General features: G+C 55.4%; 2 protein-coding genes across 2 annotated transcripts; both read right to left on the reverse strand.

The window, feature by feature from the left end:
• Nucleotides 1-2,388: 2,388 nt before the first annotated feature.
• Nucleotides 2,389-5,486, reverse strand: Fadd (Fas associated via death domain). The gene is made up of 2 exons (XM_090347191.1): nt 5,200-5,486; nt 2,389-4,017 (listed from the first exon to the last, which is right to left on the reverse strand). Exons 1-2 carry the CDS (start codon nt 5,477-5,479, stop codon nt 3,680-3,682), a joined length of 618 nt encoding a protein of 205 aa, XP_090203317.1. The 5' UTR covers nt 5,480-5,486; the 3' UTR covers nt 2,389-3,679.
• Nucleotides 5,487-17,839: 12,353 nt separating this feature from the next.
• On the reverse strand, nt 17,840-81,071 carry Ano1 (anoctamin 1). Its single transcript, XM_090347192.1, has 25 exons — nt 80,833-81,071; nt 72,530-72,862; nt 62,814-62,912; nt 62,019-62,170; nt 60,556-60,610; nt 58,159-58,210; nt 55,955-56,020; nt 55,453-55,508; nt 51,930-51,971; nt 48,962-49,026; nt 47,377-47,511; nt 43,647-43,807; nt 38,511-38,593; nt 35,658-35,729; nt 34,197-34,271; nt 31,981-32,182; nt 31,769-31,880; nt 31,146-31,203; nt 29,052-29,152; nt 27,985-28,133; nt 25,504-25,656; nt 22,971-23,023; nt 21,918-22,102; nt 19,522-19,627; nt 17,840-18,404 (listed from the first exon to the last, which is right to left on the reverse strand). Exons 1-25 carry the CDS (start codon nt 80,938-80,940, stop codon nt 18,156-18,158), a joined length of 2,922 nt encoding a protein of 973 aa, XP_090203318.1. The 5' UTR covers nt 80,941-81,071; the 3' UTR covers nt 17,840-18,155.
• Between the last annotated feature and the right edge of the window lie 60,121 nt (nt 81,072-141,192).

The following is a 141,192-nucleotide window of genomic DNA, read 5'->3' on the forward strand; positions in this document are numbered from 1 at the left end:
GAAGCTGGCTCCTCCAGTAGGAAATGTCACTTGTGTGCACTTATCACAGCGGAGTGGGGATGTCTCTGTCCAAGCCATAGCTGGCAACGTGGCCCAGCATCCAAAGATATCTACTACCCAACACTGAGGGAAAAATAAGTGAGGGAGCCGGGGCTGGTGTCATCCAGCTACTCCGGTTAGAGCTGGGAATCACTGCTCAAAGCTACCCTGGGCAGATGAATCAATCCTCAAGACTTGTCTCTAGGCACAAGAGTCCCACAGTCTCCGAGGGATCCTGAGAGGATCCTCGGGTGGTGGAGGAGGCAGGAGGTGTCACGGGTGCTGGTGGGTGCTTGGAACTGCCATGAGCAGCGCCCCCCGGGGGGCTGCGTGTGAGTGGAGGCCAGGGATAGCGCAGGGGAGGGCAGGCCTCTCCACACCTCACCCCTGGCCCCCCTGGTAGGACCCGGGGTTAGAAAGGGCTGTGGAGCGGGTCCTGGGCAGAGCCACTGCAAATCTTCATTAAGAGACAAAGCTCACAGCTCACAATGCCGGAGCACTGAGGTGAGTGCACGAGGGGCCTGAGCAGCCGGTGCAGCCCAAAATACTGCTTCTGGGCTGCATTGGCCCTTGAGCTGGGGCCCTGCGGAATCACCTGGTCTAAGACCAAGGTGCACACCAGGCCCCTGCACGGAAGTCCAGTCCTTCCCCTGCCTCTGGGTCTGCCCAGCTGAAAGCAGGCATGGCAAACTATGGTGGGGCACCCCACCCCCTGGGCCTTTGATCATGGCCGGGTATTTTCCTCACTCAGCAAACAGACCGAGCCTTTCTCAGATGTGGCAGGTGCACACAGGCCAATGGCAGGGGTGAGGCCTGCTGCCTGCGGGCCGTGTGCATCGCCCTGACCACGGACAGGGAAGACCTCTGTCCAGGTTAAAGCAACGAAAGGCCAATCCATACAAACATCTGGATATGAGCTCATGCCTGCAGCTAGGGTAAACATTAATCATCAACATTTCCAACTGGAAAAAGTAGCATACAAAGCCAGGCGGTGGGGGCTCACGCCTGTAATCCTAGCTACTCAGGGGGCACGGTTCAGAGCCAGCCTGGGCCTTAAACTCAGGGCCTGGGCACTGTCCTTGGGCCTTCTCAAGGCTACAGCTCTACCACTTGAGCCACAGCACCATTTCTGGCTTTTTCCTACATAGGTGGTACCAAGAAATCAAACCCGGGTCTTCATGGATGCTAGGCAAGCACTCTACCACTAGGCCAAACTTCTGGCCCAGTCTGAGATTCTTATCTCCAATTGACCACCAGAAAACCTCAAGTGGTGTTGTGGCTCAAAGTGGTAGAGCACTAGCCTGAGCCAAAGAGATCAGGGACAGTGCCCAGGCCCAGAGGTCAAGTTCCACGACCAATCAAATAACACCTCCCCCGACCCGGCACACACTGATGGAGATAACTCATTGTGACGTGGTGCTTCCACTGTGGGAAGAGCCCCAAGGGGTGCTTGCCGAGCCGGCCTCGTCCGCAGTCCACCCTCAGATGTCCTGTTGTCAGTGGTGTGGGGCCTAGGCCCACACATCCTGCCCCATGCTTGGCTGATGCAGTGACCCACGCCCATCTTACTCTCGTTTGTCACTTGGGTTTGGCTCAGTGAGGATCTAGCAATTCATGATCTGTGTGGCTCTGTCCCTCTACGTAGCGCATGACTCGAGAACGGTGGGCATGTGACAGAGCGGCCTTCCATCACAGCCTGGGGCCGGAGCACTGGCCACCCCAGCCAGGTTTCCCCACCAGCTTCTGGGCCTTTGGTCCATGGGGTCAGAGTAGTCAACGACAGGACTCAGAACAGCTATCATGGAAGTCAGAATGGAGGCAGGACACAGAGCTCAGCGTCGAAGGCAGGGAGTCAAGGGATGGAAATGGGCTGAGCTTCAAGATGGAGGCAGTGCTCGCCACAGAATGCCGTGGCCCAAGCAGCAAGGTGGCCTCAGCTTTCAATCCTGAGACATTTAAGAACAATGAGTTGGTAGTTTGGTAGTTAGCAAGAAGGCAACCTGGCGTAGCTGTGAAGACAAGAGGGGTGGAGGCAAGCTTGCAGAAGGGAGAGGTGGCAGAGACTTGCCATGGCACAAGACAGGCAAGCTGTGTGGGGTGGTGGGCCTGATGTCCGAGGCAGGCAAGGGAGCACCTGGAGTGGGCAGCAGGGTGCACAAGCACTTGTGAGACAGAGGGAAGTGGCTTCCATGTGCCACGCTGGATGTCCCTGTGTGCTGACACCTGGATACAAGAGCAGGGTGTGGTTCTAATTCCAGTTGCCAAGGGACCCCCTCCCTCCCCGCCCTAGAAACACAACTTCCAGAAACACAACTACAGGGTTGTAGAAAGAAACACTTTTTTTTTTTTTTTTTGGTGCCAGTTCAGGGGCTTAAACTTAGGGCCTAGGCACTGTCTGAACTTTTGTGCTCAAGGCTAGTGCTCTACCACTTGAGTCAACAGCTCCACTTTGGCTCTTTTGGGTAGTTAGTTTGAAATTAAGTCTCTTAGACTTTCCCGCCAGGGCTGGCTTCAAGCTGTGACATTCCAATCTCAGCCTCTTTGTTAAGTATCATCTCAGGCATAACCCAGTATTGCCTGGTCACCTGGGCTTTTGTTGAACTATGCTCTTGCTGTAAAGGCAAGGTTGGCGTCTGCCTTCTTCTGTGTCTAGAATGCTGGCATTATAGGCATTCACCAACACATGTGGCTACTCCGTGCTTCTTCTACTCACTTTCCTTCAGTTTAGTGCTAGGATGGCGGCTAGCACCGTCTTGAAGGAAATCTGTGTGCAAGTTTGCTCATCACTCTGTTCTGCAGCTTGGCTGCCAGAGGCTGGCCCATTTCCTCCTTGTCCTGGGGAGGACTGCAGTGAGGTCACAGGGAAGGTCTGCAGGCCTGGAGGGCCTTAAAGTGGAACAGTGCTCCCTAGTTCTCAGCAACCTTAGGTCCTAGCAGGCACTGAGGACGTTTGTTTGGCTTGTCCCAAGTGGCAAGGTGCCCTGCATGACAGGGCACTGATGGTGGGTGTGAGCCTCTACGAAGCTCCTGTCCCTATCCACACCAGGGGTGGGCACCCAGTAGGCTTCAAGGGACAGGGCATCGGCTGCACCAGCACTTCTGAGGATGCTGGGAACAAGTCCCTTGTCGAAGAGGGACTCCCATGGCACAGAGGATACCAGGGAGTTGGCACTTGTGGGAAGGACATACCTTTAGAAGCAGAAGGGCTGCCTACAGCCACAGGCTCTGCCCTCGCCAGCTCTGCTGCCAGAGGGATTCTGACACAACCCCAGGGATCAGAGAAGCCTCGACAGAGCCAATGATGGAACTGGTCAGGAAGACGAGGCACTCGGTCCCCACACAGCCACCATTCTCCCTGCTTGGCAAGCTTCAGGGGTGCCACTTGCTCAGGGGTCATGAGCTGCACTCATGTCCTGACTTCCAGACCAGGAAGCCACCCCACCCTGGAGTCAGGTCCACCCCGATGGCCTGAGGAAATGGAATACCCAAGCCTATCTGTGAGGACAGCAGTACGCGGATGTGGGCTTGAGAGCCTGATGTGCTGTAGTCCGGCTCAGGTTGTGAGGTGCTAGGGTGTCAGGGAAAGTGGCCGTCCTTGGTGGAACCAAGTCCACACAGCTCTCGAGGAGTGGCAAGATTATCATGGAACGTTGGAGGTGGGCATGTCTCCGTCCCATGACATTGGCGATGCAGCCCCACTCTCATTTCTGGATTCCCGGGCCTGCTGCTCCTCCACCAGGTCAGCTACTAGATTCATCTGGCAGGCCCTAAGCGCCTTTACCAGGTGGGCCACGGTGGCGTTCTCCCTCTCTGTGTCCTTCCAGATCCTCAGCGACTCCCTCACACGTTCGGTCAGGTTGCGGGGGTACCTTTCCTCAATGCCATCGATCCTGGTGTCTGAAACCTTCAACTGCCGTGCCAGTCTTCTCCAGTCTCTCCCCACGTGGTCACAGATAATGTCAAAGGCTGCGTGTAGGTCTAAGAGGGAAGGAGAAGGGGACTTACAGGGGATCTGGAGACCTCTCCACAGACAGGGCACCCGCCACCTCCATGGGCTGCAGAGTGCAGACCTGGGGCTGGGTGGGCAGGCAGCTGCACTAAAGTCCTACTATAGACCAGAGGTCTCTAATCCTGCCACCAGCGCATCCTCTCTGGGCCACTGCAAGCTGACTGCCCAGGCCAGGGGGAGGGGGTGTGAGTGGGACCAAGAAGAACCAGGCCGGGGAGTTTGGCCTAGTGGTTAAAGTGCTTGCCTAGCATGCATGAAGACCCGGGTTCGAGTCCTCGGTACCACATACATAGAAAAAAGCCGGAAGTGGTGCTGAGGCTCAAGTGGTAGAGCTCTCGCCTTGAGAAAGTCCAAGGACAGTGCTCAGGCCCTGAGCTCAAGCCCAGGACTGGCAAAAAAAAAAAAAGAAAAAGAAGAACCAGGGCTGCTCTTGCATCTCACCCTGGAGGGCGGGATGGGGTCCTGGGGAGCCATGAGCACTAAGCTGGCTCTTTGCAAAGGTGTCTCTGTGAGGGCCACAGCGGAGGCGTGTGACAATGGTGGCCGAGACTGACTGGGCCAGGAAGAAACGCGGCACGAGAGGTCCTTGTCCTGCTGACGCCGCCGGCCTCTTCCGATCGCCGGCCGCTACAGCTGTGCCACAGTCAATGCTGCCGCGAGGACTTCCCGGTTCTCCCACCGACGGAGGAGGGCGCGGGCACGTCGGGCGCCGCCCCGGTCCCCGGCCGTCACCCCCCCCCCCCCCCCCGCCCCGCCGTCCCCATCCCCGCCCCCGTCCCCCTGCGGCCCCCGGCCCCGCCCCGCCCGTCCCCGCCCCCGTCCCCCTGCGGCCCCCGGCCCCGCCCCGCCCGTCCCCGGCCCCCCCCCGTTCCCCCCCCGTCCCCGGCCCACCTGCGGCCCCGGCGCCGCCCCGCCCCCGCCCCCCCGGTCTCCCTGCGGCCCCCGGCACCGCCCCGGCCGCCCCCCGACCCCGCCGTCCCCCTGTCCCCGGTCCCCCTGCGGCCCCCGGCGCCGCCCCGGCCCCGCCGTCCCCCCGCCCCGGTCCCCGGCCCACCTGCGGCCCCCGGCGCCGCCCCGCCCGTCCCCGGCCCCGCCGCCGCCCCGTCCGCCCCCCGACCTCGCCGTCCCCCCCGCCCGGGTCCCCGGCCCACCTGCGGCCCCCGGCGCCGCCCCGGCCGCCGCCTCGAAGGCGTCCAGGCGCCGCAGCAGGTCGTGGCGCCGCAGCGAGCCGAGCAGCTCCCGCAGCAGGCCCAGCCGCCCGGGCTCCAGCTCGCTCTGCTCCAGCAGCACCGTGAAGAGGTCCAGGCCGCTCTGCACGCGCTCCAGCTTGCGCTTGCCCACGCGCCCGAGGCACAGGAACTTGAGCTCCGTCAGCTCGGCGCTCGACAGGCCGGCCGACACCGAGTGCAGCAGCACCAGGAACGGGTCCATGGCGGCGCCGCCCCGCCGCCGGAAGCCGACGCGGGTCGCCCTGCTCCGCAGCGCGCCGAAGCTGGCGGTCTGCGCGTGCGCCCCGCGGCCCGGCGGCCCGGCTTCCGCCCGGTCTTGTGCGCATGCGCCCTGCCGGCACCTCGCGCACCTGGGACCCCCAAGCTCTGGGGGTTCCGCCGACGCGGACTCCCCGCCCCCCACCCCACCTCGGCTTCCGGGTTCCATCCGTAAAGCGGCGTGCAGCCCTACTGTGTGCGGGGCGGGTGCGGGGCGGGTGCAGGTCTGGGGTGGTGGCCACAGTCCCGTGTGTGCTGCATCACATAATAACGACAGACATCGACGCTGGCAAATTTGTGGAAAGTGCGCCTGCGCGTGCCTGTGTGCGCGTGCATGCGCGTGCCTGTGTTTGTGTGTGTGTGCGCGCGCTGCAGCCCGAGGCCTGGGCGCGGTCCCTCTTCCTGGCTCTGGCTGGCCCTCTACCCTCCCAGCCACAGCCCCGCCTCTGGAGTTCCGGTGGTGGAGCCTCACAGCCTCCCCTCGGGCTGCTCCAGGCTGGACTCCCCGCCCCCTGGGCAGGCTGGACTCTCCGCCCCCTGAGCAGGCTGGACTCAGCCCCCTGGGCAGGCTGGACTCCCCGCCCCCTGGGCAGGCTGGACTCTCCGCCCCCTGGGCAGGCTGGACTCTCCGCCCCCTGGGCAGGCTGGACTCTCCGCCCCCTGAGCAGGCTGGACTCAGCCCCCTGGGCAGGCTGGACTCTCCGCCCCCTGGGCAGGCTGGACTCTCCGCCCCCTGGGCAGGCTGGACTCAGCCCCCTGGGCAGGCTGGACTCTCCGCCCCCTGGGCAGGCTGGACTCTCCGCCCCCTGGGCAGGCTGGACTCAGCCCCCTGGGCAGGCTGGACTCTCCGCCCCCTGGGCAGGCTGGACTCTCCGCCCCCTGAGCAGGCTGGACTCTCCGCCCCCTGAGCAGGCTGGACTCAGCCCCCTGGGCAGGCTGGACTCTCCGCCCCCTGAGCAGGCTGGACTCAGCCCCCTGGGCAGGCTGGATTCTCAGCCCCCTGGGCAGGCTGGACTCTCCGCCCCCTGAGCAGGCTGGACTCAGCCCCCTGGGCAGGCTGGACTCCACCCCCTGGGCAGGCTGGACTCTCCGCCCCCTGAGCAGGCTGGACAGCCTGGCTGGCGGGTCAGAACTCTTCTATTGCCTCAACCTTCCCCGGGTTACTTTTTCATCTTGTTCACTGCCTCCATCTCTTCTCTCCCGTTAACATTTTCTTTTTTCGGGGACTCTTCCCCGCCCCTTTCTCCCTCCTTCCTCTTTCTCTTCCTCCTCCCTTCTTCCTTTTTTCTCCTTCCTTCTGCCTGCCTGCCTTCCCTCCCTCCCTCCCTGCCGGGGCCTACCGGCAGCAAATTAGGGTTCCTGAAATAGGGGGCAGGGACTGGAAAAAATAGAAGAGAGACAAACACATCGGGTCCAGGAGGTCTGCAGCCCAGGCAAAAAAACTGCAGCCCCGTTTATTATCAACTCAAAGCTTATATCCCTTCTTGAGACCAGGGTACTGCCAGGTGTTACATCCAGATGGTTAATCAGGGAACTGTTGGGGGTTACATTCATATGGTAAATCTCAGATCAATTGAACAGGAGAAGGCCAAAAAACACTAAGACAATCAAGCAATTATTTGATGCAAATCAAAGTACAGTTTGATTCCACTCTGGCTCCCAACATATCCCCCATCTTTATTTTAAAAGAAACACAAGTGCAATTTCTATTCTTTCCACTATCTCTAATTATCTCTAATTATCCTGTCTCACTTTCCAAAAATGACTGGTCCCTTCATCTAAAGGGGATTGATGGGCGGAGATTCAGCTTCTGTGACTTCTTCAAGCTGACTCAGGGGCGTTGTCTCTGTGCTTGACCAGGGACCTTAAGAAGCCTAGCCTGTTTTATCAAGGGGTTGCAAGGATTAGATATCAGGAACAATAATTTGCTCCAAACTGGAGATCATATTTAACATTTAACAACTGCACAAACCATCTTTGGCTACAATAGTGTAACTTACTTAGCACTCATTTGCAAGGCTTTTTCTTGATTGTCTGGGGAACTAAATCTCTGCAACCTTAACAATGCTTCAGTTGTCAGATCTAAACAGATTAATAGAGACACAAGCCCCAGATCCACAAACTTTCCTGAATTTGTGGCTGGTGTCAAATAAAAAATTCGCTCAATTAGGACTTTAAACTACCCACTATCACAGAAGATTGACAAGTTCCTGCCCAGTTATGAAAGGCACGGGCATTAGTAAGGCATGCTTACAAACTATTCTATGATCTCCCAGCTCTGATTAATTTGAGTGGCCAAGCACAAGTGACTCTAAGATCTGACACCATCTCTGCCATCCAAGCAGAGGCTTTCGTGTCCCAGTAGTGTCTCTCCACACAGGGATAAACATGCCATTGGCATTTCACTTTGTTGGTTGCTGTACTTGAACTCGGGGCCTGGGCACTGTCCCTCAGCTCTCCAGCTCAAGGCTAGCACCCTGCCACTGTGAGTCCCAAGCTTGGTGCCTGAGTGCTTCCCCCCAGCTTTTCAGCCCAGAGCTAGCACTCTGCCACTTCGAGCTCCAAAGCAACTCTGTCCCAGCATCCTGCTGGCAGATTAGACACCACAGTCTCACAGGGACTTTGCTTTGCCCGGGGTTGGCTCAAAACTGCAGTTTTCAGATCAGTGAGTCCTACAAAAGGACACGTTACTCCAATTAAAGCAACAAGGTGGTCAACACAGAAATAGTCTCTAAGCATGAGCTTACCTAGAACCTGGTAAAAGCCAAAGTTACATCTGAATAAGGATTGCTGTTCTTCTCCATGGGCTAGCTGGAAGTTGCTATAAGGTAACTTACAAGAGCAAGCTGAAATAGCAATTAAGCAATTACTTTGGTAGTCCTAATTTTCCTTGTTTCTTTTTTAGAAACAAAACTTTAGGACTTTACTTTTAAATTTTGTTCAGAAACCCATTTCCAATGTTCTTAAAAACTCTTGCTGATACTGGCTTAAACAATTAATACCTTAGCCTTTATTTGCAATTGAAAAACCTTTAAGGGCACAAAGAACTCCTTCTGCCTTCCGGCCCCCTAGGGCTCAAGGCACTCCTCTTGCCTTTTAGAAAAGGGCCCCCCCCCTTTTTTTTTTTTGCAGTTTAGATTACTGTCTAAAACTCCAACAACAGTTTAAACTCAAATAACAGTTTTTCCCTAATGCAAGAACTATAGACATCAGTGCACCAAAAGTCTAAGTCTGGACTTAGTTTCCTTCCTTTTTTTTAAAATACACCCAATTGCATGGAGATAAACCTTTAAACATTCCTTTAAAATACTAATCACATTATCCACATTTTACCATCAGATTTCTAGTGTCAGTTTGCAAGAAAAAACAGACAGGCAAAGTTTCTGACGTTAATGAACAATTTTACATTTAAATCTCTAATACATGTTTCCAAACTTTAACTTAAAGTAATAAATCCCAAATTCCCTAACACCTCTGTGCTAAACAGGATACAATGTTTACAATGTAAACAGCTGTATGCCTTGCAATAAAATGCAGATTTCAGGATCTAGAAAAATATATACCAGTTTTTCTTTAAGACAACATAATAGTCCTTTGAGACATTGTAAAACATTCAAACCTAATATTTTTCTTGAAGTTTTAAGCTTAGATTTACCCAATTGCCTTTGTGTTTAAGTATGAATTTATCCATTGTTTTATACAGCATGCTGGTAATTTAACCTTGAACATGTTCACTCACACCCATTCGCACACACATTCATACTCAAAGATCTTAAAGCGCGCAAAATTAATATCGGCCATTCATTTTCCAGAAGTTTGTGTCAAGAGAGCTTTGCCAATTTTACTCTTGCAGGTGAGAACCAGGTTCAAAACAAAACTTTTTGCAAGGCAACTTAGCTGGAATTTCTTTTTCCAGGGCTTGTTACAACTGCAGACATGGGGGAGCGGCCATGCTAGGCCCAGAAATGTTCAAATAAATAACAAGGATGTGTGCACAGAAAAACCATAAGGATCCATACTTAGAAATGGTACCAATTTTAAAGACAAAACTGGACAAGGAAAAATATGTAACACGAACAAGACAGAGAAGCGGAGACTTTTAAATAATCAGACATTGACATATAACAAGAAAATTGGACTCAATCAGATACACTTAACACAATGAGCTCAGATGAATGTTTTCACCAAACAGCTATTTTTAGATTTAGACATGTCTTGCTGGTGGGACTCTCAGGTATGCCTTGATATTGACAAGAAACTCAGAAGGGGAAGGGGGGTCAAGGCGTCCCTTGACCACCCAGGCCTCTATTTTAGGCCCACAGTGCACCCTTTTTTTTTAAAATAAAATAAAATAAAAAAATAAAACAAAACACAGACATACAGGGGGCCGGCCGACTTCTACTTACCTCTGGAGGCCTTTGCTTTTCACCTGGGCATCTTTTACAAAAAAGGGTTATTAAGAAGAGGGATGGTAAAGACAAAATAAAAAGAACAATCCTTTATCTCAATAGTATACAATTTGTAAAAGAACAATTGTCACATATTAAATTGTGTAGAGTCAATGAATATGTTAAAAGGTCCCTACATAATAGTAAAAGGAGGAGAAACACAGCTCATATGAATGTGTGGAACAAGTGAATCAGTAGTGGTCCCAATTGACATGCACAAATAACTCAGGTCCTTCCCACGTCGCAGGATGCACCACTGGAGGGTCGGGGATATAGGCCCAGTGAGTCGCTGCTTGGATGGCCACTGTCACTCTCCACAATCCGAATGCAACGTTCAGGCAGCCACCAGGCGTCATTTTCTCCTTGTGAAAAAACACATACATGCCCTCGACCCCAGGTTAGAACAGGATCGGGTCCATGCCAAGTACCAGTTAGGGGATCCTTCCACTTTACTAAGGCAAAAGCACGCTGCTCTCTTTTTTCCCAGAATCGCTGAGCAGCAGATAAATTATTTGAATCCAAATTCAAAAAATTTAAAACAAATAAAGCATGATTCAGTATATTCACAGGAGTAGTGGGATACGACTCTCCTTTCTGTATTTTAGCAATTTGATGTTTTAATAATCCATTAGCTCTCTCCACGATGCCTTGACCTTGAGGATTGTAAGGAACGCCTGTAATATGAGTGATATTATAGGAATGGCAGAAGGATTGAAATGCTCGGCCTGCATAGCCAGGGCCATTATCTGTTTTTATTTGCGAGGGAATCCCCATCACAGCAAAACATCGAATGCAGTGAGAAATACAATGTTTAGTAGCTTCCCCAGCAAGGGGGGTGGCTAGGATAAAATTAGAATAAGTATCTACAGTAACATGAACATATTTTAATCGGCCAAATGATGGAACATGCGTGACATCCATCTGCCAAACGTGATTAGAAAGCAGTCCTCATGGATTTATGCCTAAATGAGGAGCTGGTGAGAAGGGCACACAGTTGGATCAAGTTTTAACTATTCGACGTCCCTGTTTAACTTCTACTAGATTTTTTGTATGATTGGAATTGCGTAACCTTTTCCAAGCCTCTCTCGACGCAGCATTTATTTGTAAATAGGCCTCCTTTGCATAACCCAATTGATCTTCGGTGTTTTTATAGGTTCCCTCTCCTATCAACTGATCAACAGTGTAAGGCAGGTTCTTAGACCTATTTGTTTCAATTTTAGCCCGACACTGTGCAGTGAACTCTGTCTCCCATAATAAGTACTCTCCTGCACTAAGGCATGCTCTGGCAAGCCGCTTCCAGTCATTTGGGCACCCAATAGCAGCACACGCGGCCTCCAATATTACTTGAGTAAAAGGGGCAGTTGGCCCATATTGGGAGCAGGCATTTTTTAAATCCTGTAATAGTTTAACAGGAACAGGTTGATGGTATACTTGTTCATCATGATCAACTAAACTAGGGAAGCATCGAGGCCCTGAAATATCTTCCCTCTCTCTAGCAGCCTGAGTCAGGTTTAATTGCGATGCACTGTGCCTGGTTGTAGTGCCTGTTAAAAGGGACTTGTTGCTAGGGCCTTTAGGCTTGCCTAAAGGTTGAGAAAGGGATTGAGGCCGTAAGGCTGCAGCCGGAGGCGGTGGGTGTGAGGGGTAAGGTTTAGAATCAGACACCATAGTGGCCTGAGGGACATATTTCTTTCCTACTTCTGGGGGGGCTCTCTGCTCTGTCCCCATTTTCGATAGAAGATGTAGGATTTCTTCTAACTTCTTCTCTATCGTAGCCACCCGGCCCTCCAATGACTCATCATAACTTTCCTCCTTGATATTCAAATCTGAATTCTGATGCTCAATATCTACTGGTTGTTGTTCCCTTTTCAAGATCTCACTTAGACTCTCTTGGGCTGCGGCATATGGCTCAGCCTCAGGGTTTTCAGAAGGGTCCTTTAACTCATAAAGTTCCCTTAATTCAAGATTAAGTTCAGCATTCTCATGTTGAGGATCTATGCATTCACTTACTAAATTCCATACATTAATAGCCTCTACTGGGGTCTTTTCGAGGCCATATACATTATAATATTCTTGAATTCTTTTTCCTATCTGCTGCCAGGTTTTTTGGAATTCCTCCTCTAAAAACCTCGGGCATGCCTCCTCGACAAACTGTAGGAAGCTCTGAAGCACCCCTTTTTCCACCCACGTTCCGTGGGCTTCAAGTAGGCCTGTTAAGATCGGTACATATGACCTATGGCTATTAGCTTGACCCATAATTTTTACTCTGGACAATACAGCCTCCCGCTCTCTCACTCTCTTAAAATCCTCTCCTAATAGTCCTACGATGCGTCACTCACCACAGCGGGGTCCTCCACCGTCATCCCAGATTTTCAGGGTCCCTGTTTGGGCACCAGTTGCCGGGGTCTACCGGCAGCAAATTGGGGTTCCTGAAATAGGGGGCAGGGACTGGAAAAAATAGAAGAGAGACAAACACATCGGGTCCAGGAGGTCTGCAGCGCAGGCAAAAACTGCCGCCGTTTATTCTCAACTCAAAGCTTATATCCCTTCTTGAGACCAGGGCACTGCCAGGTGTTACATCCAGATGGTTAATCAGGGAACTGTTGGGGGTTACATTCATATGGTAAATCTCAGACCAATTGAACAGGAGAAGGCCAAAAAACAATAAGACAATCAAGCAATTATCTGATGCAAATCAAAGTACAGTTTGATTCCACTCTGGCTCCCAACACCTTCCTCCTTCCTTCCTTCCTTCCTTCCTTCCTTCTTTCCCTCCCTTCCTCCCTCCCTCCTTCGTTGTCTTTCTTTCAAAGAAGGAGTATCCTGGATCAGATGGGCTGCCAAATACCACCTGTTATGTCCACATTCTAACCCAAACCTGTGATATCACAGCTCAGTCCTCAAGCAGCCCACTGACTGCACGGCCACCCCGCTGTACAACGGAGGAGACTTAGAGGTGGGCTGCAGACGAAGGCCTGGGAGGAGAGAGACACCTTGTGGGCATATGTGAGTGGACCCCATCCACTTCTCAGTACGATGAAGGAGACCTAGGGAGATGGCCTCCTGGAAAACCAGGCAGGGCCTCCTGTCACAGTAGAAGGTAGGAATGGCCTCGCTCCTGACCTGCGGAAGGATGGGCTGGCCGTGCTGTGGGGTCCATCAGCCACTGACCTGCACAAAGGACTGTGTGCCCCTGGACACAAGTGCAGCTCTTCAGGACACCAGCAGAGGGCGGCAGCCACCAATAGGAGGCGGACAGGCAGCTGGGTTTCTGTGGCAAAATCAGCAGAGTGGGTTCAGGGTGTTGAGAAGGGCCACTGGCAGAGGCCCTAGGGGAGAGAGGCTTGGAGGAGCTGCGTCTTGGTGGAAGCTTAGGGTACGTAGGTATAGGGCCACGAAAAGTAATGACAGAAGCCAGGCGCGGTGGCTCATGCTTCTAATCCTAGATACTCAGGAGGCTGAGATCTGAAGATCTGAAGATCTGGTTCAAAGCCAGCCTGGGCACTAAACATCAGGAGACTCTTATCTCCAATTAATCACTAGAATATGGGAAGTCAGGCTGTGGCTCAAGGGGTACGGGGCTAGCCTTGAGCAGAAAGAGCTCAGGGACAGACCCATAACCCCCACACACAAAATAATAATAATAATGGCAGAAAGCCCAGTGCTGGTAGCTCAGGCCTGTAATCCTAGCTACTCAGCTGAGATCTGAGGATTGCAGTTCAGAGCCAGCCCGGGCAGAAAAGTCTGTGAGACTGATTAATCACCAGAAAACTGGAAGCGGTGCTGTGGCTCAAAGTGGTAGAGTACTAGCCGTGAGCAAAAGAGCTCAGGGACAGTGCTCAGGCCCAGAGCTGAAGCCCTACAACTGACAGAAAAGAAAAAGAAAGTGAGGGCAAAGAGAGAAAGAGGAGAGTGGGAGGGAAGGGGAGGGCAGAGAGAGGGAGAGGGAGATAGAGAGGAATAGAGACAAGAGAGGAGAGAAGAGAAGGGGGAGAAGGGAGGGCAGGGAGAGGAAGAGGGGAGGGAACAGCCGGAGATGATGGCTCGACCCAGGCCACTTTTCTCTTCTCTGTGGCATGTCCTGTCCTGCAGGCTCCCAGAGAACTCACCATCTGGCTGCCAGGTCTGGAGGTGGCCCTTCTTACACAAGCTCCAACAGGTGTGTGTGTGTGTGTGTGTGTGTGTGTGTGTGTGTGAGAGAGAGAGAGAGAGAGAGAGAGAGAGAGAGAGAGAGAGAGAGAGAGAGAGAGCGCGAGAGAGTGCAAGAGAGCGAGCACAGCGGGTGGACAGCTTGCTGCTGCCAGGGTCCTCAGAGCTTATCTTCCATCAACCCCTTTCCTCCTCCACCAATGCATGTGCCAGCTCAGTCTTGAGGTCCAGTAAGCTCAAAGGCAGAAAGGCCTAGTTGCCATCCATCTATCGCTCGTCCATCGGTCCATCCATCAATCCACTGATCCATTACCCATCCCCCATGCACCCCTCATCCACCCTCCCTTTCCACCCATGTCTCCATCCTCCATCCTCCACCACCCATGTTCATTCAGTTCATTTGGATTCCTCCTCCAAGCCTGGCCCGGCGCCCGGTGCTCCTTCCTGAAGGGATTTCTGGCGGGGTGAGTCACTCTGGCGGCATGTGGTCTTCTGGGGGCTGGCATGTGGGTGATGGATGGGTGGATGGATGATGGACACCTGCCAGGGTGGGGCTGTGAGTCCGCATGGCGAGGACAGGCCTGGGCCGCAGGGATTCCCGTGGCCGCTCCCAGCCCAGGCCAGGGATTTCCACAGGAAGTTCATCTAAAAGCAGAAGAGCGGCCCCTCCCTGCCACCCGTGAGATGGTGATGTGGTGTGTAACACCAGCCGGCAGACATGTTCCTCTGTCCCCTGCATTTAATGAATTAATTTATTGTTTCCTGTACTGCGGCTTAAACTCAGCTCCTGGATACTGTCCCTGAGCCTCTGTGTTCAAGGATCTACCATTTGAGCTTACTCTTTCTCTCTCTCTCTCTCTCTCTCTCTCTCTCTCTCTCTCTCTCTCTCTCTCTCTCTCTCTTTGCTCATGGCTGGTGCTCTAACACTTTTTGGTGTTGGTCATGGGGCTTGAACTTGGCCTGGGTCCCCAGGTCCCTGAGCGCTTCAGCTCAAGGCTACCTCCCTACCCTCGAGCCAAGCTCCACTTCCTGTTTTCTAGAGGTTAATTGGAAATAGAGTCTCAGGTCCTTCTGTGCCCTGGCTGGCTTTGAACTTTGGTCCTCAGATCTCAGCCTGCTGAGTAGCTAGGATTACAGGTGTGAGCCACCATGCCCGGCTTCACTTTTTTTTTTTTTAAACTCATGGTGGAACCTGGTGAGCCACTGTTCCACCTCTGGCTATTTTTTTTTTTTTTTTTGCCAGTTCTGTCTGGGACTTTAACTGAGAGCCTGGGCACTGTCCCTGAGTTTCTTTTGCTCAATGCTAGCACTCTACCATTTGAACCATGGCATCACTCTCAGCTCTGTGTATATGGTACTGAGGAATTGAACCCAAGGCTTCATGCATGCTAGGCAAGCACTCTACCACTAAGCCACACCTCCAGTCCTCCACCTCCGGCTTTGAACTGGTCAGCTGGACTTTTCTGCCTGGGTTTGCTTCAGACCAGGATGTTCAGATCTGGGCCACTGAGTAGCTTAGGGTTCCAGGCATGAGTCGCAGGCTTGGTCCTGCTCTCCTGCTGGTCTCTCGTGGTAGCAGGAGCTGAGCACAGGCTCAGCAGTGCTGCAAGGAACATGTCCAGGGCCCTCATTTGCTAAGTGAAGCTAGGACCCCATGTCTGTGGGCCTCTGGGTCCTTGGGGTGGGGTCCGGCAATGGTGACCACAGAGGCATCCTCCCTGGGCCTCTACGCATCCAAGGAGGAGTTCAGCTTTGGAGCTGTGCTGTTGATCTGCCATTCTCTAGGGGGCAAGGCTGGGGCCACCAGATTTGAGGGAGCCAGAAGCTGCTGCTGGTTTGGTGGCATCTCCCTGGGCCAGGAGAGAGCCTTGATGCCACCCAGAAGCACGGAGGAGAATGTCCCCAGTGGAAGGGATGGACTGCCTTACTGGCCCCTTGCTCACATGAAAATACCGACATCTCAAGGTTGTGCCTCAGAAAGTTTTGGGGAATTTGAGTTCTGTGAACCCTAAATACTAGTCTTCTGAGCTGTGAGCTGAGTGGACTGGCTCTGAAGGCTGTTAGAGATTGTTGGGAAGGCAGGACCATAGTACTCTCTCTCTATCTCCCTCTCTCTCCCACAGGGACACATTCACATGTGTGCACATGCAACCTTATGTAAGCACAGATACACATGTGTACACACAGCAGAGGCAAATCCACAAGACCACTTGTGTGATTCACAAAGTCCTGCAAACACCAATGCACTCACAAGCACACATACCGACACACAAACACACAGGGCACCCATGCCTGTATGCACACACAAGCAAATGCACATGTGTTCTGCACACAATGCATAAACCCCACAGGCATTCACTCGAGGGGTCTCAGAAATAGCACATGCATGAGTCAATATGAGCATGAACATATGTGCACATGCATGAACACACTCAAGGGGAGATAAGGCCTGGGGAACCAACCCTTCCTGGGCTTGGTACATTCTGTCCCACCAGTCACCTGCAAGTGCCCAGCGCAGACTGCACACCACTGACCGGCCATGTTCGGGAATGGCTCTTGAGTTTCCTGGACAAAAGTCAAGGGCAGAGAGCATTGTGTATCCAAATTTATTGAAATGAATGTTCAGCCACAGTGTTATGTGGATTTTGTTGTACATTCTGGTTTTTTTCTTTAAAAAATGGTCTCCATAAAAGGATTTTTGGTAATCACCTAATTTTTTGATACATTTATATACAAAAATTCATTAGAAACAATTGACTGTACAAGAGACAGGAGGAATGGCAGACGGCAGGAGTTGGGTAGATACAGAGGCTGTGTGGTGCCTGTGGACTTGTCAAGTGCAGGAATCTCGCACCTGACACACAGGCAGCATCCCAGCGCGGACTCTGGGGAGTCAGGGCTGCCCAGTCCTCTCCGGGTGTTTGAGAGACTTCAGAGGATCGCTGAGCGCCCCATGCCAAGCTAGACCACAAAACGAAACTTGTTTTGTAAAGCTTTTAAAATGCCAAATGCCCTACAGTGTCCACCTGTGAGGAAGAAGATAGAAGAACATATATAGAATATAGAAGAGTATTAGCAAAATAGAAGCCTTTATTAATAAAAATCTTTGGTAGTAACAGTGTTTTAAATTCCTGTCCATGGCATCTAGTTGACTAATAAATTCCTTCCACCTTGAACTAAGAAAAAAAAATCCTCAAATCCACCACACCATTGATTTTTTTTTTTAAAAAACAACCAATAAATAGGTTAAAGCTTTGGACAGACCCACAGAAGCTCTGAAACTTTGTGAAACCCTTAAACCTCTAGAAATGGCCTCCTGGGGGGTCCCCATCATTCCCATCAGGGGGATGGTGGACTCTGAGGTCTGCTGACGTGACCTTCCAGGGCCACCAAGGACCCAGGCGCTGGTTCATCAAGGACAGGTCCCCTTGCTTCTCCAAGAAAAGAGGAACATTTCAAGCCCCCATGTGGACAGACTCCACTTCTTCAAGCCAGCAAGCCTTGGCTTCTGACCTTAAAAAGGAAGAGGTGATTAAAAGCCGTCTGGTTTGTTTTTCCTGCCGATAGGCAGGTGACATCTTTCAGAACTACTTTTTATCACCTTCTATTCCTTCTCTTCTCTTTTTTTAAAAATCACCTTTTATTCCTCCTCAGTTCCTTTCTTCCTCCGAATCATGGTCGTCTGAGCTTTGCACACCGTCCTTGGGTCTGTCTTAAGGCATCAGAGCAAGGAAGGTTCTGGGGTCTCGGCCTTTTCCTACTGCAAAGGAAGCTCAATGCCTCCCGCAAGCTCACCCGTGGCCAGCCATCATTTCCATTCACCTTGGATACTAAAGATACAAAACAGTTCCCTGCATAATGGTTTTGTGCAAAAACAAGAAAAAAAATGAACTGAAAGAAGTCCTCTCAGAAAACAGTCGCCATGTTTGTAGAGCGCCCAGGAGCCCAGCCCCGGGAGGAGAGGCGCATGGCCGGCTCGCAGGGAGGGCACGGTGGCAAGCCCGTGGTCTGCCGCCGGCGCAGCTACAGGGCCCCGCCCTGGAACTCGAGGGTGGGGGCCTCCGAGGGGGCCTTGGGCGTGTGGTTGTTGCACGGCCCCTCTCTCTGGCGGTCCTTCTCCATCCACGTGTCCAGCAGCTGCTGCTTGCCCTGCTCCTCCCGCATGAACAGCTCCACCATGAGCACCTTCTCCTTGTGGATCTGCTGGCTGATATCCTTGGGGATGTCGGGGATCACCCAGTCCACGAAGTCACTCATGAACATCACCAGGTTCTGTGGGACAGGGCGTGGGGGTCCATGGTGCCACAGGCCACACCGGTGTGCCTGCCTCGCCTGTGTGCCCACCCACCTGGCATAGCCCCACCCCCAGCACGTGGCACCTGTGGGGTCCTGTGGCTAGGAGGGGGAGGGGGAGGGGATGGAGGGGGGAAGGGGATGGAGGGAAAGAGGGGTGGAGGGGAGAGAGGGGATAGAAGGGGGAGAGGGGATGGAGGGAAAGAGGGGTGTAGGAGGGAGAGGGGATGGAGGGGGAGAGGGGTGTAGGGGGAGAGGGGGTGGAAGGAAAGAGGGGTGAAGGGGGAGAGGGGTGGAGGGGAGAGAGGGGATGGAAGGGGATAAGGGATCAAGGGGGAGAGGGGATGGAGGGAAAGGGGATGAGGGGGGAGAGGGGATGGAGGGGGAGAGGGGTGGAGGGGAGAGAGGGGATGGAAGGGGGAGAGGGGTGGAGGGGAGAGAGGGGATGGAAGGGGATAAGGGATCGAGGGGGAGAGGGGATGGAGGGAAAGGGGATGAGGGGGGAGAGAGGATGGAGGGGGAGAGGGGTGGAGGGGAGAGAGGGGATGGAAGGGGGAGAGAGGTGTAGGGGGAGAGGGGATGGAGGGGGAGAGAGGGGATGGAGGGGGAGAGAGGGGATGGAGGGGGAGAGAGGGGATGGAGGGGGAGAGGGGGTGGAGTCCAGAGTCCAGAGTCCAGCCTGGACTGCATGGTCAGGAGAGGCAGAGGAGTAGCCTCAAAGCCCCATAGCAGCCACGCTTGTAGGGGCTCCCTCTCTCAAGCCCCTGGTGATGGGTCCCAGCTCCCCCACAGAATTCGGTGGCATCCTGTCCCTAGAGCTGGGTCACTGGGTGTGGCTGGCTGGCTGTGCCTGCCCCATTGTCTGCAGGGAGCCGCAGAGGCAGGGGCTGAAGGAGCCAGGGCCCCTCTCTCGCCTTCTTCCCAGAGGTTCTCTTGGGGCAGGTCATGGGCAGGGCCGGGGTGGGGTGCCCTTGGGAGGTTGGGGTGTCCTTCTGGAGATCCCAGGGCACAGCCGAGGCTCAGGGGCCTTCTGAGCACAGGACTCTGGTGGCGCTTGCCTCCCTGCCAGAGTGGCATGAGTGGTGACCCCACGCACCTGGAAGACGATGACGAAGGCCAGGCGTGCAGCCAGCACAGCCCAGAAGTCCTTGGAGACGTCATACTTGTGCTGGGACCACGGCGGCTCCCGGTAGTCTTTGTACCTGCGGGTGGGGGTGCTGGGAGCTGAGGGCCCGACACGGGAGCTCAGGTGCCCGCTGGTGCTGGGCAGCTCCAGAGAGAAGCTTCGAGAGCCCTGTCCTGTCTGAGCCGGTGGCCTGCGGCAGGGGCCGTTCCCCAAGGGGATCTCTTTATGTTGGAGGAGGTTCACAGGGCCCGGGGACCTGGTGACAGTCACCCAGGTAGACTGGCCTGGCAGAGGGCTCTCACCTGAACCCGGCAGGTCCCAAGAGGATGCGGGCCCCAGGCTCAGATGGGGTCCCCATGCTGGAAGCCCTGACTCCACAGGCCCTCTTGTCCACCTGTCCCCCCCTGAGTGGACACTACTGGAGCCCAGAGGCGGCCTGTGTGGGGTGGGGTGGTCTGGGCACGGGGCCCAGACATCCCAGGTGCTGGCTCCCTCTCTCGGCCGGCCGTATGCACACATCCTGCCCTGGGGCGGGTCACTTTCAGACTGCGCCTCCATTTCCCCGTTCTCCCCACGGAACCCTTGGTCTGAGCCACACTCCCAGCCCTTTGCACATTACTCAGTCTTTCAGATACTCTGCCTATCCTGTGTCTGCCTCCTGTGCAGCTGAGCCTGCAGGCCTGTGTATGGAAATGTCTTTCTGGTCCTCTGGACCCCTGTCACAGCAGAGGGCTGGTCTCCTGGCTGAACTTAGCTCCCCTCCCGCCACCCTTTCTTTTCTGTATGTATGCCAGAGTCAGGGCTTGAATCCAGGGCCCTGGCCCTGTCCCTTAGCTCTTTTCACTGAAGGCTAGTGCTCTACTACTTGAGCTACACCTTTAGGTATGGCTTTTTGCTGCTTGATTGGTGATAGGCCCTTTCTGCCCACACTGGCTGGCTTCAGACAGTGGGCCTCAGATCTCATCCTCCTGAGTAGCTGGGATCGGACGTGAGCCACCGCCTTCTGCAAAGGTCTGTTGGTAGGGGGTGAGGCCGGGTCTCCCCCTGGGTCTTCCTTGCCCTGCATGATGCTCACGTCCAGGGTAGGCCACCTGCCCAGTGGGTCTCGGCCACGCTGCTGTGGAAGCCCAACTCTGCCTTGTACAAAAGGCCCACACCAGGGGCAGGTAGCTAAAGGCAGAGACAGGACGGAGCCGGCTCTGAAGGCGTAGTCCTGGTCTGGAGTCACAAGCCTGGTGCTTTGCCCATGAGAACTGCCAGCTTGCCGAGTGTCTCTGAGCACCAGCTTTCTGGGCTTCAGCCTGGACACTCCTCACATTATGCTATTCCCAGGGGGCAGGGGCAGCAGGGAGGACCAGCGCCTGGGCCTGCTGCCACGGTGGCTTTGCTCTGGAGGGAGCTGCATGCTTCTCTACGAGCCAGTTGTGAGATCGGATCTGTGGGAACCTTCTGCAGGGCTGCAGCCACGCCGACTCGCACAGCCTGCTCTCAGGGAACAAGCAGCCTCTGTCCTCTCCACCATAGGCACCTGCTTCTGTTTCTTTCCCTCTCCATCCCTGGCTACCTCCATGAGAATGCTGGGATAATGCTTTGGGGCTGGCTACTTGGCAAATTCCCTGAAAACCCATTTGTGGTCGATTGCAGACATGGCCTTTCACTGCCCATTTTCCTCTTTTGCTAGCTCTCATCCTTAACCCGTGTGCTCTCCCAGGAAACGGCAATGTGGCGTCTGGCTGTGGATGGGGATGGAGTGTGTTCAAACAGGACAGCCCTTGTTTTAGCTCAGGAATAAGCTACAGCTAGTGCGGCTGCTCTGGGCCTTAGTCTTCGGGGCGAGGCCTTTCCCACGTACCCCTTCTTTCCAGAGGCAGCCCAGGTGTGCGGCAGCCAGCTGGAGGGTGAGGAGGAAGCTGATGGGATACCAGACATGTGCATTTTATTGGTTGAGGCATGGTCTCTCAAGCTTTTTGTTGAGACTGGCCTCAAATCACAATCCTCCCAATCTCTGCCTCCCAAGTAGCAACAGGTATGAGCCACTGTGCCCAGGTTTCTGTTTTCCCAGTTCTGGATCTTGAACTCAGGGCCTGAGCACTGTCCTTGGGCTTTCTCCAGGCTAGCGCTCTATCACTTGAGCCACAGCACCACCTCCAGCTTTTTCTATGCATGTGGTACCAAGGAACCAAGGAATCGAACTCAGGCCTTTGTGCATGGTAGGCAAGCACTCTACCCCGAGGCCACACTTCTGCCTTCCCCCCTCTTTTTTTTTTTTTAAGAGTGCCAGTTGTCCTGTACGTGGTCCTGGCTGAAACCCCGGCTTTCCCGGAAGCCCGCTGGGTGGGCCTCTTTAAGAGTGAGGTGGAGTGTACCTGCAGATCTGCACCTCATAGCCCAGGTCTAGGGGGTCGCTGGGGGCTGTTCCGTTCTGGAAGTCGCTGACGTTGAAGGAGGAGAGCGTGTGGTTGACGAAGCCGTGCATGGTCCCGTTCTGGCTGTACATGTAGAGGTACACCAGGCGCGGGATGAAGTCTGACGTGAACGAGATCACGAAGGCCTGGCGGGGAACGGCGGGGTCAGGGTGGGCAGGAGGCCACACAGCCCCCGGGAGCCAGGATGGTGGTGGGGCGGGGCGGGGTGGCCGTGTGGTGGGGCAGGGTGCCTAGCGGCTCTGCGTGGACAGGCCAGGGCGGCTCATTAGAGCAGACAAGTAGCCAGCAGCCTGCCTGCCTCGGGGCGGGCTGGGGAAGAGGGACCTGAAGCCCCACAGCTGCCAAGGGGACTCTCAGGACTGCAGGGAATGGGCAGGTGAGTGGCTCTGTTCTTGACGCCACCAGTGAAGCCCCAAACAGCTGCCTGTTGGCTGCCTGCACTGTGTGGCTATCCGTGCAGTCCCTGCCCCAGGGCACTGCTGCTGGTACATGCAGGCCTCAGCGGAGATCTCAAAGCCCGCGTGGGGCTGGGGCTGGGGCTGGCAGGCGGGAAGGGGCCCCTGGGACCCCATTCCCCTGGGGGCGGGTGGCAGGGGAGCTCCAGGCCTGAGCTTTGGGGAGCTGCCCTGCCCGCTATGTGCCAGGTGCCCCGCTCTGGGGACCAGGCCCGGCTCAGCATGGGGCGGGGGATGGAGTGCTCCAGGCCTCAGTGTCTCTTAACGAGCAGGTGTGCGTTGTAAAAATGTAAAGAAGACAGACTGCCAAGGAGGGGCTTCTTTCTGCCTTTCTCCTCCCATCAGTCTCTTTCCTCGTGGTTTCTCTCCCTCCCTCTGTCTCCTTCCCTCCCCCTCCCCCACACCAGTCAAGGGATGTTCTAAAGGGTGACATCCCCCTACCAGGACTGTAAAGAGGGCTGGGAACAGGTCCCGTGCCCAGGGAAGGGCTGGACTGTCACCGTCCATTCTGGATAGGCTGAGGTCCCAGGTCACTTACGTTGATGATGACGGCCAGCTTTCCGATTCCACTGAGGATGTTGTACCAGATGCCTGCGGGCGAAGCACACACATGACTGCAGGCCAGGCGTGTCACTGCTCGTGCAGAGTGCAGAGGCCCTGCCCGGGCACACAGCCTGGCCAGCAAAGTCAACCAGCAAACAGGTGGACATGGAACTGTGGCTATAGCAATAGAGCGCCAGACTTGAGGGAAAAAGCTAAGGGACAGCGCCCAGGCCCTGAGTTCAAGTCCTAGTACTAGCGCACACACACACAAGTAAAAGATAAAAACACTACCCTATGGGACTGAAGACCCCATTTCCAATAAGTGTGGGGCGGGGGCGGGGTTGGTGGGGCGGCACCTGTCCCCTCACAGCCCTGGGCACAGGCAGAGGTTCTGAGAAAGCAGGAACTCACGCCTCCCCTACCATGGTGGCCTGGAAGCAGGTCTTCATATACAGAGGCTGGCCAGCAGGGACGGCCTTCCCCCCTCCTCTACCCTGCCCCCCATGGCTGTGGCAGAGAGCTCAGGGCACCTGCCCTTCAGAGCTCAGCTGCCCTTAGCCATAGCCATGGGTTGCAGGTCACAGAGGCCAGGTCACTGCGTGCTGTGTCTCCAGGACGCTGGGCCTGGGCCCTGCACGGATCAGAGGAGGAACACAAAAGCCCATTGAGCGAAAGGTTACAGCCCAGGAGCCCATAAACAAGTGTGTGAAAGATGGCAGAGCAGGCCTGCAACCAGACAGGCAGGAAGCAGGAAGCCAGCAGCCGATCCCTAGGACGTGGGAACAGGTGAGGGCCCTGAGTCAGCGGTCCCAGGACGCCTGTGGAGCCCCGCGGGGCAGGGCCACCCAGCCGAGGCTAGCCTGCTGAGTGCTCCAAGTGCGCACTGGCCACCAGGTGGCGACAGCTAGCTTCGGAACACCAGTCCAGGTGGCGCAAGCACAGCCGGCCTGGGCTGCGAGCGCCACGTGCGGCTGGGGGGAGGCGGGAGGCGGCACAGGACACAGGTGGGATGCCCAGCCCGTGCCTACCGCCTCAGGCTCACTGTTCCGGGGGGAAGCCCAGGGTTCCTGAACCTGGACCACAGGGGCCCAAGACCCGCCTGGGCTCCTCCTGAGCCCTGTGAGGACCCAAGGGTGAAAACTCTCAGGGAAAGTGCAAGTTGGCCCCAATCCAGCCCAGGGTTCACTCTCTGTCCTGTCCACCAGCTAAGCACTGATTCATATCACACACACACACACACACACACACACACACACACTCTATGCTTGAGTTTATTACTAAGCAGGTGCTCTTACAGCTGAGCCGCGCCACCTGTCTTGGTTTGCCTTGTTTTGAGGTGGGGTCTCCTGGCCCAGCAGGGGCCTGGGGCATGCTCCGTCTCTGTGAACTAGGACAAGAGGCGTGTGCCCAGCTCTCCACTGAGAACGAGGCTTGTGACTTTTTTTTTTCCTGCCCAGGCTGGCCTTGAACTGCTTCCTGAGTGACAAAGATGACAGGGGTGAGCTCCCGGTGTCCAGCATGCATGGCCTTTTCCACGCTGAAGAGCAAGATGAATCCTGTCTGGCAGACTCTGCTCCCCCCCCCCCGCCTTCTGTCCTTCCCCCAAACCATGTGCTTTAGTGTGCCTCCTGCATGGTGCAGGTCCGTCTGGCCCTCCAAGTCTTCCTGGCCATTTAGGGATGCGGCAGGCGGGTTCACATGACCATGAGTAGCCTGAGCTCCAGCCTGGGGAGGGCCCCGAGAGAGTTGGGGGTCTGTTCACTCAGAGGCTTTCGAGACTTCTGTTGGAGACAAGATCGTGGGTGTTCCTGCTGTACCCACAGTCTGCCGCTCAGGCCTCCTTCCTCACACAGCTCCCGCGCTTCAGCCTGGCGAGGCCTCATCTGCCTCCGGGAACGGTGCTCTCGGCCTCGGGCACCTCTATGAGTTATCACAGTTCTGGGCTTCGGTGTAGGGCCCGGGCACGGTGCTTTAGCTTTTCCACCTCTACCACTTGAGTCGTAGCTCCACTCTCAGCTTTGTTGGTGGTTAACTGGAGATAAGAGTCTCAGGGACTTTCCGACCCGCGCTGACTCTGAGCCATGGTCCTCAGATCTCAGCCTCCTGAGTAGCTGGGATGGCAGGCATGAGCCACGGAGCCACACCGACTACGGTTACGCTTTGCACTACGCTGCCGACCCACACACTCACTCCGTCTTCCCCATCAGGCGGGGGGAGTCTGAGTGGCTCCGCCCTAAAAAGCTGGCCCCAGGTTGTGCTGAGCGGCCAGGCAAGGCACCCATGCGGGCGGGGGCCCCTCCTTTCCATGACCCTTCCCAACCCAGGAGAATGTGTGTGTATGTGTGCGCATGTGTGAGTGTGCGAGCATGCGTGTGGTTAAGCCAGCCTCAGGGTCTGTGTCACCCAGGAAGCGAGGGCATGAAGCCCGTGGGTGGGGAGTGATGCCCTGACCCCCTCGGCCGGCTCTGGCACTGGCTTCTGCAGCACAGCCCTCGCCCCACGCCACCCTCCCGGGCCCGGTCACTCACCGATGTCCTTGGCTCGGATGGCCACTGGCCGCCTCAGCTCCGTGACAAACTTCTTGGCGTCCAAGCGAATCTCGATGATGTTGTTCAGCAGTGCGAACAGCGGGGCCAGCGGAAAGGACGCCACGAACAGCGTCACGAAGCCGAACTGGATGACTGCGGGGAGGAGAGGAGAACTGGGGAGGAGGTTCGGCCGCCACGGGGGACCCTGCCACCCGGGCACGCTCCCCTGCACCCAGTGCAGCTCGCTTCCCCCTGTCTAGTCTTTTGCGTATGTGTTGACACGAGGGCTTGAACTCAGGGCCTGGGCATCGTTTCTTAGCTTTGGCTTTCAAGGGCTGCCACTCTACCACTTGAGCCACAGCTCCACGTCCAGCTTGTGGTGATTAATTGGAGGTAAGAGCATCAGACTTTCCTGCCCAGGCTGGCTTCAAACCGCAGTCCTCAGATCTGGGCCTCCTAAGTAGCTGGGGTTACAGACACGAGTGCCTGGCGCCTGGCTCCTGGGTTAAACTTCTCGCCTGGAACAGTGTCCTGCTCCCAGCCTGCCTGCACCCTCCAGTGCTGGCCTAGGGAGGAGCTCAGTGGTGGCTCTGTTGCCCTGTGCAGAGGCCTGACTTCCTCTCCCTGTGTAGGGTCTGAGGCTGCTCCAGGATGGCCAGTTGCTCTGGGCCTCAGCCTGCCGGTCCTCCTGCCTGGGTGGACTCTGGGGCTCTGCGGCCCTGGGTGCTGCACGGGCCGGGGCTGGGCTCTGAGAAGGACAGGAAAAGGCCACTGGAGGAGCCTTCTGGGTGCTCCTTGCCAGCTGGTAAATAAGGAAGCCAGCAGAGTGTCCCCCTGTGCCCTGCTGGCTGAGTGGGGCCTTTGTAAGCCCCGGGGGGAGGGGCAGGGCACTGTGAGAGCTCTGTCCCCAGACTGTGTCAGTGGCTTTCTGACCCAAGGGCAGGGCAGGGGGTGGATCTAGGGCCCAGGGTTGGGGCTGGATGGGTGCTTCCACTTCCCAGGGACCCCGCACTAGCTGGTGCTGCACTACATGGGTGAGAAGGACAGCAGGGACTCAGGTCGGGGAGGGAGGGACCTTGGATCCTTCCCTGTCTGTCCACATCTGGCACCCTGGCACCCTGGTGCAGGCCTCCTCAGGAGGCAAAGGTGCCTGCCGGGGTGTCAGAGAAGCCAGGGTGCACGGTGGGCCCTCAGGGCGGGTTTGGGAAGTGCCGTCTCCGAGATGGTGGAGGGCAGGCCCCAGACCTCCACCACGGAAAAATACTAAGTGTGGAGGTCTGACTTCAGGCCCCAGCTCAGCCGTGACGGCCTCTAACCACTCCCTGATCCACCAAGGGTCCCATAGAGGGGCGCAGCCCAGGCCACCCAGCGCCTGAGGCCCTGGGGGCTGCAGCCGTGGGACTGGATCCCAGCGGCTCACCTGCCCTCTTGGCTTAGCATGGGTTTTCTTCCAGGGGGAAGAGCACGGTCACCGTATTCCAGCCCTCAGCAACCTCCTGGCCTTTTGGGAGGCGCTTGCTAATCACCAGCAGCCCTGCCGGGGCTTGCTTTGAACCATGATCCTCAGATCTCAGCCTCCTGAGTAGCTTTCAGGCATGAGCCACCAGCACCAGCAACTTTCTGCTTTTTAATTTCAGAGAGGGTCTTGTGCTATTTCCTGGGCTGGTCTTACTCTGAGCTCCTTTCGCCCAAGTAGCTGGCATTACATGTTTGAGCCACTGTATATGGTCTGGAACCAGTGGTTTTGAAGTCCACCCATAGTGTCCAGAGGCCATGGCACTCTTGAGGTCATTTTGTGTCTGTTCCTCTACTCACTGAACATGTACTGAGCACCTGCTGTTTACCTGGGCCTGTGGGGTGGGTGGGAGAGGGGTGTACTCAGGATAGGGAGGGGGAGGGCAGGCTGCTGCCAAGTAGGGGAGGGGCTGCTCAGGGAAGACCCCTGCCCGGGCCACTCTAGACAGAATTCTGGAGAGAAGGGAGTGTGTCAGCGGGGGCACAGCGAGTACAAAGGCCCAGTGGTTGGCCTGAGCTATGTGTCAGGAGTCCACTGTGGCCAGAGAAGAGGAGACAATGCCAACCTATTCCAGTAGCCACACAGGACGCCTTTCTCCTTGTCCACCTGCTGGGGCTATCCCCATCTCTCCACATTGTGTCCACATATAGGACTGCAGGTCACACAGCTCAATCTTAGGGTCTCTACTGGGTCTCTGCTCCACTCTGGGGCTGCAGCTACTTTGAGTACCTCAGAGCAGGCTAGGGGAGGAGAGGGAAGCAGAGGGCAGCCTCCCTAAGGGCTGTGGGGTGGAAGAAGTACCTGTCACTGGGGCCTGGGCTGGAGCGGGGCCTGGCGGGGGCCAGGCCCTGGCTTGGGGGCAGTGAGAGCAGAAGTGCTAGTATCAGGCCCCACGCCACACACCTTCTGCTGCAGGGCTGGGGCATCCTTTGGGGGTGGGGGTGGCAGATGGCCCTGTCACTCACTCATCTCCATGTACTCGGGCGTGAGGCCGGCGAAGGGCTCCAGGTTGTAGTCTACCTCGTAGCGCTGCTGGGGCTTTCTCACGTGCTCCTCGTGGTCATGCAGCCTCCGCCGCCTCAGCTTCAGGTAGCGGATGAACTTCTTCATCTTCCTGGAAGAAACGAGCATCAGCGGGGGCAACAGGGGCTGGGCCTGGCCTCCAAGCCCCATTGCCAAGTTCCCTCTTCTTCCTGCCCGCCCCCTCCCTCCCTCCCTCTCCATAGCACTGGAGTCTGAACTCAGGGCTCTACCTCGCAGGCCACGCCCTCAGCCCTCCTTGAACTCAGTTTTTTCAGATGCAGTCCTGTGTTTTTCCCAGGTCAGTCTCAGACACCCACCCTCCTACCCAAGCCTCCCACCCCGCGGGATTACAGATGCGACCCACCACACTTGGTTTGCTCTTAGAGATGGAGAACTGGATTTTGGTGCCAGTCCTGGGGCTTGAACTCAGGGCCTGGCTACTGTCCCTAAGGTTTTACTTTGTTCAAATCTAGTGCTCTACCACTTGAGCCACGTGGCTACCTCTGGATTTAGAAATTTGTTCAGGCAGGCCCTTAATTGTGTTCCTCAACATTTCTGCCTTCTCGGCGGCGGGGATTACAGGGCTGAGCCACCACAGCAACCACCCTTCCACCAGTTTTGTTTTGTTTTTCAGTGGTGACTTCTGCCTGGCTCAACAGGCATGGCTGTCTTTACTCATTCTCTGGGAGTCACGGTAGCTGTGTTGGTTTCATGGGAAACAGACAGTCCTGGCCAACAGCCATCTAAGCCCACAGGTGGTCTGGCCTATCTCAGGGACACAAGGACAGGGATTTGACCCTGTCTTGTCTCCAGGGAGCCAGCTGCTCAGGTCCTGCTCGGCCCCCTTCATCCCTCCAGGCCGCCCCCACCTCCCTGTTCCTTGCCATTCCTCACTGGCTGACGCTGGAAATCACTAAGGGCAGAGATCACCGTGGAAGCCCACCTGGGACCCCAGACCCAGACCCGCTGTGCACCCCTCTCCCCCCACGGGAGGCCAGGCCGCACTCACGGAATGCCGATCTCAAAGAGGTTGTTCTGGATCAGCTGCTTGCCCAGCATAATGATGCTCAACTGGATACAGAGCTCCATCAGACAGCCCCCAGGGGCACACTGCAGAAGGGCAGGCACAGGGAGCGTCAGCCCCGCCCCCCGGAGCTGGCCACGCCCCCAGAGAGCAAGCCCCGCGCCCAGAGAGCAAGCCGAGCGTCAGCCCCGCCCTTCGGATCCGGCCCCGCCTCCCAGAGAGCAAGCCCCGCCCCCCAGAGAGCAAGCCGAGCGTCAGCCCCGCCCCCCGGAGCCAGCCCCGCCCCCCAGAGAGCAAGCCGAGCGTCGGCCCCGCCCCCCCGGAGCCAGCCCCGCCCCCCGGAGAGCAAGCCGAGTCAGCCCCGCCCCCCGGAGCCGGCCCCGCCCCCTAGAGAACAAGCCGAGCGTCTGCCCCGCCCCCCAGAGAGCAAGCCATCAGCCCCGCCCCCCCGGAGCCAGTTCTGCCCCCCCAGAGAGCAAGCCTAGCGTCAGCCCCGCCCACAGGAGCCGGCCCCACCCCCAGAGAGCAAGCCGAGAGCCAGCCCCGCCCCCCGGAGCCGGCCCCGCCCCCCAGAGAGCAAGCCAAGGAAGGGTTGAGGCTCATTTGTGCCCTGACTCCCTGGAACCTGGGGATGGGATCTTTTTCTGGAAAAGGGGTCTCTGCAGATGTGGTTAAGTAAGAGGAGGTGCTGAAGTAGGGCAGGCCCTAGCCAATGGCCAGTGTCCTTATGAGGAAAGAACACAGAAGAAAGACTGCAGAGGGCAGAGCCTGGGGGGCAACAGGATGAGTGTACCAGGCCTGGCACACCTCCATCTTGCACTTCCGGTCTCCAGACAGTGAGCAGGCACACTTTTGTCATTCAAACCCTGGTTTGGGGAGCCCCCAGGTCTGTGGGCTGGGTGCCCAGAAGTAGAGCTGTGGGGGGGTGTCATATGGAGGGGTGGGCCTCCTGATCCCTTTCCTAGATCCACACCAGGTCCACACGTCCTAGCTGCAGGGAAGCAGGGCTTACAAGCTGGAAGCCTCACAGTGGACAGCTACCCGCCCCCCATTTAGGCCCAGGCCCTCAGCGGGGCCGTGTCTGGGTGAGATGCTCCACTCGCCTGAGGAGGAGGGCGTGTGGTGAGTTCCGGGGCACACTGGCCCTTCTCTGAGTTCTGGAGGAACTTTTTATATAGCTATCAAAATATTTGTCTTGGAGAGTCATGGTTTCATTAAAAAGATTATATCCTTTGCTTTACAAAGACGCCTCCCTTCGCCTCTGAGCATTGCCGAGTTTGGCAAGGTGTCCCAAGGGTGAAGATAATGCCATGGTGACAGCCCAGGGTACTGTGTGGCCTTTCACAAGCCCCCAGCACTGGGGAGGAGGCTGGGACACCTAGGCTTGCATTCAGCTGGCTGAATTTCCAGGCTATATTCCAGGCAGCCAGATTGCCCTGGACCTGATACCCACCCAGCCCTCTGAACTCCATTCCCAGCGTTCTGGCCAGGGAGGCCCACTCCTATTTCCTGATGAGTAGAGCTGTTCTGTGAGTTAGAAACAAGGCCTGGCTACCCCAGGACCAGGAATGATGATGCCCCAGCTATGTGGATGGAGCCATTGGTTGTGGGACAACTACAGTGAAGCCAGCCCCCAGTGGTGACTCAGCCACCGAAGGCGCTGGTGCCAGCCCCATGTGGCCAGAATGCTAGGCAAAAGCCACGTGTGCCTAGCTTGTCTGAGAGACAGATCAGAGAGACAGACCTTGCCACTGAGTTAAAAAAAAAGAAGAAAGTAGCTTAGTTCTGGTTTCCTTGACTCACTGTAACCACAGAAAGAAAGGAAAGGAAAGTGGCTGTAACTGGCTGCAGTCATGAGCAGTCTTCCGGAGAGTCTTGATGTGGATACCAAGATCAGAGCTCGGTGAGCCAGATGAGAGCAGAAGATGCCTCACAAGAGGAAAGGCCACGCTATGCACGTGGCCACCACACGTGGCTACCACATGTGCAAACACACGGGTATGCACACACCGTGCAGTCACGGTGTATGCACCGTGAGGCAAACCGAGGGCAAGAGGGCCGATGTGCAGTCTCCATTACCTCCTCCATCCGGAAAGAGTGGAAAATGTACACATAGTCCCCCGGGCGCCCGACAAATCTGGAACGATTACGGTGTTTTATTAAAGAGGAGACTTCACATGCACAGACCACCCGGGGGGACTGTGTTAGGGAGGTGCCCTGAGTCTGGGCCTTCTGGAGGCCTTGGTAGCCTTCCCTCTGGCCACATCCTGTTTGGGGACGAAGCTCCCTGGCTCCCCATGCCTCATACCTGCTTGCCTGCAGCCTGCAGCCCCAGCATGGCCCTGCCTCCCATTGTGGGGGTACTGCCTGGGGTCTTTCTTGCTAGGGGTCTCCTCTGCCTGGGGCCTGCATTGTTGGGGATCTCCTCTACCTGGTTGCCCACATCTGGGGTCCCTGTGGTCTGGGGTCTGTCTTCTCTGGAATCTATACTGTTGAGGGGCCTCTCCTGCTTGGGGTCCCCACTATCTAGGGTCTGTTTTGCTTGTGGGGGTTGTCTCTGCTGTCTGCTTCAGCTAGAACCAGGCTTTCCCTGAGCTCCACACTGTGGGAGCCCACTGTCTACCCCGTCACAGACTTTGGGGCCAGGGCAGTTGAGGTGGGGTGTGTGTGGAGGAGAAGCCACGGGCTGAGCGAGTCCCTACCGGCCTTTGAAGAATGCCACATAGAAGATGGGCGTGTAGGAGTTCACAAACTTCAGCAGGAAGGCCTTGAAGATCAGCCTGTCCTCGAAGCTCTTCTCCGTCTTGGGGACCTCTGGAGGAGGGAGAGACGGGGTTGAGCTGCAGCCACGGGCACGGTAGGCCCCTGGGTGGCCTCCCTGGTTGGGTGGGGGCCCAAGGCCCATGGCACGCACCGATGGTGGTAAGCCACCGGGCGATGCAGCCGTACACCTCGTCTAGCAGGATGATGACCACCAGGTTGATGATGACGGCTGTGGCCGTGACCGTGACCCGGATGTTGGACCGCACGGACGGAGAGGAGTTCATGGCCAGGGCGGCGGCCATGGAGATCCTATAGATGATCACGCCGAGCACGATGGCAAACGTCACGGCGATCTGAGGGAAAAAGGGACAGGCGTCTCGAGGGGCTCAAGGGAGCCCCACCTCCTTCCGATCAGCCCGCCCAGCCAGGGCTTCTGTCAGCACCAAGGCCTGCATTCCAGGGAGGGAAAGGACCTGAGGAGCAGGCAGCTGTTTATCCTGGGCAGGACACTCGGCTCAGGCCCTGGGGTCTGCGTGGTGGCACCGCCCCCCCCCATCCCATTCTGCCTCGGGGCGGGGTGAGCTCTCACCACCTTCCTCCTTGTCCCCTAGTGGAGCTTGGGTCCCAGTGTGCCACGCCCCGCACTGTCCCAGTGGCCCTACAGCAGGCTGACTGTGGGAGCGTTCTCCTCTATTTTGGGGTGACTGAGCACACAGAGCTAGGCCAAGCCCCCGCCCTGGGGGCAGCAGGCGTCACAATCCTGCAGGAGGCAGCTTGGGAGACATCATTAGGTCCCCCGCTCCTGCCTTCCCAGGAGCCACCAGGGACCTTCTGGCTTCTCCATGACAGAATTCTCTCTAGTCCCTGGCTGGTGTTCCCTGTCCCCTGAGAGGCAGCTGGGGGTGACGGGGCAGCTTGGCCCTACCTGCCTCATCTGGCTCTCTGTCCAGGCTGCTTTACTTATGAAGTAACTATACTAACAAGACCCAAAGGAATCTGTCACCAGTGGCTCGTGCCTGTCATCCTAGCTACTGGGAAGACTGAGATCTGAGGACCGAGGTTTGAAGCCAACCCATCAGTGAGCCCACAGAACCAGTGAGCCAATGGAACCATCAGCCAGCAGGTGGGACCAGCAAAGGTGTGGAATCACCAGTGAGCCAATGGAAACATCAGCCAGCCTGTGGGACCAGCAAGTGTGTGGAATCACCAGTGAGCCCACAGAACCATCAGCCAGCAGGTGGAACCAGCAAAGGTGTGGAATCACCAGTGAGCCCACGGAACCATCAGTCAGCAGGTGGGACCAGCAAAGGTGTGGAATCACCAGTGAGCCCACGGAACCATAAGTCAGCAGGTGGGACCAGCAAAGGTGTGGAATCACCAGTGAGCCACGGAACCATCAGCCAGCAGGTGGGACCAGCAAAGGTGTGGAATCATCAGTGAGCCACGGAACCATCAGCCAGCACGTGGGACCAGCAAAGGTGTGGAATCACCAGTGAGCCCACGGAACCATCAGCCAGCAGGTGGGACCAGCAAATGTGTGGAATCACCAGTGAGCCACGGAACCATCAGCCAGCAGGTGGGACCAGCAAAGGTGTGGAATCACCAGTGAGCCCACGGAACCATCAACCAGCAGGTGGGACCAGCAAAGGTGTGGAATCACCAGTGAGCCACGGAACCATCAGTCAGCATGTAGGACCAGCAAATGTGTGGAATCACCAGTGAGCCACGGAACCATCAGCCAGCACGTGGGACCAGCAAATGTGTGAAATCACCAGTGAGCCACGGAACCATCAGCCAGCACGTGGGACCAGCAAATGTGTGGAATCACCAGTGAGCCACGGAACCATCAGCCAGCAGGTGGGACCAGCAAAGGTGTGGAATCACCAGTGAGCCACGGAACCATCAGCCAGCACGTGGGACCAGCAAAGGTGTGGAATCACCAGTGAGCCCACGGAACCATCAGCCAGCAGGTGGGACCAGCAAAGGTGTGGAATCACCAGTGAGCCACGGAACCATCAGCCAGCAGGTGGGACCAGCAAAGGTGTGGAATCACCAGTGAGCCCACGGAACCATCAGTCAGCAGGTGGGACCAGCAAAGGTGTGGAATCACCAGTGAGCCCACGGAACCATCAGCCAGCAGGTGGGACCAGCAAAGGTGTGGAATCACCAGTGAGCCCACGGAACCATCAGCCAGCAGGTGGGACCAGCTTGCCTGCTCCAGGGCTCCTGCAGAGCTCCAGCTCTGTGGCCGTCTTAGGGGAGTTGTTGGACCAGAACACAGGTCAGCACCACAGCTTCACGGAGACTCCGCCAGTCCCTCTGGGAGGGCACCCCTGATCTCGCCCACCTTTGCCTTCTGGAACTTACCATGAAGATGATGGATACCAGGTTGGTGAAGTAGGCTGGGAAGCGGTCTTTCCAGGTCAGCTTCACCTTGTCTGTCTGTGACAGCAAATAAGCTGGGTCACTTTCGGGAGTCTCTGAGTGCCCATAGCCAGATGGTAAGCCCATGCAAAGGCCCTGTGTTCAGGAGCACATGGGCCCCTGCCACTGATACAGGTGCCACGGCACCTGAAGCACCAGGCCAGTGGCCACCCAGACCATAACGCTTTTATCCCTTTCCTGAGCAAGTTGATCCAAGCTGCCGGTGGCCCAAGGTGCAATGGTGAGGGCCATGCAGGCCACTGGCTGTGGGACGTGGGTCCTGGGAAGGCTTGATGGTAGGGGCTGGTGCTGGTGGCTCACACCTGTAATCCTAGCGACTCAGGAGGCTGAGATCTGAGGAGCACGGTTCAAAGGCAGACTGGGCAGGAAAAGTCTGTGAGACTCTTATCTCCCATTAACCACCAAACATCCAGAAGGGGAGTTGTGGTTCAAATGGTAAAGCCCTAGCCTTGAGTTTAAGCACCTGGTGTGTGTGAGTGGGAGAACGAAGGCACAGCTGTGGGGATGGTGGCTTCCCGTGCCCAGGGGGGCGGGACATTGGCAAGGTCACACCCATAGCAGCTTATGTCAATAAGCCTGGCTAATTGGGTGTCATAGCTGGGGACCATGAACTGCAGAGCTGCTGCTAGGAACCACGAGGAACTGACCCCATAAGAGGTGCGGCCATGGCAAACAGACATCCTAGGGTGACATCTTCCTGCAGGCTGGTGGAAAGGAACACCTCTGGGCTTGCCCTGACTAAGGAAATAGGGCAGAAGCCAAGTTTTTGGATGCCAGGTGGCTTCCGGCACCTGGGGCTCCATCTTCCCACCTGCTGCAGCCCTCTGTGGCCAAGAATGGGTGTGGTAGGCCCACCACCTTGGGATGGAATGAAGCCCCTCTGAGCCTCGGCTGCTGTCCCCTTGCTTTCTGCCAGCTCCTGAGACATCGCGCCTCAGGCCTTGAGCTGGGGAGGCGCCCTGGGACATGACAAGGCCTGCAGGGCCTTAGACACCGCCAGGCTGTGTACCAACTGGGATGACGACGCCTGGCCCCTCCCCCACCAGGCTGACAGCTCTGGCTTTGAGGTTTCTTTCCACACCCTTGAGCCCCACGCAGCCCCTGGGGGCTGTGAGAGGAGGGGCTGGACCTTGGGTGTACGCTCAAAGACATGTTCTTGGGAGGGGAGCTGCTATCCTAGAACACAGCCAGCTATGTTTGCGGCCTTGGCCACTCCATGCTTCAGTGGCAGAGCTGCAGGCGGCGGCGTGGACACACAGTGGAACACTAAACCTTACCCACCAGCAGACAGTGCCGGCTGACCCCGGCCCCTGGTTCACCCAAGACAAACACACGGCATTCGCTGCCCTTGTACCCCACCGGGAAAGGTGGCAGCTCCCGTACCTCTTTGTGCTTCAGCTCTTTCTGCAGCGACTTCTGCAGCACCCTGGCTTCATACTCAGCTCGGGGGTGATCCTGTGAAGGGAGGCGGGTCAGACCCGGGCCCCGAGGGAGCCTCGTCCGTCCCCCTACAAGCCCATGGGACCAGCTTGTGGCCGCTTGTGTCATTTTCAACTTTTAATTCCTTACCCCTGCCCCAACACACCCAGCTCTGCTGCACGGCCGTGGGATCCGGCTTATTTGGACACCCAGCCACAAACTGGCCCCTGGGGACACTGTGAGGAAGAGACTCAGTGAGAGGCAGCAAGCGAGGGCACCCGAGGTGCCTGCCCGGGACACCGGGTGCAGATCAGCGGGCACCGGAGGGAAGAAGGGGCTAGGGCAGGCAGAGGAAGAAGCAGAGATCCCGCCCAGACCGAAGAGCCGACAGGTGTGCGAGCAAGGCCCTCTCCCAGGAGAGCTATGAAAGATAAGAGTGACCAAAAAAAAAAAAAATATATATATATATATATGGCAAACCTTGACAGCCTCCTTCAGGAACCAGAAAATAAAAACAAAACAGAAAGATTGTTACTTAGGCTGCCTCCAGGGGAGACCCTGCCCTCTCCGAGGACCAGGGCCAAAGCCAATGGTGCAGGGGGCTGGGAGGATGGGGGAGGGGTGGGGAGTGGGGCTACGGGGGAGGGTCTGGTGTGGTGAGGGTTGCTGGGACTGTGGAGGACCCAGGGGTGCCCTACTGTGGCTCTAAGGCACTCCGTGGTAAGAGCCACTACAGGAACTTTCAGCCTCAGCTAAGGAATCACGGGCCGACAACTGGCCCAAACTTGGGGTTCAGACTATGGAAGAGACAGCACCATTCCATCTGAGGTCACCTCACGTGGGGAAGCTGAGTCTCCCACGATTGTCACCCTGAAATCAAGGCTGGCCGTCCAGGTTGGGATCCTGGTCAAGGGATGGGTCCCCAGGGACGGGACAAAGGGACTGTCCCCTGCCTGCGGTGTCCCTCAGATGCAGGCATACTAAGGAAGACCATTCTAGCCTTCTCTCCTTCCATACAACACAGGAAGGCCATTCCAGCAGGAAGATGACACATGCTCATTGTTCTAGTTAGAGGGGCTTTTTTGTGGTTGTTTTGGAAGTACTCAAATTTGAACTCAGGGCTCTGTGCTCGCTAGGCAGGTCCTTTACCAGCTGAGCCACACATACGGCCCTTTCTAGTTTTGTTATTTTGTTCTTGGATAGAGGCTTGCATTTTCCCCCTAGAGACCAGTCTCTGCCCATGATAGCAGGATTACAGGCACACACCACCATGCCTGACTTATTGGTTGAAATGGGGTCCTGTAACTTTCTGCCTTGAGCTAGGACCTCCCCGTCTCCCCCTCCTGCAGAGGTGGGGTTACAGGCAGGAGCTATCCTGCTCTACTGAATGTGAGTCTTTCCAAGTAAAGCAACAAGGAAAGAACTTGCCCTGGGGTCGGCTGTGTCCGTCCCTGAAAGGTGACCAGGGCTCAGCTCTGTCCTTGGCTTTGCCCCTGACGAGCCTGGGCCAGGGGTGAGTGGCGTCAGTCCTTTGTGAAGTGGAAGCACAAGCTGACACTAGTGTACAGATGGGTGGTGAGTGGGGCCTGGTGGTGGCTAGCCAGGGCATCATTCATGGGGGCTTCGTGTGCGCTTGGCCTGCCATCCCTTCACTCTCCCTCTGGTGAGACTGCTTCTCAGTGCTGCTTGGCAGGCAGACACACTGGGCACAGAGACGCTGGGCGGCGTGGCCAGGTCATGGGGATGGAACCCGGGAAGCCGGGGCGGCAGCCTCATCAGCGTTTTGAGGCTGCCGAGCCATTCCTGGCAAACCCGGTCTGTGGGCACAGAGCCACCACAAAGGCTCCTCTGCACCACGTGACTGAGGGTGAGTGACGAGGCAGTCTCACCCGCCCCAGCAGGCCATGGGAGAGAGGCCAGGGCCAGGAGGAGCCGCAGGACCACAAGGAAGCCGCAAGGGCCTCACTTCTAAGGTGAGCCCCTCAGGTGGGCACCGTGGCTCACGCCTGGCGTCCCCGCTACCCAGGAGGCTGAGATCTGAGGATCACAGCTCACAGCCAGCCTGGCAGAAAAGCCAGGGAGATTCGTTTCTCCAATTAACCAGCCAAAAGCTGGAAGTGGGGCCGTGGTTCAATGGGGTAGCACCAGCCTAGAGTGAAAGAGCTGAGCAAGAGCTTGAGGCCCTTAGTTTGAGTACCAACACTAGCACACACACACAAAAGTGACACCTTGGTCTAGAAGCAAGACTTAAGCAGTAGAACACTGTTCAAGCACAGCAAGGCCCTGAGTTCAAGTCCTAGTCCCCCACTCACATAACAACAGAGTGCGTGCATGTTACAAGATGGATTGATTACTCGCTGGCCTAGGCAGGGGCTCTGCCCACTGCTGCCCTGCGGAGTCCCCGTCCCTCTGCACATCCACTCGCCCTAGGAATGCTACTGGAGATGGCTGTTAGGGGGCTAGAGGGGAGGGGGCGTCCTGCCCTGACTGGGTGCCCTCTGCAGTGAGGGCCGCCCCACACCCACAGGCGGGGAGCCGCCTCTGAATCCCAGGGGAGGTTTCCCAGCTGTTCTGCCCAGTTCTACGTGAACAAGGAGGCCAAAACCACTGTGGCAGATGTGGAGCAGTTGCTATGACAACCGAGGGCATGGACTACCAGGGTGATGAGTGGGGCACGGGTGGTGCTGGACCACCTCACCTCAGCCTCTGCCGGTTCAAGGGCACGGATCAAGGGGTCTCGTGCCTGGCCCAGGGAAGGAGTCACGGGGAGGAGGACGGGGGACAGACGGACAGGGAGACCAGCCCAAGGCCACTCACCTCATCTTCCTCGAAGCCCGTGAGGTCCCAGAGGTAGTTGAGTCTCATCTGTTTCCGCTTCCAGTGCTCCATGAACGTGGCGGCTGTGGGGAGCGGGAGAGCAGTCAGGAGGCCTCGTCCGGGCTCCCGGCAGCGCCACTGGCCTAGAACTTGGGGGAGCCCAAGAGCCTGGACCTCCCACAGGGACCACGGCTAGACATGTGGGCAGGAGGCAAGCAAGGCCTGGGGGCAAGCAGACCCGGGTGGCCTGGCAATGCCCATTGGAGCCGTTTGCTCTCGTGCTTTAGAGGCTGAGGGGTCCAGGCGGGCATCTGGGGCCTGGAAGGAGAAGCTGGGGTCAGGGCTGTACCAGCTGCTCCTCCTCATCGTCTTTCACAGATGCCCCCTCCTCCAGGAAGCCAGGTGCTCCCTCCTCAGTCTCCCATCCTGTGGGAAGAGTGGGCTCAGGGCAGCCAGGGGCACGAGCAGAAAGTATCTCCTCACAGAAGCTACCGAGATTGGTTTCAGGGGCTCGGGTGTCCCCTCAGGCTTCATGTGATGGCGTGTACTCCCCAATTAGTGTGAGGGGCGTAGGGCAGAAACACGACCGGCCAGGAAGCTGCGTGTGGGGCCTCCGGGAAGGGATTAGGTGGGAAAGGTCATCCAGTAGGCTTTACGGGAACAGGGAGTGACCAAGGGCAGACACGCGTGCTGTGCTGTCTCTCACCGCGTGATAGCCCGCTCCATCTGAGGTCTGCTGGCAGGAAGCCATGTGACCCTCAACCTCCAGAACCTTGAGCCAACATGAGCCTCTTTCCAAAGCCCCTTGGTGTAAGCAAAGCATGTCAAGGTGGCCCCTCCCCAAGCTTCATCCTGCTTTACTGTCCCCGCTGACCAGCCACGAGTCCCGACAACCAGCTAGGGTGGAGGGGGATGGCTGGACACAAAGTCAACAGAGCTGACCACTGCTGAGCTAAACCCACCAGGTGCTGCTCAAACAGTAAAAGCAGGCCGCTGTGGCTCAAGCCTGTAATCCTAGCCACTCAAGAGGCTGAGATCTGAGGATCACGGTTCAAAGCCGGCCCGGACACTCAAGTCCATGAGACTATCTCCATTAACCACCAGAAAATTTGAAGTGGCACTGTGGTTCAAAGGGAAGGGTGGTAGTCCTGCAGAGCTCAGGGACAGTGCCCAGGACCAGAGTTCAAGCCCCACAACTGACCAAAAAAAAAAAAAAAGAAAGAAAAAAGAAAGAAAACACCCCAGTTCAAAAGATCCTACACAAGAGGTGAGAATCGTGACGGATCGGGTGGGGGGCGTACTGGTGTGAGTCAGAGCCAGAGCAGCAGGGCACGGCCCTGAGAGCAGCAGGGCACGGCCAGGGCCAGTAGTGGCTTAGGAAGTAGAGGGGGAGAAGAGGAGGAGGAGGAGGAGGGGAGAGGAGCACGGAATCCCTGCTCCCATCTCCGCCTCACTCACTGATTCCCAGAGAGCCCACCAGGCCGAGGGAGAGCAAGGCGTCCCAGGCCCCCAGCTCCTGGGTGTGGGGAGGGGGGGCGCTACTCAAGAGCCTGACCTGTTCTTGGTTTAGTTTGAGAAAGAACATAAAGGCTCAGGTGACAAAAGAAAACAAAATAGACAAATGGGATTAAATCAAACTAATAAAAAGCTTCTGCTCAACAAAGGAACCAATCCACACAGTGAAGGAAAAGTATTTGTAAACTAGCCATCTTCTAGGGAACACTCAGAAATTCAAACAACTCCATGGGCGGCGGTGGGGTGGGTTGGGGTGGGGCGGGTCAAGGTGGGCAGGAGGGGGTGGGGTGGGTTGGGGTGGGGTGGGGGAGGGGGGTGGGTCGGGATGGGGTGCTGAGCACCACCCCATGCACCCTCCTGGAGACCAGCCATCCTTCCCCCAAAGTCATACAGTGCCACAGCACAGCTGGCCAGTGACAGAGGGCACTGGTGCCTCCTGGGCTCACTTACATCAGAGCCGCTTCCATGAAGGGTCCACGGTGTGCGGAGGCAGGGACCCAGGGGTCACCCTGCCAAGATCAGATGGGTCAGGAGAGGATGGACCTGACGTCCGGAGCGGGGGTGGGGATACAGCACAAGCCAAGAGGCAGGAGCCATCCGGGGAGTGGAGGTCCAGCCTCCTGCATTTCTGCTCACTCCACAGCTCCGCCACGCAGCAGGCCGCACAGTGCCTGGCGGCAGGAGACCAGCAATGCCACAGCGCAGGGGCCAGAGACGGGGTGAGGGCTCCGCGGGCCCAGTGTCGGGGGGGGGGTTTGGAGGGAACCCTTGGAGGATGGGGAGGCTGGATGGGCCTGTGATGGAGTGACAGTCACCAGAACCCGGGCCAGGCCTCTCAGCCACTCCGAGGTGGAGGGACAATGAGCAGGACTCTCCGGAGCCAGCCAAGGGCCTTTACCTCAGCAAAGACTGGGTTTCGCAGGTCCAGAAATGAGAAGGAAATGCGTGTCACTTATGCCACCACCAGGTCTGGATTTTTTTGTTTTTAAGTAACAGTGTGTACAGCTCCAGACCCAAAATGCCTTCTATTGCATCTGTTCCCGGTGGCGGAGCCCGCAAGAGGGGACAGGGGACATGGTCACTCCCAGCAAGGGGCATCAGGACAGAGCTGTCCCCCACACCCTCTGTGGGCACTGGGGGCTATCACCCCACCCTGGGGCCACGGAGCCTTCCAGTGTCACCTGCCTCTACCCAAGCACCTGGACATCCAGTGCTGACCTGCCTCTGGCCTTTTAATCCCTGAAGACAATCACAACCCTGGCTCCCCCTCCGCCCTGTCCAGGGCAGCTGCCAATCAAAACCTCAGGCATGGCAGGCGGCCCTTCCACCCCAGGCTGACATTTCATTCTTGGCGACTGGGACTGAAATCAAAATCACCTCCTTTGTTCTCCGTGGAACTGACAAGCAGTTCAAACCCATGATTAGGCTGTAATTTCAGAAAATTGATCTCAGCAAATAGCTAAATGGGCTCTGAGGTGCTAAGATGTCAGCCGTAGCAGGCAGGGCAGGCAAAGGCTCAGGGCCCATGCATGGGGGAGGGACTGCCTTCCTGGGGCCTGAGAGAGCCCCCACCCCAGAGCCATCCAATGGCGCCAAGGATGGAGTGAGGGGTGTATGGGGGATGAGGGGGCGGGGAAGGACATGGAGAAGAAAGAGAACCTCCAGGGAAGAAAGCCCCCTCCGGGTACTGTGTGGGTAATTGAAGGAGAGATTAAAGAAAGGGGCTGGAGGCCTCTACTAATTGCTCTAGACAGGCTGAGGGAAGGAGCCCAGGGAGGAGTGTGTGTGAGTGTGAGTGTGTGTGTGTGTGTGTGTATGCGCGCGCACGCATGCGTGTGGCGGGCAGCGGTGACATAGCCGCCCGTTCTGGCTCACCTAAGCTCCTTCTCTAGGAGGACAGCTGGGCGGTGTCTGGTACTTTCCTGATGTTTTTTTTTTTCCCTTGGAAGGGGAGTATGTAGCAGGAACTTGCACTTGATTTCCCGCCTGCCCTTCTCCCGTGGTGGGAATGGAGCTGGGAGCCAAGGGCAGGCGAAAGAACATCCAGGGATTCATTGGCAAGCTGACCTTACTCACTGGGCCCTCCTGGCTGGGGTGGGAGGTCCTGTCACAACAGGGCCACCTTTACCCTTGAGGATCCAAAGCTAAGGGGAGTATGTTGGGACGGGGATGTGGGACGAGGGCATTTACTTGGTCCTTAGCGGTGGACATGCTGGGCTGTGGGTCTGATCAATCAGTTGGCTGTATGGTCTTGGCAAGCCATGCAATTTCACTGCCCCCATCAGAGAAAATACCTCTAACCACCTGCAACCAGCAGGGCTTCCCTGTTCAAGAGACAGGTTCTGGGCCCAGAAGGGAGAGCCCCTCCGTGCAGTCGGCTTCCCTCCCAGCAACTCTGTACAGAGAGTGTGCCCGTGCTCACACCTGTAGTCCCAGCCACTTGGGAAGCTGAGAGCTGACGAGGGCAGTTTGAAGCCAGCCCTGCCAGGAAAGGCTGTGAGACTCTGATGTCCAATTAACCACTAAAAAGAAAGAAGTGGAGCTGTGGCTCAAGTGGCAGAGCACAAGCTTGGGCAGAAGAGCTCAGGGACAGAGCGAAGGCCCTGAGCTCAAGCCCTAGGACCCAGCTGGGGTATGGCCAGGGGCAGAACACTGGCCCGGTGGGCAGGAAGCCCTGGGCTCTGGAAAACAAGCGAGCGGCCTGTTCAGGGGCCCCCTGTGGGGCTGCTTCAGCCAAATCTGCTGCCAGCTCCTGGAAGCCACCAGCTCCACACCCAGGCTCTGCTACGTCTTCACCAACCCTTTTCCCTTAGCTGGAGACCCACCAAGGAGGTGGCAAGGCCTGTGTGACCAAGGTGGGTGTGTCCTCAGGGCCAGTGGCCTGGGACCGGCTCCTCAGCCCACTTCTGTCTACCTCTGACCATGGTTAGGACAGCGGAGCTCCTGGGGAGCCCTGCACCCCAGTTCCTGGCCTGTTCCAACCTGTGGCCGCTCTGCCACAAATGCCACAACCAGCTCAAGGTGCCGCCCCTCTTTCCAGAGGCCCCCTTGGGCTCTGCCCCCAGGGGGTCTGACCATTTCCTCCTGGAGGCGAGGATGAGGCTGGGCAAGTGGGGGTAGGGGTCCTCAATCCTATGGCCCCAGCAGGAAAGGCCCCCCACATGTCATTTACTAACCAAAGTCATCAGTGGCCACAGCCACAACTTCCTGAGTTAGGGACTTGCAGGAGGGGGATGGGAGGGGGAGCCAGGCCTGGCTGCATGCTTGGAATTGTGGGTTAATTCTCATCACAGCCACTGCTCAGAGCTGGGGGACTGCAGGCAACTCATGTCCCCGAAAGACACAGGAGGCCCGCAGAGGTGCCCTGAGCACTGATTGCGAGACTACACGCCAGCCTGGTCCAGGCAGCCTGCCTGTGCCACCGGGGTTGGGTAGGAAGGCTGTGGATCTCCTCCTGCCCCCCATGTGGCCTGGCCCGGGGCTCCTGGAGCGGGGCGCCCTCCTGCCCTGCCCCCTGGGCTCTGGGCCAGCAGGGACTGTTCCCTCTGCTCCTGTGACACAGAGGTCTGCGGGCCACACAGGGAACTCTGCCCTCCCCACAGATGACTGGGCCACACTTACCCCAGAGGGCCATGAAGACAGAGAAGAAGACGGTGGCAGGGTTGTCGAAGAGGTGGCTGGCACGGGCTGTGGCACAGGCCGAGCTCATTTTCCAGTAGCTGCAGGTCCTGTCGCACAGCGGGCACATGGTGATGTTGTTTCTCTGGTCACACATCTCCATGCTGCAACGCAAGGGCATACCTCCAGTCCCCTGCCACTGGCACCCAGCACAGCCTGGGGCCACAGTGGGGGGGGTAGGGAAGGTCGGGGTGGGTCCCAGCTGTGGCCACATCTAGCCCCCTGACTCCCCAGGACAGCCCTGGCCCTGTGACACTCACTGTCACCTGAGTGTGGTGGGGCCCTGGGCTCTGTTTAAGGCCTAGTATACACATGCGCTCTGTGTGTGTGTGTGTGTGTGTGTGTGTGTGTGCATATGCATGTGTACCAGTGCTTGAACTCAAGGCCTCATGCTTTTTTGCTTTTCTTTTAGTTGGTCACGGAGCTTGAACTCAGGGCCTGGGCCCAGTCCCTGAGCTCTTTGGCTCAAGGCTAGAACTCTACCACTTTGAGTCAGAGCCCCACTTCTGGTTTTCTGGTGGTTCATTGGAGAGAAGAGTCTTGTGGGTCCTTTTCTGCCCTTGCTGGCTTTAAACGACGAGCCTTAGATCTCAGCCTCCTGAGTAGCTAGGCTCACTCAAGGCCACTTTTGGCTTTTTGTGAGTAGTTTACTGCAGATAAGAGTCTCACAGACTTTCCTGCCCCGGTTGGGTTTGAACCAGGATCATGAGAGCTCCGTGCTGGGAGTGGTGGTGGTGTCTGTAATCGCAGAGGCAGATGCAGGAGGCAGATGGAAGAGGATCATGGCCCCAAGCTAACCCGAGCACACGTATAAGACCCTGCTAATCCATCCACTGAACAAAGAAGGGCGAGGGTGAGGCTCAAGCAGTTGGGTGCCGACCTAGCAGAGCAAGGCTGTGAGCTCAAACTCCATTGCTGTCCCCCAAGCCCAGAGAAAATCTACCATTTCAGCCTCTTCTGTGCCTTTTCCCCAGGCCAGCGCCAGTGCCGAGGGCATGGGTGGGGCATCTCCTCGGGCATGGGGAGCCCCCTCCCAGGAGGCCTCCTGGGCAGAGGGGACCCAAGGGTCGCACTCAGTGCACATCTGTTCTGCTGCCAGACAGGCTCGGCTGGGGCCAGGGGCGCAGCACGTGCGGGACAGGAGGCACCGGGCCCTTTCCGCTTAGAGCCTTCTGCAGGCGGGTGGGTGCTGCACTGCTGAGCCCACGCTGGGCCTGCACCAGCCCAGAGAGGGGACGTGACTGGCCTAAGGCCACACAGCACAGCGGGACTTGAACTCTGGTGTCTCCCCGGAGGTGGGGGTCTCTACCGAGACCCAGGGGTCCTGGGCTGGGTCCTTGCTCTCCTGTCCTGCACTGTGGCCCTGGACAAGTCCTCAACCTTCAGATTCCATTTTTCTTTCCGGAAAAGGCCCTTTGGGCTATGGCTGGCCCTGAGCGCTCTCCTTCCTGTGATGGTAGACCAGATCTTGACCTACAGATAGGTGTCCAGGCTGCCGCGCTGGCCCCGGGGCCGGTGACCATCCAAGGAGCTGAAGTGGATGCTCTGCGCTTTGTTTTCTTTCCATTTCTGGATGCACATCAGTGAGCAGCTTCCTCCTGCTGCCCCACGCTGGCGTTTCGTCCTGCCGGCCCCGGGCCCCTCTGCCTGGCTCTTCTTCTGAGTGTCGTCATCCTGGGTGTGCCAGGGACGATGTCGGGGTCAAGTGATCAGGATGAAGGGGGGGTGGGTGCAGCGAGAGCCTGCAGCGGGAGTGCATGGGTGCATGTGTGTGCACGTGTGTGCAGAGGCGAAGAAGGACATGCACAGTGGGTGTAGCTCCGGCTGTCTGTCTGTCTGTGAGCCCTGTGGCCTGGCACACCCCCGCAGCTCCCAGCACCAAGTCTAGCAGGGGGACAAAAATGCCTTTCTCTGGTGCCTTAGGTCCAGCCTAGGAACAGGAAGACCGTCCTTCAGGGAGGAGGGGGATGGGGTGCCCAGGGTGGCACCACTGGCCTCCCTCCCCAGGAGATGGACCCCAGGGGCTGTGTGCCCCAGGTGTCTACTTTAGGTACCCATGGGACAGAGATGAGGGGACGGGCCTGGCCTTGCTCTGCCTGGGCCTCCAGGGAACTGTTGCTTGTGTGTCTGTGCCCTTTCGTGGGGCATCACCCCCAGGCTGCAGCCCCTCCCCTCAGGAGGGAGGGGGATGGGCTCCCCAGGTGTCCTCCCGGTGCCTTCCCCCTGCTACTCCCTCAGGCTTCCAGTGCTCGCAAACACAGCCAGCCTCTCAGACGCACTAGACTACACACAGCAAGGGAGAGGCTTCGCTTTCTTCTGGGAGGAGGGAAATGCTGCAGCAGGGTGAGGGCACGGCTCATGTATCAAAGCATCACGTATGGGCAGCCATTGGCACACACCTGCAACCCCAGTCACTCAGGAGGCTGAGATCTGAGGGTCATGGTTAGAAGCCAGCCTGGGCAGGAAAGTCCATGAGACTCTTATCCCCAATTAAACCAGCAAGAAGCTGGAAGTGGAGCTGTGGCTCAAGCACTAGAGTACTAGCTTTGAGCACAAAGGCTCAGGGATAGCACCTAGGCCCTGAGTTCAAGCCCCAGTACTGGTACAACAAAATAAAAGCATGACATAAAGAAGACAGGACTGGGTGCTGTCTTTCTGTTCGGAAGCTGAAGCCTCGAGGCTCCTCGCTCAGGGAATTCGGGATGTGAGACATTCCACACAGAGCCATCAGAGCTGCCCGGAGGGCTGGCTGAGACCACAAGCTCCTGCACTATGTGGGCTCAGTGGGCTTGGCTGTGCTCTGGGCACACTGGGGCCACGGGCAGCCCGTCAGCCTCCAGCCCTACAAAACCTCAACACCCATGTGCAGGTTGATCTTAGCAAGCGGAGGGCAATGTGCCCGAGGGAACGAATAGTTATCCGGGGGAAGAGGACGTTCAAGTGAGGCTGGGCTGCCCGGTCCCGGGGTCCTGACACAGCCCCCTCAATCTGACATAACACACGATGGGGGGGAGAAGGCGTGTGGGAGCCCTGCCTCAGCTTCCCCTTGGTCCCTAGGTCCCCGAGCACTGTGACATCCCCACTAGGGCTCCTCAGGTCTGGGACATGACCAGGAACGAGGGAGGGGAGTCCCCCCCAGGGACTATCGCAGCCTGGAAGGTCTCACGGCCTCCTCACAGAGAAGGCGGACTGGTCTTGTCACAGATGACCAAAGTAGAAAGGACAGCAGACAATAAGTCTCCCATGCATGCGCAGGCCCCGTATTTACTTTATAATCCTTCCCTCAACCACGCTCACCTCATCGGCTCTGCCCAGACAGCCCCCGCGTGTGCAGACGACTCGTCAGTGCGTGTCCCTTGTATCTGGCGTTCTGGAGGTGGCGCCCAGGGCCCTGTGCTCGCTACACCCCGGTTCCCTCCAGCTTTAGTTATTTTCAGACAGCTTCTCCCTTTCACCTGGACTGGCATCTGACCACCATCCTGCTACTCCCGCCCCCACCCCCAGATGCTTGGCGTGCAGACTGGCACAGTCACGACCAGTGCTGGGGCAGGCGGGCCCTGAGAGCCTTGTTCTTCCTGGGCTCGCCTCAAACCGTGGCGGGGAGTAGAGGTGTGAGCCAGCCGCCTGCCTGCGGTTCCCCCCGCCAGGCGCCATGGAGGAGGGCGCAGCCTACCTGGGGATGTTATCATCCACGGTGGCACATCCGTAGAGAAAGACGATGATGCCCACGACAGAGGCGGGAATCAGCATCTGCGTGTAGGCCCCCAGCCAGGCGAAGTACAGGCCAATCTTCTCCCCAAAGTACTTCCTGCATCCAGACAGAGGCAAGCTAGCTCCCCGCCACAGACCAGAGGGCCCACCGGGCCCTCCCCCAGACCAGCCCCCCAGACCCTCCCCTGGGAAGGACCACTGGAATGGCCACTGTGGCTCTCCTCCAGGTGATACTACGGGCACTGGGCCCCCCTGCGGCCTCTCTCTCCCTTTTCCTTTTCCTCCTCCCTCGGGAGGTACTGGGATTTGAACTCAGGGCCTGGGGGCTTGCTAGATAAGCACTCCACCACTTGAACCATGTTCCCTGTCCCTTGCACTTTAGCTTGTTCTTTGAGGAGGGAGCCATCTCATGTTTTTCCCCAGGGATGGCCTGGACCTTGGCCTCCGGCCTCCAGGGTGGCTAAGATTACAGATGTATGCCACACGCCCAGCCCGTCAGCTGAGATGAAGTCTCGCTATTTCCCCCATGGCTAAGCCTCGACTGGGATTACTTTGTTTCCTGAGTAGCTGAAATTGCAGGCAGGAATAATCCACACTTGCTCATTTCTCCCTTTTTAAGATATAATAATAATAATAATAATAATAATAATAATAATAATAATAATAATGCATTCCTTTTTTGGTCATGGGGCTTGAACTCAGGGCCTGGGTGCTGTCCCTGAGCTGTTTTGCTCAAGGCTACCTTTAAGCCACTTTGGGTTCGAGCTCTACTTCCGGTGTTCTGGTGGTTCATTGGAGATAAGAGTCTCATAGACATTCCTGCCTGGACTGGCTTTGAACCTGGATCCTCAGATCTCAGCCTCCTGAGTAGCTAGGGTGTCAGGTGTGAGCCACCAGCGCCGGGCTGTCAAATTCTTTTTGAGACAGGGTTGTTCCATGAGGCCCTGGTTAGCCTAAAACTCCTACAACTCCTGCTTCAGCCTCCTCGGTGCTGGGATCACGGGCCTGTCCATCTCTCCCGGACACCTAGCGCACCTCTCTTCCGCTGGGGACCCATGCTGCTCCCCCCCCCCCCCGGTGCTGCAGTGTAAACCGGAATGAACCTGGGTGAATGGACTGGGCCCAGGGGACCTGCCGCTCCTCCAGAGCACTGTGAAATGAGTTTCCTCTGCTAGGCCCCCACCCACAAGTGCCTGTAGGACACACAGACCAAGCTGTTGCCTCAGGATTAAGGTCCTCTGGGGTGTCTTAGGAACCCCGACACTGAGTCTCTCCTTCTTCCCTTCCACACCACAAGGCAGTCCTGTAGCTGGTGGCCAGGCCAGGCGGCACGGCCTTGGGGACAGGCGATGGGTCTGGATGGTCTGTGCAGCAGAGTAGGGCAATCTGTTTTGCTCATTTTTCCTCCCCGGAAAGAGGCCCAGATTCCCTCACACGCTCCAAGTTCAAACACCACTCCAGGCAGCCAAGTGTTTACACTAATGCTACGAGACCAACCCACTTCCCCCAGGGCCCTGCTCCCCCAGGCTGGGGTGGGCCTGGCTTACCTGACCAGGTCGATGGGCTGGTACTTGTAGAAGACCCGGTAGCTTGCCCACTCCTCGTACAGGAGCTAGGGAGAGAAAGAGGGGTGGGGAGCTGGCACAGCACACTGAGGTAATGGTCTGGCAAGGACTGGAAGCTGAAGGGATGGGATGGGAACCCTGGGGAGGGGCAGGGTCACTGGCAGTGAGGGTGAGATGCACCAACAACCTGTGCTCACACATACGGGCACTCGGTGGGCTTTGGCAGTGACTCTCCTGGTATCTACACCCGTCTGCTCCGGCCTTCGGCAGCTTCTTAATCCTTTCTTAGAACCTGGAACCTCTGTTGTATTGTGATATTGGATCTAAAAGTTGATAACCAATTACAACTGGAATAAAAGAACTTGTTTGCCAACTGGTTTGTGGCCATCAGGCACCATCGGCAGTTCCTGGCCAATGAATGCCAATGAAATGGACATGATTTGTGAACTTGTTCTTTAATGGGCTCTGACACTGTGGAAAGACACAATATGCTCTGTGTTTCTGTAGCTCCTTCAGGACTGAGCCTCACCAGGAACCAACAGTCCAGGACCGTGAGACAGTCCAGTTCCTGCCTGCTGTTCCTGCCTCTGGTCAGTGGTAATTGGTACGCTTTCTGAGCTGTCCAGGACACACCCCACACAGACTGACAAGCTACAGGGCTGACAGGCAAAGGCTTCCTCAAGGGGTCTTTTAATCAGTATTTCAATATTGGGGTTTGAACTGGGGGCCTTGCTCAGGCTTTTATTTCTTTTTGTCAGTCTTGGGCTTGAACTCAGGGCCTGAGCACTGTCGTTGGGCTTTCTCAAAGCTAGTACTCTACCACTTGAACCACAGCGCCATTTCTGGCTTTTTACTTTTCTAGCTATGTGGTACTGAGGAACTGAACCCCGGGTCTGGGTACATGCTAGACAAGCACTCTGCCACCAGGTCAAATTCCCAGACCTTGCTCAAGCTCTTTTGCTCCAGGGTAGTGTTTTACCACGTAAGCCACAGCTTCACTTCCGGTTTCTTGTTGTTGTTTTGGTTTGGTTTTGGTGGCTGGGTGATGATAAGACTCTCCCAGTCTTGTCTGTCTAGGCAGTCCTCAGATCTTAGCCACCTGGGTGGCTGGGATGATAGACATAAACCACCAGCACTTGGCGTGAGGAGGGTCTCTGGAGACCTGAGGTGGGAAAAGCCCCTGCCTCTGGACCAGGGAGCCACCTCAGAGGGCTGCTCAGTTTCTGGGGCCCCTTCTGCCCTGCTCAGGAGAGCAAGAGGTACCTTGCTTCCTCTGGCAGCCATGTGCCTCTTTAAAACCGGGAATGCAGAAGAGTAAGCTGCGTCCTTGTGTGCTGTGCCGTGGAAACTGAGGTTTGGCCTCTCTGTAAGCCCAGAGAAGCTTGCTTTCTTTAGCTCTTATGTCGGGTAAGAGGCACAAACAGGACACAGCCCCAGGATCCCAGCTCTGGGAAGAACACTGGCCAGGCTAGCTACTGTAGGCACAGTCTCGCAGTCGCTGGGACAGGGCCTGGGCAGAGCTCTCCCTGCACTCCTCCTTCCTCTGCCCCGCTCTGCCCCGCATCTGCCCACCTAAGTGGCATCCTTACTCTCCTTCTACCCCTGGGCCAAGCCTGTGCTCCTTGTAGGCGCCTAAAATAATCAAGGAGCTACACATTGGGACACAGGGAGAAGCCGTGTTGAAAGACCTGGGTTTGTGGTGACTGAGTGTGGCTAAGGCGTGGCCCTGCTCACAGGAGACCCTTGGTCAAGCAGACTTGATTTTAGGAAGACAGTCACCTCACAACTCAGGAGCCTGAGATCGGAAGGCTGCAGTTTGAAGCTAGCCTGGGTAGGAAACTCTGTGAGACTCGTAATTATCCCCAGTGAGCCACCCCAAAAGCCTCAAGTGGAGCTAAGGTTCAAGTGGCAGAGTGTTAGCTCAGAGACAGCACCCGGACCCTGACTTCAAGCCCCAAGACTGGCACATAAAAAGGAGGGGGGGCAGCTGGTGTGACTGGAGCTTGGGGATGGCGCAGAGGACCTGGGGATCTGAAGATAAGTCCAGCCACAAGGGGGGGGGTGGCCTGTCACCGTGCAGGAAATTGGGCCTCAGCTAAGAGGCAGGGGCCAAAGGTCTGGCCTCCAGGGCCGGAGTAGGCCGGGCAGGCCATGGAGCAGATGGGCTCCTCAGGCAGGCCTGGATGGCGAGTTCTAGGAGCCTTGGATCTCAGGCGGATGCCAGATGTTACACTAAAAATAACCAAATATGTCATTTTTTTGTGTGCTAGATCAGATAGCATCTTCACTGGATTTCTGGCCGGGCAAGTTTTATCAAGTACCAAAGACTGAAAAACAAGTGTGGGGCTGGCGGGCGCTGACAGGGAAAACTTCCTTCCTAGAGCTTCTGGGCCCTGGGATCTGGGACAAGGCTGCCATTGTGAGTGCCCTCCACCTGCGGGGGAGGACGGTGGGGTCCACGGAGAGCGGACGGCTTCAAGGGGTGCAGGGAGGCAGATGTGGGGCGTGGGATGTGAGATGGATGCTGATGGGAGGACAGGAAGAGAAGAGGGCAGAGGGAGACAGTGGCTGGTGGTGTACCTTCCCCGAGAGCCCAGGAAGGAGGAAGGGGACCCCACTCGGGACGGTGAGGGCTGTGGGGTGTGGCCTGGGCTCTGGACAAGGAGGACAGTGGCAATTAGGGATCAAAGAATTATGTGATGTTTCCCAAAGAGTGTTTCATGAAACAGCAGCCTTATAACTGTTCTATCGAGAAGGGGTCTATGACAGGTACATTTGAGAAACACTGAATGGCTGGTGCCCACCAGGGCCCCTGTGAGCTGGGCTCTCCCTGTGACTAGATACCCTGGCACCCAAGGTCATTTACCCAGGGGTGGTACAAGATTAGGCCAAGCACATCCCAAGACAACAGCAGCCATGGCAGCAAGCCCTCTGCTAGGCCCCAACTTACTTTTCTGTCATTGAACTCCACGTTGTCCCCCGCGTAGTCTCCCTGCCAAGGAAGAGGAGGGGCGTCACACAGGGTTGGTCAAGCTCATGACATGCCCTGGAAAAAGTCCCGCAGCCCCTGCCCCTCCCTGTGTGGTCCTGGGGCTGCCCAGCCCGACCCCATGCTGGACACCTGAGCCGCCTCTCACTGCCCCACACAGGGGCCAGGACACCACATCAGTGCCTGGTGACATTCTCTGTCTACAGAAGTGACTAACAACCAAAGGACACCTGCCTGGGTGAGCCCAATGTGCCCACTTCACAAATGTGCCCCTGTGAGGCTATCACAGGCAAAAAGTTGTTCACGAGACCTCATCTCAACCAGTGGCTGGGAGTGGTGGCACATGCCTGTCATGCTGCTAGGGGCTAGAACAGCACAACGCCTGGGCTCAGTGGCCCACGGTCTCATCCCCAGGGCCACAGCAAAACATAAGGAGGATCACAGCCCAGCAAGTGCCTGCTTCAAATATAACCAATGCACAAAGAGGCTGGAGGCATGGCTCACGTGGCAGAATGCCAATGAACCATCCTGCCACACAAACCAAAAAATGGGAAGGCAAAAAGCTCAGAGAAATAGCCAGAGTCTAACATTTCAACACAAAGGCAGTGAGAGGGAGAGGCTGTGTGTGGCTGGGTGTCGCCTGCCCGGCAGGTCAACTGCTGTTTAAAATCGGCTGGCTCAGGGCCTCCGGGAGCCTGCCTAGTGTCCTCTCCAGTCACCAGGTGACCTTCCTGACTCCTGGTCACCACCTGCTATGCAGGAGGAGACCTGCCAAGTCCCCAGGCAGGCTGTCCAGCACAGAGTCTGCAGTCACGCTTCCTCCATCTCCACGGGCCCCTCCCCACCTGACCCTGCTCTCCCGGGGATTCCCAGCACGTCCTTCCATGAATGGGCCGGCTGGCTCACCATTAGTTTAGAGCAGAGGTCTGTGTGGCATGACCTTGGGTGGACAGCTGCCAGGCAGGAAGGAAGCCAGAAAGCCTCAGAGTAGCCAACATAAATGTCAGCGCCCTTTCTGTCTACCTGTCACCCTGTCATTACAGGCGACCTCCGCCGGGCACTGCAAGACATGAATTACTCAACCCACTGGCCGGTGATGGCCCATGGCACTGGCCTCAGAGGTCCTTAATGAATGAACAAATGAATGAATGAAGCGAGGGGCGGGGCGGGGGCGGGGCAGGGGCGGGGCCATGTTGCAGGCCACCCACTGAAGATGTGGCACTGTTTAATGGGTAGGAAGTCTGCTGCAGATTAAACAGCAAGAGCTGGGCACGGGAGGCCATGCTGGAATCGTAGCTCCTTAGAAGGTTGACTCTGGGCGGACCACAGTTCAATGCTAGCCTGGGCAGAAAAGTTCCCAAGATCCCTTCTCAATTGAAAGGGGAGCAAGGCAGGTGGTACCCACTTGTCATCATAGATATGGACCAACCTAAAATAGGCGGATCGAGGTCCAGGCATGTACCTGAGCAGGACGTAAGACCCTAACTCAAAAATCACCAGCACAAAAAGGGCTGCTTTTGCAAACATGAGGTCTGGAGATCAGACTTTACTATTGAAAATAACAACTACCACCCAGTGCTATGTAGCATGCAGCAAAAAGCCACCTAAGGCTTGCTGGGGCCTTCCTGGTCACATTCTCTGCTGAAGGGCCCCGGGCATACTCAGCTAACTTCAGAACACCAGATGGAGAAGTCCTGATTCCATGGCAATGCCCGAAGCCAGGGGTTCTGGGTTCTGTCCTTGGCCCAGTACCATCAAACAGATGGCCTAAGCTCTCCAGGCTTCATTTCCCCTCTTCTAACATCTGGCCTCTAACACGAGAGACAGACACTCACGGGGTCCACGTAAGCTATGGACAGATGGACTCCAAAGACAGGGGTGGTAAAGACCAGAAAGAGGATGCCTTTGGCTTCTCGGGAAGGGAGAGGCAGGGGACACCGTAGCAGAATGACACCTAGGAACGGCTTTTGCCCCACACCTCTGAGTGACCTGGACCAAGTTACTAAACATCTCTGTTCTCTGTGTCTATACCAGATTAAATGAGATAAAGCCACTAGACGCAGTGCTCTTCACACAGTAGATTCTGGAAGAACCCTTTCCCCTTTCTGGCTGAAGTCTTAAAAAGTGGATGTGAAGCAGAGAGGAGCCCCTGCTCCTCACATTTTGACTCCTGTGTTCTTCCTGTGCCGGAGTTTCCAGCTGGAAGGTGGAGCAGGGCACAGATGTGGCTCGAGTCTGCCTGCTCTGCGGTCATGGACAGTGCTGGATCTTGGAGTCCAGCAGCAGCCTGAGACTGGAGCTGAATCCAGGACGAGAGCTCTGTGGGTACAGCCCAGACTGCAGAGGGCTGCGAGCCCTGGAGACTTTCACGAGAGAACAGGTCCCTTGCCTGGCAACCTACCTCAGCTATCCAATACACGCCGCATTTGCTAAGTGCATGGCATTCATGAGCGGATGTGCCTGACTCAGACCGGCCTCTGCAGGGTCAGGGGTATCAGGAGTCCAGAAACAGGGGGAAGATGCCTGTGGGTGTGCACGCACGTGTGCGGGCCTCTGCGTGTGTGCTGGGGAGGGAGATGGAAAAGGCTCTAAAGGATAGAGGGTACAGTTCACCCTAAACTCTTAACCCAGAGGAGGCTGCAGATGGGAAGGCCACAGTGGCAGGAGGGCCCAGCAGCGCCATCCTCTGGGCACACCCCTGCTGTGCTCTAATCTTGGCTTCCTCACAGCCCTTGGTTCTGAACCCACCGCAGACCTGCAATTAGAGGGTCCAGGGATTACTACTGGCTCACACATGGGGACACGGAGGGTCAGGGAGAGCAAGGGCTCATTCTGCTAAAAGCCAACAGGAGTCTGTGGCAAGGAATGGACTCTGGGCCCCCTGCTATCCAATCCTGTCTTTTCCTTTTGTTCCTGCTTCTGGGCTCCTAGTCTGTGCACTAGTGCATACTTGGAAAGTTCTAGAAATCCTCTGACCAGAGTTCCCACACTGCTCAGATCCCACAGCTTGATCCCAGTGCCCTGCCTAGTTCTGGCTTCTCTGTCTCCATGGAGACAATAAGAAGACAATCAAGTCTCTCTCTCCACCCCAAGCCCCAGCCCATGGCTCCATTTGCCAAGGAGACCAGTGAGGTATGGAGTCAGGACAGGAAGCTGGCTACTTGCGCCACAGAAACAGATACACAAAGAGCCCTTGGCTGCCAGGGCCCAGGTGGGGAGCCCAGGCCAGGGAAAACATTGTGTGGACCAGCTGGCTGTTAGGCCTAGAGTCTGCATAAATGATCTGTCTCGGTGGGACTTCTTCTGTCAGCAGAGATGGCCCTGTGTGTGACTTCTCAGGCCTGGCATGGGGGAACAGGGGAAGCCTATGTGCAGTTGACATTTATGGAGAAGCCAAGCAGGAAGCTGTGACCACAGGATGATTGACGCTCCTGGGGGTGTGGCCTGCAGGGATTTGGGGAATGGAATAATGCAGATTGCTTACATCGTGCAGTGGGTATGCAGCTGAGTACACACCATTGGCCAGCAGGCTCGTGATACCTTAAAAAAAACAGCAAGAGAGAATGTGGGTTAGATGCAGCTCCTGCCGCACGTGACACCAACACGGTTAGGGGGCGGCCCCACTCATGGGACTTTGCCCAAAGCCAAATGCACCTGGCTACCCAGAGCCCGGCCACCTTTCAGTCCGTTAGAGATGATACAACATGCTTGATTGGCAGGGCTAAGAAGACACAGAGGAGACCCCAGGGAAGGCTTCGGCTCGGAGGTCGGAGGCTTGGTCGCCCCCAGACCTCCGATTCACCGGTTACCCCAACCTGCCTGCTGGCAAGCCTGCAGATGGAAAAGGTGGTTTTGAAGTGGTTAGAAAAGCTGAATCATAAGAAAATGGATGGATGGGAAAATTGATGGCGTCAGAGGACACACATACAATTTGGAATTAGCTTGAGGCTGGTTGGAGAAGTGGAAGAGGAGGCCCCCCCACTTACCGTACTTCCCACACTTTCGCCTTTTAGTTAGAAGGGCAGAATCCTTCTTTCTTCCCTCTCCTTGCCCTGTTCATACATCGGCTATTAGTTACATGGAAGGGCCTCAAAGCATCAAAGCTACAGTTGGGGGAACAACACTGGTGGTGAGGCTCTCAGGTGGTCCTGGGCTCCTGGGGTGCGGGAGGAGGCTGGGCCCTGATTTGCTGGCCCGGGGCTGGCACTGATGCATTATAAGAATGATTACCCACACACCCACTGATGGATATGGGAGCTATGCCTGGCTCTGAAGACAGTACTGGAGGAGCAAAGGGAGCACCAGAACTCAGCATGCTGAAAATGATCTTGGGAATCTCATTGGACTCCAGCACATTGGGGGACGGCAGGCACCACAGAGGGGCTCCTGTGAATTCCTGCTGCTCATGTTCCCCCCAATCTGGCCAGAGCAAGGATGCCAGAGGGAAAAATGACCCTCTGGGAACATCTTAAAAGTGGGTCATTGTCCCTACAGGTGGCTAAGAACAGCACACTGGGGCATGAAGATCAGAGAAGGCAAGACCACCCTCAGGTCTTTGCTTCGTTTGCCGGTCTTAGCCGCCTCTTTTTTCACTGTTCTGCTCTAATGTCTTCTTATCAGAAAGGTGTTGCCTCACCACGGCCCCTTAATGTCCTGAGCCATAGTTCCTCTCAACCCATAGTTATAAGCCAGTTCTGGTTATCCATTCATTAAGTATTTTTTTCTGTCCTTTAGAAGAGAAGGGGAAGGAGTACTGGCCCTGGGTCAGAATACGAGGTGGGCAGCAACCATTTCTGGCTACAAGGACATTGAATAAACTTGGAAGTAGGCTGAGTTCTCGGGGAAGGAGCCAGCATAAAGTTAGGCTGGCAGAGAAGGGAGCCCCAGTCTCTGTCCTCTATCCCCAGGGGCAGGGCCCCTGACAGGACATTTGTGTAAAGCCTGCATCCCAGGGATGAGGCAGAGTGGGGCACTGGCTCTGGCCAAGCAACCCTCACCCTCTCTGCACACCTCTGCACACCCCTCTCCCATGTCTGCAGAGAGGAAACGGATTCCACACCAGCCCTAGACCTGAGCCAGGCTACCTCTCCTGGCCCCCCACCATCCTGCTTCTGGCGGCTTTGCATGGCTTTTCTGGATTTAAAGTCCAGTCCGCCTTTACCTCCACCAGGAGCAGGACCTGCTGTTCTGCACAGTCTCCTGGCTTGAGGGTCAAGTTCCTTCCACCCCTGAGTTCGGGACCCTTGCTCCCACTGACAGCACATGAGCTCAGAGGTTCAGGCATGTCCTCGGCCTTGTTGGTTATGTACTAGGAGCCCGCCTCAGTCCTGGCAGGCTCATCTGCCTCCCAGGTCCAGTACTGAACCGGCCCCTCCTCCTCTAGCCCTGCTGGATTTCCTACAGAGTCCTCCCTCCAGAACCCACTGGCTGCAGACTTCGGCTCTTCCCAGGTCTGCCCTGTCCCCCATGGCCACAGCCCGGTCCTTGCAGAAGTGTCCATGAGCAAGAGGCCTTGTTCTAGGTAGGAGAAGAAGGGGACGAGTAGGAGAGGCATGGACAGGGCTGAGTGATCTGAGCTGCGGCAGTGGGTGAGGGGACCTGCATGGTAGTGGTCTCCACGCTGGGCTTCTAAGGGATTCTGGGAAACCAAGCTGGGATGGCACTGTCCCAGTCTCTGAACTGGGTATCTGCCGGGTAGACTGGCCCAGCTGGGTATCCTTGCTTTGAGCAAGCCCTGCTGAAGCCGCCTGGGTGCTTGGCCTGGGCTATTCTGTGCCACATGCGGCTTGGCTGGCTGGAGCTTGCAATGGCTTGGCAAAACCACTCAGACTACAGCCCCTGAGGGACCACTCCCTCCTGCCTCCCACAGCTAGTGGGGACACAGTCCTGGTCTGCTTCCTGGCTGGTCTGTTTGCAGCAGGATTTCAGCACTCTTGGAAGATCCTGCCCACGTGCTTGCTCAAGCAGGGTGATGGCTGCTTCTGGCTCCAAGAGCCAGGCCATAAATCTGCCCCTGGTCCTGGAATACCTCCCTGCCAGCTGCCTGGCCCTCCCTCTGAGCCCGTTACACAGGCCTAAATCAAAACCCTCCATAAAACCCCCAGATGCTGCCCACCTCCCACTGAGATGATTCGGAGGCCAGATTACCACTGCAACCGCCGCTGATCTCAACACCCAAAAATGTCCTTACCCATGCTGTACTTGGCTTTTGTACACGTTGTTCTCTTCAAGATCTCGTAGACCTGTGGTGCGGAGACAGGAAGGGAGTGGGCAGTGACCTGGCCTGCATGCAATGCAATACGCTCGCTGGTCAGGCATTGCCAGGGTGGCTAGTGGCCTCTTAGTTCCTGAGCTCAGGACCAGCAGGATCAGAAGTCTGTGGCTCCCAGGTGAGGGAGCCCAAAGGCTGGCTGCACCACACGGAGAGAATGGGTCTTTCTGCCCCTCCTTCCCAAACAGAGCATGGGGCTGGCCCTCCAGAGAGGGGCCTGAGTGGTGTAGTCCACCCAGGAGCTGCTGGGGTCTGTGGGCCTGTCTGTCAGCCCTGGGGGATGGTGTGTGTTTGTATCTCTAGCCCATGCCTCAGTCTCTCCATCTGTAAGACAGGACTGGATCAAGCATTTCTGGTCCAGAGATGCTCTCCCATGGGACCTTCCATGGCTCCCATTCCCTAAGGTAAGATCAGCCTCCCTCCAGTGGCCCAGGCGCACACAGCCCTGGCCTCTCATGTTCATTGTATTAGCCGCCAGGGACCCTGGCCTCCTGGCTCTGCCTCAGCACAGAATCTTCTTAGACCTCTCCGGGGCACACAGACTCAGGAAGCAGCTCCACTCTGCCCTGGGCTCCTCACCCCTCCCTGTCCGCCACCTGCCAAGGGAGGGATATGCTCCTACTCCTCTCTTCCCTCCTCCCCTCCCCTCCCACAGTGCATGCAAGGAATGAACTACTCACCCAGGTGCTCTCAGTGACTCCGAATCTGACCAAAAGCATAACCACCTCTTCCCATCTCCCACCTACCCCCACTCACAACCACTGCAGGGCCCTACATCTGCCTTTCCTCTGCACCCCCAATAGCCAAAGCCTTGTTCCATAGCCTCTCAGGGCTCCCTACTACCTAGACTCACCCTCAAATACCCCAGACCAGCACACCAGGCTCCCATTCCTACTTGCTTGCATCTGGCTTCCCCAGCCCCACCAATGGGGTCACAGCTCCACCCTTAGAATAGCCTGACCCCGGTCACTGCTGGGTTTCAAAGACCACCAAGCCTGGTGAACAAAGGGCAAAGACTTCAAAGATTGGAGGCCGAGGGTGGCTTAAAAACTGGCCATCTGGATCTCCTGGAGCCAGTGCCCCTTGCTTTCTGGGGAGGTTCATGGAGCAGCCATTGCCCTAGAGAGCAGAGCTTAACTGGATTTCACAGCTGATTCCACTCCCCAAACATTCCCAGAGCAGCTGAACCTTGTGGGTTCACAGATATGTACCCCACCCCATGCGTCTGGGGGCATTCTGATGCTCCAGAAACAAGCCAACCAACAAGCCGGGTCAGTTTCCTAGAAGGGCCCTGAGGGTAACACAGAGGGGCTCCCCAGGAGCTGCCCTCTGAGGGAGATCTTGATATTATTATCACAAGATCTAATTGCTAAACTTAATCATAATATGCAGTTAGTGATCAGGAGGCAGTGCCCAGGCATTGACCTGGCCCATGTGCCTATGCTGACCCAGGCTCACAGCTGCCCTGTGGCATCAAGTCAGACTTGCCCTCATTCCCAGGCTCTGGGACCCCTGTGGTCACAAGGCTGGGAGTGGGCAGAGGGCAGTGGACCTGCCCGGCCAGCAGTGGCTAGAGCTCTACATGGCAGTCCTGCAGCTGGCCACCTTCCAGCAGAGAGAAAGTATCTGCACCAGGCCAATCAGGAGCCTCTCAGCCCTGGCTGCTGCCCAGCCAGGCTGGCAGGAGGAGGGAATGAAAGCAGGGCACGGCTGCCAGGAGAATGTCATGTTTAGATAGAAATTGGGTCCTGCTCCATGCACAGACCCGGCTTGGCTGGCAGACAAGCTGGCGGCTGGTGGATAAGCCTCAGCCAGTACCTTGAATAGGGCAGAGTGGCCTGGTCAGACTGCAAATCTGGCTGGCTCATTTGGCGAAGGCCTACAATGATATCCGAACCCTGTGTCTCCTGCCCTGACTGCCTGCTCAGAATCTCCAAGCTAGAGATCTGCCAGCCAGGCACAAGTGGCACGGGGTGGGGGTGGGGTCCCAAGATGTGCAGGACATCTGATCGTGAGGCTTGGGGCAGGGAGAGGGGGTTCAGGACTGTGGTACCTCTGCCTGGAGGCCTCCTCTCCCCAATTTCCTATTACCTTTGTTCTTCTCCACGCCCCTCCTCAGAGCCCATGTGTCAGTCAGCCCAGGTCTTAGCAGTCCCCTGGGACACTTCCTGCCCTCCTATTTCATTATTCTAATTATTTCTGTCACAGGCAATTAGAGCTGGCTTCCACCCTGAGGAATTTCGCCGAAATGAAATGATCATGGGGTCTCTGGGGACCCTGCTGACGAGACAATCACAGCAGGCAACAGATACTCACTATTGTGCTTCGGGTTTTGCTGTCGAAAAAAGAGTCTTTGTCGGCCAGGTCAAAGCTGTGGAGACAGGAAGGGGGTGAGTTGCTCAGTAGGGGCAGCAACCTGGGGCCCCAGACCCTGGGGAATTGCCCTGTCCCCACCGGGGACAACAAGGTGTCCATCTGTTTCTGGGCCTATGAGGGGACATTGTGCAGCCTTCCATGGGAGGCGTACCAGGCCCCAGCCGTGAGAGGGACCCCAGCGGCAGGCCGGGTCAGCTGTCTCCAGAGACTTGGAGAGCATCCTCAGTGGGCAGACTTGTACATTTTAACAAATAATAATAATAAAAAGACCTTTGTGTGGTTGTACACAGGGGTTTCAATTCAGCGCATCCGTTTCTGAGCACACTGCTCCGCTCAGCACAGCCCTTGCCGTCTCCCTGCCTCTCCCCAGGCAGTGTGCAGACCCAGCCTTAGCGCCCTGGGGACAACCCAGCACCATTCTACCATGATGCAGTGCCAGTTTTGAAAACAACTGCCTTGGAGCAGCCAAATGGTGCGGGGACATGGGGTGGGGTGGGGGCTCACAGAGCCTGTCGGAGGGTCCCGAGGGAAGGACGAGGTTTGGGACACGGCCCCCCAGCTTAGTGCCTGGGGATGCACTGGGCAGCAGGCTAAGCTCCGAGCTCAGCACTGGCATCCAGGAGGCCTCTGAGCCCCAGGGCTTGCCATCCATGACCCAGGTAGCAGTGCCCCACTGTACCTTGGGATCAGGGAGAATGGAGGGTTCCACAATAGGCTGGGTACTGCCAGGCAACAAGCTGCTGCTGAAGGCCTCTGGGACCTCTAGACTCCTTGTGGAGTGCTCTCAATTGCTGCCTCCTGAGCTGCTGGCTCAGAATGCTCAGGGTGCCATCTGTGACAAGCCTGGCTAGGAGATGCAGCTGGGTGGGGAGGCCCAGATCTCTGCCTTGAGGGCCTGTGGCGTTCTTAAATGCCACTGCACTGGACAAGCCTCTGTGCCCCTCCATGTCCCCACAAGCAGGGGCCTTAAATCCATTTGTTCAGCCTCTTCTGGGCTCAAGCAAACATTCTGTAAGAGCTGTGCGTGGGTGCGTGTGTGTGCGTGTGTGTGTGTGTGCGTGTGTGTGTGTGTGTGTGTGTGTGTATCTGTGTGTGTCTGTGTGTCTGTGTGTAAGCTGGTACTGGGGCTTGAACTCAGGATCACTGCCCTTTAGCTTTTTTGCTTAAGTCTGGCACTTTACCACTTGAACCACAGCTCTACCTCTAGAATTTTGGTTGCAAATTGGAGATGAGTCTGGCTGTGACCTGCCATCCTCGGATCTCAGCCTTCTGCAGGGGTTTACAGGTATGAGCCCCAGGGCCCAGCTTCCCTTCATTTTGATGGGATGGAGGGCCTGCTAAGGTTTCTCATGCTGGACAGTGCTCTCTCTAAAGGGCAGGGTCCTGCAGGGAGGGCCACTCACAGGTGCTGCTTCTCTCGGGAGAAGGGGTAGGACAGCGTCTTGGTGGTCTGCGGCCGGTGCTCAGCCACCCTAGGCTGGATGGGCTCTGTGAGCTTCTGCAGCATGGAGTTGATGGTCTTCAGGAGGCCGTGGGTCTCGCTGATGTGGTACATCTGTGTGGGGGGGCACAGGGTGAGGGGCCTGCGTCACTCTGCTAAGCCCTGAAAGCTGGAGACACAGGCTGGGGACCCAGTATGGCTGGCACGCCCCTCCCCTTCTGCTCCGGCCCCCTGCCCCGCATTTCAGCAGATCCTTCCCCAAGCTCACAGTCTAGAAAACATTCCCAAACTACTTTTTGTTTCTAAAGGTTTCCAAATGCTTTCAGTGACATCCCCGAGCCAGCCCCATTCTTCCACTTACAAGCAAGCTCATCAAACTGCTTCTTAGCCATAAAGTTCCGAGCAATTAAAGGGAAAAATCCCAGCAAGCTAGGACATGTAATTAAATTAAATCTGATAAATGAGCTGAGACCCCACAAGCATCAAAGAACCAGGACTTGGAGTTGGACTGGGTTTGTCTCGGTAGGACATTGCTGTGGCTGGGTAGAGAGGCTCTCTGAACTTTCTCCCGGTGGGATTTGGTCTCGGGTCTCTGAAGACCACCCAGGGCTGTGTCATGTCCTGCAGGACCAGGACAGCGCCTGGGCGGGGTCTCATCACTGCCCCCCCCAATAGGGGTGCAGACACCCACTGAGTGTCCTGGGTTCAGACGCTTCTGGTGCTGGCTTTCCCAGCAGGGGTCCTGGCCACCACTGACCTTCTTCGTGGGCATCTTCAGCTTCAGGAACTCAGCCTCTCGGCAGAGCACACTCCAGGGTGCGTGGATCTTCACAAAGCCAACTCCGGGGATTTTAGTCTAGAGAGAGAAAATGTGTGTGTGCCAGGCCTGGGACTTGAACTCAAGGTCTGGGTGCTGTCTGAGATTTTTTGCTCAAGGCTAGCGCTCTACCACTTGAGCCACAGCTCCACTGCCAGCGTTTCAGTAGTAACTGGAGACGAGAGTCTCGCAGACTTTCTTGCTTGAGCTGGCTCCAGGAGGTTCCATGCCAAGGTTCTCCTAAGAAGAGATCCTTCCTCCATATCCAGGCCCGTGTCCTGCCTCTCTTGTCCCTCTGTGGGCTACTCCCGTCACTCAGGCTGGCTTGCCCTCTCTCCGTTCTGTCTCGGACCCCAGCACTGGCTGCTGCAGTGCCAGAGCAGAGACCCCTTCCCTCTGCCCCACAGCGGCCCCATGTGTATCTCATGAACGGTGCTGAGGATGGCTAAATCCACCCAGTGCTTTCTCCTGAGTGTCCAGCCCTACCCGTGTATTGTCTGTGCATCAGTACACACAGTTTAGAGCTAGCTTGTGAGGACAGCCCTGTCACCGAGCTCCGAGCCTATCAGAGTGTTCAGGACCTTTCACCAACACTCTGCCCCACTGGGCTCAGAGCTGCTCTGGAGGGGTGGCAGGCTGGCCTGGGCTCTCCAGCTCCCAGGTGTGCAGCCTAGGGGCTCAGGAGAGGGAGGTCGGGTGGCTCCCACACTTCTGAGGCTCTGCTGCCTGGTCTGGAATCCAGCCCTGCTCCTCTGTGACCCAGCCAGTGTCTTCACCTCCCTGGGCTCTGTGCCTTATCGGGGAGCAGGGCACTGGACCTCTGCTGCCCTCAGCAGCCCTGGCCCTGGAGCCCAGGACCTCAGTGTGAGGGCCTGAGCCCAGGCTGCCTTTTCATGACTGCAAGCAGGGGAGAGCACGACTGCGCTGGCCAGCCTGCCTGCGAAGGTCCCCGCCCTGTGACTCACTGGCTGACGTCATGGGATACCCCTGAGTCAGGAGCAGGGCCGCCCACGTGTGGCGGGGCCTGGCTTTTCCTGTGCCGGCTCCAGGTTTATTTCTGGGCACAGCTCAACCCTCATGCAGAGACCCAAAATACATTCCATGAAGTCCACGGGGACCTCTGTGCACAGTGGCCCCGGGGCCAGCCCACTGCTGTCCTCCCTGAGAAACGTGCCCCGCTCCCAGCATTTACGTGCGCGGCGGGGTCTCTCCCAGGGAAACAGCTGGCGAGGCTTGGGAAAAGGGTCATGGGAGTTTACTAACATGGTACCAGGCGGACCAGAGTCCGCCCACAGCAGGAAGACAGCTCTGGTCCCTGGAGCCCGGCCAGAGGAGGGGGGAGTGAGGGAGGGCTGGGGGGCAGTGGAGACTCACCTGAGCGCCCAGCCCAGCGTGTTTAAATCTCCATTACCACTCTCTGTGTCTGTCTCTGTCTCGGCCTTGTCTTTCTGGCAGTACTGGGGATCACACGCATGCTCGCTGGGCCTGCAGCCCTGTTTGCTCAGTGAGTTATCAGGCAGGATCCTGCACTTTCCCCCAGGTGGCTCTGGACCATCACGACTGTACCGGTGCCTCCTGTTCCCGGGGATGAATGGCCGCACTCGGCTTACGTGTTAAGATGGGGTCCTGCTGGCTTTGTGCCCTGGTTGGCTCTGAACCGCTATCCTCTCCATCTCCACTGCTCAGCTGGCTGGTGTGACTGACCCAGGCCCTGGTGCCAGGTCCCCAAACCTCCATTCTGAGGATCTGACCTCCTCAGAACTGAAGAGGAAACCCACAGCCGAAACAACAAACTCTTTGGTGACCAAGAACAGCAAGATGCCCTCTGCCTTCTGCTGCCCTGGAGTCTGGGAGTCAGGCAGACGCTGCGTCTGTCTGTCTGAGTTCTTGTGCGCAGCCAGCAGCGTTCTCTGTGGGCATGGGTCTGGCATGGGAGAGTGGGCCTGTCTGCTGTGTTGTCTCAGAGCACGTGGCGGGGCTCTGGCGGTCACTGTGGGTGCTCCTCAGTTCACACCAAGGTGGGGAACCCACAGGGCGGCCCTCCCCAGAGCAGAGCCAGTGAAGAATGCTGAACATGCAGAGCAAGAGTTAGCCATGGTCAGCGGAGGCTGAGGACAGGAGGGGAGCGGGGGCAAAACCAGACCTGAGGCAACCAGGACCCTGTCTTCCCTGGCTGAACCCCAGAATGGCAGCTTGGGTACAGGCGAAGGCTGGACAAGGAATGAGAGGTACCACTACTGGAGAAGGTGGGAGAGGGAGGAGGAGGAGGGGGAAGAGGAGCGGGAAGTAGGAGAGGTTTTAGGCCCATCCAGGTAGGACAGGAGACTCCGCATGACGCTGGACCCTGGGGGTGGCTTTTGTGACCTTCAAAGGAGCAGCTGTGGTCCCAGGGCTCCAGGGACTCTGGGGAGGAGGGGACCACTTCTACCACCAGAACTGGCGCACTCCACAAGCCAATCTCAGCCTCCCTCTCAGGTCCCCCTGTGTGCTGGAGTGGGGTGGGGGGTGAGGAAGAGATGGAGAGGAGAAAGGAGCATGGAGGACACTGAACACAGCACTGTGCCAGGCTGCCAGGAGCGGGGGCTGCCCAGGGATGAGCTAGATCCCAGCCAGCTCTGCCCTCCTCATTTGAAAAAATAAACCTCCAGGCAGAGAAGTGGACAAAGGACAGGAAATGCTGAAAATCAGACACAGCCAGCCTGGAAAAGAACCAAACAGACCGTCTGGAGATAAACAAGGTCTATAGGGTTAGCAAAGTGGTGGTGCTCTGCTGGCTGGGAGATGGGAGACGTGGGAAGGGGGCTGGGAACGTGGCCCGAGGGTGGCTGCTTCCTTGTAGCTGCTTCCAGTTTCTCCTGTGTAAACCTTGCATAGAAAGTGCTAACGACTTCTGTACAGCATCAAGCGCCAACTCTGCCCCTCTGGCCTGGGCAGCCAGGGCCAACACAGTCACGACCAGACAGCGCTGATCCCAAACTTTAGAAATGCTGCTGGAAGCCTGGAGCTGTAATGCTAACGACTATGAGTCTGAGACCAGGAGGACAGCGATTTGAAGCCAGCCTGGACAGAAAAGGGGTGGCTCAAGAGGTAGAGCAGTAGTTGAGCCAGCAAGCTGAGTGAGGGCAAGGCCCTGTGTTTAAACTCTAGAACCATAAAAAAAAATTTTTTTAAAGCCCAGAATTCCCTGGAGTGTGCAGAGGACATGATTCTGGGTGCCCAAGACAGGCGAAGAGCTAGCCAGCAGGGGTGAAAGCACACAGCTGTGGGCCTTCCAGACAAGGACAAGGCCTTTGGGGCCCTGTGAGGGCAGACCTGCTGCCCTCCCTCCCCTCTCCCCCTCCCCCTAGGAAGGCCACAGGAGTGGGCAGGGGTGGTTTCATATGCTGCAATTCCTGGTCCCAGTGGCCACCATTAGACTTTGTCAGAACCCCCCACCCCCCGCGCGGAGGACGCCTGGCCTCCACTCCTGAGCTGACCCCAGGTCCTCAGATATGGCAAAGGAACAAAGGTCTCTTCTGCTGCCAAGGTCCCTTAATGGAGAGAAGGAAAACCCATCTCTGTGACTGTGAGTTCTAATCCTGTCTGCCAGTACCCAGGCCACAAGGCCACAACCACTGCTGTCTACTCTGCCCACACACCAGACCTCAGCATTGACTTCCTTGCCCCTCCAAGGAAGAACAAGGCCCCTCCAATTTACAGACAGGGAAACTGAGGCTCAGAGAGACTTGCTCCTTGAAAGGGAGCAGGAAAGGGCAGAGAGCTCTAATGCAGCCCCTCGGTTCAGAGGCTCTGCCCCCGGCTTTTGGATCCCTAGCTGTGGCCCGATGGCATCAACCTGCAGGCTCCAGTGGGCTCTTTTCTCTTGGGCTGTAACCCAGTCAGCCAAAGCTAGGTCAAGTGCTGAAGCCAGCCAGGGCCCAGCCAGCCCCACACAGCAGGATTTCCATCTCCCAGTGACCCTGGGACATAAATAACGCCCAGCAGGCTTTGAGGCTGGACCTCAAAAATGCTAATGGGTTTTCTGTTGGCCATAAACTCCTCTGTCCTTTAAATGGGAGCCCTGTAAGCTGACCCTAGAGGAGAAAGGGGGACGGGGAGGGAGGAGAGGGGGAGGGAGATGGAGTTAGAGAGAGGGAAAAACAGGAGGAGGAGGAGGAGGAGAGTAGATAGTAAGGGGAGATATAGAGGGTAGGGAGGAAAGGGTGAGAGGGATAGAAAGAGGGAGAGACAGAGAAGGGGATGTAGAGAGAGGGAGGGAGGGAGAAAGCCAGGGAGGGAGACAGAGGGATAAAAAGTAAGAGAGGACAGGCAGAGGGAAGAGATGCAGGGGTGGGGAGAAAGAGTGAGAGAGAGTAAAGGGTCAGAGAGAGAAAAAGATGAGAGGCAGAGAACGGGATGGGGAAGGAAAGGAAGGGAAGAGTAGGGGGGAGGCAGAGACAGTGAGAGGGGACTAGAGAGGGGTAGCGGGGAGAGGAAGAGGGTAAAGAGAAGGATGGGGAGGGAAGGGAGTGGTGCCTTCTGCCTGTCCCCTCTCTCAGGACATGGCTTCCCTGCTTTTCCCATCACGCCCTCCACCCAGGTCCCTGACACACCGGGTGGAGGCAGCACTTCAGTGCCCACCCCTGCTCTGCTGCCAGGGCCTCTCTCGGAGGCGTCTGTGGCTAGTCTCGGAGAGATAAACCTCTTCCAACACTGGGACCTCCACTTGTAGCCATCTCTGGCACTCATCTGTGGGATTTGTGAATTTGGGGGGTCCTTCTCTGAGGGCTCTTCTGGGGCTTCCTCATGCCTCAAAGGGCAGCCTAGACAGGCGAGCTGCCCTACAGCCTGCATTGGCACAGAGCCCTGGACACCCAGAGCATATTCTGACCCCAAAGGAAGCTGACCTGCCTCCCACCCCCAAAACCAGCCGACCCCATCATGAGTGCCACACCTATGCTCTGCCCCAGGCCCCCTGCAGCACAGCCTCTGGCAGTGTCCCCAAGCCAGCTGCTCGGGTCCCGCCCCAGGACCCTGCTAGCGTGCCCTTGGGAAACAAGCCCTACTGCTATAATCGCATTAAGGTAACATGGTACGAGGTCACCGGGGTCATCAGAGAGGGAAGCTCGAAGTCTGCAGCAGAAGGACGCAGGTGAAAATGGAGGCAGAGACTGAGGAGTGAGGCCACAAGCCAAGGAGCAGAGGCCTAGTTCCTGGCAGAGGCAGGCAAGGCACAGGTCAGTCCACATCCTGACTCTGTGGTACCTGTGGTCTCCAGGTCTGGCTTGAAGTTCCCTGGACTGGTTGGTGGGGAGGCAACTCTGGCTCCAGGCATGTTTGGCAACACCTGTGAACATTCTGCAAGTTGCCATGCAGAGGTGTGGCTCAAGTGGCACAGCACTAGCCTTGGGACAGAACCCAGGACATGAGTTCAAGCGCCAGTACCAGTATTTAAAAAAAAAAAAGAAAAAAGCCAGGCGTGGTGGCTCACACCTGTAATCCTAGCTACTAGGGGGCTGAGATCTGAGGATCACGGTTCAAAGCCAGCCCAGGCACAAGAGGACCTGAGACTCTCATCTCTAATTAACCTCTAGAAAAATGGGAAGTGGGGCTTGGCTCAAGGGTAGGCCGGTAGCCTTGAGCTGAAGAGCCCAGGGACAGCACCCAGGCCGAGTTCAAGCCCCATACTCCCCCTCCCCGCCCCAAAAGAAGAAGAAAAAAGAAACATGAAAAAGGACTAGGAGGGTGGCCTCGTGGCAGAATACTTGCCTGGCATGGATGAAGCCCTGGGTTCCATTCCTCAGTACCACATACACAGAAAAAGCTGGAAGTGGTGCTGTGGCTCAGGTGGTAGAGTGCTAGCCTAGGACACGCTCAAGGACAGCTCCCAGGCCAGCCCTAGGACTGGCCAAACAAAGGCAAAAACTTGAAAAACAAAGTGCACCAAAGCCCCAGATTTTGCTTCAACTCGGGTGAGACTGCAGCTGGCTCCCTCTAACCCAAGCCCACCACGGAACAGGGCTCAGCAGAGCTGCTCTCCCTGCGCCAAGTGCCACCACTGCCCTGGGCCCTAATCCTGAGGGTGAGGGCCAGCACACACCTCTGCGTCATGCATGACACCAACCCTGCTTCTCTTGATTCCCATGGAACAAGCAACAGGTGCTAGAGGACGAGGCATCGTAAGAGCTGCTGCAGCTGAGCCCAAGACAAACGGAAAGCAGGAAAGCCAGGCTCCCGGCACGCCCGTTCTGTGTCCTTGGGTCTGAGACTTTATCGCAGATGCTTTGCAGTCCCCGGTAAGGACAGGACTCGTCCACAAGCATCTGGTATGGAGGGCAAACTGCCGCTCACCAGGCAGGGTCACCTGCCATCTTTAACAGACAAAAGCTGCAGACCAAAGCCAAACCTCCGAAGTCATAGACAGGCCACGCCCGTGACCTGGGACTCTTTTCATGGTCCTCTCCTCCCCATCCCCCAATCCCTGTCCAAGCAGAAGCCAATGCCTGTACCAGGGAAGATGACTTAAGTGCTGTCTTCCCATGACTGCATGTAATGCATCTCCTTTCTCCACCTTTCACAACGTCTCTACTTAGTTTCACCACTATTGACAGCCACTCCAGCAACCTCAGCACCCTGAGGTGCATTTAGGAAGGGCTCTCGGACTTCCCTGGGCCCCGGTAAACCCAGACTGCAGCAGGGAGGTAGCACAACTCAGGTATGGACACTTAGAAAAGTTGAGCTGTCTTAATTACATGTCACATTTTTATTTTTAAAAGGGTATTAAATCAAGGGCCAGGAGTTTGGTCTAGTGGTAGAGTGCTTGCCTCGCATGCCTGAAGACCCAGGTTCGATTTCTCAGGACCACATATACAGAAAAAGCTGAAAGTGGTGCTGTGGCTCAAGTGGTAGAGCTCTAGCCTTGAGAAAGTCCAAGGACAATGCTCAGGCCTGAGTTCAAACCCCAGGACTTGCAAAAAGAAAAAAAAAAAAGTAAGGTAAAGGGTTAAATCAACTGCTGAAAAGCTTGATTTAGTTCTGGAGCCAAATTATGCATGGCATTTTGAAGTCATTTACTGGAAAAATCTAGGTGTGTGTGTGGTATGGATGTGTGCCAGCACTAGGGCTTGAACTCAGGGCCTCATGTTCCTCCCTGGCTTTTCACTCAGGCCAGAGCTCTACCACATGAGCCATAGCTCCACATCCAGCTTCCTGGTGGCTCTTTGTAGATGAAGGATCCGGAGGACTTGTCGGCCCCGGCTGGCTCTGAATCAGATCTGAGTCTTCTGGAGTAGCTAGGAATGAGTAGAGGTGTGAACCACTGACACGGAGTTACATTTTTTTGTTTTTTTGCAACAGTAACCAATGTCCTCTTATTTGTTTTTTTTATTTCAAAGGCATGAAGGAGTTTGGAAAACACTTGTCTGCCATATTGTGGAATGCAGCCATGAGAACAAGCCTCGCTACAGAATGCCAGCCAATGAGGATGAGAATCGTACAGCATGCCAACCAATGAGAATGAGACACACATGGCATGCTAGCCAATGAGGACAAGCCTCATACAGAATTCCAGCCTATGAGGACAAGCCTCATATAGAATTCCAGCCAATGAGGATGAGCCTCGTACGGAATGCCAACCAATAAGGGCAAGCCTCACTATGGAATACAGCCTGGCTGTTGTGTGAATGCCAATGCTATCTCCATTTCCCAGATGGGGAAACTGATGCCTCCAGTGCAGATCAGGCAGGTAGAGGCCTGGGTCTGAGCCAGGCAGTCTGATTGTCACATCTCCCAGTGGCTGCCACTCTGAAAGTTTAAATGTGCCTCGGGAAAGAGTAGCAGGGATGGAGAGAACCCTGCCGGAGTGTAGGGTTCCAAACCACTCTGTGGGTGCCTGAGGCCTCCAGCCTCCTTCCTCCAGTTAGAACTGACCTGCCCAAACCAACTCCACACAGTAGCCACATTGTTCAAGAAGCTGGCAGGGCAGGAACTGCTCTCTTCTCAAAGAAAGGCAGAACACTGAGAAGAACAGAATATACCTGTCTCTGAGTGGCCAGCCTCAAGTCTGGGAAATCTGGCCACGCACCAGTGAGTACCTAATGCCTGGCGACTCAGGAGGCTGAGAATTGAGGCGCGAAGTTCAAAGCCAGCCCAGGCAGTAAAGTCCAAAAGACTTTGGGTCATAGAGTTGAACTCAGGGTTTGAGCGCTGTCCCTAAGCTCTTTTTCTTTTTCTTTTTTTTTTCAAATCAAGCTAGCACAATACCACTTTGAGCCACAGCTCTACGTGTGGGTTTTTTTGTTTTTGTTTTTGATGTTTAATTGGGATGCTAGCTTGGGCTGGCTCTGGAGTGTGATTCTCAGATCTCGGTCTCCTGAGTAGCTAATAGGTGTGAACCATTGGCACTCAGCTCTAGGAAACTCTAACCTTCAAAAAGCAGAAGTGGAGATGTAGCTCGAGGGGTAGAGAGCTAGATTTGTATGAAGAAGCTAGGGGACAGAGCCCTTAGCTTGAACTCAAGTTCAAGCCAAGTTCATGCCCCATTGGCACTTAAAAAAAAAAAAAACTCTGAGAACTCAGTACGTCTTTCTGGGGCCACAGCTGCGCCTGGCTAGTTTGTTGGGGCAGGATCACTATAACTTTTTGCCAGCATTGACCTCTAACCTGCACCTCCCAGTCCCAGTGGGTGGCTGGGATTATAGATGTCAGGCTTTTGAGAGCCCGCCAGGTGCCTTTGCAACTCCAGGGGAACTGGACTTGTGCGAATGACAAGCCCACACAGTGAGCAGGCCCCCCGAGAGGGGCTCTGTGCAGACCACCATCCCGTGACCAGCACTGGGGTCAGGGTGGAAGGGGCCCAGGGACACCAAGGATTTCCACGGCTTAAATCCACTTGATTACAAGACCCTACTGACCCAGCTGTGGGGGTGCGAGCACCTCAAAAGCATTCTTGTCACTGAGCCAGCAGCTTCCATGTCTTCCAAGACTCAGCAGTTTCTTGCGAGCCAGCGTTTACAGGAAGCATGCATGGTTCTTACTGTCTGCTGATGACCTCCCTGCCCATCCTACACCTGAGCTCTGCCAGTTCTCAAAGGATGTGGGCAGCAGCAGCACTGCCGGCCAGCACGACCCCTTCTACGCCTTGGATTCTCACTCTCTTGAAAGGAAGGACACCTAGAGACTAGGGCACACAGAGGGGCCAAGACACCAGCCTGGAAGCGCACAGCAACCAGTATTTATTGGAAGGTTGCCCCACCACCGGAGGGGCAGGGAAAACAGTGTTCTCGGCGACATTTCTCTCCTCCTAAGGAGGTTACATGTGTCTCAGAGCAGGGGCCGTGGGGCCTGTGATCTTTACATGTGAGGCCCCCAGCAGAAGGGACTGGTCACCTAGGAGTCCCTGCCCCTTCCGCACAGCTGTGCGCTCAGTCCTTCCAACCACAGCGATCTTCCCAGGCCTTGAGCGGAGGCAGGAAGCACTCTGACCTGGAGGTCACAGCCCCAGAGCTGGCCAGCCCTGTCCATCCCCGGTGTGGGCTCCCCGACTGCTTGCGAACGACTGGTAAGAGCAGCTGCCACCTGGCCCCCCTCTGAGAACAGGGGAAGATGGAGAATTACCACCCCCAACCCTCTGAAAAGTAAACCTCCCGCCCCTGCCAGGGCCAGTGGTCAGCACTTACATCCTCGTCCCGCTCCAGCTCCAGGCCGGCCTCCAGCAGGTTGCCCTCATACTCCTCCCTGCGGAAGTGCTTGTCATCTTCGTGGTGGTCTGTGGAGGGTTCGGAGGAGCCCCCGTCCATGGGGCTCCCCTTCCCGGGCAGGGGCTGATCCTGCCTGACGCTGCGGGTCCCCGGAGTGGCGTCATTGGGCTGGACCCGCCTGGTCAGAGGCCTGCTGCTGGACGGCCGCTTGTGGGGGTACACCAAGATGTAGTCCACCTTGCGCTTGCCGTCTCGGAAGTATAGGCCATACTTGCACTTGGCATCAGGGTTCACGGACAAGGAGTTCAGTAGCTAAGGTGACAGGAGAAGGAGGTAGTCTCTGTAAGGTGCTCATGTGGGCTTTGGAGGGAGCATGTGCAGGGCTGGCCACTCACTCATCCACTTATCTCCTCCTCCATCCACCGCCCATCCACCATCAGTCATCATCCATCCACCCACCCACCTTTCCCTCCACCCGCCCATCTACCCATCCACCCATCCATCCATCCATCCATCATCAGTCATCATCCATCCACCCACCCACCCCTTCCTCCGCCCACCCGCCCATCCATCCATCCATCCATCCATCCATCCATCCATCCATCATCAGTCATCATCCATCCACCCACCCACCCCTCCCTCCGCCCACCCGCCCATCCATCCATCCATCCATTCACCATCAGTCATCATCCACCCACCCACCCATCCATCCATCCATCCATCCATCCATCCACCCATCCATCCATCCATCCATCCATCCACCATCAGTCATCATCCATCCACCCACCCACCCTTCCCTCCACCCACCCATCCATCCACCCATCCACCCATCCATCCATCCATCCATCCATCCATCCACCATCAGTCATCATCCATCCACCCACCCACCCTTCCCTCCACCCTTCCCTCCACCCGCCCATCCGCCCATCCACCCATCCATCCATCCATCCATCCACCACAGTCATCATCCATCCACCCACCCTTCCCTCCACCCGCCCATCCGCCCATCCACCCATCCATCCATCCATCCATCCATCCATCCATCCACCACAGTCATCATCCATCCACCCACCCTTCCCTCCACCCACCCATCCATCCATCCATCCATCCATCCATCCATCCATCCATCCATCCATCCAGCATCAGTCATCATCCATCCACCCACCCACCCTTCCCTCCACCCACCCGCCCATCCATCCATCCATCCGTCCATCCATCCAACCATCCACCATCAATAATCACCCATCCATCCATCCATCATCAACCATCCATCCATCCATCCATCCATCCACCATCAATCATCATCCATCCATGCACGCACCCCTCCCTCCACCCACCTACCCACCCACCCACTCATCCATCCATCCAACCATCCACCATCAATAATCACCTATCCATTCATCATCCTCCATCCCATCTACCCATTCATCCATCATCCATCCATCCATCCATCCCAACCATCCATCCACCCACCCATCCATCCATCCACCATTCAATAGTCACCCATCTATTTGTCCATCCATCCACCCAACCATTCACCCATCCATCCATCCCTCCATAATCCACCCATTATCCATTCATCAATCCTTCATCCATCTATCATCCCTCCATCATCCATCTATCATCCATCTGCCCATCTATCAATCCATCCATCCATCCACCATCAACCAACCATCTATCTACCATCAGTCTATCATCCACCCATCATCCCTCCATAATCCAACCACTATCCCTCAATCCATTCATCTATCCATCCATCCACTCATCCATAAAACCACCTATCAACCCATCCAACCACCCATCCATCTATCCATCCAGCACCAACCCATCACCTATCCACCATCTGTTATCCATTCACCAATCCATCATCCATCTCCATAATTCATCCACTACCCATCTATCTATCCAACCATCCATCAATCCATCCATCCATCCATCCATCCATCCATCCATCCATCATCTATCCATCCCCTCATTCATCCAGTAATCATCCATCGGTCATGCATTGTCCATCCACCCACTCATCCATCTATCTACTCATTCATTCATTTGTTAGCCACCATCATCCATCCATTATTCATAATCCATCCATCCACTCATCCACTCACTCAACAATCACAAAGGAATGCATATCCACAGGCTCTGCTCCCATGGGTTCTGCATCCAAGTTCTAACTGATCGAGGTTAGAAAATATTTACTAAGAAACTTTGCTACCCATGAAGACCAGGGTTCAATTCCCCAGTACCACATACAGAGAAAAAGCTGGAAATGGTGCTGTGGCTCAAGTGGTTTAGAGCACCCGCCTTGAGTAAAGCCCAAGGACAGTGCTCAGGCCCTGAGTTAGAGCCCCAGGACTGGCAAAAAAGAAAGAAAGAAACCTTGCTGTCAAGCATCAATGACTCACACCTGTAATCCTAACTACTCAGGAGGCTGAGATCTGAAGCTCTCTCATGAGATTCTTGTTTCTAATTAATCACCATCACCACTACTAACAACAACAAAGCCAGAAGCAGAGCTGTGGCTCAAGTGGTAGAGTACCAGCATTGAACAAAAACTGTAAGGGAGAGCACCCAGGCCCTGAGCTCAAGCCCAGTACCAACACATCCAAGAAGGAGGAGGAGAAAGAAGAAGAGAAGGAGGAGGAGGAGGAGGAACAACTTTGTATCTGGGCTATGTCATTCTACCCTCGAATATGCAGTCCCCAGCATTTCTGCTGAGCCTCAGGTTTGCTCCCCACTCTGGGTATTCAAGCTTCTATTTGTAGGAAGAGCAAACTGGTACCGTGTGTGTGTGTGTGTGTGTGTGTGTGTGTGTGTGTGTGTGTGTGTGGACTAGGGATTATTGTTTGTGTCAGTTCTGGGACTTAAGCTCTACCACTTGAGTTACAGCTCTACTTGTGGTTTTGGTGATTCACTGGAGATAAGAATCTCACGGACTTTCCTCCTGGGGTAGCTTCAACCTGATCCTCAGATCTCAGCTTCCTTGTTGCTGGGATGACAGGTGTGAGCCAATGGTTTCCACCTCTACTCAACCTCTTGAGCAATGCCCCTAGCCCTTTCTTTTTGCATTTCGCTTTCCAGACAAAATCATCAGATCCTCCAGCCTCAGCCATTGGATGGGCTGGGATTACAGCTGGATGCTCTTGTGCCCAGCTGGGATGGCACTTTCTCATTGTGGGAAGCTGCCCAATTAGTGGCCCCTGCACTCAAGCCCTCTGGTGGGTGCCAGCCCTTGCTCTATCTTAGGTACTGGAGGAAGCTGAAGGAGAGGGGACTTTTGCCCTCTGGCTCCTGGAGCACAGGGAGGTAGGTAAGAGCCCCCCAGAGGAAAGGCTAGGGACCTCAGGCTTGGGGCAGCAGGCCCAATTTCAAGCCAGCACTTGGTTCTGGTCCAGCTCCACGGCCTGGGGTGCTGGGGTCCCTCAGTGAGTCAGGATGGGCCGCCGCCTGCCAGAAGGATTAGCTGAACTGCGCAAGAGCAGCTCCAACAACGTGGCAGGGTCCAGAGCCGGGAACCCCGTCACCCATCTCCCACCCCAGGCCCAAGGGCAGGCACTGCTCTGGCTGGCACCCCAGGAAGCTGGAGAGTGCAGAGTCATGGTGAGCTGGCGGTTACCCTGCACCATGGGGCAGGAGAGCCAGGCCCCAAGGCAGATCCTTGGAAGGTGGAGTGGTGCATGGGGGTGGGCTGGGCCCAGCAGGGCTAGAGGACAGGAGGTGCCAGCCAGCGTGGACGTGTGGAGTTGCAGTGTTGAGAGCCAAGGCTCATCTGTGGGCCATCAGCATGCTGGGAGCCCCAGGTGCTCTGTGGCCCCGCCTGGGGCTCCGTCCTGATGTTCCAACAGGGAGCTGCCATCCCCATGAGGCCTGGAGTCACCCCCAAAGCCTGGGTGGGCATCCCCGCCTTCTCCTGTGTCTCTTCTTCCTCACCCCTGCCCGGATCTGTGTGCCCACAACACATCACTCCTGTCTCTGCCCTTGGACGAAAACTGCACCGGTGGCTCACACCAGCTACTCAGGAGGCTGAGATCTAAGGATCGAGGTTCAAAAGCCAGAAGTGGAGGTGTGCTTCCACTTAGAGCCACAGTGTTAAGTGCTCTCTAGCCTTAGGCAAAAAGCTAAGGGACAATACCCAGGCTCTAACTTAAGGCTACAGAACTGGCACAAAAAAGAAACTAAATAAAACAAACCTTATTTTCAGGGCTGCCTCCATTAACTAGCATGCAAGTAGTCTGCCACTGCACACACCAGTGTCCGGCTCTCTGGGGCCTCTGAATTGTCTACTGCCTGCAGGTTCTTAACTCATCCAAGCCCAGAGACCAGAGGTGAGCAAGTACGGGGGACCCAGCCAGCCGGGCTACTTAACAAGGTGGGGAAACCACACCTAGGAAAAGGGAATCAATTCAGAATGATCTTGAGGGAGTGCTGGAAATCCCCTCAAAAGGGCCCTCAGGGCTCTCGAGGAGAGTCTACATTCCAAACTTCAGGGCCACGTCTTTAGGAAGGCATGAGAGAAGGAGAGGTGGCCAGGGCTGGAGCCAAGTACGAGATGGGCAGTGCCCTGCCTGCATTCAGAGACCAGTTGGGCCCTGCGTTCAGAGCTCAACCTCTCTGTGCCACTAGATCCCTAACTCCTAATCCTTAATATGTAATCCACAGTCCGCACACGGTCATTGCACGGATTTGCTGTGTTTATTTTAGCACAGAAAGAATGGGGTGGTGGGGAGGCCGACAGAGAAAATGAATCCCATGGCTAGAGTGGACCCTCAGGGAAAGATGGTTCAGGGCCAACCCCAGATTTTGCCTTTAGAAAGGAGTTGAACCAGCAGGGGGCAGCATGCAGCCCGGCCTCAGGCCAGGGCCCCTCCTCCAGATCAGTCCTAGGATGCAGGGAAAGTGGGTTTGTCTGTCCAGGACTTGGCTTTATAAAATGAGATAGGGCCGACTCTAAGTATTGGACTGTACACCCTGGAACACGAAGTGTGGGCTCCCTCCTCTACACTCGATACGGCTGCAGGGCAGACCCGTGCTGGGCTGGGGAGCAAAGTGGGGCGGACTGGGCCACGGCAGGGCCACCAGCAGGGCAGTGGTGGCTGGGAGGCCATCTGTGGAAGGATGGGGGCTTTTCTTTGCAGAACAGGCCACAGGCAGCCACACAGTGCAGCAGGAAGGATGTGAGTTAGACTTCATGCTTCATCCTCGAACTTAAGGCCCATGAAAGGTTTACAATACCCGCAAACTCTCTTGCTTTGCCTTAAGAAGGGGGCAGGTGGCTCACATCTATAATCCTAGCTACTCAGAGGTGGACACCTGGAGGAGCACATTTCAAAGCCTGCAGGGGAGGATGATCTGTGAGACCCTGAAATCCAACGATCAAAAGGATCCAGGTGGGGCTGTGGGTTCAGTAGTAGAACACCACCAAGAGAAAAGAAGCTAGGGGCACTGCCCAGGCCCCGAGGTCAAGCCCAGAACCAGCCTACAAAAGGGAGGCAGGGAAGGGAGCCGTGCTTGGGCACCACCTGGACCTGCGGCTGAGAACCACTCCTGGCTGTCAACCCAAGGCCGAGGCCCAGTCAGGCCAGGAACTTAAACAGGTGCCTCCCAAGCCTCTGCTTCCTCATCTGCAGGACGGGTGGGTGGGGGGAGACATCCCCTGATTTAAATCACAGGATCCTGGATGCGGGGGGGGGGGGGGGGGGGGGGGGGGGGAGCCCCTGGGGGAGCCTCTGTGGGAAAACCGTGGAGGAGTGCCCCAGGGGCACCTGGGAAAATGTCACAGCAGGAGCCCCAGCTCCACCCATGGCGGCAGGAAGCCCACCTGCCTCCATTCCCAGGTTCCAGAAAAGGGCAGACAGGACGGAGCCTGCCGCCCACAGCTTAGACGCTGAGCCCCTGTGAGGAGGTGGGAGTTCTAGGAAAAAAAACAATGGTTGCTTTCCCAGAAAAAGGGAGAAACAAAGCCCGGGACCTGCAAACTGGTTTTGAGACTAAATTTCAGATCCGAGAGGAACTGGGGTTTTAAACTTCACAACCAATGAATGTGTAATCGGTGCGCAAGCTCTGTGCTCTCCTCCACACAGCCGGCCTGGGACAGAGGAGCAGGGAAGAGCTCCAACTTAGCAGGTGAGCTGACCCCAGGACACTGGCTGTTTCTGGGTGTCCAGTCTGAGTGGAACCCTGGATTCAGGACATGGGGAGCCTTCAGTTTAAAGGGGGGAATACTTGAAGATGAGCAGTTTAATGCAAGGGCTCTATTCACCTGGACTGTGCCCTGTCATGTATTCCTTCTTTTTAAGGAGTTCTGGGGTTTTTACTTGGCCTGCTGCGGCTAGACAGATGCTCTTCTACTAAAACCATGCCTCTAGCCTTTTCCGCTTCAGTTTACTTTCCAGATCTCCTGGTTTTCACCCCAGCCTATTATTATTATTATGCCTTCCTTTTTGTTCAGACGCCAGGAAGTGATTTGCCCCTGGAACTGGAGGGCAGGGCTTCTTCTGTGGCTGAGGTGTGCACATTCGGGATAGGTGTCTGGTGATGGGATGGGAACTTTCTGGAGTGCAGCCAGGGCTCTCTGGCTTTCACATGTACAGGGCCGCCCAGGCTGGTGACTCAGGGTAATGACTGAGCAGACTGAGTTGTCCTGGGGATGCCCTGGGAAGCTGTCCTACCATCCTGACTGCCCAGAGAAGCCACTGGCTCTAGTCATAGCACCTCCCCCCTCCCGAAACAGGGAGAGGCATTAGCAGCCAGGTGAGAAGCGAGTCCCTGGCCTCCCCTGGGGGTTTCTAAACTGTGGAGTCAGGGGCCAGGCTGCCTCACTGGGGAGTCTGGGGCTTCACCTGGCGGAGGTTGGGGGGGCCAGGGGCTACTGAGTAAGTCAGGTACCAGACCGGAAAGCCAGGACCCAGGGCTGTTCTTTCTGCTTCATTTGTCCCATACCCAAATCATTCCCTCACAGAACGGGCTCTGTCTCTGGAGTGCCCACCTCCTCTGGCCACCTCTGTCACCTGGGTTCCACCATACTGTGTATTCAGCACCTCCTTCCCCAGAACAGCCCTTGCAGGAAGCTTCCAGCAGCCCCCACCTCTGTGTCTGGAGTTCTCCTGCTGCCCCCAGTCGGAGAGCATTGGCTTGGGAATAGGTCACCTGCCCTCACATTCTGGCCCATCACCACAGCACCTACCCCAAGAGTTGTGAGTTCAACAAGCCAGGGCACAGTGCTGGCCCAGGGCTGTGCAATTGTCCTTTGTCATGGTCACCAGTAGTGGTGGCATTCCATCACCTTTCCTCAAGCTCCCGAAGGGAAGCGTGGGCCTTCCCAACCTCTCTCCCTGGATGCCCAGGGACAGGCATGCTGCCAGCTGGGTTCAGATGTCACCACTGGCCTTCTAAGGCCCAGTCTACCTCTATCCTTACCACACCTGCTGGGTGTGGACCCTGGAGGGTCCCTAGCTCAGCAAGACCCCAGGTCCTCACGTGGCCCTCTTCTGCTGAGAGCTCAGGGGTGTCACCTGGGCCTGAGCCTGCAGGTCCTCCACCCTGCCCCCCATCCCTGAACTCAGGGGCTCCCCTCCTTCCTGCCTCCTCCCCACACCCCTGGGGTCCTCCCGACCCAGCCAGGCCCTCCAGCCTTTCAGCTCTAGGCCAGGCCTTGGGGGGGGGTGCGGGGTTAAAGCGTCCCGGGGCGAGGGGAAAAGGGGATTTTAGATGGTCTTAGGGCCCAGCGGGCGGCCCCGCCCCTGCCCGGCGACGGCCACAGCCTCTCCTCTCCCTAGAAACTTCGTGATGGGAACTTAACTCTTCCCGGGTTCTGGGACCTGAGTTGCTGGGTGGGGTGGGGGGCCCCTCCCCACCGGGCCAGCGTCCAGGGTCTCGGCCTTCGCGAGCCGGGCTGCCGGCGGTGTAGAGCCGACCAGCCAGGAAAATAATCTCCCCCGCGCGGCACCCGCCGGGTCTGCGCCGGGCGCGGAAAGTTCCCCGCGGGAAAAGTTCCCCGCGGGGCGGGCGCCCCGGCGCGGCTCGCAGGTGGGGCCCGGGCTCCGGCCTTCCCGGCGGTTGCGCCCTGGGTCCGTCCCTCCGCGTGGCGGCCAGCTTGGCCCTGGAGCCTGAACCCCACCCCGATGCAAGTCGGGGTGCCCCGCCACGGCGAGCGCTCCCGGGCGAGCGGGCCCCGGGCGCACGTGCGCGGCGGGGCCCCCGTGGGGAGCCCGGGCGCGGCCGCCGCCCCGCGCAGGTGCGCGGCCTCCCGCCCCGCGCCCGCGCCGCACCCGCGCCCCGCTCACCGTGCCCTCCGACGGCAGGCAGCCCAGGTCCTCGATGGCGCAGATGTTGATGATGTGAACGCTGCGGTCCTCGGCCGGGAGCGTCGAGTACTTCTCGTTGACCCGCATCGCGGCGGCCGGGGCGCGGGCACCGCCGGGCGGCGCGCCCTCCCCATCCACGGGCCCCGCGGCCTCTGCAGGGAGACGGCGGACAGGCGGTGGCACGGGCCGCGCGCGCGCGCGCGCTCGCTCCTCCACCGCCGGCTCGCAGGGGGCCGGGCCTCCCCGCGCCCCGGCCGGGGCCGCCGCAGGGGACGTGGCCGCCTCCCGCCCCGCGCTCCGCCCGCCCGCCCCGCCGCGCCTCCCCCGGCCGCCGCGCCGCCACCTGGCCGCTCGTCCCCGGGGCCGCGCGCCGCCACCTGGCCGCGGGTCCCGGCCTCGCCGCCCGCCGCCCGCCGGCCTTTCCTTAAAGACGCAGCGGCGGGCGCGGCCGGGCCTCCGCGGACGTGCGCTCCCGGGAAGGAGGCTCCGCTCCCGCCGGGCGGGCGCCCGGGGCAGGGGCGTCGTAGTGAGCGGAAGCTGCCCGGAGCCCCCGCTTTGCTGAGCTCTTGTGGGGGCCGCTCGGGGGCTTGAACCCGGGGCCGGCGCCGTCCCCGGGAGACCTCGGGGGGCGGGGGTCCCTCTGCGGCCCCTGGAATCCCCGCGGCCGGGGCAGGGGCCCTGCCTCCCCTCGCCGCGGGGCGGAGGCTGCGCCTGGCCCCCTGGCCCGGTGGGGGCTCCTGGGTGGAGCCCCGGCTTTGACCTTCCTCCCTCCAGAAGGGAGCCCTGCCTGGTGCACCCCGGCTGTCTCCCCACTGGTCCCCACTGGTCCCAAGCACAGCCTCCTCCGGGGGGGCCTCCAGGGTCTCCGGGAAGGCCCCGCCCGGGGAGTCCGCTTTCCTCGACCTCCCTACCTCCTGCCGGCCCCTGGGGTGCTCTGTGGTGCAGGAAGCCAACCCGAACCCCTGCAGCATCCAGGGCCCCCCCCCTCCCACTGCACACTGGGCTCCCCTGAGCCCCCACATCTCAGGGGCACCACCTTCGTAGGCTGGTGCTTCACAGTTGCTGGTGGCAGGGCCAGCCAGGAGCTCAAGGCCTGCAGAAGCCATGGATTGGAAGGCTGACTTGGTTCCCAGGATGAAAGCTGGGGGGCTGGGGGGGGAGGGTGTGCCTGAGCCCTGAGGCGGGAGGAGGGAGGGGAGATGGGCAGAGGGGCGCTAGCTCGGGTACTTCCCAGTCCCCGTGGCCCACTGGAGCCTCTGTCTTCTCCCGAGTACCAGGCCTGTCCCAGGTTGCCATGTGGTGACTCCTGCCTCAGTGTCCAGCCTCAGTGGCTGCTGGGCTTCCACTGTCTACTTGTGGCTGCCTGGGCCTCCCTCCCCTCTGTAGCTTAGCATGTTAGGAATTCAAGCTTGCAAACTCCTTGAGCTTCGAGAGGTGCTAGAGGGCCCTGGGTCCTCAGGCTGGTCACACCACGGGCAGACTGGCTCTACAGGACCCTTGGTTGCCCCAGACAGCAGGGCAAGGGCACATAGGAAATGAGTCCTCCATAGCTTCCACCAGGCCCAGGCCAGAGAGAGTCCCCAAGGTCATGGTCATGTCTTCAAGGCTGGGAATCACACACACACACACACACACACACACACACACACACACACACACACACAATTATGTAACTCTTCCTGTTGGTAAACAACCCATGTTGTGTAACTCTCACATACTGCTTTCTCAGTTTGTGTTTAGATGACCAGGAGTCTTCCAGACCTCTACAAGGTATCATCTTTCTTGTGTGAGCCACTACTGAGCCCAACATCATCACTCAGGGCTAGTGCTGTACCACTTGAGCCACTGCACCACGTCTGGTTTGTGCTGATTAATTGGAGGTAAGAATCCACAGACTTTTATTTTTTTTTTGGGCCTGGGCTGGCTTTGAACCAGGATCCTCAGATCTCAGCTGCCTGAATAGCTAGGCTGACAAGCCTGAGCCACTAGCAACCTGGGGAAGGAGTCATTTTGACATCTCTGACAGGTCAGGGTTGGGATGTGGCTCTGTAGGAGAGTTACCCCTGCCAAGCAGATACAATGCACCAGCGGGGGTCCCCAGTAGCACATTAAAAAGTGTGTGTGTGTGAGAGAGTGTGAGTGTGTAGGTGGGCACGGGTGTTTGTATATACATCTGAGTACATGTGTATGTGTATACGTGTGTACGTGTGTACGTGTGTACGAGTGAATGAGTGTGCCCGTGTGTGAGAGAGATTGGCCAGTTCTGGAGACTGTGGTATTAGTAAATGTCTGGGAAGTGTGCCACACATCTGCTCACCCCCGAGAGAATGTGACCTGGAGTGGCCTTGGTGTTCCCAAGCTCCCTGGGGTCATCCTGGTGGGGACAGTGTCTTAGGCTTGGTGGCTGTGCTGTGAGGCTGGGCCGGTCACTTCCTGAGTCTGTCCACCTGGCCTGGGATCCACACTATACACCTCCTTGGTCGCCTTTCCACCCTCCCCACCTCTGTCCCCGGCATCCGCTGCCCCAGGTCTTCCACACTGTGCAGCCACCCCCCCCCCCCGGAAAGCACAACCAGGGACAGTGGACAAGCGAGCCCCGCGTGGTCAGTTCTGGCCTTGGCTCTTGGCTTTTGGGATTTGAGGCCAAAAAAAGAGGACTATTGAATAATTTCCCAGCCCAGTGCCAGGGCAGAGGGGAGCCCAAGCCAGGATTGCTTTCTAGGCCCCTTCTGGTTCTGAGGTGAGTCACCAGCTCACTGCCCATCTGTCCCCGTGGCTCAGCCGGTGTCCCTGTGTCTGGCACTGCTCTGAGCTGCTGGCCGCTTGGGAGTGGGCCTCCACCACAAGCTGTCCCCTCAGCCACATTTGGACACAGGCATCTTTCTTGCTACAAATACAGACTGGTAGTTTGTGCCAGCAAGGTTACTCTACCCATGGATTAGTATTAAAAAAAAAAAAAAAAAAAAAAAAGCCTGGGCGGGAGTTTGGCCTAGTGGTAGAGCACTTGCCTAGCATGCACAAAGACGCGGGATCAATTCCTCGGTACCACATACATAGAGAAAAGCCGGAAGTGGTGCAGTGGCTCAAGTGGTAGAGCTCTAGCCTTGAGAAAGTCCAAGGACAGGGCTCAGGCCCTGAGCCCCAGGACTGGCAAAATAAAAGATAACAATAAAAGTCCTGATTGCTCTGAAATACACATTTAATCACAGGAAGTTCTGGTGATCAACCCATTTTGCATGTCATTCTTTAATGTCACACCCTGAGACACCTGTGTCTTTGCTGACATGTTAGTGGTCCCTTGAGGTGGAAATGGAAGGTGGCAGGCGGGAGCCCTTTCCTAGGGTGACTGTCCTTTGACCCACACCTCCTGGCACCCGCCTTTACAAAAGTGAAACACAGTTGGAGTGCTCTGTGATGAGGACACAGGCCTACTGGAGGAGACCCGGGTCCCCAGTTGATCCTGCAGCTCCCCGTTAACTATCCACAACACCTCTGGCACACCTCAGTTTCCCCTTCTGGGAAATCAAACTTGAAGCCCTGACTATGGTGGGTACCAGCTCAGACGGCTCCCGTGAGGAGTCCACAGCCCTCCGCTGGGCATTCCAGCTGCATGATGTTTGGGGTAGGGCACCCTGACACCCCTGACATTTGGGGTAGGGAGTTCTTTGAGGTAGTGCACTCAGCGGCCTTGTGGGAGACCTCTGCCTCCTCCAGCCCGCCGACCCCATCTGGGGGCAGTCAGGGTGGTGGGGGTGGGGAAGCCCTGCTCTCAGCCCCACTAGGCCCGCCCAGCTCTCATGTGGGTTCTAGAGACATCTGGCTTCACAGGTGAACAGGTGACATACTGGACTCAAGGGCAGATGAGAGGGCATACCTGAGGTCCCAGTTACTCAGGATGCTGAGATCAGAGGATCCAAGTTCAAAGCCAGCCAGGCAGGAAAGTCCTCGAGATCCTATCTCCATTTAACCAACAAAAAGCCAGAAGTAGAGGCATGGATCAAGTGGTAGCCTTTAGCAAAAGAGCTAAGGGACAGAGAGCAAGCACACAGTCTCTGGGTTCAAGCCTCAGTACTGGCACCAAGAAAAAAAAGGGGGACAGAGCAGTTCTCATCTGTGCCCGCTGCCCTCCCAGCCTCCCCCAGCCCCTGCCCACCCGATCGTGTTCATGCCAGGCTCTAAGCCCGGTATGTACGTGCACCTGTGAATGCTTGCATACCAGTGGGGTAGGAGGTCTGGTTTCTGCCACAAAGTAGACTGGCATAGGTGGTACCGTCTGCCCCTAGAGGGTGGACAGGGTGTGGCATGGCCAGAGGTCAGCGCCAGCTTTCTCCTGCACTGGCTCAGCACTCACAGGGGCTTAATTAGTGCTCTTGACTCATGCAGCTGGAGGGAGGGACAGGAACAAGGGAAAAGGGAGCCACGGTGACTCAGGGCCACCCTGCCTTCCTGCCCAGCGCTGACTATGCTGGCCTCCTATAGAGGGGCAGGGTGGGCCCAGCGGGCAGACGTTAAACTTTCTCAGAATAAGGAGGAAGGAAGGAGGAAGGTGCCCCCCCTTCCCTCCCCCCCCCCGTCCCTGGTCAACAGTGAGATCCTAGAGGAGGATGGGGAGGGGGGACGCTGCCATTTCCTTCCCTTGCTCACCGACAGGGCCCAGCAGTGCATCATCTCTTGCAGTCCTGAGCTGAGACTGCCAGCCTGGGTGTGGAGCACAGGTAAGGTGCAGTAGGGGTGTGTGTGTGTGTGTGTGTGTGTGTGTATGGGGGGTGTGGGGGGCGGGATGTTTTTCTCTAAGGAGATCCACAGAAGGTTCTCTTTGCAGGGGAGGGGTTCACCTCACTAGCCTAGGACCTGCTACCTCAGAGCCCCTAAAACCCTTAAACATGTGCCCAGGGGAGCTGAGAATCCGGAGGCCTTTCTTGAGGGCCTCAGGGCTGCTGAGCTTGGCCAGCCCCAGCTCAGGCTCTGTCCAGGCGCCTGGGTTCACATCTGCCCCATCAGGAACACCGCCTCCCCTCCCTGTCTTCTGTTTGCACACGGCACCCTCCTGGCACCCTGAACATTTTCTCGGGTTGTGTTTATTTATTTAGCAAGCAGCTATCCAGGCTTGTTGCAAGCTAGCGATCGCACTAAGCTCTGTGCAAATATGAACTTGCGGTTTCCAGTGATTACAGCTGTCTGCCAGTGTCCTCACACCTCTTCCGTCTGTCTGTCCCTCCTCCCCCCCTCCCTGGTCCTCTTTGGAGCTTCAGACTAGAGCTCACACAGCTCCTTCTCCCCAGATCATAAGCAGAGCCTGTGGCTGCTGCTCTGTCTTATCTGCTCTCTCTTCCCCCAAGGTCTTGCAAGAGAAGAAGCCCTCAGCTGCCCTCCTGTCCCCTCTAGGGACCTCATCATCTCGAAGGAGGAGCACATCCTGTCCAAGGGAGGAGGACTGGTCTCTCCTCTCTGGAGAGGTGCTCCTGCTAGGCCACCCCATCCTTATCCACCAGGTCTGACGCGGCTTCTGTGGACAGAGGGGCCCTGGTGGTCAGGGGCCCAGGGCTGTGGTGCAGGATAGGACCTGGTACTGTTCAGAGCGTGTGAGCACCAAGCTTCCCGGCTGTGATCCCAGACGTGGAGTATCAGAGGACACTGGTCCGGGGGTCAGCGACTGGCCAGCTCCACAGTCTCCCTGAAGACCAGAACCCAGGGCCCAGCATCACCACGTGTGGTGGCTGAGCCAGTCCCACCTCCCCCAGCAGCCTGCCCTGCGGAGATCACAGGAGCAGAGGCCCTGGTGTGACTGCAGAGCTTGGTGCTCCCCTGGCCTGGCAGTGCAGCTTAGTTCTCTCCATGAGATCCAGTGCTCCACGAGCCCTGGATCTGACAACTCCTGGATTTCTGGGGGGGGGGGGTAGTGGCAGGATTTGGGGGTGGTGAGAAAGCAATAGAGACAGAGGAAGACTGAAAACCAATGAGCCAAGATCCTAATTGACAACTCCATGGACCCTTCCAGGCCAGCTGCGAGCCCTCCTAGCCTGGCCCCGTGCCCCGCTCCTGCCCTTTGAGATGGTCCAGCAGTCACCTTGACAAGTGTAAAAGTAACCTGGTCAATAAGGGTATATGTTATGCAGCCCAGTATATAACAAGTTTAACACTTCCACACGTCCTCAGGTAGACATTGGGATGGACGCCCCTCACCCTTTGTGCCTGAGAGTTCAGATCCCACTTAGCCCATTCAACGATGGTCGTATGGAAGCCCAGCCAAGGCTGGAACGGTGGCCTTTAGTATCGCCATGGGCTGGGCTGGGACCCTTTCACTCTTTAAGGAAAAAAATGGCCCAGCGGCTCAGATTTCTCTGTGTGGCGGTCGATGGGAGAAAGCCATGTTTGCTGCCCAGTGCTCCACAGAAAACCTGCACCCCAAAGTACTGATCGGAAAAAGCAAGGCACGAGAGACTCACGTGGCCCAGATCTTGCTGTGGACTGTGACCCTCCGTCACGAATTCCTGCTGAAGACGGCGTCAGGCATGTAACACAGGGCCATGAGGGGCACCTCACAACCTTTTTGTTCTGGCTGGCTTTGAACCGTGGTCCCTCCACCCTTGCTTCTCAAGAGGCTGGGATGACAGACATGAGCCATTGCACCCAGATGCTTCGTGTCTGTGCTCTACACCAGCCTTTCTGGGTGCCCTATTCCTTTAATCCTATACCCTCTACCCCAAGCAAGCCGCAGGACAGCTCCACGTGGGGCTTGCAGCTTCCAGGCTGGAACCTCCCTGTGCCCCTCCCTCCAGGCCATCAGCCTCCCCCACCTCACACGATGGCAGCCTTGTGGCACACTCCAGCTCTGCGGGGACACTTTTAGAGGGAGAGGGGATCTCCCTGAGCCAGGGGATGCATGTACCCTCCATGCAGTGTTGGGGCTTCAACTCAGGTCCTGGGTGCCAGCCCTTAGCATTTTCACTCAAGCCTAAAGCTCTGTCGCTTGAACCACAACTCTATTTCTGGCTTCTCCAGAATGGTTTTTTGGAGGTAAGAGTTTCATGGATTTTCCTGCCTGGACTGGCTTTGAACTTCGATCGTTAGATCTCAGCCTCCTGCGTAGTCAGGATTCCAGGCAGTCCCCCGCACCTGGCTTCCTCCCAGTTCTTTCTGGAAGGAAAGCAAGGACAAAGAGTCCTTTGCCTGCCAAACGCTCCTGTGACCCCTGCAGCCCCTTTCCCAGGAAGCAGCCACGGAGGGGCATTCTCGTCCCAGGAGGATTCCGAGGCCTGAAGCCAGAATCCCAACCGTCTTTGTAAGTGGGTTAGAAAATGACGTGGTTTGGAGCTTAAGCCTGGAGCTGAGGGGCTGTGGGAGGGGGCACCGTGCAGCCTCCGACGCCACTTCTGCCACCACTCCTCCAGGCTGCCTGGGCTGGACCCTGAGCCCCAGGGAGCAGGATTCTCTGTCGGCCCCAGACCTGCTCGAAGCACCAGCCACAGGAAAGCAAGGTCATCCACCAATCCTGTCTCTGGGGTGGCCCTGGGCCCCGGCAGGGTCCGGCGCATAGGACAGGATGAGTGAGCTGCATGGACTTGGTCCGACTGGAAAATCCATGCAACAAACCCAAGCCCAATGGGCACTGGCTCTGAGGAATTTGGGGGGAAAGCAGAGGGTTCCCCCAGTCTGAGGGGGAGGAGCAATGGGGTCCCCACAGCAGGAGGGGTTGTGTTTATCCAGGCTGCCAGATATGGAATATCAACAGCCAACTTTCTCCAACCTGAGGCCTCTGAGGGGGGCGGGGGAGGGTGGACCACCGGCTTATTAGAGCTCTGCTGAATACGCTTACAACAGCAGCCACCATGACCACAGGGAAAGAGCTCACCGCAGACCCAAAGCCAGAATACCCACCGGCAGGCATCCCCGCACCCTGGGCTCAGCCCTGTAACCCCAGCTACTCAGGAGGCAGAGATCTGGGGATTGTGGTTCACAACCAGCCAGAAAAGTCTGCGTGCCTCTTTATTTTCAATTAACAACCAAAAAGCCAGAAGTAGAGCTGTGGCTCAAGTGGTAAAGCATCAGCCTTGCACCCAAAAGCTAAAGGACAATGCTTGAGGTCAAACTGGCACAGAAAAAAAAAATTAAGCATCCAGTTGTGGTGGCTGTGAGGGCACAGCTCCATACTTGGCCACAGGGACCCCGCGTCCAGCTCCGTGGTGGGGTGGGGAGCGGGGAGATGGATGGATGTTTCACAACGCTTCTCGGATCTCCTTGTCCAGTGCAGCAGGCCCGGCTCTCTCCACTCCTGCCCCTGGCCTGACTCCAAATCACTCTTCAGTCCTTCGTGCTATGCTGGAACACAGACAACGTGCAAACGAAGGAGGGACTTTCAGCTGGCAGCTGCCAGTGTCATGGCCGGGGCCCTTCACCATCAACCAGCCTCTCCCAGGCTCCAGTAATTCTCTCAAATGTCTACAATGTCTTTCCAAGCTTTTCATTCCCCTTGGAGATCTAGAGAACAAATACCCTGAGAAAAGGCAACCGAATGCTCTAATTCATACTCAGGTACAAAAGACTTTTTCCTCCCTGCTATGCAATCAACCAGCCTCAGGCCCACAGATACCTGAGAAATGGGGGAGTGGAGGAAGAAAAAAACTTCCCACAGCCCCGGGAGAGGGAAGAAGGAAGAGGTTTGGAGAGAAAGAATAAAGAAATCTTCTATTTCCTGCTCTTCTGGCCAGGCTTGACCCAGCCTTCCCTGCCCACAGTCCTGGGTTTGGAGACCACTGCTTGGGAGCAGGGCTAGCTTGTGCCTGTCAATCTGGGAAGCAATTTGAAAGCCTCCTTCCAGTCCTGACATCCATCTGAAAAGTTTTCTCCAGAGCAAAAACTGGGACTAAGAACAAAGGAGGAAGGTTGAGACCCACCAGGGCCCTGTTTCTCAGATAAGCATCTGGCCTAGGAGGGGGGGAGCAGGGATTCTTCTCATGTGTGTTGCTGGGTGGGCAGAGAGCCAGGGGTGGGAGGGAAGGAGGGAAGGCCCAGGCTGTGCCCCCAGCCCTGGGCCCATGCCAGTGTACAGCACTGACTGCTCCAGGCCCCAAGTCCCAGAGACTCTCACCCACCTACCAGACAAGGCCTGTTGGGCGGAGACCCACCACCAACAGCCTGAGCACATCAGCAGAAGAACCTGCCTGAAGTGTTCCACTGGCTCTCTCTCCCTTCCCCAGGCCATAAATCCCCAAGCAGCAAGAGAGAGAACCCCTAAGCAGCAAAACAATTCAAAGTGCAGGGAGAAGGGATTCTAGTGGATCCACCCTGCCCTCACCCACAAGCCAAATGGGAAGATGCTGTACCCAGATAAAGAAGAAAAGGGATTGAAGAAAAGCTGGGGAAGGAAGAAGAAAAGAAAGAAAACTGAGAAGGGAAATAAGAATCAGTCTGAGTCTCAGAGCAAGCAGGGTGATAATGCATGGGGCAGGGGTGGGGGGTTAGGCGGGGGAGATGCATAGCAGGCCCCCTCCCACAAGTCCTATCTTGGTGACTTGATGTTGACTCATCCAGAAATCATCGAAAAAAGAAAGACTCAAGTGGCTGGCTGGTCTGGGTTCCTCTAGGACAAAGGGTTCTGACAGATGGGCGGTAGGTCTTAGGCCAGGGCTTGGAGTCTCCATGGGCGCTCCAGGTCTTCTAGTGTGTCCCAGGACACTGAGACTTGGGATAGCTTTGCTTACCAGCAAAGGGCCACTGCATGTGGTAAGAGCGGCAGTGGCATAAATTTGACCTAATCTTTGAGACAGGCAGAGATTGCTCAACTGAAATGAAGGCTCTGCACCGCCTGCAAGGCCCACACCAGGCTCGGCCAGGGGTGGGATTGTTCTCAGGGGAACAGGTCGGTCGGGGCCTGGAGAGAAGCATCCCTGGCTTTTCTGGAGGTCTCTGTCTTCGCTTAAGAAACCATGATAGGCACACTCTGGTCTGTCTCCAAAGAAATGAATCCTCCAGAATCATCTTATTTTTCACACATTACTGAGAGCCTATAAAAGTGATTTCATGTGCCAGAAAACAGAGTAAGATAACGAAGAATCAAGAAAAGCGGGCTCCATAGAGGGCATGGTCAGTGGCAAGGGGCGGGGCTCCCAGCAGGGGCAGGGCTCCACTCTAGGGGGCGGGATCTGTGCCTGCCCAGTAAGTATGAAGCCCAGAGTTCAAACCCACCCCATCACCCCCCACAAAATAAAGAAAAGCAATGGGAAAGATACTAGGGATCCCCCTGGCTAATGGTGTTGGCTTCTTGGCACATCCATTCCCACAATGGAGAACATGCAGGAAGAGGACGAGGAATTGCCACCCAAGAACTGGAATCCCCAAGAGGATTTCTACAGCGGGAGACCAGAACCTGCACGGTAGACAGAAGCAGGAGAGCAGGGAAGGGGAGAACAGGTCCACAGAGACTATGAAAGTCAGAGCCCAGAGAGAAAGAGACGAGACACAGGAAAGACCACAGGAGGCAGACACGGCGTAAGTCCATACTGTGTGTCGTTGGCGCTCAGAAGGAGAAAGGAAGAACGGTCAGGAAGAGTCTCAGAAAAGAGCCCAACTCAGAATTTTCCAGAACTGAGGACAGACATCAGGCCATGTTGAGTGATGATCAGGGGAAACGCTATGAACCCCAAGCTGGACACAAAAACAACCACTGGAAACATTGGATCCTGAGAAAAGTTTCAATGAAGCCAGAAAAAAAGAGACTCCTACTTTCAAAGGATTGAGGATAAGATGACCAATGACTCTTCTGCAGAGACAATGGAAGCCTAAGACAATGAGGGACATAGCCCATCCCCCCAACACCAATGAATGCTAGGGATGCAGTGGATGAATGCATCTTACTAGAGACTGTTCCCACAGACCACGGCTTCATCAGCTGACAGAACCCTACAGAACCATTGCAACTCATCACTCACTGAGTCGTCATGTGACCCAGAACTATTTAAATGACTGAAAAAATACAACTCTGAACGCAGTGCTCTCCATCTAGGAAAAATATCTTCCCACTAGGGAGGTGAAATAAAGATGTCTTCAGATCAACAGAAACGAATAGGGCTGGGACTTGTGGCATACTCTTGTAATCCTAGCACGTGGGGACAAATGCCACAGAGTGTAAAGAAGTGTGGAACTGAAGTTAGACAGGATGGGAAGGGGTAAGGAGCTCTGGTAGGGGAAGCATATGATGATAGCTAGCGGGCCTCAGAAATTACAGACCAGTGAAAAAGGAGGTAAGAAGACGTACTACAGAGATGAATGCAAAATGAGTAGTCGTATGGTATGCCTGTGATCCAGACCTGTCAAGATGATAATAAATGGAGATAGGCTAAACCCACCAATTAAACGGCAGTTAAAACTCAACCATATACCATAATGTTTACAGGAGTCCAAAGGTCAGTGCCTCACTTCTATAATCCTGGCTACTCAGGAGGCTGAGATCTGAGGATGGTGGTTCAAAGCCAGCTCGGGCAGGAAGGTCTTTGAGACTCTGACCTCCAGCAAAAAGCTTGAAGCAGAGCTGAGGCTCAAGTGGTAGAGATCTAGCTTTGAGCTGATTAGGCCAATCAAGAGTTTGAGGCCCAGAGTTCAAGCCCAGGTACAGGCACACAAAAAAAGTCAAAGGATTGAAAAAAAATGGACTATAAGGACTGGGAACCTAGCCTGTTGGTAGACTGCCCACCTAGCATGCACAAAGACCCAGGTTCCATTCCTCAGTACCAGTCAGAAGTGGCTCTGTGTCTCAAGTGGCAAAGCACTAGCTTTGAGCAAAAAGTACCCAAGGACAGTGCCCGGGCCCCGAGTCAAGCCCCAGGACTACTGCCAAAAAAAAAAAAAAAAGACTAATAAAATGTAGTGAAAGTCCCTGGCATAGCCAATATCAAGTAAACTATATTTCAACATAAGAAGTTTTACTAGAGACTTAAAAAAATGGCCTATTCTTTTGATTTCTTCCCCCTGCCTTACTTTGGATTCTTTGAGATCAAGTCTTACCACGCTGTCCAGTTTGGTCTCAAATTTCAAATCTTCCTGCCTCAGCCTCCTTTCCCAGCTTTCAGAAACGCATGTGCCACTCACTGTACCTGACTCTGGAAAGGGACTTGTTTTGGTGGCAGTATGGGGACTTGAACTTAGGACCTCACACGTGCTTAAGTTTATTTGCTCAGTGCTCTATCACCCAGATCACATATCCAGCCCTTCTTTTGGCTGGTTATTTTGGAGACGAGTTTCACAGAATTTTTTTTTTAATCCAGACTCACTTCAAGATGTGATTCTCAGATCCCAACCTCCTCAAAAGCTAGGATTATACGTGGGCACTGCTGGTGCCTGCTTAGAAAGGGAATAGACAAATAAGAGAGTTCTAAGTGGTAAATACTGGTTCTTGTGGAGTTCTGACGGGTGACGTGGGACGCACCCTTGTGAGCTAAAACATCACAGTTTGAAGCTGAGGTGGAAGCACTGGACTCTAGTCATTTGTTTTCAGGGACAACTGGAAGCTGCCCCTTGCAGCCCTGGGCCTATGTGCAGCTAGTCCCAGGAAGCCAGGAAATTCTGCACATAGTTTCTACTGTGTGCACAATGCACCTCCACTTTTTTTTGTTTGTTCGTTTTTTCCAGTCCTGGGCTTGAGCTCAGGGCCTGAGCACTGTCCTTGCATTTTTTCTCAAGGCTAGAGCTCTACCACTTGAACCTCAGCACCACTTCCTGCTTTTTTCTATGTATGTGGTACCGAGGAATCGAACCCGGGTCTTCATGCATGCTAGGCAAGCACTCTACCACTAGGCCAAACTCCCGGCTCCGTGTACCTCCACTTTTGTAAGTCAAAGAAAGAAAGCAAAAACATTAGTCAAGCCATCTTAACTCAAAGACTTCCTTCAAGGTGCACAAAACAAAAGTGACTGACGTTAACATGAAACTGTCATCATCATTCCATGTTTTGAGGCTTAACACAGCTCTTTCAGTAAACAGACTGCAAAAGCGTGAACCAAGTCCACAGAATCCACGCCTCTCTGTGTGCACACAGAATGCTGGTCTCACGGCCCGTGCTGGGTGCCATGCCAGCAGCCCCACCCAGGGCTGGGAGGGATATGCCTCTCAAAGCAAGCGCCCTGAAGTTAGATCCCCAAGGTATCCACCCCACATATCTCGTGGGATGGAGGCTGATAACACGTTGGAGCTTGCTCTCAAGCTGCCTTGAGTGAGGCTTCTGTGGGAAGGACACAGCTCCAGTCCTCCCATGACACCACCAACCAGAAACCAGAAGATAGCAGTGTGTACCAGCACCCCGACCACACCGGGGGAAGGAGCTGAGAGACAAGCTGGCCCGAGGGGTCTGCAGACCCCAAAGAGGAAGGGCGAAGGCAGACCGTCTATGTGTGCATCTCCAGATACCAGGGAGGGATGGGAAATGGCACCCTGGACAGAAGGGAGCAAACTGAAAAGAGAAGAATTGGATGGTAGAAAAAAAATGGAGAAATGAACAAAGTTCTTCTCCGGAAAGACTAGTTACATGAATAAAACATAATCAAGACTCTCACCTGGTCTAAGGAGGCAGGAGGCCATAACTTTACATCAAAATATTTAGGTTATAATCATGTTAACCAGTGACTAACGACAGACTTTCTTATGCACTTGCACACACACACACACACACACACACACGCACACACGCACACATGGCTCTGCTGAACCCACAGTGTCAAACTCCTCCGAGGTCTGCACATGGAGAACGAGTGGCGGGGAGATAGCAGCTGCCCCTGCCCCATCCCCAGTGAGACGTGAACACCCCAACCTGGACCACAATGCGTTCCCCTTGGGCCCACACTGTGTGCCCGGAAGAGGACACCTGTGGCTTTGGAAGCACGTCAGGCACATGAGCAGGGGCATTCAGAAACAGTGGGAACTCAGATGAAACAGATCAGGGTCTTAGTCACAACTGCTGATTTTTTTTTTTTGCCAGTCCTGAGCCCTGAACTCAGGGTCTGAGCCCTGTCCTTGTCTTTCCTCAAGGCTAGCGCTCTACCACTTGAGCCACAGCACCACTTCCGGCTTTTTCTGTATATGCGGTACTGGGGACTCGAACACAGGGCTTCATACATGCTAGGTGAGCACTCCACCACTAGGCCACACTCTGGGCCCATGTCCCCCATTTTTGAAAGAGGAGATAATCAAACCCAGGAATCCCAAGCTTAAGAGATGACTGGGATTTCTAAATCAGAGCTTTTTGACACCGCGAAGACTGGGGCCCCTCCTTTGCCCTGGGTGACAAATAAGACCACTTTCCAATTCACTTTAGCTTGGGGGGACAGCATCCAATGCACGCATACGTATAAAACCCTGTTTAAAGTAAAAATCTTAGCAACCGGCCAGCGGAAGGCCAAGAAGAGGAAGATTATGGTTGGAGCCCATCCTGGGCAGAAAAGTCCGTGTGGCTCCATCTGGACGGAGAGAAGCTGGTGTGGGAGATGGGAGGCCTCGCATAGGGAGGCTGGAGGTCTTCAGGCACAGGCTGGCAGGAAACAAGACCCTATCTCAAAAAAGGCTGGAGGCGTGACTCAGTGGGAGTGTCCCGCCCTCCCGAGCTTGCCAGCAGCCAGCAGGAAGGACAAAGCGACTGACCCAGTAAGGCCCACGCATGTGTCCAAGTGGGTCCCAAGAGAGCTCTCCCCGGGGCCCCGGGCTTGTCAAGCACCCACCACCAATGACCTGTTTGCACTCGCAGGGGTGCAGAGCAATAATACAAGGAAGGCTGGCAGTTCTGGGTGCCCGGGTGCGGGGTCACGCGAGAACCACTCTGGCCAGCTGTCCAGCAGCAGGAGGAAGCTGCCAGCCGAGCCACCCCTGCTCTCTGGGAGGGATTTGCCCCAGGGTTTCCCCACGCTTGCAGGCTCCCCACAAAGTCTGCAGATGAGAGATGTGAATGAAATACTCAGATGTCACGACTCCTGAGTGCAAGGTAAAGCAAGACTTGAACCCAGCGTTCTACTTTTTTTTTTTTTTTTTTGCCAGTCCTGGGCTTGAGCTCAGGGCCTGAGCACTGTCCTTGGACTTCCTCAAGGCTAGAGCTTTACTACTTGAGCCTCAGCACCACTTCTGGCTTTTTTCTATGTATGTGGTACCAAGGAATCGAACCCGGGTCTTCGTGCATGCTAGGCAAGCACTCTACCACTAGGCCAAACTCCTGGCCAGGTGTTCTATATTTACATGCCAGGTGCTCTCTGGCCTCAGAGCTAATCCCTGGCACTAATTTAAACTCTGGACATTGGTGAGGCCTGGGGAGGGGCAGGGTGCAGCAGTGGCCTGAGGTGCCCAGTGGGTGTGGGCCACAGCTGCCCCAGAGCTGTCCCCTCCCTGCCCCACAGTACGGGGCGGGGGAACCCCAGCCGAGGGTTCAACCCCACAAGGCACCCGTGTCAACAGTTACCAAAACCCCACGTGTGGGGGAAGGGACTGGAGCTGGCCCTGCCCACCCCCAGGAGGGTTCTGGAATGGGTCGGTTCATGTGGCCCTATGGAGAATTCCCAGCATGCCCTGTGTCCTCTCCAGCCCGGCTGGCAGATCTGTTGCTTAACCTGCAGCTGGCATGGAGGCATCAGAGGATCTGGCACAGTGCTTCTCCCTCCCTCCCTCCTTTCCCCACCTCCCTCCCCCCCACCCCCCTTCCCATCTAGCACCAGCTTGCCCAAAGGTAAACCCAAGGCGAACACTGAAGAATCCTCTGGCCTTCTCTGAGCCTAGGAGTTCCCAGAGCGCAGTCAGCCACCACCCACTGAGCGGCAGTGCTCGATCCCAGCCAGCCAGGTACTGGCCCTCCAGACCCCATCTCTCTGCTGACTAGTAACCACAGTGGCAGGGGCCATCGGGGCTGAGAGGAACCGGGTGAGCCAGGTGTGCCGAGGCCGAGTGGTGGCCCAGGGCCCAGGCTCTCAGCTGTCCATGCAGAACCCCGGCCAAGAGGCTGGAGGATGCCTGTGGCCCTGGGAAGGGCTCTGCCAGCCGAGATCCTGGCCACACCGTGTGTTGGGCGCACAGGCCCCGATGAGCTCGCCTTTTGTCACCAAAAAGGACCTCAGATACCCCCAGGGCATGGCAGCCATCACCCGTGGAAGCTACCCTCCTCCCAGGTGGCTGTTCAAATCAGTTGTGGTTCTGGAAGTAAAGCTCATGCGTCCGGGAAGCCTGTGCCCACGTGTCCACGGACACATAAAACCCAAAGAAACCAGGCAGGGCCCTTGACATTCAAGAAGAACCTGTTTCCCATGGGCTACAGGTGCCAGGATCCAGTCCAGCCGCTTTCTGGTGGCTGAGGCCCCAGGATGTGAGTTCCCCAGGTGCAGACCTGCAGGGCACCGAGGATAACCTGGTGGCCGGGCGGGGAACTGCACGGCAGCGCCTCCAGTTCAGGGGAGAGAGTGGAAGAGGTGAGAGGTGAGAGGTGACACACCAGGGAGAGACACGAACACGTGCAGGAGAGAGAAACAGATTGAAAGATGAACGATACCAGGGAGAGACACGAACACGTGCAGGAGAGAGAAACAGATTGAAAGATACAGAGACAACAGTATACAAAGTGAGATAGAAAGAGACGGAGACTCACACAGAAACAGATATAGAGACAGAGAGAGTGCCAGAGACAGAGAGAGAGAGAGAGAGAGAGAGAGAGAGAGAGAGAGAGAGAGAGAGAGAGAGAGAGAGAGAGAGAGAGAGAGAGAGAGAGAGAGAGAAGGAGGGGGGCAGGCATCCAGGACTAAATTGGCTTCAATCATCCTGACCTTCAATCTTCCACCTAATCAATAAGCCACGCACCCTAATTGTCTAACCTTGAAAACCTGATCAACTTCCGTCCCCATTGCTAAAGCAAAACTGAGAAGAAATAACGATCTAAAAAACCAAATCTGCATGAACCTTCAACTTTGTTCAACCTTAAAAGAAGCTAACACATCTAACAAATTGATACCGTTTATAGGAACCGAGATAGATTATTAAATAGGAAAAACGTTTACTATGTTTCAAAAAATTCAAATCCACCAGCTCATCCATTGGGTAAATGTTTACTTAAAACTTCAGGGGCAAAGTTAAACAGTTGAAATAAAATGGTATTAAGCCTTAATATTTTGTTTTACTTTGAGGACAGATGGAAGACAAAAATAATATCTCATAAAACGGAAAGTTTCTATTTTCACCAAAATATTTGGAAAGTGATTTTATTTTTCGTTTGGATACCTAGATTCCATGCTGTTTTGCAAGGGTCTCCGGCACAGTCTTGAGAGCTGGAGGCCTCTGGAAACTGGCTTTGGTTATTATTTAAAACATTTGTTTCACAAAGATACAATTTGTTTCAAAAAAATGTCATTCCTGCCAGAAACAGCCATAAATGCAATGTCCATAAATCAGGTTCCGCAGTGGGAAAAGGCTCCATCTGGGTGCTCTGCCTCTGCCTAGACTGACTGCCTGTCTCCGTCTCTGCCATTTTCCTGGCTCTTTCTGTGGCAGTACTGGGTTTTGAACTCAGGGCCTCACATTTGGTAGGTATGTGATCTACCACTTGAAATCCCCTTGATCCCCACCCCAGACATTTTTGCTTTAGTTATTTTTCAGACAGGGCCAGCTGGGATGTCACTTCTATTTACACTTCCCATGAAGCTGGGGTGACTGGCGTGTACCGCTGCTCCCAGCATTTGTGTTGGTTAAGGTGAGGTCTGGCAAACACTGCCCAGACTGGCCTCAGACCAAAATGCTCCTGATCTCCGCCTCCCACAGAGAAGCTAGGATGAGAGGATCATTCATTTCTATTTTTTATTGTTATTGTAAAGGTGATAGACAGAGGGATTGCAGTTTTGAGACAGGTGTTGTCTTTTTTCTGGACGCTGCCCCTTCCTTTCCTTCCCCTTTCCTGTCCCTGTCCACCAGTTACACAGGCCCTTTCCACGTGGAGTGTGCTCATAGCACGACTGCACTTGTTCACCCTTCCTCTCCCTCTCTCTAGAAGAAAAAAATCCAGAGCAAGACCAAATACCACCACCAGTAACAACAGGGAACCATGCTTCCGTTTGTGGTTTTTGATACATAGTGTTTTAAGTGTTCAGGTGAACCACCCTTTGGATCTTCCTGAGGGTGACCACTTCAGGTCCTCCTCCCTGAGGGTGACCCCTTTGGTCTCTGAATGCTGCGGTGAATGCCTAGAGTGCAGGGTCTGCCCTTTGTGATCACCATCTTATCACACAAACATCAAAACTGGGGCGAGGAGCTTGGTCTAGTGGTAGAGTGCTTGCCTAGCATGCACAAAGACCCGGTTTGACTCCTTGGTACCACCTACATAGGAAAAGCCAGAAATAGTGCTGTGGCTCAAGTGGCAGAGTCCTAGCCTTGAGCCAAAAGTGTCAAAGGACAGTGCTCAGGCCCTAAATCCCAGGACTGACAAAAACCAAAACAAAACCATCAAAACTATTTCAAAACGCCTCATGGATTGCTGAACAAGACCAGCATTAGCCTTCAAACACCACCCAGAAAAGGTGGCCTTCTGTCCCTACTGAGCCAAAATCTGAACAGGAATTCTCTCAGCAGAGACCTCTTCACCTCTTCTCTCCACCCCAGCTTCAGGGAAGAGTTCCTTCAGCCTGATTTTTCTGGCCTTATCCCATATTGAATTTTGGCTCCACTCCCTCCCCAGTCTCCTCTTCCAAAGGCTCCTGTCTCTGCAGAGTGGTTCCCCTGGCTTCAGAGCTCATACTAATATATTACAGAGTTCCAGACTCCAGGGAGGAGTCCCCAGATCTTACTTAATGTCACTTTTCTGCTCCAGAATCCCATCCAGAATGCCATATTCCACCATTACATTTGTTTGTTTGGTGGTGGTGTTTATTTTCTGGCAGCATTGGGGTTTGTGCTTGACATTGCTACTGTTTGAGCCACGCCCCCAGCGCGGGGCCACGCCCCCACCACGGAGCCACGCCCCCACCACAGAGCCATGCTCCATCTGAGTCACACCCACCGTCCTCGGCCACGCCCCCACCCTGGAGGCACCGCCCCCACCTCAATCCGTTACTGTCATTATTTATTTTGCAGATGAAGGGTTGAACACTGGGCCTTCATTGAATCTTCAGGTTGACTTCTCTGTCCCTTTGGTAGCCATCGTAATTGAGGATTGCTTCTTGTTTCAGAGAATCTCTGCCTTTGCGATGGAATGTGTAGGCTGTTTATTTAATGTCAGTTGGATGGAGTTGGGTGTCAATTCATCCAGTTTTGAGATGAATGTAGTTTTCATTATTCCAATATATCTTCATCACTAGATGACTGCCTCTAGCTTTCTGTTTTATTTTACTTACATTTAATACTTGCTTCTGAGTTTACAATACACATTTTAAACGTATAGCAGTCTACCTGCCAATAGTATTGTACCATGTCACATGCAGCTTACCAGCTTTTTAAAAAAAATTTTTTTTGGCCAGTCCTGGGCTTGGGCTCAGGGCTTGAGCACTGTCCTTGGACTTTCTCAAGGCTAGAGCTCTACCACTGGAGCCTCAACACCACTTCCAGCTTTTTGCTATGTATGTGGGGTACCGAGGAATGGAACTCGGGTCTTCGTGCATGCTAGGCAAGCACTCTACCACTAGGCCAAACTCCCGGCCCCAAAATGTCTTGCTTTTTCTTTTCTTTTTCTTTTTTTTTGCCAGTCCTGGGCTTAAGCTCAGAGCCTGAGCACTGTCCTTGGATTTTTCTCAAGGCTAGAGCTCTACCACTTGAGCTTTAGCACCACTTCTGGCTTTTTCTAAGTATGTGGTACCAAGGAATCAAACCCAGGTCTTCGTGAATGCTAGGCAAGCACTCTACCACTAGGCCAAACTCCTAGCCCAGCTTACCAGCTTTTTAAGGGAAGGGAAGGGAAATACTCCAAGGCCCCAACTTGTGAGCCTCCTACCTCGGCCTCCTGAGGAGCAGGGATCACAGGTTTGTGCCCCCACACTTGGCTAAGATTCTGTTTTTAGTGCTTCCTCGGGCGCTCAGCTCTGCGTTGACATGCGCTCTGCGTTGGCATGCGCTCTGCATCCCTGTTGTGGTCGCATCTTCTCACTGGAAGGGGGGAGTTCTTGCTCCTTTGTTCTTCAAGGCCTTGTGAGAGCCACTGTCCAGGTGAGCGCACCGAGGGAGGGCTCCAGGAGGGGGGGCAGGAGCCAGCCGTGGGTGAAGGCCAGCCATGGTCACATCGCCCACTGGGGAGCTCTGCAGGCAGTTTGGCCCTGGGGACTCCTATCCCCCCCTCCCCCCGGGGAGAGAAGACATTTCTACTGTGGGAGGGAGCTGGCTTCGGTCACATGTCACCTGGGAACCAGACATTCACAGCAGGCTCAGGATAAGAGTAAGCACCCCAAGAACAGACAAGCCTGCCCCCCATGCTGTCCTCCTGACATATCACTCAGCCGGAGCGGGGAGGTGGGGGGCTCTTCTAACCTGTGGTGGAGTCTGTTCTGGACACCTGTTCTGGTCAATTCCCGGTGCTCACATGGTCCAGCCCTGGTGTCAGCATTCTGCCCTGGGCCTGGGGACCTCTGGGAGCTCCTGGCTGGGAAGGCCTAGGGAGGGAGAGGAGCCGGCCAGGGGTGTTCTGGCCACCAGGGGACAGCAGGGCCCTTGCAGGGGGCCACGTGGCTGCAGAGGGAAGGTGTGGCTGCCCCTTCCTGGTCTGGAAGCAGCGTATTTGTCAATTCAGCAAATATTTACCGAGCAGCTCCCTGCGGCTTGGGCTCCCCCCTGCTCCAGGCTGGGCTCTGCACGCCCCTTCCCCTTCCCACCGGACCCACAAACATCAGTGCAGAAGCTCCAACTTGGGGGAAAATGCCCCAGCTCCCTGCCCCTCCTCTGCGCAGGGTGACCTTTGCACCTGTCCCTCAGCACACACAGCAGCGAAAGCCTGGACAGCCCCTCTCCAATGGTGGACATCTGCCAGCCCGTGGCCGCCAGGCAGGATCCACGCCAGGGAGGTGGACAGAGATCAACGCCTAATGGTTCCTTGTCCTCCCTGATGAATGATTCATGTTGGCCAGGGCAGACTTTGCATTGATCAGAGCAGAGGAAGACGGGCTCTTCTCCCAGCCCCGCCAGCTTGTTGTGTGGAGGGATGGGCAGAAGGGTCGGAGTATTGTGAGTGAGGTAGGAGGGTTGGCTGCCGGAGCAATGGGACAGGAGCAGGTGAAACACAGGGCCGTTAGCTTTGGAAGAACCTCTTTCGTGTGTGTGTGTGTGTGTGTGTGTGTGTGTGTGTGTGTGTGTGTGTGTTCTGGTACTGGGGCTCTACTGCTTGCACCACAGCTCCCTTTCTGGCAGTTTTTGGTGGCTAACCTGAGGAAAGAGTCCTATAGACTTTCCTTCAAACCATGGTCCTCAACTCCTGAGTAGCTAGAATGACAGGTGTGACCTCCGGTGACCCACACCAGAGCCCCGCTTCAGGCTTAGAAGAATTTCAAGATAGTGAGAGCAGGAGTCTTGACAGCTACGCAGAGCCGCTGTGTGTGGGTGCAGACCCCACGCCAGGATGCCCACTGTCGTCGTCCCCCACGGAGCCCCCCACGGAGCCCCCCACGGAGTCCCCTCGGAGCCCCCCACGGAGTCCCCCTCAGAGCCCCCCAGGGAATCCCCCCACGGAGCCTCTCGATCTACCACAAAAGCAGCCGAAGACATTATGTATGTGAGCAAGCGTGATAGGGTTTCCATGAAACTGGTTGTCAGAAGCCTCTGGCACCTTAGCCCAAATGGGCCCTGCAGACAGCCACAGAGCCTTCCACCCACTTCACTCTCTCAACAGCCACGGAACAGCCCCCAAATCAGCACACCACAGTGCACACAGAGAGCCTGAGCAAATCCAAGAGCACGGGCCGGCATGGTCTCCAGCATCCGAGCCAACCACAGAGCATCCAGCCCGCTCTTCACAGCCAAGCACATGCCACGGGATAACACCTGAGTCAGAAAGGGAGTGAAGGAAGAAATCAGGAAGTTCTTCCAAGTCAATGAAAGTGAGGACACATCACATGGGAGCCCCTGGGATACAGCAAACGCAGTACTGGGGGGAAAGTTCCTGGCCCTAAACACACACATAAAGAAAACAGAAGCAGCTCAAGTACAAAACTTCATGATGGGATTAAACAGCTAGAAACAAGAAAAAATTAAGTCTAAAGCTATTAGATGGAAAGAGATAGCAACCATTAGGGCAGAAATTAACGAAATAGAAACTAAAAATATATACATAAAATCCATGAAACAAAAGGCTGAATTTTTTTTTGAAAAATGAATAAAATTGACAGACTTGTGAGACTGACACTTGTGAGATTAACAAAAAAGAAGAGAGGAAATTCAAATCAACAAGATCAGAGATGCCACAGGAAACATCCAAAGAAATTTGAAGAATTGTAAAGGACGACTTTCAAAGCCTACTCTCACTGAAGGAGAACCCAACAGAAATGCATGGATTTCTCAAAACATTCCAACTGCCTAAACTGAACCAAGAAGATATAATCCAGCTAAACAAACCAATAATAAGCAAGGTGATAGAGGAAGCAATCAGAAATCTTCCAACAAGGAAAAGCCCAAGCTCAGTTGGATTCACCACTGAACTCTCTATTAGGGCTTTTAAAGATGAACCAATACCAATACTCCTGAAGCTTTCCCATGAAATAGAAGCACAGAGAACAATTCTGAACTCATTCTATGAAAACAATACCTTTCTCATCCCAAAACTAGAGAAAGATCCAACCAAAAAACAGAACTACAGATCAATTTCTCTGACAAACACATATACAAAGATCCTCAATAAAATATTAGCCAATAGGATCCAGAAACAAATTTTTCTTTTCCCAGTCCTAGGCTTGGGCTCAGGGCCTGAGCACTGTCCTTGGACTTTCTCAAGGCTAGAGCTCTACCACTTGAGCCTCAGCACCACTTCCGGCTTTTTTTCTATGTATGTGGTACCGAGGAATCAAACCCAGGTCTTCGTGCATGCTAGGCAAGCACTCTACCACTAGGCCAAACTCCCGGCCCCAGAAACAAATTTTTAAAATCATACATTTTGACCAAGTAGGTTTCATCCCACAGATGCAAGTCTGGTTTAACATACACAAACCAATGTAATTTACCATGTCAACAGCCAAAGACAAGAATCGAGTGATCATTTTAATATATGCAGAAAAAGCCTTCCACAAAACACAACATCCATTCATGTTTAAAGCTTTGGAGAAAGCCAAGCACAGTGGCTCACGCCTCTAATCCCAGCTACTCAGGAGGCTGAGACCTGAGGATCATGAGTTAAAGCCAGCCCAGGCACTAAGACTCTCATCTCCAATTAAGCACCAGAAAACCAGAAATGGAGCTGTGGCTCAAGTGGTAGAGTGCTAGCCTTGAGTTGAAGAGCTCAGGGACAGTGCCCAGGCCCAGGCCCACGACCAACAACAACAAAAAATAAAAGCCATGTACAACAGGCCAACTGCCAACATTATATTAAATTGGGACAAATTAAAACCATTTCCCCTAGAATCAGGCACGAGACAAGGATGCCCACTCTCTCTACTCCTCTTCAATATAGTATTGGAATCCTTAGCCAGAGCAGTAAGGCAAGAAAAGGACATCAAAGGGATTTACATAGGGAAAGAAGAAACGAAACTGTCCCTATTTGCAGATGACATGCTCTTATACCTAATGACCCAAAAATTCCACTCCCAAACTCCTAAAACTAATAGACCACTTTAGCAAAGTAGCAGGATTCAAAATTAACCCACAAAAAGCAGTCGCTGTTCTCATGTCAACAGTGCCCTAACAGAAAGGAGAATCGTGAAAACTGCTCCATTTGCAATAGTCTCAAAAAACAACAAAATCTAAGCATCAGTGTAACCACAGATGTAACAGATCTTCACGGTGGAAACTACAAAACTCTGAAGAAAAAAATTCAAAGACGACACCAGGAAATGGACAGACCTCCCATGTTCATGGATAGGTAGAATAAATATTGTGAAAATGGCCGTACTGCCAAACATGACATACAAATTCAATGCAATCCCCATCAAAATCCAATGGCATTCTTTACTGAGACAGAGAAAAAGAATCCAAAAATTCATAAGGAACAACAAAAGGCCTAGAATCACCAAAGCAATTATAGAAAAAAAAAAGTGCAGTGCAGGCAAAAATCACAATACCGATTTCAAACTCTACTACACAACCATAATAACAAAAAACAGCTTGGTACTGGCACAAAAATCAACCTGAAGATCAATGGAACAGACTAGGAAACCCAGAAATAAAGCCATGAAGACGCTTTCAGTCCTCTGATAGTCGACAAAGGAGCCAAAGACATACACTGGAAAAACAGCCTCGCCAGGTGTGGTGCTCACGCCTGCCATCCCGGCTACTCAGGAGGCTGAGATCTGAGGATCGCGGTTCAAAGCCAGACTGGGCACTAAAGTCTGTGAGACTCTTATCTCCCACTAGCCACCAGAACACCGGGAGTGGCGCTGTGGCTCCAGGGGTAGGGCAGTCGCCTTGGGTGGAAGAGCTCAGGGACAGCACCCAAGCCCAGGGTTCAAGCCCCACGCCTGACCAAAACAAAACAACAACGATGACACAAAGCACAGCCTCTTCAACACTTGGTTCTGGGAGACTGGGTAGCCATGTGCAGAAAACTGACCTGGACCCCAGCCGGTCACCACGCACCGACACCAACTCAAAAGCGGGTCGGAGGCCTCAGCATCAGGCCAGCGTACCAGGCTCCAGGCCCTGGGAGGCTGCAAGAGAAGGAGAAGGTTTTTGCCCCCGTTGATGTCTTGGGCTCAAGGAGACAGAAACTCCTCGGTGCAGTGTGAAGTCAGAGACCCTAGCGGGAGCCTGGAGGAACAAAAGGCCGGCTGTTCCCCCTGCCCCAGCCTGCACAGGCAGGCACAGAAGAGAGGGGTGAGGGCTCAGCTGAAGCTCTGCTGACAAGAGCGGGGTCCCCTCCCACCCACCCGTCCTGTGAATCCGAGCAGACCACAGAATCTCCCCAAAGATCATGCCCACCGTCAGGAAGAAGGGGTGAGCAGTACCCGAGGGACCATGGACGAAAGAGAGGGACCACCCACAAAAGGGTCAAGAGATGCACAGAGCCCACACCTGACCCAGAGCCCACTGGCTCGGGGTTGAAGTTGTAAGGGGTGCTGTTAAAGGGACCTGCTTCTCAGTGCTGCCGGTATCACAGAGCCGAACAGCAGACTATACTTCAGAGCCATCGCAACCGAACAGCATGGCACAGGCACAAAATGGACACAGATTAACAGAATCAAAGATCCAGAAAAATATCCACACAGCTAGGATTGTCTGATACTTGACAAAAGAGTCAGAAACACACACGGGAGAAAGGCAATTGTCAGTGAATGGTACTGGGTGCCTTCTTCCTGCAGAGGGCTGAAAGGAGACGCCTCTCATTTTACACAATCAGATCCAGGAGGATCAATTGTCTTAATCGAAGGCCTGATGCGCGGCAACCACTGCAGAAAACACAGTGAAAACGCTCCAAGATGCTGGGGGAGGCAAGGAGTCTCTGAACAGAGCTCCAGTTGCTCAGACTATAAGAGCAAGACAGGACAAATGGGACTGCAGACATTTAAAAGCTTCTGCCCAGGGGAGGAAGCCATGCTCAGAATCCAGTGACGGCCCACAGACTCGAAAGAAAATCTTGGCCAGCTATTCATCGGATAAAAGGCTAATGAAGAGGTTTAAGAAATGGTACTCACCATGCAATTAATGAAGAAGTAAATTATTGAGTTCACAAAAGAAGTACAAGCGGCTAATAGATGCATGAAGAACTCTCAACTTCCTTAGCCATACAAGAAACCAAGGTAGCGCGGCGCTGAGAGCCCAGCCCCAGGGGTGCTGGCCAGGGCGTGGGGAGTTTGCCATTGGTGGGACCGCAAGCCAGCTCAGCCACTATGGAAGTCAGCATGGGGGTTCCACACAAAACTAAACGATGCCCCGTGTCCCGCCCGGCCCCCAGCAGGCTGGAGGCTGCACCCGAGCCAGGCGCAGTTGAGGGACCCGCCCCGGTGAGGCCTTGCTGGGGACTTGGGGATCCAGGGGCCATGTGGCCCTGGGCCTGGGGATGCAGGGAGGTCACCAGAATCCTGCTACCCGGCACCCGCCACCCCACCCCTACCCAACTACCTGCACCAGCACCCCAGCCTTTTGGCGTCTGTCCAGTGAGAAAGCAAAACCCAAATCCCACAGTGGCTTGGTTCCATAATGGGCGAGGGTCAGCACGGCCACCAGTGCCATGCCACAGCCAGCCAGGAAGCTGCCCAGAAACCGCCAAGTCTCTGGCACTCTCTCTGTCTCTCCTCTCTCTCTGTCTCTCTCTTTCTCATCTCTCCCCCCTCTTCCCTTCCCCTTCCTCGTGTCTCTCCAGATAAGAAGGAAGTGCTTTGAAAAGAACCCCTCCTCCCCTCCCAGGCCTGAGCCACCATCACCTTCAGGACCCAGCTGCAGGCCTACTGTGTGCCAGGAGAGGCGTGGCCCCTCTGCTGAATGCCATCGACACGTTGCTCCTAATGCCATGGGGGTCTGGAGTGGGAAAAGTGCACAGGAAACGGGGGTGCCTGGGGTGGCCTGCTCACAGAGCCCCAGCACCACCGCTGAGCGACGCCCCACGGGACGGGGCCACGGACTGCGTGGCAACTCAGGGCGACAAAAAACGTATTCAAGGAGCTGGGATGGGGCAAAGGCGGAGGTGGAGACTGCTGTGTGCTGGGAGGTGAGCTCAGGGCCTGCAGGGTGGGGAGAAGATGGCTGAGGGGGCTGAGGGCTGTGAGACCCGAGGACGGGGCATCTGAGGGGGCTCGTTGCGGAAGAGACGGACAAGGAAACGCTGCCACCCAGATGACCCGGTGTCTGCTCTGAGCCCTCGCAGCTGCATCCGCTGGCTGTCTCAGTGTGGGGACATGCAGGGCAGATGCCCTTCCCATGAGACAAAGGGACTTGGAGAACTGAGCCTCAGTTTCCCCATGTGTGACCTGGGGAGGGGCCATGGACCCTGGCTCACGGGGCAGTGGGCAGAGGAAGAGGAGCTGTTCTCTGGGCGGTGCTCGGTTGGTCTCTGGGCAGGCACTGTCTAGCCCTTTCTGTCCCCCAGCCAGGGGCTGTCCTTTCAAGCAAAAGAGAGTCCTCCTAGGGTGGACCCAACTCTGAGAATGGCTGAGCCAAGACATGGAGAAAGATGGACCTTTGGAGACACTGGGCTCCTGGATTCCACTGAGCCTGAAGCCCCATTTGCGGTTTTGTTTGGTGGTCTCAGTCCGGATCCTGCTGAACAAGCGGGTTGTTCTCCACCGGGAAATCACCTCCCCCACACATCTGGAGCAAGATTTGCAGCTTCAGGCCGGTCTCACTCAGCAACTCTGTTCCATCCCCGAGCCTGCAGCTGGCCTGGGCCAGAGACACGCTCTGGTGCAGGCTCTGGGAAGGCGCGTTCTCCATGAACCATTAACGGAGTCTTCAGTATTGTAAACTGTGATGGTTTAAATATTTGACGTTTCTTAAAATAAACTGAACTGGCTTCCCACATGGGTAACCCTAGAGTCTTAAGTAGGAGGCTTTGTCTCCAAACCAGCACACAAAGAAAGCCCGCCTCCCTGAGCTCCGATGTCACAGCAATGACACCAACCCCAGCCCTGAAGGTGAGGGAAGCGACCCCTGTCCCCAGCAAGGCCCCCCCAAGCCTGGAAAGGCTGTGAGGATGCATCTGTGCCTCCCCCTCCCCGCCCTGTGCTGAGATGCTGTGGCGTTCCCACAGCGGGGCCTCGCTGGAGGCTAGGTGACAGGTGTCTGGACCTTTCCATGCTGTGCTGGACGGTAACAAATCACCAGGCCTCCACTGCTGAGAGCACTGCAAAGTCGTCTCCCAGCTCCAGGCCGCTGGCGGGAGCATCCTCTCTGCGGCCTCCAGCCCCTGGTGTACCACCCATGGCCTGCCACACCCACTGTGAACACTGGTGTGAACACCCCACAACCAGGAGCCATGGAGCAGGCGGAGGGCCTCTGGGACCAGGGGACCCCACCGTCTGTGCATTTGTTCATTCACCACTTTCCAAGAGTCCCCTGTGTGCCTTGATCTCCTGGGTGTATGCCGTTCTCTGGGGGTTCTGCCTGGAAGGGCTCTGTCCTCTCCAGGCTGTGGAGGAGCGGCCAGGACCAGTAAGAACAGACTACAGTGCCCATGCTCTGAGTGTCACCCCCTCTTTCCTGAGGTCAGGGTGCTTAGGGGGAGAAAATGCCTTCATACATCAGATTTTTGTTGTTGTTTGGTGCCAGTACCAGGGCTTGAACTCAGGGCCTGGGCCCTGTTCCTGAGCTTGCTTGCTCTTTGCTCTACCGTCTGCTGGTTCTTTGGGTGGTTCACTGGAGATAAGAATCTCACAGACTTTTCTGACTGGGTTGGCTTTGAACCTTGATCCTCAGATCTCAGCCTCCTGAGTAGCTAGGATGGCAGGTGTGAGTTACTGGCGAGGGAGCAGGCTTGGTCTGAAGCTGCCCGCACACTTCTGGCTTTCAGTGTCCGTGTGGTGGGCACAGATGGCTAACAGCCAGGCTGGGACACAGCATCTGGGGGCTTTGCTTGTGTCTTGGGGCCCGGTGGCTCTCCAGACCTCAGCCACAGGGGCTGACATTTCGGAAATGGCCCCGCTGGGAGTTCTCTGATGATTCACATGGGAAGGGCGGAAGGAGCAGGCACAGGAAATGGACGCAGGAACCGCTGTAAAAGGGTGCAGGTTCCGGGAGAATGCGATCTACGCTCTCGGCTTATTTAAAAATATACTTTATTTTCCATTCTCATTCTGTTTATCTCTTCTAAGAGCTAAAAATAACCTCCTTGGTTCTAAAAACTGAAAGTTATATATAGCTTTCAAAAGAAGGAAGGGCGGGACTAGAAGATGGTCTGGGTGGCTCTGGAGACCACCAGTCCCCCCCCCCCCCCCGCATACACACACACACACACACACACACACACACACACACACACCCATGGGCTCCAACAACGCAGCCCCAAGTGCCAAGTCTCAGCCTCAATGGGATGGCAGCTTTAGGTGTGCTAGCAGTTTTCCGGATATCTGGGTGCAAACCATTCTGTGGACAAATTGTGTGGGGACATGTAGGGACAGGTGGGGACAAGGCCACCCAATGGGAAGAGGGATGGTCCAGTCCCTGAGGCTCCACTGGCTCAGCACACTTGGACACATTCTTTGGCTTTTCTGGAAACAAATCTCTGCCCCACAGTAACACGATCTCAAGCTGCTTTCCCTCTGCCGGGTGCCAGACCCTGCCTGGCTAGTCACGTCCATGGCCGGCCCTCCACTCCGAGTCTCTTGGCGCCACTTCTTCATACTCAAAAGCATCGGTGGGGCCGGACGCGTAGCCTGGTGGTAGAGTGCTCTCTTAGCATGCGCGAAGCCCTGGGCTCCATTCCTTGATACCACCAATTCAGAAAAAGCTGAAAGTGGTGCTGTGGCTCAAATGGCAGGGCACTAGCCTTGAGCAAAAGGGGTCCAAGGGCAGTGCCCAGGTCCTGAGTTCAAGCCCCAGGACTGGCAAAAAAAAAAAAAGCATCGTTGGTGGTTGCTGTGTTTCTGGCTTTTGGGGTCTGCCCTGTCCACCCTGTGGGCCTTCTGAGGGACATCCTCCCGGCCTCCCCTGCCAGCACAGCCGCCCCCCCCCCGCTGGGACTGGGGTGTGTGGGGTCTCCTCACAGCACCACAGCAAAGCCCGGTGCCAGCACCGCAAGCTCGGCCGCAGAGGAGCCAAGGGTGGCAATGTACGGTGGAAGTGGGCATTGGGCACTGGGCAAAGAGGCAGAAGAGGGCTGGACAGGTGAGGGAGAGGAAGGTGGGAGGGGAGGGAGGGCCAGTGGAGAGGCCGGTGGGAAGGGAGGGACAGGAAGGGGAGGGGAGACCAGGACGCTGCCCTGGGCCAGCAGTAGAGGATGCTCTCCCTGCCTCTCTGGGGACCCATGCTTAATGGCCCTCAGGGGACCGTGGTTTTGTCATTAACAGTGGCTGGGAAAGCTTTTATTTTCAGATAACCAGAAAGTGTAGCCTGCCCGAGAATTACCCACGGGGCTGGAAGCAAACCTCTCCACCGTGGCCTGGGAACACAGCCTGGTGACTCAGCTTGAAAGTGGCTGGGGTCGGGCAGCTCCCCCGCCCAGGGCCCGGCCGGGGTGCAGGGCTGGCACGTGGAGACAGAGGATGGTCAGGGGCTGCGGGAGCGGGCGCTGACTCCTGCCGGGGCAGGGAGATGGGGCCATCCCTGCTGCACTCCCAGCCCTGCCGCATCTCAGTGATGCCCCTGCATGATTCCTGTCACACAGGCACCTGCTCACACAAATTGGTAATAATTCTGTTGTTTTGCTTTTGCCGTGCTGGCCACAGAGCCCAGGGCCTCACACACACCAGTCAAGCACTCTCCCACCCAGTGCTGTCCCCACTCTCAGTCATGCAGCCTGGTTCAGCCCTTTTCTGTCTTGAGCCACTCCCCTGCAGCTGGCTTAGCCTGCCTCAGGACCTTTGCACCTGCTGGTACATCTGCCTAATGTACCTTCTCCATGCCTTTTTTTTTTTCTGGCAAGCTCCTACCCTTTCTGCAGCTCCCAGTTTAAACATGTTTGTTCCCCACAATGGTTTTCCTGATCCCATGCACAGTCCTCTGTCGGCAGAACTCAGAAGACTTCCTTATTCCCTTCCCTGGGCCATCCTAGTTGGAAATAAATGTCAGCCTATTGCCTCACATAGACTGAGCTTGGAAAGACAAGACTTGGTTTTGTTGTTTAGTGGCACTGTTATGCTCATTGTGAATGGAAATGTGGATGGATAGATGTGTGAGAAAATAAATAGATGAACAGTGGACAAGCAGAAGAATGCATGAATTAAAAATGGGTGCAGCTAAGTGGATGAATAGAGAGATGGATGGATGGACGGATGATAGTTGCGTAGATAGGTGGGTGATGTATGGATGGATGTGTAGATGGGTGCATGATGGATGGAATGATGATGGTTGTGTAGATGGGTAGATGATGGATGGTTGTGTAGATGGGTAGATGATGGATGGTTGTGTAGATGAGTAGATGATGGATGGATGGTTATGTAGATGGGTAGATGATGGATGGATGGTGGTGTAGATGGGTAGATGATGGATGGATGGTGGTGTAGATGGGTAGATGATGGATGGTTGTGTAGATGGGTAGATGATGGATGGATGGTTGTGTAGATGGGTAGATGATGGATAGATGGTTGTGTAGATGGGTAGATGATGGATGGTTGTGTAGATGGGTAGATGATGGATGGATGGTTGTGTAGATGGGTAGATGATGGATAGATGGTTGTGTAGATGGGTAGATGATGGATGGTTGTGTAGATGGGTAGATGATGGATGGTTGTGTAGATGGGTAGATGATGGATGGTGGTGTAGATGGGTAGATGATGGATGGATGGTGGTGTAGATGGGTAGATGATAGATGGATGTGTAGATGGGTAGATGATGGATGGATGGTTGTGTAGATGGGTAGATGATGGATAGATGGTTGTGTAGATGGGTAGATGATGGATGGTTGTGTAGATGGGTAGATGATGGATGGATGGTTATGTAGATGGGTAGATGATGGATGGATGGTTGTGTAGATGGGTAGATGATGGATGGATGGTGGTGTAGATGGGTAGATGATAGATGGATGTGTAGATGGGTAGATGATGGATGGTTGTGCAGATGGGTAGATGATGGATGGATGGTGGTGTAGATGGGTAGATGATGGATGGTGGTGTAGATGGGTAGATGATGGATGGATGCTTGTGTAGATGGGTAGATGATGGATGGTGGTTTAGATGGGTAGATGATGGATGGATGGTTGTGTAGATGGGTAGATGATGGATGTTGTGTAGATGGGTAGATGATGGAGGGATGGTTGTGTAGATGGGTAGATGATGGATAGATGGTTGTGTAGATGGGTAGATGATGGATGGTGATGTAGATGGGTAGATGATGGATGGATGGATGGTTGTGTAGATGGGTAGATGATGGATGGTTGTGTAGATGGGTAGATGATGGATGGTTGTGTAGATGAGTAGATGATGGATGGATGGTTATGTAGATGGGTAGATGATGGATGGATGGTGGTGTAGATGGGTAGATGATGGATGGATGGTGGTGTAGATGGGTAGATGATGGATGGTTGTGCAAATGGGTAGATGATGGGTGGTTGTGTAGATGGGTAGATGATGGATGGATGGTTGTGTAGATGGGTAGATGATGGATGGATGGTTGTGTAGATGGGTAGATGATGGATGGATGGTTGTGTAGATGGGTAGATGATGGATGGTGGTGTAGTTGGGTAGATGATGGATGGATGGTTGTGTAGATGGGTAGAAGATGGATGGTGTGTAGATGGGTAGATGATGGATGGTGGTGTAGATGGGTAGATGATGGATGGTGGTGTAGATGGGTAGATGATGGATGGTGGTGTAGATGGGTACATGATGGATGGTTGTGTAGATGGGTAGATGATGGATGGTTGTGTAGATGGGTAGATGATGGATGTTGTGTAGATGGGTAGATGATGGATGGATGGTTGTGTAGATGGGTAGATGATGGATGGATGGTTGTGTAGATGGGTAGATGATGGATGGATGCTTGTGTAGATGGGTAGATGATGGATGTTGTGTAGATGGGTAGATGATGGATGGTTGTGTAGATGGGTAGATGATGAATGGATGCTTGTGTAGATGGGTAGATGATGGATGGTTGTGTAGATGGGTAGATGATGGATGGATGCTTGTGTAGATGGGTAGATGATGGATGGATATGTAGATGGGTAGATGATGGATGGATGGTTGTGTAGATGGGTAGATGATGGATGGATGGTTGTGTAGATGGGTAGATGATGGATGGTTGTGTCGATGGATAGATGATGAATGGATGCTTGTGTAGATGGGTAGATGATGGATGGTTGTGTAGATGGGTAGATGATGGATGGATGCTTGTGTAGATGGGTAGATGATGGATGGATGTGTAGATGGGTAGATGATGGATGGATGGTTGTGTAGATGGGTAGATGATGGATGGTTGTGTAGATGGGTAGATGATGGATGGAGGTGTAGATGGGTAGATGATGGATGGTGGTGTGGATGGGTAGATGATGGATGTTGTGTAGATGGGTAGATGATGGATGGTTGTGTAGATGGGTAGATGATGGATGGTTATGTAGATGGGTAGATGATGGATGGTTGTGTAGATCGGTAGATGATGGATGTTGTGTAGATTGGTAGATGATGGATGGATGGTGGTGTAGATGGGTAGATGATGGATGGATGGTTGTGTAGATGGGTAGATGATGGATGGTGGTGTGGATGGGTAGATGATGGATGTTGTGTAGATGGGTAGATGATGGATGGTTGTGTAGATGGGTAGATGATGGATGGTTGTGTAGATGGGTAGATGATGGATGGTTGTGTAGATGGGTAGATGATGGATGTTGTGTAGATTGGTAGATGATGGATGGATGGTGGTGTAGATGGGTAGATGATGGATGGATGGTTGTGTAGATGGGTAGATGATGGATGGTGGTGTAGATGGGTAGATGATGGATGGATGGTTGTGTAGATGGGTAGATGTTGGATGTTGTGTAGATGGGTAGATGATGGATGGTTGTGTAGATGGGTAGATGATGGATGGATGGTTGTGTAGATGGGTAGATGATGGATGGATGGTTGTGTAGATGGGTAGATGATGGATGTTGTGTAGATGGGTAGATGATGGATGGTTGTGTAGACGGGTAGATGATGGATGGATGGTTGTGTAGATGGGTAGATGATGGATGTTGTGTAGATGGGTAGATGATGGATGGTTGTGTAGATGGGTAGATGATGGATGGATGTGTAGATGGGTAGATGATGGATGGATGTTGTGTAGATGGGGAGATGATGGATGGTTGTGTAGATGGGTAGATGATGGATGGATGTTGTGTAGATGGTTAGATGATGGATGGTTGTGTAGATGGGTAGATGATGGATGGTTGTGTAGATGGGTAGATGATGGATGGATGGTTGTGTAGATGGGTAGATGATGGATGGATGTTGTGTAGATGGGTAGATGATGGATGGTTGTGTCGATGGGTAGATGATGGATGGTGGTGTAGATGGGTAGATGATGGATGGATGGTTGTGTAGATGGGTAGATGATGGATGGTGGTGTAGATGGGTAGATCATGGATGGTGGTATAGATGGGTAGATGATGAATGGTGGTGTAGATGGGTAGATGATGGATGGTGGTGTAGATGGGTAGATGATGGATGGTGGTGTAGATGGGTAGATGATGGATGGTCGTGTAGATGGGTAGATGATGGATGGTGGTGTAGATGGGTAGATGATGGATGGTTGTGTAGATGGGTAGATGATGGATGGATGTTGTGTAGATGGGTAGATGATGGATGGTTGTGTAGATGGGTAGATGATGGATGGTTGTGTAGATGGGTAGATGATGGATGTTGTGTAGATGGGTAGATGATGGATGGTTGTGTAGATGGGTAGATGATGGATGTTGTGTAGATGGGTAGATGATGGATGGATGTGTAGATGGGTAGATGATGGATGGATGTGTAGATGGGTAGATGATGGATAGTTGTGTAGATGGGTAGATGATGGATGGATGTTGTGTAGATGGGTAGATGATGGATGGTTGTGTAGATGGGTAGATGATGGATGGTTGTGTAGATGGGTAGATGATGGATGGATGTTGTGTAGATGGGTAGATGATGGATGGTTGTGTAGATGGGTAGATGATGGATGGTTGTGTAGATGGGTAGATGATGGATGGATGTTGTGTAGATGGGTAGATGATGGATGGATGTTGTGTAGAGGGGTAGATGATGGATGGTGGTGTAGATGGGTAGATGATGGATGGTGGTGTAGATGGGTAGATGATGGATGGTGGTGTAGATGGGTAGATGATGGATGGTGGTGTAGATGGGTAGATGATGGATGGTTGTGTAGATGGGTAGATGATGGATGGATGCTTGTGTAGATGGGTAGATGATGGATGGTGGTGTAGATGGGTAGATGATGGATGGATGCTTGTGTAGATGGGTAGATTATGGATGGTTGTGTAGATGGGTAGATGATGGATGGATGGTTGTGTAGATGGGTAGATGATGGATGGTTGTGTAGATGGGTAGATGATGGATGGTGGTGTAGATGGGTAGATGATGGATGGTGGTGTAGATGGGTAGATGATGGATGGATGGTTGTGTAGATGGGTAGATGATGGATGGATGGTTGTGTAGATGGGTAGATGATGGATGGTTGTGTAGATGGGTAGATGATGGATGGTTGTGTAGATGGGTAGATGATGGATGGTTGTGTAAATCGGTAGATGATGGATGGTTGTGAGATGGGTAGATGATGGATGGTTGTGTAGATGGGTAGATGATGGATGGTTGTGTAGATGGGTAGATGATGGATGCTTGTGTAGATGGGTAGATGATGGATGTTGTGTAGATGGGTAGATGATGGATGGTTGTGTAGATGGGTAGATGATGGATGGATGCTTGTGTAGATGGGTAGATGATGGATGAATATGTAGATGGGTAGATGATGGATGGATGGTTGTGTAGATGGGTAGATGATGGATGGATGGTTGTGTAGATGGGTAGATGATGGATGGTTGTGTCGATGGGTAGATGATGAATGGATGCTTGTGCAGATGGGTAGATGATGGATGGTTGTGTAAATGGGTAGATGATGGATGGATGCTTGTGTAGATGGGTAGATGATGGATGGGTGTGTAGATGGGTAGATGATGGATGGATGGTTGTGTAGATGGGTAGAAAATGGATGGTGTGTAGATGGGTAGATGATGGATGGTTGTGTAGATGGGTAGATGATGGATGGATGGTTGTGTAGATGGGTAGATGATGGATGGTGGTGTAGATGGGTAGATGATGGATGGTGGTGTAGATGGGTAGATGATGGATGGTGGTGTAGATGGGTAGATGATGGATGGATGTGTAGATGGGTAGATGATGGATGGATGTTGTATAGATTGGTAGATGATGGATGGATGTTGTATAGATTGGTAGATGATGGATGGTGGTGTAGATGGGTAGATGATGGATGGTGGTGTAGATGGGTAGATGATGGATGGTTCTGTAGATGGGTAGATGATGGATGATGTGTAGATGGGTAGTTGATGGATGCATGTTGTATAGATGGGTAGATGATGGATGGTGGTGTAGATGGGTAGATGATGGATGGATGTTGTATAGATGGGTAGATGATGGATGGTGGTGTAGATGGGTAGATGATGGATGGTGGTGTAGATGGGTAGATGATGGATGGTTGTGTAGATGGGTAGATGATGGATGGTTGTGTAGATGGGTAGATGATGGATGTTGTTTAGATGGGTAGATGATGGATGGATGGTGGTGTAGATGGGTAGATGATGGATGGATGGTTGTGTAGATGGGTAGATGATTCATGGTTGTGTAGATGGGTAGATGATGGATGGTTGTGTAGATGGGTAGATGATGGATGGTGGTGTAGATGGGCAGATGATGGATGGATGGTTGTGTAGATGGGTAGATGTTGGATGTTGTGTAGATGGGTAGATGATGGATGCTTGTGTAGATGGGTAGATGATGGATGGATGGTTGTGTAGATGGGTAGATGATGGATGTTGTGTAGATGGGTAGATGATGGATGGTTGTGTAGATGGGTAGATGATGGATGGATGGTTGTGTAGATGGGTAGATGATGGGTGGATGTTGTGTAGATGGGTAGATGATGGATGGTTGTGTAGATGGGTAGATGATGGATGGATGTTGTGTAGATGGGTAGATGATGGATGGTTGTGTAGATGGGTAGATGATGGATGGATGGTTGTGTAGATGGGTAGATGATGGATGGTTGTATAGATGGGTAGATGATGGATGTTGTGTAGATGGGTAGATGATGGATGGTTGTGTAGATGGGTAGATGATGGATGGTTGTATAGATGGGTAGATGATGGATGTTGTGTAGATGGGTAGATGATGGATGGTTGTGTAGATGGGTAGATGATGGATGGTTGTGTAGATGGGTAGATGATGGATGGATGGTTGTGTAGATGGGTAGATGATGGATAGATGGTTGTGTAGATGGGTAGATGATGGATGGTGGTGTAGATGGGTAGATGATGGATGGTTCTGTAGATGGGTACATGATGGGTGGATGGTTGTGTAGATGGGTAGATGATGGATGGTGGTGTAGATGGGTAGATGATGGATGGTTGTGTAGATGGGTAGATGATGGATGGTGGTGTAGATGGGTAGATGATGGATGGTTGTGTAGATGGGTACATGATGGGTGGATGGTTGTGTAGATGGGTAGATGATGGATGGTTGTGTAGATGGGTAGATGATGGATGGTTGTGTAGATGGGTAGATGATGGATGGTTGTGTAGATGGGTAGATGATGGATGTTGTGTAGATGGGTAGATGATGGATGGTTGTGTAGATGGGTAGATGATGGATGGATGGTTGTGTAGATGGGTAGATGATGGATGTTGTGTAGATGGGTAGATGATGGATGGTTGTGTAGATGGGTAGATGATGGATGGATGTGTAGATGGGTAGATGATGGATGGATGTTGTGTAGATGGGTAGATGATGGATGGTTGTGTAGATGGGTAGATGATGGATGGATGTTGTGTAGATGGGTAGATGATGGATGGTTGTGTAGATGGGTAGATGATGGATGGTTGTGTAGATGGGTAGATGATGGATGGATGGTTGTGTAGATGGGTAGATGATGGATGGATGTTGTGTAGATGGGTAGATGATGGATGGTTGTGTAGATGGGTAGATGATGGATGGTGGTGTACATGGGTAGATGATGGATGGATGGTTGTGTAGATGGGTAGATGATGGATGGATGTGTAGATTGGTAGATGATGGATGGATGGTTGTGTAGATGGGTAGATGATGGATGGTGGTGTAGATGGGTAGATGATGGATGGTTGTGTAGATGGGTAGATGATGGATGGTTGTGTAGATGGGTAGATGATGGATGGTTGTGTAGATGGGTAGATGATGGATGTTGTGTAGATGGGTAGATGATGGATGGTTGTGTAGATGGGTACATGATGGATGGTGGTGTAGATGGGTAGATGATGGATGGTTGTGTAGATGGGTAGATGATGGATGGTGGTGTAGATGGGTAGATGATGGATGGATGTGTAGATGGGTAGATGATGGATGGATGTTGTGTAGATGGGTAGATGATGGATGGTTGTGTAGATGGGTAGATGATGGATGGTGGTGTACATGGGTAGATGATGGATGGATGGTTGTGTAGATGGGTAGATGATGGATGGATGTGTAGATTGGTAGATGATGGATGGATGGTTGTGTAGATTGGTAGATGATGGATGGATGGTTGTGTAGATGGGTAGATGATGGATGGTGGTGTAGATGGGTAGATGATGGATGGTTGTGTAGATGGGTAGATGATGGATGTTGCGTAGATGGGTAGATGATGGATGTTGCGTAGATGGGTAGATGATGGATGGTGGTGTAGATGGGTAGATGATGGATGTTGTGTAGATGGGTAGATGATGGATGGTGGTGTAGATGGGTAGATGATGGATGGTTGGGTACATGATGGATGGTGGTGTAGATGGGTAGATGATGGATGGTTGTGTAGATGGGTACATGATGGGTGGATGGTTGTGTAGATGGGTAGATGGTGGGTGGATGGAAGGACAGTTTTGTGGATGAATGCATGGATTGAATGGATGCGTGGTTGGCTGTGGCTGGAAAGATGCATGGGTGGACGAGCTTTGGCACAAGTGGCTGGTGGGTGGACCCTGCCCAGTTCACCCCTGGGCATAGCACTCCATTGGCAGCGGTGCTACCAGCTCCATCTCTGGAGAGCCCCGTGTGGGCACGCAGCATGAGTCAGCTCCCCTGCGCTCTGCTGACCTTTAGGAAATTATCTAAGAATACACTTTTGAGGCTTTCATCGATGAGACAAATGTTGGGCACCTTTAAATATTTATGTCCTAAAAGTGCTAAGGTTTGGGACACCTGGCTGTGCTGTCCTCCTGGCTCTGTGGCATGGTTTGTTTTCGGAGGCCCGAGCACTGCAAGAAGAGTGTCTTCATCAACTGAGGCTGCCCGAAGGGCCATTCCCAGCACCGATGGGGTGGGAAAACCCCTCCATGAACTGCAGGGTCGGTCAGGCAGGCAGGAGCGGGCCCTGTCCCTCACCCAGCTTCAGCACCGGGCAGCCCTGGTCACTGGCTTAACTTCCAATGTCCCTTTCCCTCACCTGGCCCTGCCTAGCCAGCTCTGAAATCTCTGAGGTTTGATCCTCCCTGCAGCCTTCTACCTACTCTCCCTGGGGCCCTGCCTGCAGCCTTCTGTCTGCTCTCCCCAGGCCCTGCACCTCTGATTCCAGGAATCTTCAGCACCCTTCCCAGGCCTCGTGCCCAGTGGTCTCCTGCTCAGACAGGAGGAATGGCAAGGACAGGACCCTGCATGTGGGTGTACCAGCCTGCGTGTGTACTCCCTCACTCCCCGCCTATCATAGATGCCCCGCCCCTTACCACGCCCACTACAGAGGCCCCGCCTCTCACTCCACACCCATCCCAGATGCCCTTACCCCTCACTCCCTATTCATCACAGATGTCCCACCTCTCACCTCCAAGTCCTGCACACTGTCATATGCAGGAGATGGTGGGTGTGACTCAGATTCTCTCCGGAGCCTGGCCCGGGCCCTGCCGTGGCCAGAGGAGGAGGGTCCAGGCTCCTGGAAATCACCTCAGTGGACAGAGGCTGTCCCTGGGAGCTTGTGGTGGTTATGGAGTGTGTCCACATCTCACAGACTCCTCTGTTTCTCATCTGGACTGTGGGCTGGATTTGACGATTGGTTTCTAACAAATACAGTGCGTGACTGTGGAATCTAGGTCATAAGAAGCACGGTGGACGCTTCCTGGCTTCTGCAGGACCACCTTCTCTGGGGGAGGTCAGGTCGGCTGTGGAGGTCCAGTAGCTGGCCTGGGGTGCCCTGGCTGAGATCTGGAGGGCTGGCTCCCAGGACCGGGCGCTGGTGGGGGCAAAGGCAGCCAGGTGGCCTCATTTGCATTCCTGGAAGACTGGGCAGCCACAGTGCCTTCTCATATGCGAAGTCACCTATGAAATGCTCATTCTAACTGCTCCCTAACGACCTGCCTGATGCTAGATTGCTGAGGGAGTTGGTGACAAAGCTTTTCCCTGGCAGGTGGGTGAGCCGGTCCACTTTCCCCACTGACCCGTCAAAGCCCCTCAGTGAACCATCCAGTGAATTCTCCAGAGCGGCGGGTCCTGGGGGAGCAGGGTCTGAAGGAAGGAAGGAAGGAAGGCTTTGCAGGGCAGCTCCAGGAGGAACACAGCAGGGGGCTCCACACGGACCCCCCTCCCTCTGACCTGTCACCAGGAGGGCCAGGGTCCCCACTGTCACCAAAGCAGAGGGAACCCCAGCCTGCTGGGTCCCCCGCGAACAGTTGCAGAGAAATGGCACCCCACCTACTGTGTGCCACCCCCCTATGCCAACACCCCACCTACTATGTTTTATTCCCCACCCACTGTGTGCCTGCCCAGTAGTACCGCTGTGTCTGGAGACCCTGAGAGGAGGTGAGGGGTGGTAGGGCAGCTGGAGCAGGGAGGAGGGGAAGCTTGAGGGAGGAGAGGGGGAGGAGGGAGGGTGGGGGGACAACTGGAGCAGAGAGGAGGACAGGGGTGAGGGAGGAGAGGCGGTCGGCTGGAAGGCAGGGAGGAGGGGGTCCCCAGCGCAGCAGCAGGCCGTGGGCTGAGGATGAACCCTGGGCAGAGCCCCTGCTGTCCCTTTGCCCCCCCGTGGCCAGTACCCACAAAGCACCCCATTTCCACCACAAACTCCACCACCCGGCTGTGGTGCTGAGAAGTGGTGTAAATGCATTTAAAAACCCACTCTAGAGAGAGGCGTCATGGTGCGTGATGTGGGTGGGAAATGACTGCCCGTGCCTGCGAGAGGGCAAGATGGAGCCGCGCAGTGCGGGCATGCCCACACCCCTGGCCGGCAGCTCTCAGGGCTCACCAGGACACAGGAGGCTGTGGCCACGGCGTCCCTCTGCTTCCATCTCGTGGGGCAGCCTGCGTGGGGCGGTCGGCTTGGTGAATGACCGCCGGGGTGGGGCGTCCCCACAGCTGCCACAAGAAAGTCACTGCCACGCAGCAAGGCAGCTCCCCTGCACGCCAAAAGCACGGAACTGCGCATTTGTCTACCTAATGGCCACGGGACCATTGTCAAGTCGTCTCGGGGGGTCAGGAAAGCTTTTAATACTTCAGTACACAGCACAAAGACCTGGCAGGTGAGCTGGTACAGCGGCCAGGGACTGAACAATGCCAGTCAGAGACAGGCACGGGGAGGTGGGGCCAAGGTCTCCCAGGCTTCTTGAGCATGGCAACGGCAGAGACAGCCTTTGCCCTTGACAGCTGAGAGGGGCCTGGGGGGGGGCTGCAGATCTGCCCCTCACTGGGCATCCTGGCTCTGGGGGGCTTTGTCTCTCCGCACTGGAGATTTTCCCCTCGGAGTGTCGGGCTCCATCTCTGCCCTGCCTGCCTGGGCCTAGCCCTCCCTGAGCATGCAGCTCACTCCTGTTGTGTGAGATGAGGCACATTCCTTGTTCTCTCTATGCCTCAGTTTCCCCATCTGTTGAAAGGAGCTCTAGACATTGCCATTATCTAGTCATCATTAAAGGGAGATAGATAGCCCAGGGCTGGAGTCTCAGCAGAATTAATTGGCCAAGAGTGTCAGCTACTCACCTGTCACCCACCCATCATCCATCATCCATCATCATCCATCATCTATCCACCCATCTACTCATTCACCGTCCATCCATCCATCCATCCATCATCCATCTATCCACCCATCCATCATCTATCCACCCATCTACTCATTCACCGTCCATCCATCCATCCGTCCATCCATCCATCATCCATCCATCCACCTATCTATCTACCCATCCATCCACCCACCCATTATCTATCCACCCATCTACTCATTCACTATCCACCCATCCATCCATCATCCATCCATCCACCCACCCATCATCTATCCACCCATCTACTCATTCACCGTCCATCCATCCATCCATCCACCATCCATCCATCCACCTATCTATCTACCCATCCATCCACCCATCCATCATCTATCCACCCATCTACTCATTCACTATCCACCCATCTATCCATCCATCATCCATACATCCACCTATCTATCTACCCATCCATCCACCCACCCATCATCTATCCACCCATCTACTCATTCACTATCTACCCATCCATCCATCATCCATCCATCCACCCACCCATCATCTATCCACCCATCTACTCATTCACCGTCCATCCATCCATCCATCCACCATCCATCCATCCACCTATCTATCTACCCATCCATCCACCCACCCATCATCTATCCACCCATCTACTCATTCACTATCCACCCATCCATCCATCATCCATCCATCCACCCATCTATCATCTATCCACCCATCTACTCATTCACTATCCACCCATCCATCCATCCATCATCCATACATCCACCTATCTATCTACCCATCCATCCACCTATCCATCATCTATCCACCCATCTACTCATTCACTATCCACCCATCTATCCATCCATCATCCATACATCCACCTATCTATCTACCCATGCATCCACCCACCCATCATCTATCCACCCATCTATTCATTCACTATCCACCCATCCATCCATCATCCATCATCTATCTGCCCATCTACTCACTCACCATCCATCCATCATCCATCCATCCATCATTCAGTCACTTACCCAACCTTCCATCCATTATCCACACATCCATCTATCCATCATCCATCATCCATCCATCCCTTTTCCATTCATGCATGCATCCAAAATGACAGAGACATGGTTCTTGCTCCTGAGTGAGCTAGGAGAGAGAAGGATATGTGGCTGACCCAGGTGAGTGAGACCCGGCTGGATGCAGGCTCTGAAAGAAGCAGGAGTCAACCCCCCACATCCTCCTGAAGCTAGTGGGGGGGTCAGAACAGCAGCATTTGTGACGGATGTTTCTATTATCAGCACAGTCAAAAGCAAAGCTGAAACTGTCTCTCTCCAAACCATTCTGGGGTGCAGTGGATCAATGGCCTGACCAGAAGAAACAAAACCACAACACTCAGAAGAAAACAAGCTACGTCTTCGTGACCTTGCATCTGGCCCTAGGTTCTCAGTGCTAACTCTGAATGCACAGACAGTGAAGGAGAAAGCAAACAAACTGGGTATCATGGAGATGAATGATTTGCGTGCTGAAGTGCATTATCAAAAAAAGAGAACCCATGTACAGAATGGGGGCAGACAATTGCAAAGCGCATAAATGATAAGGGTTTAATATTGAGGCTATATAAAGGACTCAACAACAACAAAAGACCAAAAGAATCTCTAAAACGGTCATTACGAGCTATCTCCAGAGAAGGTACAAGAATGTCCTACAATTATATAGAAATACTCAACATAACTAGCCAGCTGGCAAAATTGGAGCAAAACCAGGAACCAAGCTGAGATTGTTCCAGGTCCCCAAGGCTGTAATCAGGGAACAAGATAAAAAATGAGTGTGGGGAATGGAACCTGAGATCCTGAGGGCAGCCCTCAGGGGAAGCAGGTTGGGAAGTCATTTAAAAGTTAAAATTTCTATATGAGCTGGGTGCCAGCGCCTCATATCTATAATCCTAGCTACTCAGGAGGCTAAGATCTGAGGGTGGTAGTTCAAAACCAGCCAATTATCTCCACTTAATCACCAAAAAAGGCCGGAAGTAGCTGTGGCTCAAGTGTAGCACTGAACAGCTCAGGAAACAGCACCCAGACCCTGAGTTCCAGCCCAGGATGGGCAAAATTAAAAAAGTAAAAATTCCTGTGTCACCTAGCAATTTGACTTCTAGGAAGATATTCAAGAGAGAATCAAGGTAATCATATAGACTATTCAAAATAACTCAAGGTGAAAATGTCCATAAATGAATAACTGTCTAAAAACAATAGGAAAAAAACTCTCTCTTTTTTGTGTGCTGGTACTGGGCTTGAACTCAGGGCTTGGGTGCTGTCCCTGAGCTTCTGTGTTCAAAGTTGGCACCTTGGAGATAAGAGTCTCATAGACTTTCCCGCCCAGTCTAGCTTTGAACCTTGCTCCTCAGATCTTAGCCTCCTCAGTAGCTAGAATGACAATATTGAGCCACCGGAGTGGCTAACAAAATGTTTACCTACAATGGTAGTGTCCAGCCATCAGACAAGAGGCGCACCGGAACTTAGCGCTTAGTGAACACCTAGTTTAACTGGTACCATGTTTTTCCTTGGAGTGATGAGAAAGTTCTGGAAATTCACAGTGGCTGGGGTTGTACAACAATGTGCTTCCTGAATGCCACTGAAACAAATGCTTATGGTTATGAATGTGTTAAAAAAAAAAAAGAATGGGGGTAAAATGTTTAACAAAGACCCAAATAAGCTGGGCTTGGCTGTGCATGCCTGTAGATCCCAGCTAGGTGAGAAGCAGAGACAGGAGGATGTAAAGTTGGAGAGCAGACAGGCAAAGCCCCGCTATTGCTAAAACAAATTCAAACCAACAGGCTGGGGTGTGGCTCCACTGGTAGAGCAGTTGCCCAGCAAGCACGAGCCGTGGGTTCAAACCCCAGTACCACAAGAAACAAATGAATAATGAACCGTCACCCCTCTTCTGCCTGCATTTCAAGCACCTTTCTTCTTCTGCTGCCTTTAAGATGAATCCCTTGCCTGGCTGTTGCACCCCACATGCAAAGAACAGACCCATCGTCACCGTGGGAGACTGACTACCCCTACCCGTCCTCCAACCAGCCGGGCAGGCCTGTCCCCTGTTCAAGACCCAGCACCTTGTCCTTGTGGCCTCCTCGTGCACTCTTTGGCGGCCCCTCAAGTTCAAGGCACGTGCTTTGGGAGCCCCTGGTGACACCCACTGCCACCTGCCAGTCCCTCTGCCGCACACTGTACCCACCACGCTCAGCTGTTCCCCTGTCCAAGGTGTGGCCCCCTTTCCCACGCCCCCCTCCACCCCCACGGCTGGCTGGGCGAGAGCTTCATCCTGCCCTGCCAAGCAGATCAAGCAGGAAGTCCATCAGGGAGCCAGGCAGCCATGGCAGGGGCCTGAGGAGTGGGGGCCCGGCCTGGGGGCAGAGCACTAGGTGGGACCCCCACGTCTGGGTCAGACGGGAGAAGAGGGCAGTGACCATGCCGGAAGCACGTGGCGGAGCCCGGCACCGGAGGGGCTGCAGATTCCAGTGGTCCTCAAAGCAGCCCTCTGGCGGCACAGATAACTCACAGAGAAGCTAAGCGGATTGTCAGCGGGAGGCGCCAGCCTGCGGAGAGGCTCCCTCGGGGCCTCCACTCCCACTCCACCCCCACCCAAACTTTGGGGCTCAAATGGGGGACAAAGACAAAGGACTCCCTCTCTGGACTCTCTGACCTGTAATTCTATGGTTTCTTTTTTTTTTTTTTTCTTTTTTGCCAGTCCTGGGGCTTGAACTCAGGGCCTGGACAATGTCCTTGAGCTTTCTCAAGGCTACAACTCTACCCCTTGAGCCACAGCACCACTTCCGGCTTTTTCTGTGTGTGTGGTACTGAGGAGTCACAGGGCTCCATGAATGCTAGGCGAGCACTCCACCCCTAGGCCAGGTTCCTGGCCCCTCTCATTTTTTTCTATCTACCCACAAATGTGGGTCAGCCTTCTGTTGCCATCCAGAGAGCAGCTGCCCCCCAATCTTGGGCATGCCCCCACTGTTACATGTGGGCGTGTGGACGATGCGCCTGGTAGAAACCCAGAAGCTGAGGCTGGCATCCGGTTCCCGACTCCTGCCATGTCCAGTGGGCACCAGGGTGTGGACCAGAAGTGGCCACTCTGGGAGCCAGGGCGGTGGGCATCGCCTCTCGCCAGGACTGCCAGGACTTGTACAGTCCCACCTCCACAGAGGAAAGCTCCAGACGCCCCGGGCTGAGCCCCACCGGGCCAGGACCCACGTCGGACCTGTCCAGCAGCGTGGCCTCAGTTTCCCTGCCCGCCCCGATCTGCCTTTGCGTCCCGCTGCTGTGCCTTCCTTTCCCCCAGGCCTCTCCTTCCACCTTAGCACGATTCATTTCTAGAAAGAAATCCAGCTGGGCTGTGGAGGACGAGATTCTCCAAGCCCAGGCGGAGGGAGGGACACGTGCCGTGCTGCCCGGCGGCGCGGGGTTCACCGGGCACCGGGCGCCCTGACCCAAGTGGGCTGTGCGGTCAAAGAAAAGCCACGGCAGCCCCGCGGCCTCTGTGCCGCCGGCTCTCCCGGGGTTGATTCCACGACCTCTGAACGGGGCGCGAAACTCACCGGGAAAACACTGCCTGGGTCATTTATTTAGAAAGTGGATGATGGGTGTAAACCTGTCCCGGGCTGGCGCTTCCCGCCGCCCCGCCGCCCGCGCCCAGCCCGCTCCTTCCCCGCCGCGTCCGTCCCCGCGGTCACTCTAGATCGCAAACAAATCTCCGAGCAGCGCGGAAATATTCCGTGTATTAATAGTTCCCTGTGAAAACATCCGAGCCCTCGCATCCGCCGCGGAAGGACGGACGGACGGGGCGCCAGGCCCAGCTCCTTATCGGTCCCTGCAGGCGGTGGCGCAGGGCGCGTCCCCAGCCAGGGCCCCAGGGGATGGGGCAGATGGGGGACTGAGCCCCAGCCGGTGCGCCTGGATGGTGTCCCCCTCCCCACGTACACACTCAGGCGACACCAGCCCAATTTGCCCGGGGGTGAGGGGGGGCGAAGCGGGGAATGGGCAGTCATAGGTCAGTGACACAGAACCCAGGGGTCCCTCCCTCCCTTCACAGCCATCTGAGTAGCCAACTGTCCCCAAGTAGGACAGTTCTGCCCTTCAAAGATCCTCAGCCAGCCAGAGCCAGAGGCATCCTGACCAGCCTCCTGAGGTCTCCTCCACCAACCCCTGACCCGAGGATGGCAGCAGGACTCTGGGCAGAGAGCCCAGGGGACACTTGGGGGGGGGGGGGCGTGTGCACTCAGGGACAGCGTGGAGCGCGCGACAGTGCAGGCGTCTCTCATCTCCACAAGCCTCACACTCCTGACAAACCCAAATAAACACCATAAATCTGAAGCAGAACTACCTTAAACAAAGCATTACACAGTTGCCTAGCACAGCAGGGCGCTGGTGGACAGGCCGGCCAGCCTGACCTTGTAAAGGTTATCTTCCAGGCCAGGTATCCCTCAGCTCCAGGCCGAAGGACCCCCGCAGGGACCCTCCCTCACCTGCCAAGGTGACACCTCTGGGTGCCGCCGAGGACCCTGGTGGAGGCAGGCCTGGCTGCCCTGTGTGGCCATGCGGTGGACCCCGAGTTTGGGGGTCGGCAGTCCTTCCTGGCTCCCCACTAAGCCTATCCTGGATAAAAAGAGCAGGAGTACAAAGAAATGCCCGGGGCAGATCCTCTCCTGGTCTCCACCTAAACGCGGGGCTTGGTGAGGAGGGGCAGGAGGGACAGCCACCTGGCAGTCACTGTCCTTGTGGGGATCTGCTCCTCACCCCCGAGGGGAAGGCGTTGAGGCGTGTGGTCCGTGCCCTCGGCACAGGAGGCCGCTGCACAGAGTCCTTCCATGTGACTGTCACCGTGGTGTGAGAGTGAAGAGTAAAAAAAAAATCTCCATATTTTGTTGGAAGGATCTGCGTGCTAACGTGATCCATCACAATAGCTCCGTTGTATAAATACACAGAGAAAAATTTTAGAATTCGAACCCTTGGAATGATGAACTATAAACCGAAAAAGATTCAGGGGGGAAAAATGTAAATACGGACTTGGAGCTATTTTTACCCAGTCTTGTTTGCCTTTGGGGGCAGAGATGGCGATTGTATAAAAACCCAAACGTGCATTATTGAATGTATTATTATTAGCAGAAATAGGTTAAACAGCCATTAATAGATGTTGATTCATTCTTTTTCCTTTTCTTGGCTCCAATGAAGTCGTGTTCAGATAAAACCCTTTAGCTGAGTCCAACATTATGCAAAAGACCCAGACGTCTAGAAGATCTTTGGGAGAATACCTAAAGCGGTTCATTTTTAAGAAGGCTGCTCTGGTGCTATTTTGGTGAATGTGGTCATGTGAGAAGGATGAGCCGGGGCTGTGCTGTACTGCGCGTGGGGCCTGAACTGGGAAAGGGGTCAAAAAGAGGAGCCCCCGCCCCTGGCCTTCACTTTCCAATCTGCCCTGAGCTGCAGACCACCAGCTGCGTGGCTGAGGGCCTCCCCAATACCCTGCCTGTGCCAGGAGGATATTTGTGTCAGCAGCCCGGCCCAGGGAGTCCTGTCATTACTCTGGAGCTGTCATTACAGCGAGCAAGCGCACAGTAATCACCAAGCACAATGCTTGTAATTATGGACAATGGTTTCCCTTTTCGGTAAGGGAAAGAGAGGAGGGAGGGAAGGCTGCTTTGGTGAGGCTGGGGCCAGCTCTCAGCCCCTGGGTGTGACCAAGGTTTAAAATAGACTCGCCACTCAGGCCTGTCATCCCAGCTTCTCAGGGGGCTGAGCTCTGAGGATCCTGGTTCAAAGCCAGCCCAGGCAAGAACGTCTGTGAGACCCTTATCTCCAGTGAGCCACCAGAAAGCCAGCTGTGGAGCTGTGGCTCCAATGGATCCATATTATTTCGTGGCATGATGAACCACGTGCATTTAATCATCTGTTTGCTGTTTCCCAGAGGTCTGTGGAAAGGACCAGAATCTCCCCACCCAGACAGCTTCTGGATCGGGGCCCGCGGGCCTGGGCAGGAAGTCAGTGGCTGCAGACCAACCCAGATAGTGGAGGCTGGGACAGAGTCTCTCCCACCTGGGCTCCTGACTGCTACCCACTGACACTGCCCGTGGGATGCGTGGTCCAGCCTGGAACTGAGGGCCTCTGTGGGCTCAACCTCCTGTGCCCTGTCTGGAAGTCCGAACCATGGACCCTCCGATAAGAACATGAGCTCAGTGAGCCCATACTGTACTCCTCCCCAGGGCCTGCTATCTCATTCCCATTTCACACATGAGGAGACCGAGGCTCCGAGAGGCGAAGTCGCCACCCTGGGATCCCACAGTGCTGAGAGCAGCTGAGTCCAGAGCCTGCTCTCTCCAATGCCTGAGCTTCTGCTCAAGTCACCAGGCGCAGTGGTCCCAGACAGGCACCCCACCCTTCCGTGTCCCTGGGGACCTGACCTGCACCCTGGGGACTTCCCATGAGAGGGCTCAGCCAGCATGCAGTGTCCTCAAGCTTCCCCACGCTGTAGCCTGGCAGGTGGCCTTTCTTCCCCAACCGTGCAGATTTTTGTTATTATTACTATGATTATTATTACTATTACTATTCGTGGTGGTGGTACCGGATGTCCCCATATTGTACAAAATACTTCATTTTGTCAAGTAGTTGTGCAAAGGGCTTTAAATTCTAGAAGTCAAGTCATGAGAGCAGTGTTTCTAGATCAGTGTCAACTCTTCCATCCTTCTCCCCCAGCCTTCCTACCCTCAAGTGTGACAGCTCATTTTTAAAATACTGTCCATTGGATACAATGCCTGCATTTGTTCTTCCTTCTTCCACTGCTCATCCCTCCCTCCGTGGTATTCATTTCATTAAACAGTCAGTTAGTTGTTTGGAGGAATTATACTTTGGATTCCTTCCCTGAGTATACCATCCATCAGTCAGTTTGTTTGTGTGCATGTTCAGAGAGCCCTGTATACATTTTCATGTATGTTTTGTATTTTAGATCCACCATCCACATAGGAGAAGAAAGTGCACCATTTGTCTATCTGAGACGGATTGACTTCATTTAGGTGATATGTCCTAAGTCCATCCATTTTCCTTTCTAACAGCTGAGTGAAACCCCACTTTGGACAGTTCATTTTCTTGATTCATCTTCTGCTGTGGGGCATCCAGGCTGTTTCCACAGCTTGGCTACTGTGACAAGAGCAGCAGTGAACACAGCTGTGCTGGTGTCTTCACGGTGTCCTGGCTCCTGCTGCTCTGGGGAGATGCCCAGGAGTGGATGGCTGGGTGGTAGGGAAGGCCTGTGTGTAGTTTTTGAGGAACCTTCAAAACACCTTCCAGAGCAGCTGTACTAGTTTACACCCTGCCAACAAGGTGACAAACAGGATTCCTTCCCCCTCCCCATCCCCACCAGAATTTATTGTTCAAATTCTCATGCTGGCAGATCTTACTGGGGTCAGATGGAACTCAATGTCGCTATCTTAAAGAACACATTGTCATTATTAAGTAGTTGTACGGGGGGGGGGGTCAATTTCAGAAGTCAGGTTTTGAATACAGTGCTTCTTGGTCAGTGTCACCCCAACTAACCATCAGAGGAAGGAAACCTCATGTCTGGACCACACAGCTGCTCAGAGCAGAATTGAGAGTCAACATCCAGCCCAATGGGTTCTAGAAATGTCTAGTAAAACCCGGAATTCCTTCTGTGGCACCACAAGACCTTTCTGCTTATCTCTGGAATTTAGGATCCATAGATGGGTCAGACATCTTTGCCACAACTGGTAACGAAGGCTGTGGAAAGTACGGGGGGAAAGCCGTGTCTGAGCTGGCGCCAGTGTCTCACACCTGTAATCCTGGCTACTCAGGAGGCTGAGCTGAGATGACCACAGTGCAAAGCCGACTTGGGCAAGAAAGTCGGTGAAACTCTCACCGCCGGTTAACCAGCAAAAGGCCAGAAGTGGTGCTGTGGCTAATGGGATAGAGTGCTAGCGTAGAACAGAAGAAGCTCTGGGAGTGCGCCCGGGCTCTGAGTTCAATCCCTAGCACCAGCATGCAAATAGAAGTCATGTTTGGGCCCTGTAATTTGGGTCTTTCCCAATTGCTGCTCTGGGCACCTGGCCTGTCCTTGACCTGTGGCCTGTCTGCTGGGGTGAAGGGGTGAGAGGCCTGGGGGTGACACAACCAGCCGGGAGCCTCCGAGGCTGGCTGTCCTCACCAGGGGAGCTAAGGTGAGTCTAATTAACGAAGCAAACATTTCCGCGCAATCTGCCATCAAGGAAAACAGCCTCGTCTTCCCCGGGGTGAGCGGGACGGGTGCCAGCTTCGTTGTGGCGATGGAAATGGTGATTACCAGTTCCAGATAGATTTCCCAGAAAGGCCCTCTCTCCTGGAACGGGTGCTCTTCTACCCACAAGGTTACTGGAATATTCTGTGTGCCTCAAGTCCCGCTTTCCTTCAGGAAGGTGGGAAATGGCTCCCCAGCGTGCTCAGTTCAGAGAAAGAGACACCCAGGCCAGGGAAGCTTTCCTGAGGTCAAGGCAGCCTTGTCACGGACATCTGACCAGCCGTGTGGCACTGGGGCGCCAGTCCCTCCTGCGAGTGACAATGTGGGGCTCTAAGTTACCAGCTCTTTGTGCAGGGAACAGAGTTGGTCCCCAAGGCCACCTCACCCCCTTCCAAAGTGGGTTGGGGCGTGCCCATTCCCAGACGGAGAAAACAGCAGGTCCTACTCTCCTGGGGGAGGTGTGGCTGCTCCTGTCTCCCCAGCCTCCTCCCCCGTTGTCTGGGGAGGTTTCCTGACCTCCTTCCTCCACTCAGACAGTCTGGCCCTGTGGCTCCAGCTCTGCACCCCTTCTCAGAGCCCAGGAGGCCCCGTAGACGCCAAATGCCTCAGAGCCGGGGCAACCTTCCGCCCACAGGGCTGGGACCCACAAAGCCGGGGCCTGCCACCATCCCTGGGGACATCTGGTGATGGCCAGACTCTTGTTTCCTTGACAGATGGGAGGGGAGGCCAGTCTGTGTCCCCAGGCCACCCCAGTGGGGACCGATGCAGACCTGGTCCACACACCCAACTGCAATCTGTGCCCAGAGCTGGATGACATGCTCCCCAATGGCCCACAGAGGGGGCTGGAGTCATCCCCCAGCATGAGGGTCCCCAGCGCCCCCACCTTGTCCTGGCTGGCAGCCCATGGCTTCCCCCCCCACACACACACAGCAGCCAGCTCAGGCCTGGGCCAGCCACCGCCCGCAGGACGGCCACCGTGACTGGACTCCATGGCAGCATGTTGGGATGGTGGTTCTGTGGCAGCTTTTCTGTGTCCTCTTGTGTGTGGCCTTCTGTGGCCTCTCAGGATGGAGGCAGGACTTGTCTGGAGATCACAGTGCCTTCCTGCGTCACCGGACATGTGGGGCTTGGCTGCTGACAGCCGTGCATGGCTGGTGTGGTGTTGGAGGCCCAGGCGGGCCCAGCCTCTCTGCTCTGGGCCTCTCTTACCTTTAACCTAAAGGGCTCAATGGCCCTTCAGGCACACTTGGGGATGTTCCCCCTCTCCAGAGGAGAGAGGAGGCGGGGCCACACCACTGGGCCCTGCCCGGGCTTCGCCATGCTCACAGGACTCTAGTTCGAGGCTCGTCTTTTCCCTTTGTTTCAGGGCTGACTTTGGAGAAGGTGGACAGGCTGTGATCACACCTGGAATCCTAGCTCTCAGAAGGCTGAGATCCAGAGGATAGAGTTCAGAAATGTCTATGACACTCCATCTCCAGTTAACTAGCTAAAAGCTGTGCTGGAGACATGGCTCAGGGGGTAGAACACAGGCCACAGCAAGTAAGCCGAGGCTGTGAGTTTACACTCCAGTGCTGACACAGAAACCACGAGCGTGGGCTCACGCACTCCATCTGTTGTGGTTCTGGCAGGTGCCGCAGTCTTGTGAGTGCTGTGGGCCCCTGGGGCCTCGGCCAGTCCACCCAGAGGCTCGGTGGACGTGGAATGGTGGTGTGGCTTTCAGGTGGCATCTTCTGTGTCCTCATGTGACCTCTTCTTAGAAAGACAGCTTGAAGCAGGCCACCCTGATGAACTGTTTGGCTTAACACAACCCTGCGCTGAGGGCGTGGGGTCGGTGGGTGGAGGAGAGGAGGCAGAGCCTCTGCCAGGGCTGGGTTCCACCAGGGGCTCGTTTACCCTAAGACATTAACAGCATCCCCAGTGCACACGGCCAAGGGCCCAGGGCCCAGCCTCAGGGCCAGGCCTTGACCTTGTCCTGCCCTGCCCAGGGCAGAGCTGAGCATTGGCGGGCCTTGGACACACAGAAAGTGACTGCCCTGTCCCCAGCCACGGAGCCAGACCTTGACCTTGTCCTGCCCTGTCCAAGGCGGAGCTGGGCACTGACTGCCCTGGGCACACAGCAAGTGACTGCTCTGTCCCCAGCTTCATGTGGCAGCAGAACCAAAACCACATCCAACAGACGACTGCAGTAAGACAGGGGCACCAAGCTGGAAAAGCCAGGCCCCCGGGGCATGACCCCATCCTGTGGCCAGTGGGTGGCAGTGGGGATCCCGGTGCCCCCCATCCCAGCTGTAGAGGGGAGGGTGGTGCCTCTGCCAGAGGAGCGCGGAAGTTATCATTTAGGAGATGGGGCCCACCCCACAGAATGGGAGGGGACACCATGGTCCATCTCCTTTGTGCCTGGGATGCAGTGCCACCTGGGCACCGATGAGGCCGGCTGGGGCCCCTGACCAGTGGGGACCCCTGGACTTCTGCCCCTGGGCTGCCTTCCAGCCAGCCTTTCCTGTGGCTCACAGCCAGCCATCGGCACACAGGTCTGACATGGCCCCGCCCAGCCCGCAGGACAGGGATAGACGCCAGCCCCACGACCTCCAGGTGACCCCAGCCCCACGTCCAGGAACCAGGAGCCTCTGGCTGGCCACGCCACTTGAGCCAGGGCTTGCCACTCCTGTGCCTGCTTCCTTATGAGGATATGGGGTTCCTAAGGTGGCCACAGGGACCGGTGGCGGAGTCCAGGCAGAATGGCAGCAGCCTGGCACACAGGTGGGGAAGAACATTTTTTTAAAAACATGTGCCATGCAAGGCCTGTTTCCTGGGCTTCGTTTCCCTCTGTCCTCCAACCTCTTTGGGGCTCTGGAGCTGAACGGACTCTTTGAGGCTGTGGTAAAGTCCACGTGGGGAGGTCTCGAGGCCTTGGGTCCATGCTGGGGACCACGGGTCCATGCTGGGAGGTCTCGAGGCCTTGGGTCCACGCTGGGCGACCTCCAGTCCATGCTTTGGGGGCGGGGGTGGGGGAGCTCCTCACATGAAGGACCCTGAGCCTGGCTGGGCTGGGACAGGAAGGGCTGCTGGCCGGGCCAGCGGTTCTGGCTGGTGGGAGGTTCAGCAGGGCGCTGCTGTCGGTGACTCCCTGAGCACCCAGGTGTGGCTCGAAGTGCTCAGGAGGAGGTGGATTTAAACACCTCCCCTGTGGGGCTGAGGTGTGGCTCTGACTCACAGTGCTCGCCCCTCCGCCCCTCTGGCAGGCACAAGACCCGGGTCCCACCAGAGACCAAGGATCTCCTGCATGTGAAATCGCATCTTTTTTTTTAAAGGGGAAAAGACGATAAACAAATGACACTGTATTGAAAACCATCTGATGGAAAATGGGGTGGAATGGGGTGGAGAGGGCGTTATGTGCCACGCAGGGCTCCCTGGGGGCAGAGGGCTGAGGGGTGGGGCAGGTGGCCCCATGGGATCTGGGGAAGGACCCACAGAATGGCTGTGCAAAGGCTTTGGGGCAGCTGGCTGTCATTTCTGGGACAGGCTGGATCCTCTCAGGAATGGGGTGGGCTGAGATGAGCCCCACCCAGCTGAGTGCCAACACGCGCAGGACGGACGGCAACGCCTTAGCAACACCTGAAACACACCAGCCCACAACAACTGCAGCGGTTGTGAACTGCTCGGCGTGTCAGGGAGACGACACATAGGATCTCAGCTTCCAAGGGTGAACACACACACACCAGGTGTGCAGGGCGACACCTTCCGGGCTGCGGGGTGTGGCTGGGCCCCTGCCCCAGGACCTGCGAGAGGTCTGCACACCCCATGTCCGCAGGGGAGGCCCAGGCGGTGCTTGACGACCAGGGTGACACAGGCAGGCTGCTGCTTGTCCATGGGGTCCTCCAGCCCCGGGCCATATTTCCTGAGTGGGCACAGGCATCTGTGGGTTCTCAGCACTGACGGGGTTCCAGCCCTGCGCTGTGGGCTCTAGGCTGGCCTCTGCATCGGGTACAACCTCTTCAGCTGGGCGAGGCAGACAGACGGGGCCCCTAGCCCCGCTCCGTGATCTCCAAACTGTGTCTGACAGGTGAGGAAGGAGACAGGAGGACAAACCAGCCGGGGACACGGAGGCAGACAGTGAGGAATGGAAAGAGGAGAGGGAGGAGGAAGAAAAAGCAAAGGCCAAAAGGAAAAGTTTTAAGGAGCTAATGGCTCCCACATACAAACTCAATCTTTCTAAACACTATCATGCAGCCACTCAACAAACCCACAGGCCATGGGCCAGCCACCCTATAGCCCCAAGACACACCCTGCCCTGGCCGGGCACTGATCCAGACGGCTCTCCGAGTCAGGGCATGGGGATCCATCACGCAGCATGGAGACCCCCACCCGTTGGGCACCGCCAGCACAAAGCCATTCCCAGCCATGTCATACACCAGCAGGGTTCAGAATGTGTCCCCAACCTTTTAAACCTTCTCACCAGGAAAGACAGATGCTAACCTTGTTTGATCTAGAGTGTGACTGACTGATGCCGGTCTAGCTTTCTTTAGAGACATCACTGCCACAAACAATGGCCCTGAGAACCCAGAGCTTATTGACAAAGGAGGAAGACTGAAGCACGCAACTTCCAACGTGTGTCTCTCTACACCCAGGCGCCAGTAGCAGGTGTCAAAAGCTCTATGGGCAGCGCAGTTAGCACAGGAGTTCACTCTCCCCATGCAGTCCCTGGAAAGAAATTCTGCCCAGGAATCTGTAAGGGAAGTGGAAGCTGGCACTGAACCCCACTGTCCCCTGGCGGTCCCCTGCCGAGGTACAAATAGCTTAGATTTCTGCCTCTCCCTCCCAGGAGAAGCCATGGAATCTGGGCCTTCATGCATGGTGGGTTTGTCTCGTTTGTGTCTCCCAGAGCTCCGGGATGGAGTCAGGCAGCGCCCAGCGCCTGTGGAGGACGGGGCTTGGCAAGGCAGCAGCATGGCCCAGCACGCCCCCCACTCCATGACCTGGGCGGCTCAGCTCCCCTTCCTCCTGCACTGCGTCTGGAGGACAAACCCCAAGTGCCGCCAATTCTATGGCAAGACCAGCTGTGCGGCCGCTGACTTGACCTCGCTGGGCCTCCCGTGTGCCCCGTCCCTACCCGAGACGAGTCCAGGCCAAGAGACCGATGCAAAGTCTGCCCCATGCCTGGAGTCCCAGAGCCAGCGGTGGGAACGGCCTCCTGGGACGGCAGACTCCACGCACCCAGCTCTGGGCTGTCACCCCGGACAAGAGGGGACAGGACTCCCGGCCCACACACCAGGCAGTCTCTGAGACTAGAAGCCCTGCATCCGGGGCCCGTCCTAGGGGCCACACGCCAGCAGCCATCACAGCACGGCCACCTCTGGGGGCCCCTCCCGCCTTTTTCAGGGGCTCCAGAGGCACCGGGCACCAGCTTGGCAGTGGCTGAGGTGTGCCCAGCCCACCCCAGAGGCCCCACCTCTCTTACTGGTCAGTAGAGGGTCCAGCGCTGTCTTCTCCATCAGACCAGCCTCCCCATCGGACTGGCTCCTCTCACACAGCTACGGGCCGCTCTGCGCCAGGCTCGCCCCTGGAGGCCAGCAACGCAGAGGGGCTGGCAGGGTAAGAAGCCGTTCAAGGTGAGTCAGCTAGTCAGGAAGGCTCCCCAGCCAGGTGTCCGCGTGGTTAATCATTATCGGGCCCAGCCCAGCCACAGCCACTGCCTGAGTCCCGGGCTACTGCGGCAAGGGTCCCAGCCCCCGCCAGCGACTGTCCACCCGGGCCCTCTGCTCTTGCCCCATTACCACCTCTGCTCCCTGCACCGTGCCAGGCACTCAACACCACTCCCTCCCGTGTTCTTGCCAGATGCAGGGAAGCCAGGGACACCCCAGCCTCACACAGCCCGGGTGGAGGGGAGGGAGCAGGGGTGGGGAAGGGCTGGGTGATGGGCTCCATGAAGCCCTCACAGCTGTGACCTGTGCCTGGGCCACAGAGCCACCAGGCCAAGGGCTAGGGCAGGGGACAGAGTTCCTGGTCTCGCAGGCCCCGGGGCACCGGGGGGAGGGGGGGGGCAGGGCTCAGGGTGTGTGGGCCGAGGGGAGCCCCCTGTGGTGCTGTCTGGGTGTGGGTGAGGCCCGCCTGGTGGGGCTGCCAGCGCCTTGACGCTTTGTTTAGCATTAAAGCCTGCTAATGGGTTTTAAACATTTACACGTGTCTTATTATTAATACCGATCACTCGACCTCAGGCTGGTTAATGGTGCCTGGCGCGTTATGCTGTCAGGCCAGAGGCGCTTGGGGCTGTGGCCCAGCATTCTGAGGTGCAGAGGAAAGTCTGCGCTAAATATCTGGGGGAGATGACACCCCGAAACAGACCTGGGGGCCACTCTCCCGGAACAGTCTCGACTTTCACCCAGGCCTGAGAGGCACAGGAGGATGGTCTCCTGCTGTAGGGAGGGTGCGGGCCCCAGCCTCTGGGCTGCGGGGTCTGGGGATGCCAGCCGGGCCCCTCTGGGATTGAAGAAGAGGTAGCAAATGGTGGTTTCTGTGGGAGCTGCCATCAGGGCTTGGGGGGGTGCTGTGTGCCCCACTTCTCCCCTGGGCCCCTGGAAGCTGAGCCCCGCGGCTCTATCCTGCTGTAAACACTCAAATGTAATATTGCCTTATTTGGTCACGAAGCCCAGTCCCACGCTGCAGGCCTCCGTGCCTCTGACTTGGTGAGAAATGATGAATTCTGGTTTTCATGGGGAGGCGGTGAGGGAGAACCTGCCAGGCCTGTGGGCGTCGTGGGCGCTGTGCGGGGAGCCCTGGGCTCTCAACGGATGGCTGGTGTGTGCAGGGCTTGCACGCAGAGCCAGCTGCAGCTTGCTGGAGAAGTGCCACCCCTAGCCTTGGTCCCCGGAGACCCTGGGACCAGATCAGGCATCCTGAGATCCAGTCTGGTGGCCAGGGGGGGTCAGGCGGCCTGAGAGCTGGTCCAGTCCGCCTCAGCATCAAGTGTCGGGCGGGGACTCACCAAGGATGGTGATTGTGCCCCAGCTGAACGGCATTGTCACCTGCCCAGCACCTGTGAGGTCCTGAGTTCAAAACGCCAGTTCTGCCTGGCACAGGTGGCTCAGGCCTGTCATCCCAGCTGCTCAGGAGCCCGAGATCTGAGGACTGTGGTTCAAAGCCAGGCCACGCAGAGCAAGCTGCAAACTTACCACCAGCCAACTAGCAAAATGCCCCAAGTAGGACTGTAGCTCAAGTGGGAGAGTGCCAGCCTTGAGCGTACTAGCTAAACCAAGAGCACGAGGCTCTAGGTTCAAGCCCCAGTACCAGCACCAAAGACCAAACAGCCAACAACACAAACAGCACAGGGCAGACCAGCAGCGAAAGCGTGGAAGCGTGGCAGAGGCTGGGGTGTCGGGGCGGCTGCAGGCGGAGGGCGGGGACTGCCTCTCCTCCGCCTCCCATCTGTCCCGAGCTTTCCTAGAGTCACAGGAAACTCCAGGGTGCCCTGGAGTGAGGTGTGGCTCCTCTTCCTGAGTTCAAGTCCCAGTGTGTAGGGGGGCTGGGATGGGCTGGGGTGCACAGGGTGGTTCCCACCCGTGGCTGAGCCTGGCATTCCCTGGGTCGCTGCAGCAGGTTGGTCCTATGGTGCCCGAGCAGGCCCTGGCCAGAGCTGCCGGGCCTCAGCTTCCACATCTGTGAAATGGGGAGAGACAGGTGACAAAGACCCGCCACATGTCTCACCGGCCCCTGAACCAGCACCTAGCCACCCGCACCCCACCACCCCAGGGCTCCGGGCCCTGGCCAGCCCTCTGCTCAAGGCCAGCGGTGGACCACAGTGAGCTACAGCTCCACTTCTGGTTTTCTGGTGGTTTACCGGAAGGGTCGGGCAGACTTTCTGGCCCAGGCTGGCTTTGAAGCGCCATCCTCAGATCTCAGCACCATGCCAGGCTCTCCAGCTGCTCTTGACTACAGTGTGGATGATGTGTTTCCAGAAGCATCTCTGGATACTTGAGAACCGTGGAGAGCTGTGGGGAGGGGCAGGGCCAGGTGACACAGGGTGGAAGCCTCTTCCTCAGAGTGGCGCGCCCCTGCCTCCCTGAGGCCTGAGCGGCTCCCTCGGGACCCATCAACTCTTGGCACCAATGCCAGGCTCGGCTGCCCAACTGAGGCTCTTTTGTTTGGCCTGGAGATGGGATCCGGCTGTCTTTGTGAGAGAGGGTAGGGGTGGCTGTCACCCCCCTCAGGGCTGTCCTGCCCAGCTCCCCTCTGGGACCTTATTTGGTATCATTGATTGAGTGTGTGTGTGGGGGGGGGGTTATTCTGCACCTCCATGGTGGAGAATGTGGGTCTTGTGTAGGCTGGTGGGGAAGGCCCGATCTCTGTGAGAGCTCTGTGTCTTCTGGGTAAGGTCCTGGGTGCAGGGGGATAAGGCAGGGGTGCAGTAAGGCGAGAAGGCTGGGGACTAAGGCTGCTCAGCTGTCACAGCAGCCCCATTGAGCAGATGAGGAAAGCGAGATTCAGGGGGGCTGGGGAACTCACTCTAAGGCCCACAGCCGGCCAGTGCAGAAGGTTCAATGCTTTTTACTCCAATCCACTGGCCTTCCTCCCAGATGCTCAAGTTCCCAGAATCCCCCAGGGGAAACGCAGGCATCCAGCCACTGCGGAAAGCAGTTTGAAAAGTAAAGCCAAGAGTCGCATGTGGCCCAGTCATTCTACTGCCAGTTGTGCCCAGAACTGGACGTGTGTGCAGACTTCAGCTGCTCCCAGCTGAGGGTTCCCAGCAGAAGGGTGGGGATGGCGGTGGAATATTATACAGCCACAAAAAGGAATGATCCTCTCTATAGGTGAAGATGCCGGGGAGTGAAGGAAGCCAGGGGCAGGACCCATGGACTGCTGGGAAATCTCCACAATGGGGAGGAAGGTGGGTAGTGGTTATGGGTGGGGGATATGCAGTGATTGCCAATGAGGTTCCTTGGCAGGGGGGGGGGGACTGATGTTGGTGCTACTGAACAATTTCTCTGAAATATTACAATGTGTGAAGTTCAAATAACCTTGAGGTTGGGGTAACAGGCCTTACCCCACACCCAGCAGCAGGCAGCAAAGGGGGAAAATCCAGATCCACTCAGCACTGGGGGAGGGAGAGAGGGAAAGTCCTGTGCCCCCGCCCCCAGCCATGGTGGAGGGGTGGCTTCAGAGGCTGGGCAGTGGACGTGAGCCAGGCTGGGTCCCAG

Source organism: Megascapheus bottae, chromosome 16 (genome assembly GCF_031878675.1).
Source record: "Megascapheus bottae isolate mThoBot1 chromosome 16, mThoBot2.hap1, whole genome shotgun sequence".
Taxonomy (NCBI): Eukaryota; Metazoa; Chordata; class Mammalia; order Rodentia; family Geomyidae; genus Megascapheus; species Megascapheus bottae.

Excerpts from the sequence above, each read along its gene's own strand:
- Fadd (XM_090347191.1), bottom strand. The coding sequence starts at position 5,479 with ATGGACCCGTTCCTGGTGCTGCTGCACTCGGTGTCGGCCGGCCTGTCG. Across the intron at positions 4,018-5,199 it reads GGCGGCGCCGGGGGCCGCAG|ACCTACACGCAGCCTTTGAC; the intron begins GTGGGCCGGGGA and ends CTTCCCTCTTAG.
- Ano1 (XM_090347192.1), bottom strand. The coding sequence starts at position 80,940 with ATGCGGGTCAACGAGAAGTACTCGACGCTCCCGGCCGAGGACCGCAGC. Across the intron at positions 43,808-47,376 it reads GTGGATGATAACATCCCCAG|CATGGAGATGTGTGACCAGA; the intron begins GTAGGCTGCGCC and ends CTTGCGTTGCAG. Across the intron at positions 35,730-38,510 it reads CGGGCTTCGAGGAAGATGAG|GATCACCCCCGAGCTGAGTA; the intron begins GTGAGTGGCCTT and ends CTCCCTTCACAG.